This window comes from Sceloporus occidentalis, unplaced genomic scaffold, assembly GCF_023333645.1.
Source record: "Sceloporus occidentalis isolate IW3139 unplaced genomic scaffold, rSceOcc1.0.p SCAF_209, whole genome shotgun sequence".
Taxonomy (NCBI): Eukaryota; Metazoa; Chordata; class Lepidosauria; order Squamata; family Phrynosomatidae; genus Sceloporus; species Sceloporus occidentalis.
In genome coordinates, this window is record NW_028317189.1 from 633588 (window position 1) to 761543 (window position 127956).

The 127956-nt window shown below is 43.3% G+C and overlaps 7 protein-coding genes and 1 non-coding gene across 8 annotated transcripts in view; 1 reads left to right on the forward strand and 7 right to left on the reverse strand.

Annotated features, from left to right (window-relative positions):
• The window catches only part of LOC149277581 (serine/threonine-protein phosphatase 2B catalytic subunit gamma isoform-like), a 15250-nt gene extending 11401 nt beyond the window's left edge, over positions 1-3849 (reverse strand). Inside the window, exon 1 of the mRNA XM_089502696.1 lies at positions 3795-3849. Within this exon, the coding sequence (XP_089358822.1) occupies positions 3795-3849 (55 nt within the window). The remainder of the gene's footprint in view (positions 1-3794) is intronic.
• Positions 3850-8444: 4595 nt separating this feature from the next.
• On the reverse strand, positions 8445-21912 carry LOC149277582 (metal cation symporter ZIP14-like). Its single transcript, XM_089502721.1, has 11 exons — positions 21835-21912; positions 20819-20991; positions 20326-20549; positions 18691-18941; positions 17430-17610; positions 13099-13268; positions 12136-12258; positions 11353-11529; positions 10733-10940; positions 9609-9793; positions 8445-8591 (listed from the first exon to the last, which is right to left on the reverse strand). The coding sequence occupies exons 1-11, from the start codon at positions 21910-21912 to the stop codon at positions 8445-8447; spliced, it is 1917 nt and encodes a 638-aa protein (XP_089358847.1).
• Positions 21913-30784: 8872 nt separating this feature from the next.
• LOC149277583 (piwi-like protein 2) lies at positions 30785-51928 on the reverse strand. Its single transcript, XM_089502722.1, has 19 exons — positions 51807-51928; positions 47397-47507; positions 47015-47132; positions 46761-46885; positions 46086-46166; positions 45331-45444; positions 44866-45054; positions 43282-43366; positions 42176-42262; positions 40975-41115; positions 40560-40673; positions 38435-38623; positions 35392-35493; positions 34940-35056; positions 34358-34446; positions 33309-33414; positions 32938-33191; positions 32210-32317; positions 30785-30941 (listed from the first exon to the last, which is right to left on the reverse strand). The coding sequence occupies exons 1-19, from the start codon at positions 51926-51928 to the stop codon at positions 30785-30787; spliced, it is 2409 nt and encodes an 802-aa protein (XP_089358848.1).
• Positions 51929-58267: 6339 nt separating this feature from the next.
• Positions 58268-58459, reverse strand: LOC149277584 (U2 spliceosomal RNA). Its single transcript, XR_016279053.1, has one exon. It is a non-coding gene; the product is annotated as a U2 spliceosomal RNA (small nuclear RNA).
• A 3064-nt stretch (positions 58460-61523) lies between these two features.
• On the reverse strand, positions 61524-64575 carry LOC149277585 (DNA-directed RNA polymerase III subunit RPC4-like). The gene is made up of 8 exons (XM_089502737.1): positions 64420-64575; positions 64145-64188; positions 63587-63738; positions 63347-63471; positions 63038-63221; positions 62675-62946; positions 61907-62059; positions 61524-61646 (listed from the first exon to the last, which is right to left on the reverse strand). Exons 1-8 carry the CDS (start codon positions 64573-64575, stop codon positions 61524-61526), a joined length of 1209 nt encoding a protein of 402 aa, XP_089358863.1.
• A 4701-nt stretch (positions 64576-69276) lies between these two features.
• LOC149277586 (phytanoyl-CoA hydroxylase-interacting protein-like) lies at positions 69277-76396 on the forward strand. Its single transcript, XM_089502708.1, has 4 exons — positions 69277-69444; positions 70189-70363; positions 74572-74689; positions 75871-76396. The coding sequence occupies exons 1-4, from the start codon at positions 69277-69279 to the stop codon at positions 76394-76396; spliced, it is 987 nt and encodes a 328-aa protein (XP_089358834.1).
• Positions 76397-82317: 5921 nt separating this feature from the next.
• On the reverse strand, positions 82318-113676 carry LOC149277587 (bone morphogenetic protein 1-like). Its single transcript, XM_089502695.1, has 21 exons — positions 113517-113676; positions 102040-102135; positions 98096-98101; positions 96359-96508; positions 95879-95996; positions 95540-95718; positions 94751-94856; positions 94402-94526; positions 91214-91329; positions 90643-90745; positions 90042-90158; positions 89664-89809; positions 89239-89434; positions 88417-88542; positions 87933-88093; positions 87259-87439; positions 84999-85124; positions 84480-84607; positions 84082-84295; positions 83138-83388; positions 82318-82452 (listed from the first exon to the last, which is right to left on the reverse strand). Exons 1-21 carry the CDS (start codon positions 113674-113676, stop codon positions 82318-82320), a joined length of 2940 nt encoding a protein of 979 aa, XP_089358821.1.
• Positions 113677-117956: 4280 nt separating this feature from the next.
• On the reverse strand, positions 117957-119772 carry LOC149277588 (surfactant protein C-like). Its single transcript, XM_089502694.1, has 5 exons — positions 119734-119772; positions 119418-119570; positions 118716-118835; positions 118466-118601; positions 117957-118048 (listed from the first exon to the last, which is right to left on the reverse strand). Exons 1-5 carry the CDS (start codon positions 119770-119772, stop codon positions 117957-117959), a joined length of 540 nt encoding a protein of 179 aa, XP_089358820.1.
• Positions 119773-127956: the final 8184 nt, after the last annotated feature.

Sequence of the window (127956 nt, forward strand, 5' to 3'; positions counted from 1 at the left end):
TATAGTGTATATATATATATATATATATATATATATATATATATTTATATTCTATATGTACGTAGCTGTGCACGCAGATCCATGCGGTTGTACTCGGTGCCGCTCTCTCTCTCTGGTGATCCCAGTAATTGGGGCATGTCAGCGGATTTCACCTGGTCAGAGGTGCCATAATCCAGCTTCATTCTTACACCCATGCTAATTACATTCACACACCCCTTCATAGACAGGGATGACAGAAACAAACGCTAGATCTCTGCAGCCCTAGTTTAAACGGCCCTACCACACCCAACAGAGGTCAACGCATAGTATCCACAACCCTTTAACGGCTCAGATATCACGGTGTAAGGTGAATGGGATCTAATTTAACCCTTGAAAGGTTATAGCGAGACTGAGAAACACAACGGATTTTACCGCAGTGGAAGCAGAACCTCCATGAAAAGGGCCACATCTCGGACGCACATAAACACTCAAACTCGCTGCCCCCGCTCTTCTAACATCGTACAAGCCCTGGGAGGTCTGCCCAATGCTGGGTAAAGGGGGCACAAATTGGAAAAAAGCTCCCGCAATTAATAAAGAAGGGCTTTCTGTGAGCAAAGGACGTATTATTCCAAATAATGAATTCATCCCCGACGATTTGGGAGCCAGGACTACCTGGGCTTCTGAAAATTGTCCATTGCCGACAGCGATGATTGATCCAGTGACGTATCTATTTTGCGGCCGGTACTGAACGGCGGATTCAATCCTAACGGGCCAGAATCGGGGTACCAAGCAGCAAACAGAACCTACAACCGAGAAACGGTGAACGGGTCAGCCCGGCGCTGCAGCCAACCGATCCGGTACTATGGGTAGTTCCAACGGGATGGGACACACATAACGGGGCAAAGGGCCAGTCAGAAAGACCCCTAATATTACATAATTCCAGGATCCCCTCGTGTAATTAATAACGGACAGAACAACAACTGAAGCTGTAGCTGATGGACCTGGGCTAAAAAAAAAACCACACATCTAGGGGTACTAGAAACCGGGGGGCAAAATGACCACCTGAACTTCTGTAGTTTATCCAAACTTGCACGGCCCCGCTCTAATGTTTTATTCACGGTGCCCAACTTTTCTGCACTCTTTTCTCCCACAAAAAACAACAAAATCTCTACGCTTGCTTGTCTGGCCCGTATCGTTTACGTAGATTGGTCCAACCTAAAGATACAAAGTAACCAAATCCAGTAAAGTATGTCAACAGTTAAAGAGTCTGTACCAGCTACCCCCCCGCCCCCGAGCATTTATCCTATTAGATCAATCGCTAACACAAGACAAACGGTTGGTCCCTGCGTGCAAGCGGCCAGGTTACGTTAAACGGTTTCAAAAGACTGCCCCAAGTAGGGGGCAAAGAAGGTTTTGATGGAATAAAGTGAATTTTCCCTGAGTAGCGAATAGGAAAGGTAGGTCATGGGGATCTATCGGAAATCAGATCAGGCGCCGATCACCAGATCCTCTAAACCCGGCCATGAAACGGTCACTTTCACCCGAAGCGAAGACGGCAACCTTCCCGCAGCCTGGGGATGGTACGTTCATAACCAAAGCGTTATTCGCTACTTATACACCCCATCCAATGTTTCCATGGCAACGTGATTGTATGATTTCCATTAGAACAGTTGACGCTCTTCTTGCACGGACACACTAGACAAAGCACTTTGTGTAGACCTGAATGCGCTGAGAATGCCCCACCTGCACAAGTCACCTATAGGAACAATAGGGAGCGGGGACGTCGGCAATATACCCAAGGTGTGTCGGCGTTAGCGTCAGGGCTAAACACGAGCTCGCCCTACGGGCGCCGGTACTGATAACGGCAACACCACCTAAAATCTCAATAACCGGCCTTTATTCTTACCACAGCGGCCGGCTGTACCCCGAGATAAAGAGCATGGCGACACGCGCCCAACGGGCTCATCACCCAGGCCGACGTCCTCGTCTTTAATTGACCAATTACCCTACATTGTCAGCGACCTACGGAGTGTTAGTCCCGGGAACAGAACGTTCCACGGACAGGTATCCGTTACCGTGCGTCACCCCCGGGTCCAGAGTGCAACAACCACCGATGTGATAGCAACTTAACACATTGTTTTGTACACAACATCAGGAGACAACGTGCTTGGGTGCAGGAAGACTAAGCTATACCATACTAACTACCCCGTACCGATTGCACCCCCTGCGGCTTCTGGGGGCACGGGCGGCGGAGTTACAAGGATTCTCTCTTCTTCTTCCAAAGACTTTGCCCCCGAGGTGGCGTCCCTGTCATGGGTGGGCTGGCTGTTACCTGTTCCCATGCTTCATCCGTCCCACCAGACGGAGGATTATACAGGGACGGAGTCGGTGTAATGCGGCGAGCGCACACACCTCGCAGAAAAGCCTGCCAGTGGGGGAGGAGGAGGGCAGGAAATCCTATTAGTGAGGAGGAGGAGGAGGAGGAGGAGGAGGGGGAGAGAGATTCCCCTGATCAGGAGCTCGGAGATGATCGCCTACCCTGCGCACAACTGTCTTTAAGGCAAGGTCCTTAAAGTACGCCCGCTCGGGGGTCTTTGACACATTTACCGGTTCCCTTCTATAGAGCTAAGATTCTAAAGCACCGGGAGAGGAGGAAGCGCTCGGGTTCACAAATACCGTAGCGCGAGTCCGCCATATAACATCTCACACGACGGGTCTAAGAGACGACGACCCGTCAGCCTGTCGAAATAGTTGTGTGAAGGCACAGGTGCGCGATTCGGTCAGCGGGAAGGATTGTTACCCGGCCCTGACCTTATCCTATGTATAACCACAGGCACTCAAATAACCGAACGCGCGGAGTAACGGTGACAGCTTACAACACTATCTATGTCACCGTCACATGCCACAGGAACGACAGCCTGCAAAACATATAGATATCCGCTGCCTATGTCACCGGGGCATAGACCACCCCGGCCATGTCACCTTCAAGAAGACCCACGGGTCTCTTTGGACTGCGTGGCCATGCGTGGGAAGCGCTCCATCCCGTAATAATTCTCTATTGGTTATCACTGTCGCTACACCAGACTTAAAGCAACATCATCCCTTCCGGTTCCACCGCTGGTGGATGGACTGCGTTTCTATCTATATGGCAGAATCATATGGTTACACAAAGGGGATTATTCACTAAAGCGAGTGGGCAGGGGGCATGAAGTTCCATCTCAGGCCAAGAAGAATCGTTCCAGATCTTCTGACCCCCTGTAGGAAGAGAGACACAACGTACTTCCTATGGTCTCCATCCGGACATGTAGACCGTCCACCGGCTCCAATCACCCGATCGCATCGGAATTATAACATACGGGTGGGTTTTAGAGACCACCACTGTCAGCCGAGATGCTGCGGGTTCAAACTCTCACCGGACTCAGGCAGCCAAAGGCTGGGAGTTGTAATCCCCGGCGGCCGGCGTGACAGAAGTTGTCTCTCCCAGGGTGTGGTGCCGGCGACGCTGAAGTCGGAATAACACGCTCACCCGTTACTCATTATGTATTAGAATTCCGGTTATCTGCATCAGGTGTACGTTACGTACGGCTGACGGTACCGCAGCATGCACTATGCCCAGCAGGGATAATGTGGGTGGCACTGGGGGCACATTTTGGGGATAGTGGCACTGGGGGGCACGGCAGCGTTGGTGGCGTCATGTGTAAGGTTACGCTATGTGTCCGCGTGACAGGGTCAAATCATGGAGGCATTAATGGTGCAGGGGGGGGGGTGGCGGGGCACGGGGGGGGTACGTGGCCATGGAAGGGATGCTTTAGTACCTCTGACAGGGCGCTCTGTGCTGGACAGCTTGGTCTGGACCTGGGGTGCCGACATGATGCCCTCTGCCCACGGATGTCTCGCTGGCGGGTTGGGCAGGTGGCAGTCGTGCTGTCAGTCCTCTGTCACTTCCTCTCCATTTCCTGCTGTCTCCTTGGTTACCTCAAAACCTTAGTTGACAGATAATAGATGGCAGGCTGTCTCACTCTCAAGGCCTCTGGTTGTCTATGTCGGTCTCTCTCTCTCTCAAAGGCTGTGTTGCTCACTAACCTCCTGACTCTCACAGGCTGTCTCTTTTTATCTTTAGATCTGTCACTCTCATTCCCCACATGCCACCCTCTCTCAGCTAATCCACAGCCCTGCCAAGTTCTCTCTCCAGACTGTCTCTTTGAGAATCTCTATGTCATGCTCTTCCTGTCTGTCTCGTTTGCTCTCACATTTACCTATTTGCCCCGGCTTCGCTGGCTCTCTAGGAAGTCTGCTTCTGCCCAAAGAATGATCTCACCTTAGAACCGTCTCTCTCGCAGGCTGTCTCTTTCCTTGCTTAGCTGTCTCTCGCATAATCTGACTGCCTCTCCCTTTAAACTATCGGCCCTATTTCTCAGCCTCGTCCCTGCTGGTGGATTCTCTATCGCTCTTTATTCCCCAGCACCGCTCCCAAGCTGTCTCTTTATCCCCTTTTCTGCCTCTGACTGTCTCTCTCTCTCGGTCGCGCGCTCCCGCCCACCTGCCGGCGTCGGGCCTGCGCTCACAAGCCACGCCTCCTCGTCGTCACGAATCCAGCAGGCGAACTACAATTCCCTACATGCAAGGCAAGGCAGTGCGTAATTGTGATTAGAAAAGGGCAGGGCGCAAAGGACGACGGGAAGTGTAGTTCTCCAGCATATGTCATCGGGATAATCACAAGATGTGACAGTTCTCATTGGCTAAATAACCGTTTTTTTAGACTGTCAGTGTGCTCCATGACTATAACATTACTTGGCTGCCCCAAGGCTGCTATTTTGCCATAAAAAATAAGGCATTTAGTAGAGATGGTGGATAACCTCCATACAATAATTCCAGGTACAAACAGGTTACCAAGGTGCGCAGTCTTAGTGGTAGTCACAATGTTATACAGTCCGAAATGTCAACATAAATGTGCTTATAAATGAGTGTAAATACATCACACCCTTCTAAATGATTACAGAAACAGCTATTCAGAGGTCACGGGGTCACATAAGTCTCTTTTCCTTTGTGCCCCCAGGTCATCAGTCTAAAAACACGTCCCTCTTCAGTAATTTGATATGCTGGGTTGTGTATCTTGTTGCTGATGGGATGTTGGCGGGTTCAGTCCTCAATAAATTACCCCGTTACCACAAGCCTGGGCTGCCCATCCAAATAGCTTGGTGGTATAACAGTCCATGGCACGTTTGGACGGCACAGTGGACAATGCACACAATCCACTAACTACAACCTAAAGTATCCCGCTGACTGTGCGGACAACTGCAGGTGTATGCTCATCATACCTGCCAACTCTCTCGGTCAACAACTGCAGGTGTAACGTGTTCATCATACCTGCCAACTCTCTCGGTCAACAACTGCAGGTGTCACATGCTCATCATGCCTGCCAACTCCGGGTGATTCCCTACTTCTATGGGCCAGTTTCTTCTTCCTCTGGGTGGGGGCGCTGTATTTGGCCGTGCCCACCCTCGTTCCACTTTTCACCTGCACAAACCCACACCTTCCCACTAAAGTGGGAAAGAGGGTCCCTATGATGAGACACTGAAAATTCTGAGGATGCATATCCATTGCAAATAAACATCTGCCTGAAACCACAATCGTAAACTGCCAACTAATTTCAAATTAACTACCAACTGCCTCAAATTACTCAGGACAGTCCTGATTACCTGGCTGATGTTCCAGTAACTCTCCTGTTTAATGCAAAAACAAAGAAAGGGGCATGGAGGTAGAAGTCACCTCCCCATAAAGAACGGAGGGCTTTTGTTTAATTATTATTATAGAGGTCCCTTATTTTTTTGCAGATTCTGCACATCCCAAACACCCCCTAATCATTCCAAATGGCCCAGGAGGTACATCTGGTTTAGAGGGTCTATTTTTGGAATTAGGGATTTCTAAAGGCTATTACGTCATCTTTCAATAGACATTTACGTGACGGATTAAGACACAGAAACGCATGTTATTATATGTATTATTGTGGGATTTAGTGCTGAAGAACACGGTGATAGCTTCCTACCCAGCAAACGTTAAGCCCCTTCAACAATAGGAGCGGAAATGGAGGGCTTTAGGTCTGAAAGAGGGACAGTCCTTTTTAAATCGGGACACTTGGGAGGTATTCCTCATTGGAACCACATTGATACATTGTGTCTTATTCATTTTATTTTTCAATAAATGTATCAATGGCTCTCAGTTACTCAGATCCAACATAAAAGACGATGTTTGATGGGATGCAGCATTTAGTTACCGAGCCATCAAATTTATATGTTTTTTTCCCCTTGTTAACCCCCCCCAGTAATTATCTAAAAACGAGTGAATTAATTTAGGTTAGAGAGAGCTGCTGCCGGTGCATCCATCCCCCAGCGGCCTCCCCCTCCCGTTACATACACCCACACAGACGCAGAGCAGGCCGCATCCAAACCGTTATTTTATTGTCAGAACCTGAGATGGGAATTTCAGAGGAAGAAGAGAACAAAAATTCAAATATAATTTATAATAATAAAAAAACACAAAAAATGATGTGTCGCCGGTGCACGTCTCGGGGTTTATGCGCAGTAAACATCATGGCAGACGATGCAAGGGTTTTTCTTTTTCGGGGATAGAAAGCTGTTATTAAAATCTCGAGCAATCTGTTTATCGAGCTGCGACATAATGAGGAGAAGAAAAAAAAAAACACCCACAAAAAAACAAAACACACAAAAGGGGTTTTAAAACACTTCCTTATCTATCTCTATCTATAGATTAGGGAGCAGATCTCCCCTTAAAAGGTAACAAAGTCTACACTACTTTGGTCCGTAAGGAGTTAATGTTTTGGGGCTGCAGTAAAAGTAATGTTATTTTGCGTATTTTTCGATATTTTTTTTTTGTTTTTAATTTTTGCGATGCTCGCCAATAAGCTTATCACTCGGAAATGGGAGGAATAATGGGTTAATCCTCCCACTGTGAACTAAAATCCCCATAGGCTAAGGGGGCAGTTAATATTTTATTATTTTTTCACCCCACTATTTGCACAAACTGTTACAGGAAAGATACCGGTTATTTTCAGCCTGGGATGACCTTCTATGGCTTCAAAGGAAAATTGCCACCTTCACTGCTTTTTGCCAAAATAAATAAAATTTATTAACGCTATCTAAACCTTGTGCTTTTTGGTTTTCAGTCAGTTTGAAAGAGATTTGGTTCAAGTGTAAATTAACGTTTTAGTTCAGGGAGGCCGAGATCTGTGACAAAACTAGTATTTTAAAATGTCCTGTTCTGAAATCCTCTCCTTTCTTTTCTGCCACCCTTACAAAGTCGGTACAAAGTCAGCTGCCATCATAGGGGAGGAATAATCTAGCATAACTTGAAATCAAGATGGCCGCTCCCATGCTATACACACACAAAGGGGGGGGGGGGGTTGATAATTCAGATAATCATCTATTGTGTATTGTGACCTGTAAACACCACTGCACAGATTTACTTACACAGAATACAATATACAGAAGCGTAAAATGTAATATTTCAGAACAGAAACAGAATTGCTTTAAATCTGGACGTAAATGTACGGCATTGGCGTCATAAGCAACATCCAACTAGGGTTGGTATCTGGCAGTGAAAATGGTACGATCTCATCACTTCCATACAAAATGTTTTACTACCCCCTTCGTAATAAAAATATGCCAATGGCTGGTGGTATTTTTTTTTTCCGCATATATTTCCCCACAATACATAGTCGTTTGCAAATCACAGTCCACGCGCACACACACACTCGACCACACTTACACAGGCTCGCACACACAGCATGTTTCAGATCTCTTCCACCTTCTAATTCTAGAAAGGAAAAAAAAAAAAACAAAAAAAAAAAAAAAAACACTTTTTGGGTTGTAAGGAAGCAGCAACCGAACTCATGAGCTTGCATGGCGTGGCCAGGGCAGGAGGCGCAGTCCGCTCCGTTTCAGCTTATTAATGAGGAATATCGCAGTGTGGTAACATGCTGCAGGAGACAGAGTATCCTACCGTCCGGCTGGTACCAGGTAAGGATAGAACTTTGCCCGCGTAGGGCAGAGATTTCAGTCCGTTGTAAAGGGAATATAATCAGAGCCACTTATCAATATGATAAGATAAACCTTCCGGGGACGGTTCTTTTCACTTTAGTCCTTTGTTATCAAACTGCTTCGAGCTCGATAGACGTGGGATGGTGCCAAGGAACACTGAGAAAACATTGAAAGAACCTGTAGGAACTTCATGACGGGGGCAGAAGGTCAGTTGAATGCCAGGAGAAAGTGTGTGTGTGTGTGTGTCAAGTCTACATATGATGCACTTTTCCACCTGTTTGTCGGTGGTTTGTTCATAGGATAAGTAGCAGCAGTCAGCAACTCCGGCCCTTGGTATGTTCAGTCGGCGGGGAGGAATAAAAACATTGCACAATCTTCCCCTCACAGTCTATTAACGGGGTGGTCCCACTACCCGAGCTGTATCTGGCCAGAGAAGGTGGTCAATAGCAGCATAATGGAAAAGCCAGTGAGCAGGCCGGCATTCTGAATCAGGAAAGCGGTAAGCGGACGGCCTCCTTCCTCATCTTCTTTACTGACCTCATTCATCTCTGGGAACTGGGGAGAGAGAGGAACAGAATCAGCCTCAAAGGAGTGCCTTCAAAAAAGGAGGCCACGTGACAAATGTACAGGAAAAACGCTGTTGGGGTTTTATTTTTTTTGCTTCTAAACATAACAGTTTCAGATCCTTTAACTATTTTGGGGATGTATTTTTACAAATTCCAGGTTCTTAATTCACAAATTATGGCATTATTAAAAGAATTCAGTTCAAGTGAGTGTGACCTGATGAGGTCAAGTAAAGTTGGGCAGTGGACCACTGAAAACGGCACCGGCTGGAGAAGAAATGTCATCTGCCTTGGGATTGTTAAAGCGGAAGTCCGACGGAAAAAACGTTTTTTCTCCTTGGACATAACCCCCAGTGATTCCAAAATAAACTCCCTGTATCTGCAGGCCTAGAAGCCGCCATTGGTGTCGGTCATGTGATATTTTGGGTGACTGTTCCTGCTCAACACAACACTGAGCTGATTATCTACGGCAATGCTAATGAAGTCCATTCCTCCATAGACTTTCATTAATCAAAGTGTCCAGTTAGGTGATTAACACCGAGTCATTCTATTGTTTATCACAAGGCAGTGTGAGAAGGAGTATTTGTCTAGTAGACTGGGCTATGATGATGGAGCTGGAACACATACAAAGTGGATACTTTTATTCTGATACTAGTAATAATTATTTATACAGTATCATTCAAAGGATCATTAATTTGTTTTATTTGGGTTTGAAAGGTAACAGGACTATTTTACACTATTTACCCATCGTGAGGGAGGGGGTAGCTGAAAGTTAGGAACAATCATTCAGGTCATGAGAACACGAAGATCCCCACTTGCACGGTACAAACATAAGCCAGGCGTTCCTCTAGCTGGGATGTGACATCTTGTAGGACCTAAATTTCCTTCACAACCAACAAACTGAATTAAATAGATGATAGCGGTAACCCTGGTTGCTTTAGTAAATGATCCTAATGGGGAAAAAGGAATTACGAAAAGGAAAGACTTTAATGACTACACTTATACTCACCATGTCAGCAAGTGCTATGTAGAGGAACATGCCGCCTGCCAGGCCAAAGATCCAGTTAGACGAGAAGTGACTCCCGGCGAGGATGCCAAAGGCCAACCCGAGATAACAGCAGCACGCCGAGAGAAAGTTAAAAAACAGAGCCTGGGGGATACTCATCCCTGCATTCAACAGGATGACAAAGTCACCTACAGAGAGACAGCAGAGAAGACCAGAATAAGAAACAACTCACGGGGACGGTAAAACTCCTACATAAAAGGTCTTCTGAAGTTATTGCTGACCAGGCAGGGCCCCAGCGTCAGAAAAGGGTCATAAAAAGTGACTCTCGTACAAAGTCTGGGAAGTTGTCTGCCGGCAGACCATTCAGCTGGTTCCCACTGCGACGATCACCATTCAGACTCAGCACCAGAATCACTTTTTACACAGAACCCTCACTCTGTTCCCCCAACGGTTCCATCATCTGTTACCCGCTGCTCCCGCGTGATCACCCTCCCAAACTCCTAAGGTGATCCGGATCAAAACTTGAACGGCTCAGGATGAAATATAACGTCATACCAGGAGAAGACATCTTTTGTGTGTAATGTGACCCTTATTGCCTCTGTGATTATGTAAATGTAGAGCCCTTCAGGAGCAGAGGTGTTGGTCTACATATTGTGTTAATTTATATAGCTCCAACATATACTGCAGCGCTGTACTGTGGCTAAACAGGACATAAGTAGCGCATCATAAATCGGACGTACAGAAACAAAAAGGTGAGATGGGGCCCTAGTCAAAGGAGCTTACAATATAGAAGAAATAGGGAGTGCGTTTATTAACTTGAATTAAGCAAGAGTTCAAGGAAACGTGTTATAATTAGACGCAGTGACGCTAATGTTCAGGTAAAATTATTATTAAATCATGTTATAAATGATTGTTATTGGAATATAAGATGACGGCCTGTTGGACCGACTGTTACCATCACACAGTTGCCAGGGTTGATTTGGCCAACTATATATAGCTTTCAACATACAGCATAACCAGTTTAGAAGAAATTATATATCTATCTATCTATCTATCTGTGACTGGCATATGCACACGTACATTTCACATGCTGCCGACCGGCACACATTGAGGCAATAGATCCCTACCGAGCTCGTGGGGGAATTCCTCACACAGGATGGCGATGGAGGTGCTAACCCCTTGAAAGACAGATACTGTAAACGAGGCTCCGATCGCCAAGCCATCGATGAAGTTATGAAGCCCATCACTTAGGGTGATCATCCACGCTAGCGTCCCGATGTCAGAGTAGCGGATCCCTTTGAGCCAGTAACAGGAGCTCTGCTGCCCCGGGAGATCCTGTAAAGTGATCACCATTCACAATTAAATGAACACGGAATGCTAGAACACGGAATGCTAGAACACGGAATGCTAGAACACGGAATGCTAGAACACGGAATGCTAGAACACGGAATGCTAGAACACGGAATGCTAGAACACGGAATGCTAGAACACGGAATGCTAGAACACGGAATGCTAGAACACGGAATGCTAGAACACGGAATGCTAGAACACGGAATGCTAGAACACATCAGTGTTTGTATTCCAGCCGTACCTGAAGATTATATCACCATGCCCTCTAGGAAGACGGCATAAAGATGAAACCCTAGAAAACGGTACCGCTTTGGACGTTGTTACATCAGTGCATTTATGGTAGGTTATCCTATCTTTCATTGTTTACAAGCCACAGATACATCTCTACGAGACTCACCTGTACAGCTAGTGATCCAACTACAACTTTCTCATCCCCGAGGTGTGTGCGCAGGTCCGGCTCGCTGCCCCCTGGTGGAGGGATCATGTGATCTAGGTCACCGTTCTGTAGCTTCTCCGTCACCCCTTCCTCCGCGTCCCGTTTCGTAGTGTCCGAAGAGTAGTGACTGTGTCCATGCTGCGGAGAGAAGCCAGAGGAGTGAAGCCCCCTTTGCTAATGAACCCTTATCCGACTTGATACATAACTGGCAATATTTGGAGGAATTACCCATATACAGGGGGGGGGGGGGGGGGGTGTGCACTTTGAGATTTCTGTTGACACAGGTATGAGAATGACCTCATAGCAGAAACGTATTAAAAAAGGTCAGCATTTACGTCTCACAAAGAACAAATCCTAGAAATTAGGATCATAACAAAAAGAGAGATGTGAAGATGTCAGAGACATCAGGAACATCTAGTAAGGACAGAATGTGGAACTCATTTAGTCCCACCAATTCTAAATTACAAAACGACAACACTGGAGGCCCTTCTTGCCCGAGTAACGTACCCTTCATATCTGGACATAAACAGTGCATCAAGAAGGGGCTCAAATTATTTCACAGTCTACGTCTCCACATTTAAGATGATGTAGGAAATATAGAATTTGACGGCAGATAAGAACCATTCGGCAGTCTACTGTAGTCTGATTTGGGGATTCAGGATAACCATATACCTATCCTATGACTGTATAGAATTCATAAATGCATACATAATTTCACAGCAGACAGGAGACAGAGCAGTGTACCTCATGCTTCTGTTTGAGGATCATCTTCAGAACCTTCTCTGTAAAGAAGAAGAGGTAGAAGCCACCAAACACCACAGCAGACGTGGAGACGTAGGAGTCTTCTAGCGGGTTGAAGCCGAAAGCCTGTGGCAAAATGACGGAGGTGCGGGGACAGCGAGTTAGGTTTCCTCTACAACCTAAATAAAGGCTCCCAGAGACAAATTAGATCCCTAGTTATCTGCTAAAGACACAACGCAGTCACCGCTACAGAGACGGCATAACGGGAAGGGAGAGTGAAACGGATAGGTTAAAGATGGGAGCCCCGATTAGAAAACATTAAAGAGACAGGATAGGTAGTCTGTACACAAATTACACAACACCCCCGTACCTCCACATTATCTACACAAATACCCACATCCAAAACACACACACATACACTCAGTGGTCACTTTATTAGGTACATAAAGTGTGATCTAAGAGACTATAATTTATCTATAAAAACTTTGATTGGTGGCGCTTGAAGCAGTGGTTCCAGCATCTCAAACAGCTGAGCTGGCTTCCCCCCCCCCCCCCATACTATAGTCTCTGGAGCAGGGGTATCAAACTCCAGGCCTTGGGAGTCAGAATCAGGGCAGATTTAATTGATTTCCCAGCATGTGATCCGGCAGCTCAAGCAAAACGTTATTAACCCAATGTAATCACGTTCTAAGAAAGAATTTATCCCGGGGTTTTTGTAGCTCTGGAGGCCTGGGGTTTGATAACCCTATCCTAGAGTTTACACGAGTAGGCCGATAAACAAAAAGTCATGCGAGCGGCAACTTTGTGGGAGAAAGCACCTCGGCTAATGAGAGAGCTCAGAGGAGAACCTGACATTTACTGAACAGGGAGGTGAAAAAAAGACCTCATAAAGTGGCCACTGAGTGTACACCCAAGCAGCTTATGTTATAGAACAGATCATGTGCCAATGACAGCGTGTCCCCATACCTCGGGGATGAGCTGAAAGAGGGCGTTGGAATATAAAGTCCCAATGGCGAGAGCAATGAAGAAGAGGAGTAGACGCTTGTAACAGGCCTTCTTCATGAATGGGACCACGCCAGCTCCCAGGAGGGAGCACAGAGAGATGACGGTGACACATAGGAATCCATAACCCCATACTGAAGAAGCCATGGGCCGGAGAGCCAAGGTACAAAGAAAGCATATAGCAGGACAGGGGGAGACAAACACAACAATGTAAAAGAGAAAACAAGAGGCGGAAGAGATACACACAGCGAGAAGAAGCGTGGGGATAAGATTGAAGGATGAACATAAGTGGCAAGGATGAGGAGAACAGGGAGAACAAACATAACCACAGAGAATTTTAGTGAAGAAGATGAACATGACGGACAGGTGTGAATAGCGACACAGAAGATAGATGAAGGATCAAAAATGTGAGGAAGATAAGGGAAGCATGTATAGATATTAGTGAAGAAGAGATGAATGGAGTGAAACAGACAATGTTAAATGGCGTGTAAAACGAAAAGGCCAAAAAGTAAAGAGATGGCAAAGAGAGAGAGAGACAAATTGGGGATAGGGGAGTGGAGAAAGGAGAAAGACAACAATTAGTGATTTTGATCATCCCAGATATCCATCTGACCATTTTAATAGATTAGCAGAAAGGAGAGTCTGTGGCAGCCGGAAGCCGTGTGTCACCCTGACATTGTTATGCAGCAGTAAAGCAGCATGGAGGCTCCTCTGGTGGCCACATCCCAACGTAATCACCCACACCATGTCACGCGATAACGGGCAGAGCACAGACTGCCAATAAATGATTGATTTATTTCTCTAATCTCACGTTCTTTGGCAGCCGTTTCTCACTGTACTCATTCACTTACCTTTACAACTAAGGCAGGCATGACCCAAGAGGGGGTACAGTCAAAGGCTCCAACCTAGTTAAGCTGAATCAAGTTCTACGTCCCTTAATGCCCACAGTCCATGGCTCTCATTTTACAAGAATACGTACTCATGGATAAAGACCTATAGGGCCACCTAGGGGTTATCTGCAGCAAGCGGTTACTCTAAGACACTAAGTCTAAAGCTCTTTAAGACTTGGTGAAGACAAATGTAAAGTGATTAAGTTGGAGTGGGAGGCAAAACAGAGCCTCCTCCAGGGGAAAGGGGTAACCCACGGCTTGTGTGCCAAGACTCTCCTGAATAAGTCACCCGTACTGGTGTATCTGACCCACGAGTGCCCCAGACACAGCAGTAGGGGTATCAACACTAAAAGGATTAAGTATAACCATAATGTAAACCCATCCAACTGTCAGATCAAACAGGCGAGCAGAAGATAGAGAACCAGGGATGGTTATTCTGCTAGAGAAGGCATCAATCAAATAAATCATGGCCATCCACAGCAGAACTCACAGCCAATAATTGCACCCTGAAAACAAGAGAGTTAATTAGAGAGGTAAATTAACCTGCTGGATTAAATGGACCTTTTTAAATCAAACCCCATCATCACACGTGTCCATCCTGCAGAGGATGAAGAGGAGCAACTCTATGCATGAGAAGCCATGCTTGTTACAGATACACACTGCAGTATGAACACAACGAACGTGGTAGATTGCATACAAGATATAATTTTAAATCAAAGCAACGCAAACCAGAGAAAATGAAAACTCATTGTTAGTGTATCGGGAGAAGAGAGAGGGATCATGGAAAGAGCCCCAAACGAGACCAGGGGACATACTACTGCTGCAGGTGAAGATTGGCGTGTGTGTCAGGGATTTAACTGCACTGAGGTCCAGGGCCCACCACCAAAAAGTGTCCTACGGTAACCCAAACGATCAGACACCAAAGTGCGACCTCCCCTAGCAGGAAACATAGTATCGTGTAAACAGCAAACAACCTTTGTGTTGGGGAAAAATTGACAAATACATAAAATGATGCATAGATTGTGTAGTGCTTTTATAATATGAATGCCTTATGTGTTTAGCGGGCAGGTACTGCACCTCTGGGATCAACTGCAGGAGAGCGTTAGACAGCAGGGTACCGATGGACAGGGCGATGAAAAAGGTGAGTAGCCGGCGGAAGACGGGCCTCTCTACGCAGGGGGCAAAAAAGACGCCCAAGAGAGACGCCATGCTGATCAGGGTGACGGCCAGGAACCCAAAACCCCAGACTGCGGGACAAGAGCACAGCGTGAGGAAACCTTGGGAGCACCGAGGAGGGACAGTGCGGAAAGAAGACATTAGGTAGGAACAACAAATTGAACAGGAAGGAAATAAAAGCAAATACGTTGTCAAAAATATTGCTTTTTTTTTTTTTTTTAAACAGTTCTAGTTTTTGCATAATACAATGTTTTCAGGCAGTTGCATATTAGCTATTCGTATGTGTTCTAGTCATCTTACAATATTCTAAACAAACACCCCGAGTCCTCATCATACTGTTTGTGGTAAACAGTGGAATGGCTCTGTCTGAGGCTAGGTTTCCACTTGGTTTTTTTTAGCTAAAAACACCCATAAAAACGCCAATAGCGCCACCTGGCGTTTTTTTTTGTGAAAAAACACAGCAGCCAGATGTTAGCTGTTCTTCAATAGGAAATCGCAGAATGCCATATCCACTTGGCGTTTTTTTGTTTGGCGTTTTTTCAGTCCTCTTTGGCGTTTTTCTGCTTTTTTGGGCTCTGTGGCAGTTTTTCAAAATCGCAGCATGTTGACACTCTGGCGTTTTTTGCAAGGAAATCTTGGCGTTTTTCTCCAATAGAAGTCTATGGGAGAGAAAAAACGCCATGAAAAAGCCATGTGGGTTTATTGCCTTGGCGTTTTTTATGGCGTTTTTTCCACAGTTACAATGCAGAGGATGGACCCAGTATCTGTGTGTCCTACGAGAAATAGGCTGGAAACAAACAGTTTCACACAAAACAAAGTTCATATTGAATTCTACACCATTTGGAACAAACATGCCATTACAAACAAACATACGCGACGCATCAACTGGATCCTGCCTGCCAAAAGCAACAGCAAACTATGTGCACCATCATTTGGGGCCAATCTTCCTAGAGGAGCAGACATTCGGAATAAAGCAGGCCTTACAAACCACAGAAAAGTGACAAAAGGGTCCGCCGGGGCGTTTAAGTAGAACTCTACCAAGTAAATGACATCAGGGGGCAGATACTTGCCATTTATCCTAATCCCTTTTAGCTGGGTGAAACCTCTAACTTGTAAAGGCTGGAAAAACTGCCTAAGGTAAAAAAAAGCAATTTCCACAGAAAGGCTAAAACGCCAGAAAAAACTCCAGAAAAAAACGCCAAAACGCAGGAAAATGCAGTGGCAGTTTTCTTGGCGTTTTTCATCAAGAAAAAAAACGCAGGACAAAAACCCAAGTGGAAACCTAGCCTTAATCAACCGTTCTGGCGTGGTGTTTGAGCCGGTAAAGTCAACCAAAATATCACATGACTCACAACAATGGCGGCCTCCAGGTCTGCAGATAAAGGAAGTTTAAAATGTCATGTTTAAGAAGAAAACCTTTTTCTCTGTGGGATTTCACCTCTAATGACCTTCACCAATCCCTGGTATATCCGACTCAGTCAGACATCGATATATTAAAAATAGCGACTGTGGCGGATAGTTGGGCGACCCTACTTTCTGAAGATGCATTCCTTATAACCAGCATTATTTTTTTTCCTCCCGTTTTTTCCGATATGTACAAAAGCCTGAAAGACAGGCCCTGCCTGATAATACAAGGTATTCAATGAGTGAGGAGATCATAATACACGTATTACGATAGGTATTTGTGAGGCTGTCTTCTAGAGTATTGCTTCTCAGAATTGTTCCAGCCCTCACCTGGATCTACTCAAAATGAGGAAAGGTGGATTAATCAGAGTCTCGATCTACCGCGCAGATCCACCTTTACTCACGCAAAGACATTGAAAACATTCACAGGAGGTGAGCCCTGAGGACAGACAGATAACGTAGAATCCAGCCAGGGAGGAGTAGAAACAAAGTTCATAAGCGTCAGAAAGTTCAAAATGCACCAGGTCCTACAACACAGAACGAGAAGGCAAAGAAGGGAAAAAGAACAGAGGTGGAAGTGCGCAAACCCTCCGCTGCCATCATTCTCAGCCAACGTGCCAAATAAAAACTGAGCCAAACAGCTGGAGGCTTTGTTGGTATGGACCATATATAATGGAACACTTAGACATGGAGATCTGTCAGAACATTCCACGCAAGAAAACGGTAACACGGCAGGTGTGCAAAGGACCAGAAGAAAGTTGATCATCACCTAACAAGCGCCTGGTGGCTTTGGGAGCGGACAGGAGGAGGAGTGCGTAGTCTTACCTTCAGCAGGGCTAGGTCGCCCCTCCGCAACGGTCTCGTTTTGGGAAACAGGGCTTCCATGACAGGCCCCAGTCTCCAGCTGCTGCAGGATGGTGGGGCAGAAGCTCTGGAGACCCTCTGCATCCACCACAGACTCGGACGTCAAATTGTGAGCAGCGAACAGGACCGAGGAGCTGAGACACTGCAGAATTAACAGAGTTAGAGTAGAACAGAGCATTTTATTAATGGAAAAATGAATATTTCAGTTCATAGTTTTATGGGGGGGGTAGAGTATTTTAGGTTATCTTGTGCTCTATAAATAATTATGTTTATTTCATGTAAGGGAGTTTATTAAACACAAACGTCAAACTAAAGGGTTGCTAGTGTGGCTCATTTTCTTGATATGTATAAAAACTCATTTGAAACATTTTAAACATGTCAAAATCAGGAAAAAATATATTTCCCATAAGATCTCTACAGATCACATGCTACGGATATTCAAGTAAAACCGGGAAAACATGTCAGACAAGGTATGCTATAAGATATAAAACCATTTATTTTTTGTAACAGCTATACATTTATTTACTATAAAGTATTAGTTTAGTGTGACATTAAAAAAAGATTGTTGAAAACTATTGTGCCGTTTTTTTGTTTTTTGTCACAATATGTTTTCAGGCTGCTGTAGTTCTAGCTCTGGAATTTTACCCAATCTACTAGACAAACACCCTGACCCGTTATCATGCTGCCCTTGGCAAACGAATGATTACGTCCTAATCACCCGGACACTCTGACTAATGAGAGCAGAGGAAAGGGTTTCATTGTACGAGGACTTCATTAGCATGGCCATAAAGCATCAGCTCAGCGTGGTGTTTGAGCAGGAAATATCACATGACTGACAACGATGGTGGCCTCCGAGTCTTTGAATTGAATTAAGACGCACACACACCACAGTGTTATATCCCGTCACTTTGGGGCTGGACTCTCAGAACTAATGTTAAAATGTCCTAGTTTTCAGTATTTTCCAAGTCTCTGTCGGACAGCTATTACAAGCCTTTCACCTCTCAAGACAGCGTGTATGCTAAACCTCCGAGTGCCAAAGCCAGAGGAAGACTACTAACCTCCTAGCTATGAGACAGCATCTCTTATTCCACCAATATTTTCATAATATCCGATTCACTCAACACTGCATATGTTTCTTGCTTAAGTGGATAGTGGACTCTGGTACCCAAAAAGGTCAATGGAGGTCCATGAAAAGCAGTAAACAAAAAGGTCTCCTTCTCACCTGGGACATGTTTGTGGAGCTGCTCTCCCCTCTTCCCACTTCCAGTCTCTCCAGCAGAGACTGCAGCTGTGGCAGGGACAGGGTCTCATTTTCACCGTACCGGTGGAGAATATCTTGGAGAAAGGAAGCGGCACTCAGCGCATGGTCTGAGCCGGCGAGGGCATCCTCTGCCAAAGAAAACGGCAGCACGGCCATGGTGAAGACCAGAGACCGGAGAAGTGCCCATAATGTCTCATGAGTCATGACAATATCTAGAAGAAAAATGGAGAAGGTAAGAGGAAAGGCAAAACGGGACACTAATACACCTTAACTCAAGTGGAGCATTTCACAAGGGGCCCTGCCACCTAAACAGTACTTCTAAAGCACAACCTGAATGGACTCTGGGCAATAGAAGCCTGTTCTCTGTAGGGATGAATCACGCTTCCCTATCTTGAAGGCTGATGCAGAAACGTTGGTTTGGTGGATGCCAGGAGAACGCCCCCTACCAGAACAATGGGTACTGTAAAGTTTGGTGAAGGAGGGATAATGGTCTGGGGGTATTTTTCAGGGTTTGGGTCCCTTAGTGCAGTGAATGGAAATCTTAATGCTTCAGTGTACCAAGACATTTTGGACAATGCTTCCAACTTCGTGGAAACTGTTTGGGGAAGACCCTTTTATATTCCAGCATGACTGTGCCCCCCAGTGCACTAAACAAGGCCCATAAAGACATGGTTGGATGAGTTTGGGGTGGAAGAACTTGACCAGCCGCACAGAGCCCTGATCTCAACCCCATCTAACAGTGTTTGGATGAACTGGAATTGAGATTGCGAGCTGGGGGTCTCGTCCATCATCGGTGTCTGACCTCACGAATGCCCTACTGGGTGAATAGGCAAAAATACCCACAAACTCTCCAAAGCCTTCCCAGAAGAGTGGGAGCTGTTACAGCTGCAAAGGGGAGACCAACTCAATATTAATGCCCATGGTTTGAAACCGGGATGTCCAGCAAATATGCAATAATCATGTTTCACAGCTTGTTTTCAAGAAAATATGCATCATAGAGGTATAACTTTATGAGCATCCGGTATTCCATGAGGGGCCCCATAAGCCCAGCGGGCCCCTGAGCCATTGCGTAATCTTCCTATACAGTAGCACCATGTCTAGCCATAAGCTAAAGTACAGATTATTTTCAAAGCGCTGCACTCACAGTGTAAACCGAGTTCGAGCGACAGCGGTCCTGAAACAGAGGAAAGGACATCCAGGTGGCCGGCACCATATTATATGAAACAGAGACAGGACGGCGAGATCTGTTGTGCGGAACCTGCATGCGCATAACACAACATCATAACTCACAATAACCGCGCTGAGCTCGCAGAACGTACGCTAAACAGGATAACAACATTCGGAATAATAGCCAAATTATGTTTTTTTTGTATAAAGGCATCAGTATGTAAAAGGCTAAAGTCATCAGGTTATAGAATATTAACACTGGCTCATCTTACAGCGTTTCTCTCTTACATCGTGGCTCCGCTTCAGGTTTGATTGTGAGTTCTGGTGGTTGCACAGACAGGTAAAATAGATACACAAGTTTCTAGAACGCGACGCTTAGCGGGGCCCATGTTCTTCATCTACCGTCACAGTTTATAGTAAATAAATCACCATCAGAGAGCACAGAGGGGCTCCGCACAGAGAGACGAGGGGAGACCCTCGCCTCCAGCAGGGCTCGGCACACAGAGACCCTCGCCTCCAGCAGGGCTCCGCACACAGAGACCCTCGCCTCCAGCAGGGCTCCGCACACAGAGACCCTCGCCTCCAGCAGGGCTCCGCACACAGAGACCCTCGCCTCCAGCAGGGCTCCGCACACAGACGTGGGCTGCCCTTCACTGACAGAGGGCATTGACAGCCATACAAACCAGCACACATTTGTTTGACAGACACACCGACTCTGCAAGTAGAGTGAGTGCAGTCAGTAACACACCGGCCACACAGCCCACAGGAGACAGTCCCATCACAGTCGTTAAGGCGACCGGTTATTAGCGAGGAGGATAAGGTGACAGACGGACTTACAGTGATCGCAGCGCAGATAGCAATCGGCAAATCCGGGACTGTAGCCGCAATCTGTGCCCAAACAGCCTGTGCCCAAACAGCCTACACTCCGCCGGTTCGCACACTGCTCACGATGCGCACCCGACGCACCTCATCACGGCCTCTCGTTCTTCTAGCAACGTGGAGATCAGGAGCTGCTTCTTTAAGCCTTGACGTCACAGCCCGTATAACCCCACCTACATTCCGCGACGTCTCCAAAGGGGGCGGGTACAGGGTCACCTGTACAACAATGAATGGAGCAGAGAGCGTGAGCCGCCCACTTAGCTCTCACCTTCTCATTGGCCAAAGTAAAGCACATGATGCAGAACGCGCATAAAGACTTATTGATGGTATTCTGAGAACGGATTTCTGCGGGTAATGCGTTTACATAGCGGGAAAACACAGAAGGGAAACCGGCACCGGCAAACATTCTTACTGCGAGAGCGTACACTCTTATATATATAGCACACCAGTCAAAAGTTTGGGGTCACCGAGCTGCTTTAATGAAGATCACGAATTTTTCTGGCTATAACATAATTTGCAAAAGGGTTTCTAACCATCAGTTAGCCTTTTAAACATAAACTTGGATCAGCGAACACAACGTGCCATTGGAACACAGGAGTGATGGGAGTGATAAAGGGCCATTGGAACATAGGAGTGATGGGAGTCATAAAGGGGCATTAGAACACAGGAGTGATGGGAGTGATAAAGGGCCTCTGTACACCTATGAAGATATTCCATTAAAAATCAGCTACAAAAGTCATTTACAACATTAACCCCTGGGTTTCTGATCCATTTCATCTTATTTTAAGGGAGAAAAAAAAAAGTACAATTTCTACCTGACCCCAAACTTTTGAAAGCTAGTGCATATGTATTTTATAAATTTTATGCGCACACCCAGCAAATACTATAATAATATTAAAAGCGTCTGGATAACTGTGTTATATATAGGGTGGTATATATGTGGGGAAAATAAACGTGGGTAACTGTATAAATATAAACTTGAATTGTGATTGCCGCCCCCTCAGGAAGCGCACTCAATTAAAAATCAATAGCGGCTCAAGTGCGTTGGATATTTCTTACAGATTTGGTTAATTTCGTTGTATCGTGAAGTTTCTCCGTGTCTCGGTTGGAGATGGCAGCCCCTCGGAGATCCTCCATTATCTTTTAGTTGTATCGAGGGCTTCAAGTCTCTCCTTTCCACTTTCCGTCTGTGCAGGCGCCGGCGGGTTTCACCCAGGATTGACTTTTTTTATTTATTTATTTATTATAAATCCTGCCCCACGGGAGCCTCATTCATGAAGTCCAGAGAAGGGTTTAAATGGCTTGAGAGTAGTATCTGCTGGGTGTGTGCAGCTATTGCTGGTTTCTGCATCGCCCTGGAATCTGTATATTATATATATATATATATATATATATATATATATATATATATATATATATATATATACTGGTTAGGGTGTGCTCCCCTTTCAGCATTTTGTTCTATATATACACATGCATACAGGTTTAGTGGGCTGCTAGCCAACACCGCTCCATACTTACACATCAGACCGGGTGCTGCAGAGCGCGATCACCGGCCGGATACCGCTGAGCAAAAAACTTAACGGCTGGCCACACGTGCCATGAGGTGGCCGCTGGTCTTAAAGTGCCAGGTCCGCCCCACTATCTACAGCCCTAAATATATATATATATATATATATATATACACACACACACACATAAATACCCACACTCTCAGTGGTCTGAAAGGGTTGCAATTCCACATAAAAGCTGTCTGGTGACCTCTGCATCCTAATAACAGAGCGCTGCGGCAGCCGGACCCTCTAATTACTGAGCAATCACCGTAACACTCTATCTTTATCTATATGAATTGGTGCACCGAGCGTATGAGTGTGCGGACTGGAGCTAACCAATCGTTTCATGTTACGCGACAATCCTGCTGCTGCCATACTGGATAACAATTCTCTGCTTTCTATGAAAAATTCATATTTTAATTATTTATATTCAGCGGAATGAATATAACTGAGTCGCAATCATTTCACATATCCAGCTGCGTAGTATGATTAAACTATATATAGAAAATAAAGATATTATTAATTAAAGGGTCTTTCCTGGCATTATATACGCGTTTAATGCAAATGCTAGCTGAGAGGTCCTTTTGTGGTGTCCCCCTTGCATGTGCGTGTGGGGGGATTCTGCAGAACCCCTCCATACGCATCTAACCTTTTCCGTCGCCCCAGCTATTCGCTGTACAGAAGACAAGCAGAATACTTACCAGCTTTCCGCTCCGCTATGTTATGCTCCGGAGTTCCCAGGTATATCCAGGGACTGGCTGTGTTCCATTTTATTTGCTCAGTAACTAGAACCTGACAGCAGAACGGTGAATTCCAGACCAGGTAGAAGTTATGGAGCATGTCTCGGCACACAGCACTTCCTCGTGCCCTCCAACTCCGGATAATATTGTCCTTTAAAGATGGTTATGTGTCGAGATAAATGTAGCGATTTAAAGTACTTTAAAACACAATCCTTTACTTTAGTTCCCTGCTTGACCCCCCCTTATCTGGTTCCATCCACATTGCGAGAGTCCTCACCAAAACTGCTGATGACCTCATGGCGCTAAAACAAAAGCTCACTTCTCCCCGCTTATACTCTTTTCCCTCTGTGCAGCTCCTGACACCTCCGACTACCCCCCTCTATTTGCATAAACCTTCAATCTCATGACATCCGTAACATGTCTCATGGCTCATCTGGCGTGGAGCTAATACAGCATTCTAGAATAAGAACCCAATACCAACACTCAAACATGGCGGTGAGAGTGTAACGGTCTGGGGACGATTTGATGCTTCAGAATCTGGACTACTATTAATGGAACCATGAATTCCGCTCTTTACCAGAAAAACCTGAAGGAGATTATCCAGCCATCAGTTAGTGACATAACGATCAAGAGCAGTTGGGTTCTGCAGCCGGACAATGACCTGAAGCATGCAATAATATTTAATTAATAGGTTTTGGGTATTTGTCGCATTGGCTGTAGCTGTGTACAACCCATATACCGTACATATAAAAAAAACACATTTTAATAAAAAAAAGTTATTCGTACAAAATAAAAAGTAAAATTGTCCGGTAAAAGTGTAAAAAAAAAAAAAAAAGCCCCGGACCTTAAAGGGTTAAACACTAAATTATATGGTGTGTATGTGGAAAGGTTATGCTACACAAAGATGATTTGTCACCTTGATAGGTAAAGCTGGACGAGGAACATCTAGAGAATGTACCAAGTCTGCCTCTGTGTTTACAGCCCTGCTATATAGTGATTTGTATATACGTTGCTGCCGTGACTGCGTATAATACCCCTATGCTAATAATATAACGCTAGCGTGTAAGTGCCGCCGATCCCTGGTATGTGAAGTGGGTGTATAGGGTGAGGGCACAGGGTGTACTCCAGAACTAGAACGTGTTGCAGGATGTGCCTGGGGAGTAATGTCAACACTCTATATATAGAGCCGCGCGGCTGCACTGTCCACGGGGCGAGCTTTGTGTATCCCGCATTGTGCAATAAGAAGTGACTCACTTTTATCCCAAAGGAAGTGGGTCAATAACAAAACAAAATGTGCCTTTCCCACTTTTCCAAAGAGTGTTGTGTCTACAGTTACATCAGTGAGATCCCTTTCAATGTCCCCTAATTTAGCCATGCATTACATACCTCCCAAGTGTCCCCCTTAATAGAGGTCACTCCTGCTTTGGGACCAAAATCCACTCGTTCCTCCTCTGATGTCCTTTTTTTGTAGGAGCTCAGAATGTTTGCTGGGTTTGAGGGTATCTCAGTGTTCGACAGCCATAAAATCATACTTACCAATTCCAATTACCAAATAGGGACACTTTTGTTTTAGGGGGTGTCGCTATGGTGACTTTGGGACGCAGGGTTGGTATGGTGATTAAAATTGGTCTTGGCACTTTAAGGCCAGTGGCTGTTTCACTTGTGTCCATATACATCCAGATGGCAGCGGTCAGGCACCAGGGGTTTGCCCGGTTTGTCTGATGGTAGTCCAGTAGTGTTGTGATCCATAACCATTAATGCAGCTGTGTATGGCACAGTGTAATGTTTTCTTTGTGTACTCTTTATGAACACACTGCTGTTTCCATACACATCACTGTCACTTTCAGGGCTGAGATGCACTCATACCCAGCAAACCTTCTGAGCTCCTAGAAAAGAGACACCAGGGGAGGAAAGAGAGACATGGAGATTCAGGTCCCAAAGTGGGACCGTCCCTCTTAAAAAAGAGACAATTGGGAAGTCTACAATAATGTGTATAGAACCAGCAGAAAATTCATAAATTACCATAAATACTAAAAATACATCTCATGAGGTGACCTCTGAAAGCAGGGACACCTAGTTATGCAACAAAGAATATCCTCAGATGGGGGCTGCAGAGCAGTTGCAGTTTCAACTCGCTGACTACTCAGTGCTTTAAACGAAAATAGTGCATAATTAATACATAACTGGGGCCGTAGAGTTTGCTTTGTTTGTGGCTAATAATACACAATTATGCCCCCCCATACATATATAAGGATATTAGGTGATTGCAGAAAATGATGCTGACTACTGTTTTGCTTCATGTAAAATATTTTTAGGATGAGCTCAGTTCAGCCGTTTATCAGTTTCCTTCCTTATCTGCCAGGAAAACACTTTGAAACGAGTGTTTTTGGCCGAATGCGATGTTTTTGCTAGATTTCCAAGCTTTTGAAAGTATCTATTTGCATTTACTGTTTCCATGACAATGTCACACACCGAGGGTGTAAGCTATGAGCAGTCCCTGCCTGGTTATCCCCCGGCCCAGTGTTATTTGCTCCAGCCCCCAGCTGGTGTACTGGGATGGGGGGCTGGACCGTGCAGCTGCCTATGTAGACCTTTCCCCACGCGTTCCATTCCTCATTCATGGACTGTGCATCACATGATGGCGGGTTATGAATTATGACATCACTCAGCAACATCAGGGCTTGCACAGCCCACAAAACAGGAATAGTCCATTATTTTTAATGAAGCAGTATTGTCTACATTTGCTTCACCCCATTTTCATCCAACCAGTGTCCTACTGCGTACTGTGTGGCTACCAGTTACCTCCTGACGGTCGCCGGCTCAGGGTCTGTGCGTTCACATTCCCAGCACATTCTTCTCAAGTAGGCTGGGTCAGGACTGAACCCAGTTGTAAAAAGAGGGATATCAGGGAACGGAAAGAAAAACAGGGATTTCGGTCCAAAAGAGGGACCCTTGCGATGAATGCTTGACAATTTAGCTTGCTAGAAATGGGAGGTGGCTCGTAGTGATTCACATAGTTTACAGGGTTTATATAGGACTTTAGCACCAGAAAGACACAAAACAGACAAGTTCCACAACATACTTACACACCTCAACTACTCTGTGTCATTCCTTTTAGTTTACAAACATGTTTTAAAGTGACACTGCAGCCATAATAATTCATCCACATGATCTCTGTGTGGTCCAATGCACGGGAGAATTCTGCAGAATCCCCCATAAGCAGTTGCCCCTTTTCCCACCCCCTGCTCCTGACACATGGTGTACTTGGCACTGGGATTTCAGTCCCAATAAGGTGATCTCGCCTTAGTAAAGTTTTCCAGAGGCTGGGAAGCCTGGGCATAAGATCATCCATGTTCTCGCCCTAACGCATTGTTCACATAGTGGGACCATTTCATGAAAGTTCCGCTTTCTGCAGAGCCAGCTCAGTGCCACCTTTCCGTGCTATTCATTCATTCACGCTAACCTCGTATGTCACATAACACAGATTAATATTCTTGTACACAGGTTTGCAGTTGCCATCCAGTGCCTGTGTCCAAAGTTACATTCTAACCTATCCCTTGTCTGAATTTGTTACACCCATTTCACTTGAAAACATACCTTTGGTAACAGGTAACTCACCAGTTAACTTCCTATATGATGTTGATGAAACTGCTACCTGATCTCTGGCTCCTTCACTTTCTCTGATAACAGCACCACATCTGTTATACAGGGTACGGGGCCCAGGGAATGCACAGGCAACAGATGTATAATGTTGACTGTCCGTGTTGATATATCTGGGAATAAAAGTACTTATGAAACAGCAGACGTGCGATTTATCACAGACCGCTCACGGTTAAGCAGACAGTACCGCTTGCCCACGGAAAGCAGCTTGTAACGTCTACGTCTCTCTCAAATACCCCGGGACTATTTTAAAAGTTTGACGACGCTGGACCTACACCATTCCTTAACATTTTATTTTAGATTTTTGTTACACAGCCAGTCGTGGGAAAGATTGGAATCCAAGAACCTATAGTGGCTGCTATTAATGCCGTTTAGGAGACTGCACCCCCCCACACATTGCATGAATGCTTTGTTGCTTAAAGGGATATTTTAGTGCCCCACAAATGGTGAATGCATACTAACGTAATTGTTTGGATACTTTAACATTAGCACTTTTTATGGAAAAAAACCTTGGTAAAACACTCCTTCTTACAAGGAAAGGCCTTTCACTGAAATCAGCACATTGCTGAGCAGATTAGGGAGCAGATTTATTTGAAGGAACATATATCCTGCAAGGCAAGGAACTGGAGGATGGGTAAGGAAGCCAGAAACAGAGAGAGTTCTGATTAATCCGCTAAGCATTCGAATGTAACAAGGAGTAACGCTCATTTATCAGGTGCAGAAGATGGCTGGGCTGCACCTCATGCCACAGGAATAGATTTCTAAAAGAAAAACATAAAGAATATAATCGGTAAGATAGTAACGAACGTTCCCAAGCTGCTGGGAAGTTTAGGTTACCTTCAATCCTATTCTCACAAACATGACGGCAAATATCCTTTCTGTCGTGTCTCAAATACCAGCAAGCAGACAAGATCCTAGAAATTTCCATTCAGGGCAATGTTTATTGCACGGTGAATCGGGAAGCTGCCCTGGGTCCAGCCATTCCTCAGGGGCCCAAAGCAGCCGTCCCTCGAGCAGCGGTCAGCAAGGTGTCCTCCACACGAACCACCAGAAAATGAAAAGCTGCCTTCTGCGTCTCGACGACCTAATCTGCTTCTGAGTTATGGTCTCTTTTTAAGGAAGTCTTCTCGCTACGTCGCGTGTCATTTACGGCACGCAGGGCAGCGAGGGAGATAGCCGACTGCTAGGCTGCGAGTAGAAGGGCCGTGGTGGTGGCTTCTTCTGGGGTAAAGGAAATTGTTAAGATTGAAGCAGAAGAAAATGTACAGAAGAAAGAAAAATGGGAGAGGGAAAAGAAAGGTAGAAGTAAAAAAAGAGAAATCAAGGGGAAGAGAGCCTGCAAGAAGTACTCTATGTCTCTGGTTATGGTACAGTTTAGTAGTTTACATGGTAACATAGTAATTTAGGTTGAAAAAAGACCAGTTTCTTTTGCCATATGCTTTTTGCATCTCAATGAGCTCTTCGAGACCCTCTCCACCTTTCCGCCTACTTCTTGCAGTCTCTTTTCAGGAGGGGGAAAGACCCCATGGACTCTCACAGTAGCGTCCTGTACACACAACCCTCACATTGAGTGCCAGGGGCCCCAAGCAAATTCCTGCTTAGGGCCCACTCAATATTATAACACTGCCCTGATTCCATTGAGAGAGAGAGCGAGTGCAAGCAAAGCCTGAGGATAGAATAGAACTATCTTTACCGGCAGTTTGTGTAACGCCAAACCGGTCAAGACTGGTCCATTTCAATCAACAGCTAGATCTACCGCCTAGAAAACAAATTACCAAGGCACTGATGGAACGCACACATCCTCTCCTTACAATCCGCCACTTATTACTAAGTAACGCCCCATGATTATTTTCAGATATTAGTGAAGCTTCATTCACCTAAACGGAATCACCGTGCCGGGGTATGACAATTTATCCCGGAGCTCTGCAGTTTATGGGGTTGGGGGTCCCTAGTAAATTCATTACTGGTCTCGTGTCTAGTTAATGAGCACTGAAGTTTGCCTAGCTTCAATGTTCACAATGGGACGACGTCATTTTGTAACTCCAAGTAAAGAACGCACGCTCTGATTCGCACACAGCAAAACACTTTTGATTGGAAAATGAACTCCATACATTAAAACTAAAAATCCTAATTTGTGGACTTATTTTTTTACATTAACCAAGTATTTTAGGGAAATGTATTCAGTAACTAGAATTGTAAAGTCGTCACTAACCCTTTAAAGATAATATTGGTGAAACCCATAGTTTTATATGCTCTACTGGTTAATGTAAAGCTCGGTTAGCGTTTCATGGTGGTTTAAACTCCAATCAGCTGCTGGGTTTTAGTTAAAGTATATTCACGAAACAAAAACAGTATTTTGAAGAGCTATAAAGTAGCGTCACGCATGTATTTTAATACTGAACCAAACAGAACACAAAAGGTAAAAAAAACCCAGACAAACAGTAATACTGTGGCAATGTATAGCAGATCCGGTAACCGGAATGGTATTTTGCTCAGTCTTCTTCCTACTTACAAACCACACGTTCTATTCTATGCCATTAAAAGTACACTCCATCGATCATATGGACTTTAATGCATCTGACAGCTCCGTGGTCCCCCCTTGCCAAGGTATTGTGGGCTTCTGCAGAATCCCCACCCCATGCATTTTATTCCCTGGCTACTTAGCTTACAGGAGAAGTGTTGATCTCGATCACCCTGCGCCCACGTGGTATACTCACCGCCAGTAAACTCCAAAGCTGGCCCCGTTACAGTCCAGCACATGAATGCATCTTAAAATACTTTAACATTCGTTATCTGCTGGCAAAGCTACATGAGACATCAGAAAACTGAAGTACGACAATACACAATGTTCACACTGCATGCGCTCTTAGACACGGATGTCCCCCATAATATTAAAGCAGCCCACATTCTCACCGGGGCATTTGGGGTTCTGATCAGCGCGACATGAACCGGGTACCCTATACGATGGAGAAGCATCAGATCCCCCGCTGTAAAGATATCCAAGCGACAAGGGCTGGCCCCAGGATTTTGTTTCTTTTCTAGTAAGTTCTTCTAGTGTCTACGTAGGTTGCTAACAGGGGAAAGGACGTCATGATGGCACCCCCCCCCTATCAGCCTACCCAGCTGCCTTGTTTTTCATTATAGTGGGGTTGGCCCCAAGCAGGTCTCAGCTATAGTCTACAGTCATAACGGTGTTTTATATAAAAAATAAATATAAAATGTGTATTCAGCACAGAAAAATCTCTACAAATCAGATAAAAACAAAAAAAAAAGACAACCTCTACCTTAACTGCCTCCAAATAAAGATCTAAATTGCCGAGCTTGCCTTACCAGAAACCCAGCATTCGGCCATCGTACAGACTGGGGGCCACGTCACTGTCAGTGACCCTAATTATGTAAAATGTATCTGCAGTAACATACGGGGGTCGCAGTCATCCTAACAAGGTTTATTTCACCCCACTGCTTTTACATCATTAAAGGCCAACCCGAGTAAGCTTGTGCGCTAAGAATAGATAAGGCGGCCGGAGATTTCATTCTACATTCATCAAAAGGTCATATTTTGCACCGGTTACAGAGATGTAAACAAAAGTTGAATGCAAGTAAGACATTTGAGTTATACGGAGATGTTTAATAAGAACAGTGTGGCTGCGGTAAATGAATCCTCCTATAACACGGCGTTCGCGTCAGTACTATGTGAAGGAACCCATATCATCAATTAAATAGTAACAGGCGCTCGCGAGAAATCCCCCGACGCAGAGAGCCTGTGATTATTTAATTCTCTCGGTTTTCCAAATAATGTGCGGAGTGGATTGTTCCTACTCAAACGTGGAGTGAGTTTTACTCCTAACAAACTAAACATGGAAATTATCATAAAAATAAAACAGATTTACACTAAATTTCTACGCTAAAGACAGAAATCATAGGCATGATTTCAGAAAGTAATCTGATAAAAACAAAATAAGTGGCGAATTTGTAAAGCTAAACGTGTGAGGGCCGGCTGAACTGCGCGGGCCGGGGGCCGCTCTCTTCTGGGATGGTGTCCACCAGGCCGCTCGCTCACAGGAAGAAGAGCTTGTCACAGAGCTGGATGGATGGCTCGTGGTGAAGGAACTGCCCAGAGAGAAATGCCAGTTTATGGGCGTATTTGCACGGAGCCGGGACCCGGATGGTGCCAGGCCAGTTCCAGTAAATGTGGCACATCTTGAAGGTTAATCTGCAAAATGAAGAGTATGTGAAGTCAGCGGAAGATACACGGCATTCGTCATCTACAGCTCGAGAGATCAAGCTGGATCCAGTGAAAGGGTTGAGAGTTACCTGCATTTCTGAAATCCGTACAAATGCTAGGTACCTAGCTGCCAGAAGAACTGGAAGTAAAACCTTTCCTTCACAAAGTATATCACTAATACACTGAAATGTTATTTAAAGTGCAATATAAGTGAAGATCGGCTAGCGAGCAAGCCCCTCTGGACAGCAACTCACTTCAATAAAACATGAACAATTATGTACTTTAGTAAACAAACTAAACCAGCTGTGTGTTAGTAGCCCTGTGCCCCAGAAGCGCACCTAGGAAAGAAAATCCATTCACCTCTGGCTTGACCTTGAAGATGCTGCTGTATGAGGAAGGGGAGTTAGCAGGTTTAGAGAACGTCGCACTTACCTGGAGCGACCCCAGTCTCAATTATCATAATTATAGTTCAACATATTCCCCACGCTAAAGGGCAGTATAGAAAGGATGAAAAGACCATTGTCCAGCAGGTCCCCGATTGTACAGATTTATCCGAGTGCAGCGGCAGCTCAGCAGTGCATATATGTGAAGTAAAGAGCTGCGGTAAAAGTCTGCGAGTTCACTTTGAATCGCGATAGAGAAGAATGCCGATCAGAAATTGTCTACATATAAGACATACTAGGAGCTTTGGGGTGGCTGCGCAAGGAGCAGGGAGACGGATCTGAATAGTGAATATTGTTAACTGTCAGGGAAGATGTGGATACTCAGTGAAGATGGAAGGAGGGATAATTTTAATTCTCGGGTTAACAGCCAAATATAAATACTGCACGGGGGGACATAGGGCTGCTTTTCTGATTGTGTGCTGCGCTGGAGACCGGCAGAACATGGAGGTTGCTGCCAATGCCCGGACCGGCTCTAACATCGGAGCGTCTTTGCTGGTTCTACCTCCACCTATGGGCAGAGATGCCTGTGCCAATAACCACAGCTAAAATAAAGAAAAATTACCAGTGCTCGGTACAAAAGTTTTCCATCTCCATTTAAACCAGCTAGCAGATTTTATAGAAAACTGTGACAGCAGCAGACTTGTGCATACAAGAAGTGATAGAAAATATTACGTGCTTAAAAAAAATAGACATTTCATTTTTTTATGTAATTAATCTTGAAGGACAAATCAGGTTATATCACCTTGGAATTATGTGAATTCATTATAGAGATATAAAATCAAGAAATCCTTGATCAATGATGGATCTACTTACCTCTGTAAATGGTCGGGACTCAGGTTAGTGGTGTTAAGAACACATATGTAGTGTGTTGGGATCCCACATCCCTGCCTCACGTGGTGAGAGAGTAAGAAGAAATCAACGCTGCAGGAGAGCATAGAAAGGGGTGTAAAGCTTGTGAGTAGAGGCCTCTGTCAGACCAGCAAACTGCTAAAACTTTGGCCTTTATAGAGGTGATCACACATGGTGTTGAATCAATCAACGGCATTTGATTAGCAGTAGCTGTCTGCTACTTAGAATCTTAATGCCTATGGAAGCAGTAAGGTTGTACTTAGTTTTTCAAACATGGCTTCTTCATTTTGGCTTTATTTTTGTTGAATGAATCATGACACGGTGTAATATGTAAAGTGTTGTTGTGCATCTGAAGTTATATTTACCTAATTTTTAGACCTGCTAAGGAACAGATGATTCTTATTATGTACTATTATTGTGTACTTTCTTTTTCACATGACTGTAACTGATGCAAAAGTAGCTAGTATAGTGAATAATATAGCACTAGATAGTAAGGCAGATCTTTATGCTTATTTAATCACACACTATTAGCTAGTGGGAGCATGTTGGAAAGAGGTAAAAAGCCATTATACAGTATAATGTTAATCATTTTCAAAAGAAAAAAGAAACAGGTCTGTTTCCCTGTGGACGTGCATAGTATCGAGTGCAATGCAAGAATTCAGCGGTATGATATGCACTGTGCAGAGTCTCACCGGTCACGATTGGTCACTGTGTGATCCAAGAGCGTCCCTGGAGCAGGAGTGACAAACTGCCCTGTGCTTGTGGAGTACATATTGGTGCTGACCCTTTTCTGCACTACAATGACCACCATGCGTGGAGAGTAGTTCTCAAACGTCTGGAAACATGTTTGCAGCTGCGGGATCTCATAATTCTCAACTGCACTCAGCTGTCCATCCGACACACCATCTCGATACACCACAATTTTCTCTGGTAGCCGGTGATTCACCTACAGTGTAAAAAAATTGGCAGCCACGTACCAGGGGTTTTGAGGTCACATCATGAAAGAACAAGACGGTCTGTACAACATAATTGGTGGTACTACACACCAGCTACCTTCACTCACCTCGTAGAATTTTTGTAGGGCAGCTACCAGACAAAGTTTCAAGCTGTCCATGATCTCCTGATGGGGGAGCTGGAAGACTACACGGGAGTACCACTGGGTCAGGTGACTGCAAGTCAGATAATGGAAATGTTTTTCTAGACATGCTAGACTTGTTCTATATATTTAAGCCTTGAATATATACTCCTAGCAGTGAATACGTTGGCAATAAAGTTTAACCCCGTTCTTACTGATGTACATTTGTTTAAAAATAATGCGTAAATCAATGCAAAAAAATAATGGATCACCCACAGAACTTTCCACAAATCATTAAACACTTGACTTTGTTGTAACATTATATTGATGTTTCAGTCACGCATGACCACTTATTTTCAGGCGATATTAGGTCTCCAAAGATACAGTGAATAAAAATATTACTATCCACACTTGCGAGTGGCGTTGAGATCTTGCTGATGCATAGTAACCTTACTACATCCACACCCAAGAAATCATCTTTTTCTGTCTTATTTCTCCTGCAACCACCCAATAGATTGCAAGCTCCTGAGAGCAGGGCCCTCTTCTTTTTGTACCAATTTGTTTTAACATGTGTTAAAGTTATTTTCATATTGTCTTTGTTAAATATTTTCACCGTCCCTTATTGTAACAGCGCTACAGAATCTGCCGGTGTATAAATGTAAATATAATGTAAAGTTCTTTACGGTGACGGCCATGAGTATCGAGCTTAGAACACGGAAGATATAAGCTGCTTTTATTGGGCAATGACATCTCAGTTTGATACGTAAAGTAAAAATAAACATTTCTCATTGCGGGTGAGAGGAAATTGTTTAGCCAGTCTTGTGTTCCACGTGACCAGCAGATATGGCCATGTCATGTCTGGAACAGAAAACTTAATTTTATGATATTTGCTCAGTGACAGCATTTGCAACCCGACTATGGTCAAGTAGAGTGAAATGTTAGCGGTAAACATGCAGTTGACACAATATGCGTATCATATGCCGAGTGCTGGTGGCACTACCCTTGTAAAGGTTTCAGAGCGCTGGTATTGAACTCACTGGTTGATGCTGGCCACAAACCCAAGGACAGAACGCAGGCCCCGACTGGGGTCATGATAAACATCCATTCCAATCACCATCAGATTTTTCTTGTTGGGGAAAAAACAATGAGAGACGGGTAAGAAATGTATAGAAGAAAGGACAAAAGCTTTAATCTAGAGACACATAGGGTTTCTAAAGGGCTCTTTCATATTATAAGTGCATAGCAGTAAATAACTATCCCTTAGAGAAAATCCCTCAAATTGTTCTGAGAGTAAATGCTCTCTTCCTTTGATCACTTAATTGAGTGTTTACAATCATCTCAGACTGTGATCATCTGCTTATCAGGTTTTTTTCTTGGGGTGAGTGATCACAGGCTTACCCACACAACATAGTAACTTCCATAATGACCACGATGGGTAGAAATCACTGTGAGCACTTGCTTAGACATCCAAGTGACCGCTCATTCGTATCACATAGTACCTGTTCCCCAATGTGGAGATGACTGCTTACTAATGAGTAAGCTCTTTGGCTCTTTACCCCGCATGAATAATTATCAGCTAGGAACCGGCTTGACAAAAGTGCAACTGAAGGGATACATACAAGTGGGATGTCCACACTCCACAGCTCCCCTCCAAGTTTGCTATTCATCTGCAGAAGGATTTTCTGTGCGATACTCCTCAACTTCTGGGGTTGAGAGATGGTTTTTGTGTTGATCACCTGGGGAGGAAACACAGAGATGGAAACACAGACACTAGATTTTCTTGACATGTTTTCAGACTGCCTGATAGACGGCGATAGTACAGAAGGAACTCATTTATTCTGGAAAGCACTGCACATTAATAGTCAGAATACAATCAGGAGACCCAGAGTTGCATCCATCAATATCTTTGTGGCCAACGGAAATAAATGGAAGCTTAGTCTGAACATCAAGTTTAATATTCCTACCAAGTGTACAAGAGAACAGCAGTCCTTACATCTCATCTTCACGTAACATTTAATACAACCTCCGCAGGGACCATTACATTCCAACATAGCTTAGGAAGGATTCTGACCTGCGATGGAACCGGGGTCTGGACGCAGCACAGCTTCTTGATGGCACCATACAGGTCATCTCTGTTTCCGGATATAATACATACGAGCAGCTGTACTTTATCCTGCGAGGAGACACGCATTTGGCAATGAATACCTTCATTCATGGCCCGACATTCCCGCTGCTGCCTATAAAACAGATTTTGCTTCTCCTATATGAATAAACTTTTAGTTACAGTAGGGCTAAATGTTTTTGTTATATACTTTCTAGGGAATCATGAGGGAAACATGAGCAAGGTTAGTTACTCCTAAGGAAGAGTTTTGCATAGAGGAGCACCATTCTTATTTATAAATGCAGCAGGACCCATAAAGAATTGGAATGATAATATTTTCTACTAATGGATCACTTAACATGTGAACCACAACCTCACCTCGGACTGCTCTTATTAGTTCTGAATCGCACTGCAGTAAGGGGATCAGACTCAAACGCCTATATATATATATATATAACTATATGATCTTGCTTAATCTTTCATGACTTAGATAGAGAGGACATTACAGGCAATTCTAAAGATATGTAAAGGAATTTATATCACAATCAATAATATTACCAGCCAGACTACATCAGGTGTTGGCTGAAACAGGAGCAGAATGATTTTTGATGTCGTTTCCCAGAGTGATGATTCTTACCTTTTCTTCCAATAAACAGTCCGTTCCATTGCTTAATACTTTAACAGCCAATATACTTTTAATATTGCACACAACGAAACATTTTGCCAACGGTAAATGGCACATTCCAGGGTGCAGACAGATTAGAAAAGATTAGAATCACCTGACTGCGGTCATAAAACGACAAGCAGACATTTACGGCAAAAGAAAAATACTACATAACTCTTTAGGGGACAAACGCCAAAGCCACGCGACCCTGCTGGGCTACCTGTCCGGATCAGAAGGCAGACCTTGATACAGACAATACTTTCCATCGCTTGCCGATTACAAACAATGGCATGATGGAAAAACCTTATTAATCTACAAAATATTTAGAAAAGGCCTAAAAATCTGACCAGTTAGACTATTACGGTAGCTTTGAGAAGAAAATGATCTTGATGATATGCGATTCAGGGGTTATTCAACAGGCGACGCTCCCCACAGACGTACAGAAAGCACGGTTCCCATAGACGAGTATATATGTCCCTATGTAATTCAAAGTCCCCTGTCACAGTCTAGGTTTGTTTCATTAAGCTACTAATGAGTAACATGAAGCTTTTCAATCTGCACACCATTGTTTCAATCTGCACAGCTACGTCGCCATCATTACCTGTCGAGAAGGACCCGTTTATTTATGTCATTCTGTCCCGTTTTGTCCTACAGGTACAGAAGGGTCACCTTTCCATCCCTCCATTTAGGTCGTTTCCATTTCTCCAATACTGTAACTGTATTGCGATACTTAATTCCCTGTCCTTCAGTTCTCTCCCTTGCCCCCAACCCACCCATGCGAAGTCTACACGACCCACTCAACAACCACAAAAACAATAAGTGGATGATATCCGGACGTCTCATGTCCTTTCTCAGGTATCAGTTAAAGCGAAGTCTTGCACGATTGTTTCTACGCAGGTGTCTTCCCCCTAGAAAGGCTCTGTTTGTGGGACACCCAATGCTGCTGAACGATAACCAGATTCTGAAAAGCTCTTAAAATAGTAAAATTAATCAAACAAATGCAATGGATTATTACAGACTTTAATCCTATTTATTGCACTTAATTAGAACTGTAAATTGTATTAGATATTGTGACAGATCCATTCAGATGGACAGTTTGCCTGTTTGCGATGCTCTCATTAGTTATATATTTGAGCCGCTTGTATACTTTTATAATAACGCTATAAAAACGGTTAATGCACTGATTTACAGCTCGAGACTTGTCTATGTGCCAGTACACAAACTACTTAGCCTCACTAATTAGAAAGTTCAGGAGGTACAATCGCGATGAGAGTCATAAATTGTATCACGATCTAAGCTAAGGAAATACACGAAGTAGGAACGTTATCTCCTGTACCAGGTCAAAGGACTGGTGGTAATCTTCACACCCGACAGGTTTGGGGAGACATTGGAAGCGGCTGTAAAACGTTGCCTGATCTAGAAGGGCGACCCGTAATTGCTGTGTGATTTTTGCTGTACTGAAAGATTCTGGGCTGTTTGAAGTGATTAAAGATCAGGAGAAACGTGCTTTATAAGGTTTTTATGTGGTTACATTTTCAGAGTAAAACAACAAAAAGATCTGCTAAGGTTTGCTTAACCTGACAAAGTGCTCAGTTAAGACTTTGGATAATAATAATAATACAATTTATTATTATGTAGATTATGAGATTTTTTGACTATTCTTTTCTGGCAGGGCTGTAGTCAGTGCTGCACGACTATTATCTCTTGTAGGACAAAACACTTTTGTTGCTCCCCACCTGCTCGCAGGGAGAATAGATCACATCCCCAAGGCTGTGGAGAAGGGGCACGAGAGGAGCAAGAAACCCCCTTGTCCTGCACTGACGGGGCACTTGAGAGAAACTCATGGTGATAACACGGCAATAAACATGAAACACCATGTAAGAAACCATATGTACGAGAATAATGGCTTCCAGTAATCTGTACGGGTTTGTAAGTATATAACATTTGGCAGAAGAAAATTTTAATGTGGCATTGCTAAAAAAGGGCAACTGCTTCCCTTCGGTTCTGTATAAATGTCCGCTGACCATTCCACCAGCACATCATCTAACATCGTTTCCCAAACCTCAGCACCAATACTGGAGGATATTTGGCAATATGGTTTTCACAAGGTAGCCTGCCATTTGATGGACCCTGGCTTCCTTATAAGAAGCAATTCACACACCTTTATGTAATTATACATACTTCTGGAGGTGCAGAAACTGTACTGGTCTCTGACAGCTGGGGGTGGGTTACTAGTCTACCTAATGCTATGTTACAGAAAACGTTGGTTATTTGGCAGGATCCATGGGATGTGCGGTTTGGGGGGAAATGTCTAAATAAATAGAGTTTGTGCCTGGTGTTGCACCTTACCTCGCCATCCAGCAGCGACCTGATGCTCCGGGCATAAGTCTCTATGCGGTCGTCCCGGAGCTCCACACAGTTGGGTTGGTTCACCTGCATACCGATAGGACCGGCAATCTTTGCAAACATACTGAAAAGCTCGCGGGCCTGGGGTGCGGCACGCTTTGGGTAGAGCATAGCCCAATAATGTAGAGGGACCTAGGTGAAGAGAAGCGATCATTCCAATAAATCACACCCCCCCTGCACGAAATATATAAAGTTAAAAAACCAAAAACTTAAAAACAACATGTTTATCAATGCTCTATTATACTTTTATACTGTGTTAGTGGAAGACAAAAAATGCTTACTATATACAGTATGTGTGCTTACAGAATGAGAGAGACATTAGCATCATGTAATAACAGTGAAACAAGAGGATTATTTTGTCAGCTGTGAACCTTTACAAAGTAATAGCATAAAAAAGGTAAAACCCACAAGCGTGGACCAGTTTTTTTCTTTTCGAATGACTTCTGTTGGCAGATACAGATAGACTATAATGTGCAGGTTATTGAGAACACAAGACTGGAAAGTTCAAGAACATATAAAAGCGAATTATAACCTGTTATGTTCTATTTAGTTTCATTATTATACATTAACAGAGTTAGCAGGCAAAAGAAAAACCAGCACTATGTGAATGAAACACAGGACAATCATTAGCGCAATCCAATAATAAAAGTCACCTTTGTTCTAGGATCGAACAGCTTCTTCTGGACCTAGTACCTTAATACACATGAATTAAAAACGCCTCCAATATATACCCGCGGCCTGATTTTGCTAAATAAGAAATATTGTAGATGATAAAAAGGCTAAGCTTATAGACAAATTCTTAGTTTGAGGAAACAGACCCTTAAGACCATCAGTCGCATCGTGAAATTTACTAGCAAGAAACCCCATTGTTTGATGAAAACCACATAATCTGTATGTTTAATTTTTTTCATTTCCTTACAGGTTGTTCTAAGCTGGGGGTTAAATATTATACAGTAAACTCGAGCGCGAGGGGAATCATTAACTTCCATACTTTCCTTAAGAAGAAAGTAAGGGGTTATTTCCATTCACTCCCAAAATCATTCCCATTAGCAATTCTTGGCTACCACATTTTTCTCAGTAATTTGTTCGTTTCTGCTATTGGAGTGTAAACGCCGTGTTCTTTTGTCGTGTTTGAGGAGCGCACTGTGATTGTGTTGCGGTGACAGAAAATACTAACTTTTTTGAGGTGAAAAGCAATACTACAAAGATGAAACGATTGATTAATAGTGAAAGCAGTAATATGTTGACGGTAAACTGTTCATTTTATGGTGAGAGGCAATACTAACCCGCTTAAAGCAGCTTCACAAACCACAAACACCTACCTTAATATGTGGTTGCGGGGCAGGTAGGGAATTCACAGGTATCTTCAAAACTGCAAACTACATAAGGCTGGCTAAATGTTCCTTGAGATTGCGCTTGGAAGTTGCGTGGCTAAACTAGATATCCACAAGATATAGCTATTGTACTATTCACTCATATACTTCAATGCCACAAACACACCTAATTGCACTAGACAGTAGCTATAAATGCTTTTACTCTGTTGGGCAGATTTAACGAGCCAGGAGTTTGCACGGGAGCTGAACATTTCAGGTCCCCAATTCCATTATAAAAAGGCATTTATTTATACATTTTCAATGGGGGACAGAGTTATATCGACAGCTCCTCCCTGGTCTAATATTTTACTTAGTCAAATAAATAAATTAGTTTGACAAGATCTTCAAGTACATCTTCTACATTGAGTAGATATTTAATATCTACCTTTAGCATGGCGGTTCAAATTTATGGTAATATAAATTACATCCAGATATAATGAGGAAGAAAGAACAAAATTACAAGTCCTCTAGGGACCAGGGTTAATCAAATAGAACAATGATCTATTCATAAAAAAAGAAGAAATAACCCTTCTAGAAAGTCACACAGGATTTCCTGAAAGCAGACTAATTTATGTATGCATTATAAAGGGCCAGCTAAGCCATGCGATGGCCTTTCCTAATACATAGTGATGTCAGTTAGCACGAACGACATGGTAAATTCTATAGGTTAGATGGGTAAGTGAGTCAACGCTTACCGAAGAGATTGAAGGCTCGCGCGTCACTTCCCGGGTCCAACTGAGATCTTCCCCCGGTGGAAAGGACAGGCTTCTCAGGTTGATCTTCTCCAGAGGAAGAACCCTGCCAGATGTCTGCAGGAAAAAAGAAGTATGGCATAACACCGACCCCCCATACTCTCTGGAAATCAGTTACTCTGAGCACGGAGACTATTTACTAAAAAGTAATATGAAACTTTACTAAAAAGTAATAGGCAACTCCCAGCGAGTTTCTATTGCAAAAAGAGTCGAGTTAACCCTTCACATAGTTGATCCAGTGAAACCCAGCAGAAAGACTTGGAAACACGGAATTCACATATTACGGCATTTGAGGAAAGCAAGAACCAGTTATCCCGTTACGGGGGCTCAGCACGTTGGCACTTTTACAGATACGTACCATGTGTATGTCAGAGTCTAGCTGTAAGCCCCACCGCTGAAGTTCTGTTTGTGCCTGTTCACTGGTCTCGATTCTCTTCAGCAACTTTCCCAATGAGATGTAGTGCTGCTTCGGGCTCAGATGGATCTGCTGTGTTAAATCCTGAAAGGAAGAGGCATGAAAAAATCTCACATAGCTGTCCACAAACTTCCTCATCTAAGGTTTTTATTCACCAAAGGGTGAGTTGACAGGAGAGTCTGCAGAATAGTTGTGGTTTCAACTCCTTGACTTTACTACAGGTATGTAGGACCATCTCCAATGAGCTTCCACTGCAGTAAGAGTATGACTGGCCCTGTATAATGTATATTTCAATGAGCAATATTTCCTCATACTCCCCACTTTGTCCTTTGTGATGGAGAAACTCGCTGTCAGTATTTACACTTCATAGTAAATAGTGTCGTAGGGAGTTTGAAATGGCCAGCTCTCCTACAAACTCTCCCTTTGGTGAATAAACCCCTCTATATCCGACTATATCTAAAAACTACAATGGCTGCGACCAACAAGGCTGCGGTTTTTAAGGAAGTCTTTGTGGTCTTTCTTACACAACTTTTGAAAACTGACTTTTACGATAACTAGAAACACAAGCTAGAGCCGCACCGAAGATCACAAATAATTATGGCTTTTGACCATACTTTGGAATAACTCCACCATATAATGAACCAATTCAGTTGTTTTGATACACAGAGATTAAAATTGCATTTGTATTTTCATTCTTGGGCCGCCTTGACCCGAGCAAATATCCACATTAAGATGGAACACGAGAGAAAGGTGAATTCTCTAAAATTAATGGTTTCTTTACACAAGACACCAAAATAATAATGCATTCCCTTGTTCCATCTGGATTATTCCCAACTCCTTCCTACTCAGCCTTATCCTCTCAGGACTTTCACATCTCCAATACACCCTTAATCAAATTCTGCTCTCCCCACATACTGTGTAGAAGAGGACAGTGTCGTCTTATTCTTCTGCACAAGTAGATATTAACATTAGTGTTCATCTTATTGTATATTGTTGATTTTAATGTTACTGTCAATTTTGCCCCTATTATAATATCGCTACAAAATCTGTTGGTGCCATATAAATGCAACCATGGAAGAATTACAATGGGAAATAAGCACGTATCTGAACGTCCTTGGCACCAGGAGACAAGACCATTAGGTACCTTCATTGCCCGAAAGTCTTTTCTCATTTTGTCAGGAATCCCAGTCATAAAAGAAAGTTCAGGGAGAAGGAGCACTACCCCTTGTATCTGAAAGGAACATTAAAATAAGGAAGAAATAAAAGCTCAGTAAACTACAATTTATTATGTTGGCATAGTGCCTCCGTTTATGTGATCGCTTGCGGCGGATGCAGCTTTGTTATGTGTTGCACAAAAACCAGGCTCCTGGTAAGACATTCCATTTCTTAAATCCCAATCGAGGCATCTACATGTGTGTGAATAATAATGTAAGCACGTGTGCAGCACGATAAAGTAAACTTTAGTTAAACCAGGCAACGTAGACACGGAATGACACAATATTACTCAACCCTGTAGAACACTGCGGGTAGAAACGGCGCTTTGAGAACATTCATTCAAGATGAACCTATAGTTATTAATCGTTCTTCAGGTGCAATGAATTGCTAACCCAGGGGCAGAATAATTTTCATTGTATCCTACTATATTTAGGTGACAGGTAATTAGTTTGCATGTTATGCAAATATATATATATATATATATATATATATATATATATATATATATATATACATACATATATACACACACACACACACACACATATATATATATATATTAGTACATGACATACATAAAGTGGGAACAGACACAATCACAGCTTTTTGTATAAGTAAATTAATTCATTTAAACTATGTATGCTTTATTTAGCAATATGGAAAGTTCTGTAGAATGTTTTCAGGATCTGTGAAAACGATATAATAGTAGAAATGTTTAGAAAATATTTCCCCCCAATTATTTCCTTATAGATGTTAAACTATTTGTTTAATGAAATATTCTGCAGGGATCAGGCACAACGTCTGATTCCTGCAAAAAAGCCCGGATATTTTTTTCTACTTATAGATCAGCTGCCAGCATGCAAGAACCTCTAATTTTTTTTTGGTTTTTTTTTAGAAGTTGCCATGGAAATAGCAACTACACAAAGGGATTCACTCAATCACTGACAGCATTAACCCTTGTGTTTTTACCCCCCAGATGTGGAACGCAGATGAAATCTACCATTTACTACTGTACACGCTTTGACTAAACCTTACTTTGCTCTGCGCAACCTTCCTTTCTTTAGGCCTGTGAATGAGCAAGGGCTGGTCCTCTTCTTTCACAGTGATACCGTAGTTCTTACTAAAAGGAAAAACAAACAGGAAACCAAGACTGGTCTACTGGACCACGGAAAACTCATTTAAATAAAAAACAACAGTATCATTCATCCTTAGCTTGGAAAAAGGGATGCTTTCTAACTGAGTGGTACATTTCCTGGCATGAATTAATAGCATATAGCATCGATCTAAAGTTCCTACCATGTAACGGCTTTCAAACTGGGGTATTCCTGACCATGACAACATCCATCAACTTTTACTCCAGCAAATAGCCAGGCAAAGCTGCCTTCCTTAAATTCCATTGCAGAAGTGCATAAAATGTCTCAACGCTGCCCTCTCTCTTCACCACGTGTTATAATGAAAGCCCAGGACAAGTAATCCACTAGGTTAATGGATTATTTATGATTGCCAAGGTTCGTGGCAACTTCATATGAGCTGTCATGGTCACTGGCAGACTTTTGCTGATAGATATCCGATTTACCAGGTGAATTGCATTTTTACCATAGACCATAAATTACTTCTATCCAGTAAGCAGCTTAACCCAACAGTTGAGTTAGACACCCCCTATCAAACGTAAACTGAAAACATCAAGTTATTCCACACTTCTATCCATTCTACTTCCCGCGTGGAGCTGTGGGCATTAAGACACCAACCGGTCCGTTTTAATGAGCATCAAAGGCCATTACCCAGCTTTTATGGAGGTTGAGGGTTGGATCTCAGCTTATTTGAAATTTGCAGACACTGTAAATCTGTATATGTAAGATTAGTATAACTATACGGACAAACTAAGGAGTGCCACGTCCTCACAATGGTTATGCAACAAGACATTGGTTTACTTGTCTGCATCGATGAGTCAGGATAAAGAATCCCTCAGACATTTCACTTCACACTTTGTGAAGAATCCATCAGAATCTGAACCAGGTGGGATAAGAGAGTGTAAAGAGTAAACGCACCTCAGACACCCCTACACCACATCAAGTACTTATCACAGGAACAGAGAGAGAAAGGATAACCTGCCCACGTGAAAACAAAACCAGAAAGGAAGGAAGAATAGCTCATGTTGATTGGGGCTGCCAGGTAACGGCTAAATGCCTTCTATGCACAGATGCTAAGGATTAACGCATTTGGGATTCTGTGCAGTTGGAAGACGGTGGAATATATTCAGCCATTTGTAATATTTCCTTTTTCAAACAATAATGGGATGATATAAGTGAAGCCTTAATTATTTACATCAATTTCCATGTGTGAAAAATGACAAGGCCGTTTGTGAAAGGCAGCGCGCTGTGGACTGTAGGTTATTACGGGTACAAAGCCTTTCAATAATGGGATTAGTGTGAAAATGGGTCTTTTCCTCTCTTGGAAGTGTGACATGGGGATGAAAAAATGTAGTGACAAAACTATTAACCTCATCCCCTCAGGTGCTTCTTATATATGGTAAACCTACAAGAATTGAACCCTCTTTACCAGTATGACATGGTGTGGTCAGAACATCCGTGTTAATCTAGATTCCTGAAAAGACACTACCTGTAATATTCTAGGAAAGTGATATTGGTTCCATCTGTCATGGTGAACGTATCCTTGGGGCTCTTGCTCCACTCAATGTCATCAATGCGGTATGTGCGGTTGTTGTATCGAGTAATTACTATGTTGCCGAGAAGCTGCTTTGTCACTTCATCCTGGAAGTTTTCTGGGTTCTGCTGGTACAAGACATGCCTGTGACAGAGCAGATAGGGGAAAGCGGGGAGAGTCACCAAAGAACCAAACACACCTCTGTCTTATATTAAAATATTGTTTAATCCTGAGAACTCTATAATTGTTCTTTATAAGATAAAACCTGCAATGTTCATGTTCTAATTATATTAAGAAAACCATTTAAGACATGCCTTACTTAAAATAAAACACATTTAACAGTACCACGTGCAAAGCTTCAGAAAAACTCAGATACAGCCAAAAAAAAGTGGGTGATGGTGTACAAGGGTAAAGACTTACATGATGTCCAGCACAGAATCATTGCGGATTATCTTGTGGGTGATATCTGCTAGGAGGAAAAGACCCCCGTCTGTTCTGCGTATACTGGCAACAAATCCTGGCCACACCTGAAGCCTAAGTCAAGAGCTTGTATTACAAAGGTGCACAGCTAGCATTGCATGGGTTAAAAAGCTTTCCTCCCCATTAACACGAGTATAAAGGCAACCTGCCTGGGTCCAAGCTAATCTTAGGGGCCTATGACAGATGTCCCACCATACCCTAGAGGTCTGTGCAACCGCCGCCCTCTCTGCAAATGCTTCGCACCAGAATGCAGAAATCAGATCAAAGATTTAATCCAGATTGGGATATATATAAAAAGTAATCCTGGTGCAAAGTATTAAAAGTAGTCATTTCGCCACAGCATACAATTTTATGGCAATAAAACCACTTTTAAAACTTTGCTCCAGAATCATGTATTATACACAGACAATTTTAACCCCTGGTATTTGTTGATGCAATTTTTTTTTATTAAGTTGCTGTTAGCGGCCTGTTAGTCCACTGAATTAAAGACTCTACTATGTACCAATACATTTATTCAATAGGAAAGGGGGTTTAAGGGAACCAAAGGCACTAAACAAACGGTTATTTCAGCTTTATGAACATAGTTTACATGGCTCATATGAACGCGGTATACTGTGGGGCCTATAGTTACATGCATCGTTTGCTTATCGCCACCCCATTGTTAGTCATTACCAATACAGCATCAGCAAACTCACCTGTACTGCTGCAACACAGTAGCACTCGACGGGTCAAAGAAATTCCTGCCAACCAGTTTCATGTCAAGGATTTTCATCACCCTAAAACAAAGGTGATCACTGAAATATAGCAGGCCGCACGGAATAGCGCCGCCTTACACTATAGAGAGGCATGGACGGCATAGCATTTTCCTTCTAGAGTTTAGAGACGTGTACAGGAGAAAATAGAACACATTTCTAAAAAGCAAATCTGGGGCTGGAGACAATCAGCACAAATCTTTCTTTAGTTTCCAAAGTGATTTTTAAACATTTAGAACTGTGTCCCGCAACTGCCCTTTAAAAAGGGTCCAATATATCCAAAAAGGCTCACCGAGCACACGCAAAACTGTTGTCATTTTGGAAGAGTCGCCGTATTCACACTGCTAAACCATTACACAAAAATACTAATACAAACAGTTGCTGAATGCCTCAATATCCAGGCAATGAACACTGGCCGAGGGATCATTGATCGCTTTCTAAAGTCATTTAACCCCACGACGTGCCTGCCATGTCAATTTTCACTAACTGCAAGCATTTCCGTGACATGTGTGGCACGTCGATTGTCATGAAGGGGTTCAAGATGCCTATGACCAAGTTTGAGATTTGTTTGCAGCCCTTAGGGGGCTGGAGTTTTTGTAAAATCTTATATGAGCTTACCTCCGAATTACTACATTGTAGAAGGGAATGCAAAGGTCGGAACTGGGATCCAAGATCTTGGTCATCTGGATGGTAATTTTGATCTTCTGTCCATCAGTCCGCCGTTCACTCTCCAGTTCCACTACCTATAGAATACAGTCCACATTAAACAATTAAAACTCAAAAAAACATATCTACTCGGGGATCGAATACTGTTTGGGGAAGCCAACCATGTTGTAACAGTGGAGATGGGAAAGTGCATGCCCTCCACCTACCTGTGCTAGCTTAACAGGTAGGTAAAGAATGGATCCATCAAAGGCAGAAACCTCTCCTGTTACAGAGCGATGATCCTTCATCATCCCAAATCGCATACTGCGGCACTCCACATTGGGACTGAAAGGATAATAGTTACAAACAGAAGATAAAGAACGCGGTAATCCTTACTCTACCTTGGCCTAAATGTTGTTTTAGAATTCCGTACCCCAAACATGGTTATCATACATAAACTAATCTGTTATTTACTAGGTGTAACTGATGATATCATCTCACTGCCCAATTTCACAATAAAATTGAAAATGTTTTAGACAAACAAGCAGAGTAAATGGGGGAAAAAAGGACAGAAAACAAAAATGTATCTGATGGACACAAGCTGCTCACGTGTAGGAGACATGGTACTGATACACAGCCTCATTCTTGCAGTAGATCTTAACGAGGTTCAGACCAAGTGGACAAGGCATCCCCTTGCAGCCCTGCTTGTCAAGTGGTTCTCTAAAATGGAAACATAAAAACAGACAGATGACAATAGGCGACATGGCGGTTTAGCATATTTTTGTGCCATTTACTTATAAAATGGCGTCATCTCAGTAGAAACCCATGTGCAAAAATGCAATTTTTTATTATTGATTTAACACAACAGAAGCTGGCTGACCAGTTTGGGTCCAAGAACCCATAATTATGAAAACAATAAATGGCCCCCACGGCAAAGATATTACTAAACCAAGGGAAATGGCTTTTTAATGCATCCAAATAATGTCAACAATGATCACCTTTTGCCTCTATATCCACTTTATACATTAGGACGAAACAACTGTCCATGAGCGGTGATCTGGCTACTGCACCTCTTCCCGAGTTTTGTCTAAAGGCTGTCCAGGGATCTGTGTATAAAGTGGATATAGAGGCAAAAGGTGATTGTTGTTAACCTTATTTGCATGCGCCTACCCAGAATCCCTTGTGGTTGTGGCAGCACCATGAGGTTTCTGAGGGAAAAACGAGCCTTCTGGCTTGTCTGGTAGATGAGTGTTTAATAATAATGCTTCTACTACCCCCTTAATTTTAAGTGGAAGAGTTTTCCATCACCTTTACCCACCACAACTTTTGTTATTGGTATTCCAAATAATCATATAGAGTAAAATGCAGAGCCCATTCAGAGTGCCAGCAGAATTCTACATACGGGTGTTAAATGTGACAGCCAGGTCCGGTATGCTACACATGGTTTTTTGAAACTTCACATGAGCGTGAAAGCACTCGGCGCTTGCAGTTACCAACGGCCCGCAATGAAATACGTTCAATCTGACGAAAACATTTCCGCGTTATACGAGCCACGCGAGACTGATCTTTAACTCAATCTTCAGTGAATCATTTTGTAAGACCATATAGTAGTTTGCTACTATACAACATACGTAATTCAGTCATGTTTTTTTCTTATACATGACCATGGTTACCAGTATCTATAAAAAAACAAAAAAGAATTCCTCAAACTAAAAAAAACTCCCACCGACACTGTTCCTTTACTATATATATATATATATATATATGTGCCGAATTTCCACTAGATGTCAGCGCATTGCCAAAAACCATACATGAGAGCAATGTTCCATCTAATTTTTCTTAGTTGGCGTGCGCAGAAAATTTCTCTTGTGCAAAAATTTTGTGCGCACAATATCCGCGCCGCATAAAGTATCCAAAAAATTATTATTTTTTTCTTTTTTTGGGAAAAACTGTTGTGCGCACAATTTTTGGACGTGTACGCTCTCTAAAAAAGCTATGTGCGCGCGGGAACACTGCATGACAGCGCGAGGACATGACAGCCACGTTTAAACCAGCCAGTCCCACCTGCTCAAACTTACGATTGTTAGAGGCAATTTTGCCTTTCAGCTGCACGCATCACAAGTACAAGTAAAACTGGGCACTCCAGTAATCATATGTACTTTAACACACACGACAGCTGCGGGTCCCTTAAATCTTCGTCATGTCCCCTTGCGAATGCATATTTTTCATGCAGGAGACATGTTCACGATGCACCCGATATATTTAGATCCACGTCCGCTCCGTGAACGCTGCCGGAGGAAGTCTGATTCACTCCGCTCATGCGTGGAAAGCGCTGCTATTGATGTCGATAGAGAAGCTTTCCTGACATGATTGCTTCAAACAGCCAATCAGTCGAAACACAAAGGAGATGGACGCTTTAAATGTGTTTCGGAAGAATTCAGAGTACTTACAGCATACTGTCAGAGGCAGTAAACAGAAAAAGTGTACGGGTGAGAACAAATGTAGTTTTTTCCGAAGTGGAAAAGCCCTCCAAATTTTCGTCCGAACCAAAAGGACAGGAAACAAAACTTGTCTGAAAAATGAATGGACCAAAAATGGTCAGGCTGCGGGATTTCTTAGGCAAATATCACAAACACTGACAGACTAACACATACTGACATGCAAGTCACTCTGTCACCCCCACAAACTACCCCCATACAGATCACTTTACAGCATATTGTCCCCAACAGCCCCTGTCATGGCCACAGCAGCACCTTAAATCCCCCCAACTTGCCTACCATTTTTTGTGAGGGGCGCCGTTAGCGTATGGTGTGGACGCTGCGGCTCTATCATTAGCGCCGGATGTGACGACATCGCACCAAGCGCTTCCGATGCAGTCAGGCCGGTGAAGGGAGATCTCATGATGGTGTGGGGCCCTTTCTACGCTTAGCGTGCTTCTGTCTAAATCGTTTTGATCAATGCGCACAATCCAATTTGTATAATGCTAATAGATTGTATCATTCGTTTTCACTGTGCCCCTATTGTATGCTATGGAACCTGCAGCTGCTTTATACGTTCGTTTATTACAACAATATTCAATATAAAGGAATGTCAATAAAATAAGTTATGTTAATCGGAACTGTGGGAATAAAAACAGACGGACAATTTAATGCTCTCTAAAAATTGTGATCTTCTACTTCAAATATGAGTAAAACGGCACAGAAAGGCGCACACCCTGTGAATCACATATAATAAAGAGAAAGCTTCTCAATGATTGCCGCCAATCTCTTTTCCCAATAGGAAAGGACATATTTTCATAGTTAACCTATTTCTCACAACAAGAAGTTATCGGGGTCGCAGATCAACAATTATAGTACAGCAGGAAATGATTATATATAATATATATAGATAATAAATAAAATCATGGACATATGGTTAGAGGAAGGGTAAAAAGTAGTTAACAGCTCCCTAGTATGTTAGACAGTGGAAAGGGTTAATGCCTCTATAAAACTTCACAAACCAAAAAAACTATCTTCTAATGCTATAAACTTCAGAAACATTTCTAAGGAATTCAAGGGAATTTGGTGTAATCTCCAAGGACGCTTGCTTGCGTCTCCCAGATCGTCACTGGGGTTACCGTATCAGCGGCACCAAGCAGGCCAAGGAGAGGCTCGCGGTCACAGGCCAGACAAACTTCTAGAACACGGTGTCCATGTCTGTGTCACGTTACAGCCGGGGAGTCAGTAGCCTTCAGTGTCTCTGCTGGCGCCACGGGGGCTATTTGGATTTTGAGTTTTTAGGTTGTAGTTGTGGTTCTAGCTCCCTCACTTTACTATTCCCAGCAAGAAGGGCAGAGCAAGCCCTGCGTAATGCTGAATGAGATGTGTCAGGAGATTTTGCTGATTTAACTACACATTATACAGGGCCAGGTCTATGCCACTGTCAGACAACACCCCAGTATGGGCTCAGCAACATCTCCCGAGTACAGTCATACCCCCCATGCATGGGTTTGTCGGGTTGTTTGGGAGGTAAAACGCCACATTTGGGAAGTGCACATTTTTCAACTTGGAACTTTTACATCTGGTCATTCTGCCCCCATGTCCTAATAGGGCCATCTTTGAAGCCGCTAATTCAATTTACCCCATCAAACCATATATTTTTGAAAACTAGACACCCCAGGGTATTTCAAAAGGCAGTATTTTAACCCTTTCCATGCACTAATTTTACCACCATTTTTTGGTATTTTTTATCACACAAATTGTATATGTCACTGTCAAACATCCCCGCAATATGTGTTCAGAAACATCTTTTGATTACAGTGACCCCCCCCCCCTGCTTGGGGTTGTTTCGGGGCTAAACAGGCCACATTTGGGAAGTGCGCTTTTTCCCATAGTTGTCAGTCCGTGCTTATGCCCTATCTTTGAAGCCGGCCACTTCGATTTTTGGGAAGATACCACGCTAATTTTAGCACTTGCTCATAATAAATACAGGGGTTTTTTTACATTTTGCTGGAACTGGATGGTTCCCCTGAGGGTGACATCACTGCATAATTTGTTATCACTTATTTTAATATTATTTTTTTAATATGTTACTAATCGCATTGTGATTAGGAAGCTGGGGTTCACTGACTTGCATGGTTGAATGCAGTACCTGCAGAGACCCTATCGGAAACTTTGGCAACTTGGTTATTTTTTTTAAAGGACGTGCCGCCATCTTGCGGGTGGCAAAATCTCTCGCAGTGGTCACAGAGTGTCCAGAGTGTGGGTGTTTGGTGTTGCTCAATGCCTACACTATCGAGGCATTTCAGCTACACCACTGAAGTTTAGCTCTTTTAAAACGGGCATCCACCGCCATACAGTGTATAGCAGATGTTGACGCCCCGGGGAAGGGCCAGACATGGCTCCTGATGCCGATCTCTGTGTGGCTGAGCGGCATTATGCATTTCCTTATGGATTTGCCTTTTGCCAATACATAGGTTAAGTTGCTCACACTACAAAGTTACAAGAAGTTTTTAATTACAGATGCAGTACACCTCCTCACCTCCTCTCCTCTTTCTGCACGGTCACCTCCAGGGTAGGACTCTCCACAGCTTTTTGTTCAACACTTGAGGGAGGAGATATCTGCCCACTCATAATACCCCTGCCACGGTGGGCAGGCGGCATTTCCGCACCCACGGGAGGGATTGAGGATCTGTAAAAGGGAGTAAAAAATACCACCATAAAAACTACTACAAATTCAGTCACTCATAAATAATATGGTAGATGAAATTTTCAATGCGGCCTCTAAATGAAATTAAAAATAAGTGAAAGTGCACACAGACAAAATTATTATATTTAACGGTACACCACATTAAAAGTGAAACTTTAGAATGAGCAAAATATGAAGAGAAACAAAAATCTTATTACAGTTGATTTATTAAACTGAATGAGAGGAAAGGATATTATAGGGGCAATACCTGACTGTAATAGGCATAGGTAAATCAGTCAAGTGACTGTATTCAATACACTGGGAAAGCTCAGCTCAGCTCAGCTGGTAAGAATCCGTAAACCCCTAACCGAAACTCAGACTCAAAAGTCAAAAAACGGAAAGACTAAGTACAAACATAGGCCGCTAATATTTACTGATTTACTGACAAAAAAAACCTGAAAGCGTCACACAAGGCCAATGCCAGTGACATTTACCTTTTTGCACTGCCCAAGGTCCGACCTCAGCCAGCACCCTCATCATATCAAAGACGTGCCGTGTGTTGCGGGCTTGATTGCCCAAGAGGGCGATCTTTCCCCCCAGTTTTTGCCTCCCTGGACCTTCCGACCTACACAGCGTAAAATCTACTTAACAGTAAACAATATCTAAATGTAATTGTGACATCCACTGATACACGGGCATGTAATTTTAAGTGTATTCAAATATTGGTCGTATGTCTACAGCCTGCATGCAATGCAGAAATGATCCAGCAGGCCTGGAAAGGGGGCAAGGGTCGCTTGGTCCGATCTGATATAAAGACTTTGGGCAACTGAGATCTTCTACTGCTACTGTTATTTGGTGCTTTACTTGTGATTCCACACATTGCCACAATGGGGGGCTAGGGTAACTTATAATTACACTGTGATTGTGACTTAATCAGCCAATCAGTGGCAGAAAAGCGTTCCCAAGTAAATCCATAAGAGCACTTTCTGCACATGCACAAGGAGGGTCTCAGTAGACCTCCCCAGGAACGCTTGCTTTGCCAGTTCTGGAGCCAACTGGCAGCGAGTATATAATGTAAGTGCAGCCAGCAGGAGATGGGTTTCCATATACAAATCTCCTGCAGGTTAACTAGCTTGGGTGGGGAAAGGGAATCTCTCCATGTGTTTGCAAGGAGCACTAGAAGAACATTTATAGGAACCATTCAGCCAATATATGCATCATGTGATGACTGGAGAATCTCTTTAAGAAAGCAATATTGCTCTGGGATGCAAGAACATTCATTACCCACTAAGTTGTTAGGTACAGCGGCTCTTTCTTCCATAATAAGTATAACTAATAATGCAATGCCTAGATATTTCACAAAAGTAACACATCTCGGGTACAGACATCACTTTCCTCGCTCACCTGGCTCTTCCAGTTGTCACTCTCCCACCATCACCACCAGCTGCCATAGCTTCAGGCAATGTGGTCACTTTATGAGCAGGAGGAGGTGAAGAGAGTCGGCCATCACCCTCTCCCAAATTGAGAGTAGCAAGGATCCCCCTGCCTGGATAAAAACAGCAACCTTAAAGAGAGTACCTATGTGCAAACACTTAATATGAAGGCCAAAAGACAAGTCACTTCCAAGTCACGTGGAAAGTCTGGTTAATGACCAAGACAAGCTCCCAAATGATGACATAACCAAAGTAGATTCCCATTTTACTAGGAAAATAGCCAGGAATTCATAAGCACAACGTCCATTCCTTACAGTATCTTTTATAGAACAACCCAAGTTCCTAGTAATAAACACCAGAAGAGAAAACGATTTGGGGGATCTTGGGAGCCAAGGGCTTATTAAAAAATGGAATGGAAATTAATACTTAATTACATATAATATATGATAGAATATATTTTTCAAAATGCTTCTTACTACATATTCTTTTACTGGGAGGCTAGAGAAGAGAATTTATGACTGTTTAAAGCAATTGTTCCATTTGAAAACTTGTCAGAAAAGTAACCTTTGTTGTTTCTCCAAACATGTCCATAACACTACAAACATCAGAACTAATTAGGACTATATAGGCATGGCAGAAATGTTTGGTCATCATTTGAAGAAAAAGAAAAAAGAAAAAAAAAAGACTTTCCCTAGAAAACAGAGCTGCTAAATTACTAGTTTCACCCCAAACAAGGGCATGACACTAAATACATTTAAACATTGAAAGAATCAGATCTGATGCATCACCCCTGTATAGTAATGTATAAAACTAGATAGATAACAGGCTGCCTCTGTCAACACATACAGAGGCAAACTTTTATATATATATATAACCGATGCCCAGCAACACTTTATTTTACATTCTATCTGTTCGTACTGGTTCTTGATTATTAGTCCTATGGCAATACAAAGCATGTAAACAAGTAACAAGCTACATATGGCAAACAGAAGCGTGCTATTCCTGGGAATCAATAACTCACCCATGACGTGCATCCCTCTGCCAGGGACAGCAGGAGGTTTCGTTTCAAACCCCAGTCCACGGAAGAGATGAGGTAGCACAGTCCTCGTGTCCACTGGGCTCTGAAGAGGGAATGAGGGAAATTGATGTTACCATGTAGGCTTCAAGAAGCGTTACGAAAGATACGTAGGGTTGGTGATCTCACTCAATACCTTTTGAGAGGAGTCAGAAGATGGTGGAGAAGCTGTTCCAATTGCGCGGCCTCTTGTTAGAGGGACATGTCTTTCATGGGACCCCTCTTCTTTAGAGTCAAGGCCAAAAGGGAGGCGTAAGGGAGAGCCCCTGAACGGGTGCCTGGGGGGATCCATTCTATGAAACAAAAACAGATGCAATAACCTGAACTTACTTTCAATACACCTCTGCCTTAAATCATCTGGGCAAGGTTTAATTTAATTGGTCAATCCAAGATTAAAATTGGTATAATTACCAAATGCTGATGCTTCTCCGCTGCTTCTCTGTCCAGCTCTCATTCTTCAGTACATTTTACACATTACATTTTTCTTGGTTTGAGAGCCTCAAATAAACTGCAGCAAGTCCCATTATACAATAAAATAGTTTTAACTAAAAATTAAGATGGTAGCGACATCACTTCCTCATAAATCTGGGCTTTAACCCTTTTAATGCTGGGACACATTTTTTTTGCCAAGGGAGGCCAGGACACTTGCCATAGTTTGGCTATAATTCTATTAAGGCGGCAATCTTATAAATATCTCAGAATTTACCTTTTCATCAGACGATATAATGGAAATGCAAAGAAACCTAGCATTCTCCCATTATTTCCCTATATAAGCCAACAAATAAAATGTATACCCAATTATATTTATTAAAAAAAACATCTAACACACGCCGCTGCAGGTACAGACAGAATACACACACAGCCCGTATGCCAGTATCCAATATATCTCTGCTTAAAGACAGGAGTCAAATCTCTAATTATGGAATTTGAGTTCACAAAAGCTCAATAGCTCATTTATTTTATAGTTGAAACAAGTATATTAATATAACCTTATGACTATTCGTTTTGCTTTTTTTCCCCTTTACAGTGGTGGGGCACCTATGACATCATTTTGCGCAGCACGCACTTTGTGCACTTTTTAAAGTCCTCAAAAAAGCATTACTGCTACTAGCGTTTTGGAATAGATACAAAGCACCTAAATGCGAAGAAATTGACTTTCTGGAAAATAAACAGCGCGTACTACCAACAAAACCTTCTTACACAACAACACAGCAAAGCCGGGCACCCACTACTTCCTGCACGGCTTGCAGCTAAAACGGCACTTTTTGTCACAGGATATAAATGGATGGAGAGAACCAGGGATGAGTGGAAAATTGGGAGACCGAGAGAGTAGTTAGTGTGCAGAATTTAGGAATGGAAATCAGGTGCAGACCGGCCATCCGGCACAGCGACCTGCTAGCCGCCAGCGCCACACACTTACCCAATCCACGACTCCAGCAGCGGATCAGGTGCTGCAGCCTGTGGCCGGATATGCCAGGTAAGTACAAGACGGTAGTGTGCAGCCGCGCATGTACACACGCTGGCCGCACTTATGCCACCAGGCAGCCGCTGGCCTTAAAAGTGCCAGGACCCTCTTCTTATCACCAGTCCATGATGGAAATATATTAAATTAGTGAATCTCCAGTCGTGGGATGTACTTAAGTATGCATTTTTCTTCGGCGTGATTGTCCCTTTAAGAAGCTCTCCCCTCTATTAACACATTCAGGTTTATTGCTACGGCACTTGTGCTTAGCGTTACAAATTAAGAAGAGAAGACCTGAATTACTTCGTGTTGCATTCAAAATCTTACATACAAGTGCATGGTATTTTCCCAAAATATATTTCTCATTCATATGAGATATTTCATTTTTAGATAGTAACAAAAGGCCAGACTTAGAAGTTCCCTCAAACCCTTAACCCAACATTAACGTCGCTGGGTGTCTGGAACAGGACAATGCAAAACGTGCATATTCTGTCCAGGGCAAAAATGGCACATATTCAATATCACACGGCAGGCAAATCAGAGAGGCCGGGGTTGTAGCATTTTAAATTGCCCTTTAGAGACACATCCCTTCATGGATCCTAAGATATCCTATTTTATATTTCACAAATATATATATATATATATATATGTCACACAATACATATATATATATACACGCATGCTTCATTCATCCTTTAGGTGGTCAATATTTTAGTCAAAGCTCTCTGCTATCCCTCCTCGCTGGATACAAACTCCTATCATCCTCAGCTAAGCAGAGGGTGGCATCACTTTTTTATCACTCTTGCGTGTCAGGAGAAGGAAATAGACCTACAGCATATCATAATCCTGGAAATACTATTCCATTCAGCAGTGGATAAGGCCACCCTTTCCACAGAATTATACCAAATAGTTCCACACAACGTGCTTAGCAACCAGCCTTCTATGGACACGTTTTATATACATATATAAATGTGTCATATTTACATTATATAAAACATTATTAAAATAAACATATTTATTAGCGTATTATATGGTGTACGTGACTAAAATCCTACAATGTTTAATCGCACACTGTATCCACACTCATTACCTTCCACACAGCAACTTCCGTCTACTTCCTCAAAAGTCTGCGCTCTCAATCACGCGACGCTTGTGCAAACCCCGCCCACGCGCGGTTACTATTGGCCGCCTCTCGTGTCAGTCAAGTCCGGCGCCTCTGTCCATTGGTCCGCGGGGGCGTATGCGTAAGCTCTACAACTGACAGGGCTTCCAGGGGACGAACGAGAGCCTAGAGAATTGGCTCGAGCGGTACTGTCACGTCGCGTGATGGGTTGCGCAGCAAACCCTCATCAGCGGCCAGCGTGTACAGTACGGAAGGGGATTCTTAGGCTCGCGCGCGATACATACACATAAGAGCAAGGGAAGAGCGACCGTTAAGATTTAAAAAAAAAAAACCAATAATATATTTGGGGAAAATGGCACCCTTCCTGCAGCCTCCTCTGCTGAGTTGGTTATATGAAGAAAGAAATACCTTGTCAGGAAGGAATGCCGTTTCAGTAAAAATTTTAATTAATATATATTAATAGGAAATAAATTGCATAATTTTCCTGGAATGGCTTCTGAAGTGAGGAAATTATTTTCGGTTTTAAAACTTTTTTTTATCCCATTAGTCACCCTTATGGTTCCTTGTTCCCTAAAATCATGTAATAGGTAGCCTCATGCTCTGCCCTGCACAGGGGAGCCTAGTGATGGCCTCCCCTTTAAAACCTACCTTTTAATTAGACCATAATTAAAATTAACTACAACGTGTGATGTGCAACACAATTATTAGGCATTATCTATAATGGTCTTGTTTAAGCTCTACCTATAGGTGGCTTAAGGAAGACCTCGTAAAAGGTACTGCTCCACCTAGACGCTTTTCCCCACTTTTCCAAAATACTGTAATTTTTATGTACTGCTTTGGGATACATTTTAAATAAACTTGTTCCTGTCTTAAAATAATGTACCGTTTTTTTGTAGTTTCTTGTTCAAAACCTTTCAACCGAGCCTTTTAATTTGTCCCCTCTGCTCTTGCTGCCACAGAAGGGGCGTTTGCTTGAGGGTCTACTAGTTTAAAGAAGACTGGGAGTGGCTGCATGAGGTCAGACTGCTTTTATGTAATACAAGGAGGCGGGCTTTGGAAGAGTGACAGCACTCTGCTGCTAAGCAGCTCCAGTATCTCAATAACTCTTTGGATGTTGTTTTTAAGTGAATAATTAAAAGTCATGCTATATGAGGGTTAGATTCAAGTTTTTCCTGGTGGATACTATTTCTTGGCTATATTGCATTCTATGAGATAATTTTTTTTTTTTGCACCAGTCCTGGAGGCACTACAATACCAGGTCAATGCACGAGGTGAACAGATCAAGCTCTTCTTCCAGCTCCCTGTTCTAAAACTCCATATAACGAATGTTCCTCATATAAAGGAACGTATCAGATATTAAACTTATAAGAACAGATACTATACTTGATCTTAGCCGAATGGCAGAGAAGCGATGAGAATTGCTATTCTTTTGCCAGGAGTACATTTTTTCATGACTATAGAATCCAGAACCTCTTGGGTTTGCATAGCCGTGCTGGTGGCTTCTGGGTTATGATATGGGTTCTCAGGCTTGTAGACTTGTTTGATGCCTCTGAGGCATTTATTGAAATGTCTTCTATAAACTTTATATAGAACATGAAAGGACCTCCCATGCTCTCTGTACTATGTCCCTCTCTAATGTTCTTCTCATATAAGACCCTGACATCTTTTACTTTAAAATCCAGAGTTTTTCCAACACTGTTACATTTTAAGAGTTTTCACATTAACTGTACTTTGTTTCAATGAGTTAAAAAAAAAAAACAAACAATACAGAGCCCCTGATTTGTCTTTATGGTAAGCAATGCAGCCATGTAAGCATCAGGTAGGACTCACAAAGATACTTTGACAGAGGTGGGCTAAGCATTATATAGCCATATAGTATGTTTCAGATAGGGGCTTGCCGGGTGACAGAAGTACTGACAAATGATTGAGGCAAGTGCAAGCAGTGAGCCGCGCATAAACCTGTGCTAGAACACAACCCCAATTTGAGGAACTCTAGTCTAGCTCACCTCTGTGATAGGACTGGCCCAGTTAAAAATTCCTGTCAGCAACCAATCTTGTATTTGGTCTTCATCCTGGCCATTTAATGTTAGGATGTGTCCATTCAAAGCGTTTCTTGGTCGCTCTATTGTCAGTACCCATTTCAGGTGGTTAGTTTATTGAAAGATCTATTATGATATCATGAAATATAATCTAGACATACAATGTATTTTACCCGTATCATGACGCCCCCTGGTTTTTTGCACCGTTTGGGCAGAAGCTTCTGTGGGTTACAGCTCAGATGACCTTTACCTTCTTTTTGCCCGGTAGCTTTAATGGACAAGATTAAAATATAAACTGATAGAAATATAGTTCTATTTTTATTCATCAGTCGTTGACTTTTGTGAGGGGGATCTTTAATATCGGATTCTGATATGAAAGCAGAATCAGACTGTTTGTACAAATTGGTACATTGATCTAGCAAATCAACTGTTATTTCTTTTTGTTACCATGGTAACCAGCAGCTTAATGGAGAATGTAGAATACATCAACCCCTGCTTACAGGAAGGGATCATAATGTTTTACGTCACACATTATAAAAGGTAATGGATGTTTCGGAGCTGTGTTAGTTAATTTGGATATAGACAAAATTCATAACTTTCAAAAAAAAAACAAAAACTCGCTCAGAGAAAGTTCTTAATATGAAGTCAAGAATCCTCGGGATATAGTATAAAACATAACTTTTAATGCATTCTGATTGCCGAAATATTACATGACCCTGCAATCACCTAACACGCTTCATTCATCAGCATGGACTTACTTTTTAGCTATCCTGCTACCCATGGATTTTTAATTTTGGATTAAAAGTTACATATTATACAATACCCCATGGATTCTTGATTTCATATTAAGAACTTTACCGTTTAGCGGGTGGTTGGGGGCGATTTCAGAGTGTAGCAAGGCCGATGAATTGGGTACATTCCCCGTTTAAGTATTGGATTATAGACATAAAGAGCATACCGACATACATACATACAGCACATGGACGGGTTTGCCGTGAGAGCCTAAGCGGATAAAGCACATGGTGCGGTCCAGGTCTACAATCCATCACCGCATCGATCTCTGCAGCGTCAGCCTTACAGACATGGAGGGCAACGCTTTAATTTTCTTGTGTGTTTCGGGCAAGTTTAGCTATTCAAAGATTCCTTGGTTAAGGCAAACCGCGCAACAGATCACATGATACAAAAAAAAAAAAAAAAAATGTAAATTCACCCCATTAATGCAACACAAAATAAGAAAAACTACATTTTCTTCAAACCTCCTATTAAATGTATACAGGGCTGTATGTACATGCAGATTTCACAGAAGTTAACATAAAACATCACATAGCTAGAAAACATGCCTACCACCACGCCGCAAACGTACTGCATTAACTGTTTTTGGTGGCTACTGCCATCACTTTCACAATTATGGCTGAGGGTAGTGGGAGTCACAATCCAAAAAGGCTAATCAGTCTTTCATATTTTTTTGTTTTTCAATGTATTTATGGAGGATTGGGGGTTTAGGTGAGGGGACACCTGTGATGCCACGATAAGAAATCCCTGCTTAGTGGCAAGCTTTGTTTGCCAGTAAACAGGGGTTAGATGTTCTTGTGTCCCTTTACTAGCGTCAGCTCCCAAGTCCGACATCATTAGGTCTCCAAAATGATTTCTTACCCAAACACGCTGTAAAGATGAAAGATATGGAACATCTTTCTACCTCCATTACTCAGTCACAGCACTCATAATCACCAACATTAAACCAAAACACAATGAGTGAAGCAGCTTGTTTAATAAATATTACACACACACACGTACTTCTGACAGAGCACCACATTGATAGGTACACAATAATTCCAGCCAAGTGTTTAAAGTTAATTTTTCACCTAGTTATAATTATATATATATATATATATATATATATATATATAAAAAAGACATACTGTGCTGAAACACAAATAAATGTTGTTGAGGGATCTAGAAATTAATTATTTTATTACTTCAAAGATGGAATTATAGCAAAGCACTTTGGAGTAAGAAGCTCATCTCAAGTCATGCCGACCATGTAAAAACTCTTACTGTATGCAAACTGCACCTGGCATGTCCGAAGCACCAAAATGCATTGCTCAGGTCCTACTGTACCCTCCATAACCCGTGGGCTATTCATGTCTCAAAGGTAAACTTCACGGGGAAGGCGATACAATTATTGTAATGGCTGGAAAACTGATCATACTGTATTGACGCAGGTATGTATCCTACAGAAGTGGTTTCAAACAGGTACAAGATGATCTGTGACACCTGGGGAAAGAAGTGTCTTCAGGTGTCCACGTTTGATGCTGCATGTCTCCTTCGAATGGCCACACGCTAAAGCAGTCCTACCAGTCTTTGCAGGTTAAGTCCCATAGCGGATGCGATTTTAAGAAGAAACATAGCCGATGTCTGCGGAGAGCAGGTGAGATGCCTCAACGGTGCCGGCCCTCCAGTAAAGATTCAAAGTCTGGGGAACACACGAGCTTGTGCTGGACATGACCCAGGACCATCATGTCGCCACTACGGGCTTCACCAACATTAACGGACACGAGCTCCTTCAAGACAAAATTAAGATGCAACATATATACAGTATTTAAACAAGACACCTCAAGATAAAGCTGCATAGGGCCTGATGGAGGTCGACAGCATGTCTTACGGGTTTTCTCAAACTCTCTACGATGTAGACGGACAGAACAGTTTATCTCCAGAAAGACACGCCATAATGTTATAATGTGGGGGGGGGGGGGAAATCCCCATAAAGGGCGTAATCATGGCTACCCTGGTCTATTCAAGACAAACAGCCTTTAAGACTCACCTGCAGAAATGTGCATGTTGTCCCCATTGTGACATCGAGGGTTACCTTGCCAAGTACCAGCTGCACTTTGCCAGACTTGCGCACGATTAGCTTCCCAATCTGGCCCTCTGACACATCCCGCAGGGAGCAGCTGTCATCTCCTGCTTGCACCTCCTGAAAACAACGAGAGAGAGGACATCAGGAGCCCCTTCCAACCATATTACATCCCAAAAGCAAGAAGAACAGACAGCCACCACAGTATCGATCACAACAAATCCTCTCGCTATATTAACACAAACTTACGAGCAACACACAAACTCAACAAAATAGCACGTTAGCGATACACGTCTTTCTGCACACGCGACGCGTAACACACTGCTAACCAATTCACTCAGATACTGAAAAGGCTCCGGGATGTGTGTTTGGCTTAGTACCCTGTAACATGCGGTGTTTCCCGTCAACATGATCCAAATGGAGGGAGGCGCATTGCTAGAAAAGGTGGTGGTTACGATAAAATGCTTCACAAGAGAGGTGTAAGAAGAACACACAAGTGCCATGTGGTTCTAACACAATATTAGGCAACGAGTTAACCATTTTATTTCTGTTCAGGACAGATCTGAGACACGCTTATTATTTTTGGTTCTCTTTAGCACTCCTTAAAAAGCAATGAAAACTAGTTGGATAAACGTCCCCACTATACAGAAGGCTTTCAGATAACCTGACCTGCTGTAAAGCAGGGTAATAATGGGACAATATTAGTAGTGGCACATGTAGGCAGCCCCCACTTACTTGGCCTTTGTCCTTCACCAGGAACGTTTGTCCATCCTCATTCTGCACTTCAGTCTTGATGGGCCGGGTGTCCTGCGTGGGTCGCTGACCTGGAAGGGTGTCAGGCAGTTGTAGGAAAAGGAGAGTCTCCTCTCCAGAAACCTTTAGTGATTCCAGTAACTCCGGGAGGGACACATCTTTCCTCTCAGGAGGCTTCCTTATTACAGGAGCTTTACAAGGAGGAAGTCCAGGTTTACATTCTTGATCTTCATCTTCCATTGGTTCTTCCTTCACTAGGAGGAAAACGCAAAGCCAATAGCACAAAACTAACAAAGCCCATGAATATGTTCATACCCTTCCATGATTTAATCAGCTTTCACCAACCTTTAACTTGAGTAGAATCCACGTCCATCATTTCCTCCTTGGGGGCTCCTAATACAGGCTTTGTCTCCTCCTCGTCGTCGTCGTCGTCGTCTTCTTCTTCTCTGAAAAGCCACCCAGAATGTACAAGCGGCAGCTGCACAGGGTGATTCCGTGAATCATTTCTGAGCCCAGGGTCATCGAGGAACTGGAATAAGAAAAACAAAAGGGACAACATTAAGGGGTGTGAGGACAGCTGGATTTGGTAAGGGAGGAAAGCAAACAAAGACCAATTTTGATTAAAACATCAATGTACGAAAGGACATCATTTACCTTGTCATTCTCCAACCTGCGCAGGATCTCCTTTGTTTCCTCCTCAGTCTCCCTTTTTTCTTTTTTAATATTTATAATGTGCGATGGGCCAAGGTCTGCCGATTGTGAAGGCGCGTCCCATCCACCTAATTAAAGGTAAAAAAAAAAAGCTCACAAACAGGATTCATCACTAAATGTATTTACTTTTTCAATCCAAATGATTCAATCCACACACTTCCACGCCCAACAACGATCGATTACTTTTCTTCTTGAGCTGCTCTGCTGGTCCTTGCTCGAAAATGGAGTGACTTTGAATAACTTGCGGCCTTCCACGCCCTCTGCCCGGTCCATCTCCTCGGCGGTCCCTTCCACGGTCCGGCCGTTCCACCTTCACCGACACCTCCTCCTTTGGTCTGTTAACAGATACATTAGCGGTGAGAGAGAGGAGGACACAGTCCCAGGTATTCCACCAGAAACAAGAGGGGGAGATGGAAGATGTACAAGCTCACTAGAAGAATACAACGCAAAATGCTACACTGAGAGAGACACAAAGCAAAGAACTGAAGAAGGGGATAACACAAAAGAGATAAAAAGGATACTACCGAGGGGAAAAGCTAATGGCCGCAGAAGAGCCAAACGGAAGCTAGTGAGCGGAGATGCATCAAGCAAGGAAAGAGAAATGGAGTTGTTAAGAAGATAGGAGACGCTGACAGCAAAATCCAGATGATGCCAGGCAAAGGGAGGAAGATGGAATTCTAAATATATAGATCAGACTGGAAGGTGGATACAGAGGTAAAGACATAGTAGAAATATTCTCACTCTTCTTTTATCTTCCTGCTGATTATATTTGGAGCAAAGGTTTTCTGGAAAATAAAACAGACATTAAAGGTTAGTGTGCAATATCCAGCAAGTTTATAACAGCATCAACCTACAGCTTAACAACCGGGGGAAATAATATAATGGGGAGGGATATTTAGATCATGATAAAATAAAGGTGGCTTTGTTGTATGTTGCCTATCAATGTCATTATATGTTATATTTAGTGGACTGAAACATAGGATTTATGATGAGCAACAGATGCACTTTAAACTCACCTTCCGTACACCTCCAAGAGTGAGATCACGAGAGCGAATGGAGGGAAGGCGCCCCGGTGTTAGCGGAGCGGATGGCCTGCGGCCCACCAGTCCTCGCCCCCCACCAACCGGGGGGCAAGGGGCTCCTTGAGCAGAATTTGCATTTCCTTTAGACATCCTGCAGATAGAGACACATGTTAGCAACAACACAGACCCCAGGGGGGAGAACCAAACCCACTGGGCAGAAAAAGGATCCGAGTACTGAGAGTCAGACGTATATCGGGTACCAGAGTATCATCAGAGAAGACATTAAATCACTATGAACACAAGTGATTTAACTATTGTGTAATGTGTTTCTCTCTCTCTCTCTATATATATATATATGTGTATTTGTATTTATCGCTCTCTATATTTACACACACACTTACTTTACATTAGGCAGAGGCGGTGTGCTTATGTTTACCTCTTGAAATAACCCGTATATCCGTGCCAGACACGAAGTTTATTGATATGCATATAGTACAACGGCACAATTATATATGTATACACAGATACCCCTCTATACCGACTCACCTAACGCTTATTACAGCCGCATGTCACTTCCAGCGAATACACGCCGGTCACCACTCATATGACAACACTTCCGGATGCGAACAGAGCATGCCGGGAGCTGTAGTTCAGTGTATGTGGCCAGAAGCAAGAAGGGGCGGGGCAGTTTCGTGAAGTGCGTGGTTACCGCGGTGGGGTTTATCAGATAGTGATGAACTCGGCGCATTTATTGACAGTGCATTTCCCCTCAGTCTGTATCGCAATATTGATGTCATTGTTGATAAATAGCAACATAATGTGCACACAGAAGGGGGGCACGTTTACTTCATTTTCATTCATTTTTTTTTGCCTAATTCCTTTTTATTGGTTTGTGTGATTTCCATTTACATTAGTCATTTGGTGTTACGCTGTTAACAACGTATGGAATAAATATTAAAATGAACCTGTGTCTCCTGTCTACGCTTTCGGGAGATTATATATCTAGGGAGGAAATAATACTACGTTGTCACAATCTTTTGTACAGCGCTACAGAATATGATGGCGCTATATAAACAATAATCTTTTGTGTTCAGCGTTGTGCGTGATATAAAGAAAAAAATGGAAAATATCGGCGTAGGCATCACCACAATGGCCCTCCCATTCGCACCCTGGCGTGCTTCTGGCAAAACCCTCACCACAAAATCGCTGGGGGATTGTGCCCGCAGCCGGCCTTATGCCTTTGCCAGGTCCAACCACAAAGGCGGTGCCCGGTTCTGACCCGAGCTGAACGGTACAGGGTGTTATCCTGGCAGCATTGGAGGAAGACGGACCGCATTACTGCTTACTTGAAATAATCTCCCTAATCCCTTGTGCCCCTACTTTTCCCACAGTTGAAGCTGACCCATTCTGTATAGAGAATTGTATGCTGAGCCATCTTGGACACCAGGTGTCTTAAAGGTGCTCGCTCCCAGGCAGTCACTCTCTAGTTCCTGGCCACCATCTCCCTGCATCATGGACTGAAAATGATCAGAAGAAAGACAAAGCCCAAGGGACCCAACATAGCTCATGCTGACAGTAAACCCCCCCCTCCGCGGTATATAATAGGTCTTCCATGTTTAATACATTTTACTTACCCATTCGAACAATTTGGGAGGGTCAGATGAACTGGGATTATAGAATATGCAGCATTCAGGTAATGTATCGTTACAATCAGCATCTACCATAATGACTTGTTATATAATGGGGAACCATACATGGAAGTGATCCCCTGAAAAAAGGGGGATCCAGGATTATTCACAGACTTTGTAGAAGACATGCGGAACGAGACCCCCTTTTTCTAGCCTGTGGGACGAGTTAATGGGTTTAAAAAGGAGTAGACTTGGCTACTCAACTGGCAGACTTATGGTTATTGGACAGCCAGTGGAATTTAGCCAGATACTGATAGTTTTCTGGTTAATACATTATAGTCAGTTAAGGGGCCGGTATCGAGATGCTTTTCTGGATTATGTTTAAAATGTGACATCAATCACAACACTTGTGCAGTTTGTGGTATTAATGTCTATCGCGTGTCATAGTATTAAATAATCCACATCAAACTCTAACCTCTGGGTCTGTCTTTATTTTGCCGTCATGGTTCATGATTGGGCCGGTAAGGCGACGAGATGAATGTTCCTGGCGTTCAGGAGCGGTCCCTGCCCAGGTTAGGTAATATACAGGATTTACCCTTTTGCCCCAAAAGCAGGTTCAAAGGTCACTGAGCGGCAGGGTGACATTGAAGCGTTTAACTAATTACAAAGCAGACCCTATTGAGGAGCTTAATCTCTCGTTTACAAGCCAAGTCCAATGCTGGAAGGCACTTTTCATTCAATATGTGCGAAGACAGTCACTTTGGGAGCTCTGGTTCCATCGGAAGGCATGTTGGCTAGTGCACCCATAGCCAAACTCACTACATCAATGAGGGGTAGGGCCTCTGTTTAGTTGTAGTCCACCGTGGATAGTTGTCTCATTCATCGCGGTGCAGCTGGATAAAAACACATAGTCATCGGGACTGATAGGGAACATCAGCCTTTTCCCAGACCGCGCATACGTGCAGTATCTAGAATGTATAAACTCACAAGCGAATCAAATAGTTATACCTATTGCCAGGTAGCACTTCAGACGCGCTGGTCATGTGAAAGATGTATGTGCCCTGGAAATGACCAATGTCATCACTCTGGTCAGGACACAGGTTGCTCATTGCTAGGTGTAGGTGAAAGAATGTGGTCCATATGTTCAATACATTCCAAATGTTATCACCCATGACCCCGGCATTCTAATCACTTTGTATCTCCTGCTGGATTGCATCTGATTGACTCTGGTGCTCATCGGGATGGTCGGCAGGATGCTTCCATTCATCATTGAGTCCTACCCTCCAACCTATGTTTGGGAGCGATTATACCGGCCTCCGCATTAAACACTTCCGCACCGCCGGATGACATCACTGCTTCTACCCGCGCCCAGCGTGAAAAGTCTAAAATATAGAAATCCCACACAACGGAAAAGCTGGACGGAGCTAATGCATACGACGAGTCTGGCACATTTTATTCTTGGCAGGTGACAAGGAGCTAGCAGATAAATCTCATCATTCTTTTTGTTTTTTCGCCCCTCTATTAATGGGCTATGACCCCGTGGGCATTGAAAGCTAATGACGATGTGTGTCATTTATATTAACACTTTGACTGCCAGACCGCAAATAAGCTGTAATCAGATGATGCACATGTGACGTCATGTTGGCAGCAGAGTCCTTAACACTTTCACTGCCGGAATGTTGGGATCCGCCTTATAGCAAGTGTATGAATATATATATATTTTTTTTTAAATATTGGGGTGCTATTCGGTGACCTGGGATATTAGTCTTTAAAAATGCAGTCTCTTAAATGTGTTCCCTGTCTCATTCTGTCTCATGATCCTCATTTAAATTTTCCATGTCTAATTCTGTACTCTCACTTCTGCCTCCCCCATGCCACACACTCTCTCTCTTTCTAACAGCTTTGCTGTTTCCCTCCTACTCAATCTCCTTTTCCCTCTCTCTCACCCTCGCTCTCTCTTCTTTCCTTCCTTTCTTCCTTCCATCCCATCTTGTTCCTTCGCTCCCTCTTTGCTCTGTGAGGTACGCAACCTATCAGAAAAGGTATGTCTCACCTGAACCCCTTTTATATAGCACCACGTGGCTGTCTCTTTTCTCCTACGTCTTTGATCCTGTGGTTGTCTCTCTCCTTATAGTGTAAGCTCTCTCTGTGGACAGTGAAGGTCTAGTGTGGTACGCAGAGCGCGGATCTTTCTGTACAGTTGAATGTCCACTTGTTTGACGTTGTCTGCGGTATTTGATGCTCAGCAATGCATGTAATATTATGCAACATTTAGAATGTTTTTCATGCTTTCTTTTAAAACTTAAATATGGAATAATGCTCTGCCAATGACAGGGACATAAATTTGGGTTATATTATGTGTGTCTCTCTCTCTCTATATATACCGTATATATATTGTATAATTATAGAGATGTTGTCCTGAGGATCTCTGATATTATTATTATTGTCTGAGCAGTTCTGTACATGTTGAAACAGGCAGGGGATGTGGAGAACCCTGGTCCTTAGAGCATAGATCTAAAGGGAACGTTGGAACAGATACACGAGGGACAAGTAAGACAGGTTGATGTTTGTGAAAGGAATGAGCCTTGGTAAAGCAGAGGGCACACGGGGCAGGAATTAGGCCAGCTGTGTGTATGGCACCAGTGTGGGTGGTGTGCAAGCAGAGATAGAGAGGGATTAATGCGAGACATCCATTACGGTACACGGGGAGAGAGGAATCCGAAGGCACAGAAGCAGGTTGGAAGGGGCTGTGGAACCTAAAGAAAGGTGTAGAGAGAGAAAAAGGCTGGTCCCAGGGAGAGCATCAGGGGCACAACTCAGATCCAGGTAATTGGTTTTCTAATTTTACTCAGACCGCAAATGATGTCATCTGTGGTGCCCCCGTCTACATATTCCCATTGATCAAATCAATGTTACCTCCCATGTGACGCAACGCAGCATTGGTGAGCGCGCCCACCCAACACAGCCATTTGGAGGTACAATACTACAATACATAAGACAACAACAGACTTCCTTGCACGGGATGGGCAGCAGTCATGTTCTGAACAGAAGACGAGTAGCAGTGATATTAATTAGGTTATAGGGACCCTTAAAGTTAGTAGTTCCAGTCTTTTTTACATAGGATGGAGGTGGCCTTCTTTTCTCAATGCTTTTGATGTTAATAAGTATCTTTCCCTTACACGCAGCAGCCCCTCTACAGACCCTGAACACCATCCAAGAGGTCATGGAGCCCCCTCTTTCTGCTCCTCATGGGATCCAGATCAGTGATATTACCTGCGACTCGTTCCGTGTCTCGTGGGAGATGCCGCCTTATGACATCCAGAGAGTAACGCACTACTTCATAGACCTGAACAAGACAGGAGGACAGAAGGAGAATAAGTTCAAACACAGGGTGAGCCAGGAAATCCTGTACGATGATGAATGCATAGGACCTTTCTCCTCGCCATATTGCCCCGTAAATACACTCTGTGACATAGAGATAATTGGCTACATACATATTGCCTATTCAGGGCCAGATTTACATTACGTGCACATTTAGGCTCAATAATCACTGACTCCCTTGTGGTTTATTAAATAATGGAATAATAAATTAGTATACAGGAGCTGGGTCGATGGACATTCTTCCCAGGTATGGTCCCTGCCCAACCCCCATACCATAGAGAAGTCAGGAAAGGGTAGAGGCAGAGGAAGGAGGGTCTGGTACATCGAGGGGTGTATGGCTACCCCAAGAAGCTGTTACATGCCCCCCCCCCCCCTTCCAATACCAGAGATCAGAGACTGCTCCAGGTGGGATTACCCCCCTTTTATACCTGGAGCCTCAAGCGCAAAAGCAAACACTTCCCTGTTATGCTGATGGGGCAATCACTCAACCTCACCCTTTCACATGCCTTATGGCATATTAAGCATTTTCCTTATAGGAAATTCATTCCTGTTCATTCTGCTTAAATGTGAACCCCCAGTTGACATCACCTATACTTCCCACCTTATCTCCATTGCATTGGTATTTATTGGTATTGCCTTTAAGGCTTGTTGCCCCAAGGATCTCATAACATCCCATGGTCACCTCTTTTAGTGAGGTTGTAATTGAAGTGCAACCGGAGATTTGTCTTGATTCTGAAAATCCCCTTTTGCAAAGGACGTACCAACCAAGCTGGTTGCGAAGGCAGTGGCTCTCCCCATGACGGTTCGCGGTCACTGGTTCCTGAGTCCACGTACCAAGTACACACTGGCCGTGCAGACTGCGGTGAAACGCGCTGACGGGGAGTACAGCGTGTCCGGCTGGAGCGAAACAGTCAGTTTCTGCACAGGGGGTGAGAAATGCACGTGGACATCCAATATACAAAACAAAGTGCACATATATATTGTGCAGGTACACACATACAGACTCGTATACACACATACAGACACGTATACACACATACAGACACGTATACACACACATACAGACACATATACACACAGACACGTATACATGCATACAGACACGTATACACACACATACAGACACGTATACACACATACAGACACGTATACACACATACAGACACATATACACACACATACAGACACGTATACATACATACAGACACGTATACACACATACAGACACGTATACACACATACAGACACATATACACGCATACAGACACGTATACACACACATACACACACTTATACACACATACAGATACGTATACACACACATACAGACACATATACCAGGGGCGTGCTGGGCCGGGGGGCAGGGGGGCAATTGCCCCCCAGGCCGCCCTAAATCCGGGCCGGTGGGCCGGACGGACGACCGGCAGACAGGCATTCAATGCGGCTGCGGCCGCAAAGTTAAAAACTAAGCGGCCGCGAGCAGGATTGAATGCGGCCGTCATGCGTACCTGGCGGGGGAGGGAGGGAGGGGGGGGGGCGGTCCGCCCCGGCTGCCGCTCATCTGAGGGCTGCCACCATGCCGGCACGCCTCCAGAAACGGTGCGCGCGGCAACTGTGGCTGTGCGCCGGGACTTGATGTCGAATCCCGGCGCACAACACTGAAGCCACGCCCACCGTCTTCCGCGCTCAGTGCACAGGACAGGAAGAAGAAGAAGAAGTAGAAGAGGAAGAGGAAAAGTGAGAGTGAAAGAAGAAAAGGTAGGAGAGAGTGGATTAGTAAGTGTGTGAGAGTGATGGGTGTTATGCTGAATGTAAGTGTGTGAGAGTGATGGGTGTTATGCTAAATGTAAGTGTGTGAGAGTGATGGGTGTTATGCTGAATGTAAGTGTGTGAGAGTGATGGGTGTTATGCTAAATGTACGTGTGTGAGAGTGATGGGTGTTATGCTGAATGTAAGTGTGTGAGAGTGATGGGTGTTATGCTAAATGTAAGTGTGTGAGAGTGATGGGTGTTATGCTGAATGTAAGTGTGTGAGAGTGATGGGTGTTATGCTGAATGTAAGTGTGTGAGAGTGATGGGTGTTATGCTGAATGTAAGTGTGTGAGAGTGATGGGTGTTATGCTAAATGTAAGTGTGTTAGAGTGATGGGTGTTATGCTGAATGTAAGTGTGTGAGAGTGATGGGTGTTATGCTGAATGTAAGTGTGTGAGAGTGATGGGTGTTATGCTGAATGTAAGTGTGTGAGAGTGATGGGTGTTATGCTAAATGTAAGTGTGTTAGAGTGATGGGTGTTATGCTGAATGTAAGTGTGTGAGAGTGATGGGTGTTATGCTGAATGTAAGTGTGTGAGAGTGATGGGTGTTATGCTGAATGTAAGTGTGTGAGAGTGATGGGTGTTATGCTGAATGTAAGTGTGTGAGAGTGATGGGTGTTATGCTGAATGTTTGTGAATGAGGGTTTCAGATAGCATGGATGTGTAAGTGTTGGGGGATAGCGTGGCATAGGGAGTTTGTAATCACATTCCTTTCATGCCCAGATTCCAGCATGTTGTGGCTGCCTAGGCATGATAGGAGTGTGATTGCTGTTATAAATTATTTTTTGGTCCAACTTCGGTGTGTTAACACTTTTATTGGACAGAATAATTCAATGACAGTATTAATATATTTATATATATAATTGCAAACAGCAATCACACTCCTATCATGCTAAGTCAGCCAGCACATGCTAGAACCTGGGCATGATAGGATTGTGATTGTTGTTATATATATGTGTGTGTGTATATATATATATATATATATATGTGTTAATATTATTGTTGATTTTTTTGTCTAATTTTGGTGTTACTTTTAATAAAGTATTTTAAAGGTTTTTTTTGGTTTTTTTCCCCAGTTTTGGCCAAGTGAATGCTGAATTTTTAGTTTCAGTCCAGAATTTTCATTTCGGTGCATCCCTACTATATACTATGCCAGTCACTAAAGTGGTAAGCCTACACCACATCAATGTTTGGCTTAGTATATAGTGATAGGGGTTGTCAGTGTCTGGCTCAATGTATAGGCACACATTGACAGTGGTACCGCGTAATCCCTAAGTATATAATGATAACAAATATGCTGTACCCCTGTCAATGTTTGCCTAACCATAGAAACTATTCAGTTTTAAAGTGTGTGTGTGTGGGGGGGGGGTGCCACATACAGGGTCTGCCACAGGTGCCAAATACTCTAGGTACCCCCCTGCATCATGCGGCTGTCAGACCCAATGGCCATGCCTCAGCTCCTCTTCCCACGTCTTAAAAGGGGTGTGATGAAGAGCTGAGGCATGCGGTGCGTGCACGCCGGCCACTTTAATTTCATTAGGCGCTGGTGGAGTGACTGCCGCACGACGGCCGCTTTCAATGTCGCTCGCAGCCGCTTTGATGGTGCAATGGGCCAGTTGACTAGACTTGCCCCCCAGGCCTTAGGCTGCCAGCCCTCCCCTGACATATACACACATGCAGACACGTATACACACACATACAGACACGTATACACACATACAGACACGTATACACACACATACAGACACGTATACACACATACAGACACATATACACACACATACAGACGCGTATACACACATACAGACACGTATACACAGATACAGACACATATACACACACATACAGACACGTATACATACATACAGACACGTATACACACATACAGACACGTATACACACACATCCAGACACATATACACACATGCAGACACGTATACCCACATACAGACACGTATACACACACATACAGACACGTATACACACACATACAGACACGTATACACACACATACAGACACATATACACACATGCAGACACGTATACACACATACAGACACGTATACACACATACAGACACGTATACACACACATACACACACTTATACACACATACAGACACGTATACACACATACAGACACGTATACACACATGCAGACACGTATACACACATGCAGACACATATACACACATGCAGACACATATACACACATGCAGACACATACACACACATGCAGACACGTATACACGCATACAGACACGTATACACACACATACAGACACATATACACACATGCAGACACGTATACACACAAGATATAAACCTGAATATTACACACCTTTAAGCAATGGATACTGTATCATCAATGTATGTACTGGCTACGGGAAACAGTTTACAGAATAATTTATACAAACAGGCGGCCAAGGATGAAAGGTAAAATCAAACACATAGACTGTATATAATGTATAGGTTGCAGTTCTAGTGCAAAGTGGTAAGCAATCACCATAGCAACCAATGTAATGTTCTTCTTGATAGATCCACTCAGCACGTTTCCCCAGGACTGCTCTCCAACCCCTATAGTCTTTCCTTCTTCAAACACTCTTTAGGCAGTCTCGGTAAAATGACCAGGTCCTACGGACTGAAAATAATAATGGCCAAAATAAATGATTCTGACCCAGTCTACGTCTTTTAAAGACAAAGCTGCAGACTCGGAAGCAGCGGGGAGGCAGAATTCATCTGTCTGCTGCTTCATGGGTAAACGATTGATCAAATAAAGTAGTTTGAGTTTTGACCTTTATTATTTTCTTCATTCACCCTCATCCAATCCCCCACCTACTTAGTTTCACCCCTATCCCCGTACACACACACGCGCACACACACACGCCCCCACACACACGCATGTGCGCTCATACACACACACACCACCCACTCCCTGAATTTGGCAGTAATTCACATTTGGCTCGGAGAAGATTGCAGAATCTGTTTTCTTTGATGATAATAATTCAAGGACCCCTCGGGTATGACTCTCCGTGTAACTGTTTTCCTCCCATCTCAGGTTGAAATGACGTTTGAGCTACGAAGGGTATAGGATAGAAAGGCTATAGCGTATAGCTTAATCATATCTGTTAACAGAGACCATGACAGTGGATACAATTCCAATAGAAAAAGCAGTTGTCTTATCTCATCCGGTAGATGACAATATAGAATACTCAACAGGAATGATGAAAATATACAAAGCAGTTACTCAACAATAAATGGGTATAGGAACGATGTGATGCAGCCGATATGGCACACAACAAGGGTGACCTCTGAATCCTTTGCAGATTATGCCATGGAGCAGGTGAGGCAGCTGCAGGAGAAGGCAGAGGGGATCGCAGGACGCATGTTACCGTTTCAAGTCTTCTACAGGAACCAGACCGCAGAGTACTTCCAGCATGTCAGGTGCCTGAAAGCTCTTACCTAGGAAGTGGGTCTTGAACTTCTTGTCCCTGAGGGCCAGAAAGGCACTTGATACCACAAATCAGCTATGTATTCTGGCCTAGGCCAAATGGACCAAGAGCCGTGGGCCCGGGGGCCACATTACCAGAGCTCCCATGTGCATTGCAGTAGGCTGGTTATGGTGCTGCCTGATTTTCTGAGATGGATTCCAAGAGATGAAGTCAAATCTAAGTGCTCCATTTCAGAAGATCTGAGGAGGATCCGCTCACTCAAGTCAGGTCCTGGGGGAGGTAGAGCGGAGTTCTAGACCAAGTGCAGCGTTCCACGTAAATACATTAGTGCCAAGGACCGCATATCAGGGAGAAGTGGGGAGGATCCATGGAAGCCATGGATCACCCATCAGGGGACCCTCTATGCCATTTGCATTTGTCAAAATCAAAGAACAAACATCTAGAAATGACTTAAGTTGAATACAAAACCTTAAAGCTGTAGCCCTCACTTCCATGTGCTTGGTATATAATAAGAGAGAAAGGTATATAATAAGAGAGAAAGGTATATAATGAGAAAGGTTTTTTTCTGCCACTAGTGGTCTGCAGACCACAGTTTGAGAACCACTAACCTGGTGAATCTTAAGCATATTCTCTATCACAATAATAATAATAATAAAATAAAAAAACAATCTAACTTTTTTGAAACCTATTAATCATTTTGGTCATTTAATTGGATTAAATTATTCGATTGGTAAATAATTAATAAAGGTATTATGGCAAACATTACTTTTCAACATGGCAAAACCCAGAAACCGAGCAAAATACATAAGGGCGAATGAAGTTGGAAGATGGCTTGGGTTCCATTTCCCGTATAGGCTTTTCACTTTATTTTTCTTTACTGGTAAGTCTACATACAGCCATAGGTGAAATCTATAATATTATACAGCCATACCATTCTTCCCAGTATCTCAAGTTTTATAAATGTCATAATAGTAATTATTAATATTATTATACCCGTCTTCCACATGATAGATCCATCTTTGTCAGCTGGCCTATTGAGTAAGAACATTATTAGAGCATAGATGGCACTGGGGTAGTTATGGCGAACATACTTTCAATTTCTACCATCACAATACCTGCTGGTTTGCGGCACTGCGGTCACATTTTGATACCCGTCTTCTTGTGTTTGATCAGGGAGAAGTGGGGAGATGTGATGCTCCCGTCCCTTAAAGATCAGAGTGGAAGCCATGGATCACCCATCAGCGGGACCCTCCATGGCGTGTTTTTCAGCTGCAATACCGAGTTCAACACGGGTCTTCCTCCCAACGACTCGCCTTACGGCAGGTGGCGGGTGACCGTACCTGCAGGGCACCTCTTTAATGAGGGCACACACCTCTACTTCGCCGATTTCTATTGCATGTACAGCGCCTATCACTATGCCGTTCTGGTCCTGGCACCTCGAGGTTCTCAAGGAGATGTCTTCTGCAGCGCCCGTCTGCCTCTGCTGGACCCGCACAACAACCCTTTCCTGACTCGGGGGGAGCAGGGCAGATTCTGGCACGCGCAAGATCTGATTTTGGAGATGCTATACACGGAGCCTTTGCCCCTGGGTTTGGGGCAACTGGCAGAAATCAAAGGGCACCAACTGATGAGCCTCTCCACTGCTAATGCCAAGAAAGACCCCAGCTGCAAAGTGTGCAACATCATCGGGGGGCGTTAGGGATGTCAGAGGGTTTGCTGGAGGGTATAGTCGGGCAGCATATTCCAGACTCTGGATTCAGAGCACACACTCCAATCTAGTCATTTAAGGGCACTGACTTGCTTTGTTGTCATAGCTGCAGAAACATCTCTGTAAAGCTTTCTGTATTCTTATTATGTGTTTAAAGCCGCAGGGGAAAACAAGATGGATCTGTATTTTTGTTGTAGCTTAACATTTGCAGGAGAGTTGCAGTTTCAGCTCACATCACTGTGCATTATACGCTGAGCTTCTGCTGCTGGAAGAGCTTATAAGCCCTGTATCATGTATAGTTAAATCATGTATCGTTAAATGCGGTTGACCTTGCCGGGCGAGCTCAGTCCCTGTGGTGGCAAAGCTTATTTGGGCTTCAGCCTATCCTAAATCATAAAGAAGCTGGGTATCTGAAAGCACAAATGTCCTGCAAATTCCCTTTTTAGTGAATAAACCCTCACGTTGATATGGATTATGGGGACATGCGGTCACATGGTGGCTAAATTTACTCACATGTATTTCTATATGTATACAGTACAAATATCAGCAATCTTGGGACTGAGAAGTCCATATTGAGCTGCGAGTGCACTGTAGAGTAAAACGTCCACAAATATATTGATTTGGAGACAGTCTATGTAACTGGTGTATAGGCGAGTAGGTGGATGATGATAGGAAGCGGTAGAAGATCTCCCTCGTCTTCTACTAGAACACCAGGGATAGCTGACCCAGTTGCTCCCCATTCCCTCAATGTATTAGGACAGGGACAGTGGATCCCAAAAACCCATAGAACATGGAGCCTTCTTCTGTAATATTTCACAGCACCGCCTTAACACGACCCGGCGTCAAATAATGTGATGTCATAATAAAAGAAGGGTGAGCATCGCTCTATATAACTGCTTCTTCTGAGGTCCGTGCCTAGCAATAGCAATTGAGGGTGTTTAGTATTTAATATGTGCTGTCGCAGTGTCATTAGTTCTCGCGAATGTAAAAGTATTATGCTTCTGTCGTGGAAAATCCTTGCTCGTGAGAATATATTTGTTCTTGTAAAATAAAGTAAAAATTATACAACTAACCAGTTTTATCCTTTCTCGTGATATATTAACCCTCAAAATTCTACAAATGGGAAAAGGTTCATGAATGATGATGATAAGGTGTCATTTCACATTGTATGGATTCTGAAAGCAAGATAATTGCAGACAAAATATTCAAGCTTTCTGTGTCCAACAACAAAGGCCTCCAACATGCATTAACCAAGAAGAACGCAATTTTGGGGACTAAACTGCTCCTTTTCTAAAAACCTTTGGGCAGAGCTCATTATTATTTGGCACAAAAAGCGTACCCACTTCCCCTGTCCTGGTTTGGCCATTAGTTTGGAAATAAGTTACAAAAGTGTTAAAAGATACAAAATAATTGAGATGAAGAGGCCAGGTGCATGCGGCAGAATGTGTATTAAGTTTAACAAGATGTTAAAGGGACAGTACAGCCGGCATTGCTCCTTAATGCATATGATAGCTTGAGGTCCCTTTAAATGAACATGGCGTCCGCCGGTCCCGACAGTCACCTCTATCACTGGCGCACTTTATTTTTACGCTAAAAAACATTAATTAATAAACATCTCAATGATTTTATAGTTATGGTGTTCTAACCTGATCGGACACGGGCTTATACGTCCTGTACCGTTATCTACATGGCCTTTATGTGCAATGTAGCTGCAACTTGATGCATACCTACAAAGTGTACTGTTTTGTGCAGGACAGTCCCAATTGTCAGTCACTTTTTGGAGGCAGTGGGAATGATGGGCTGGTTGGAGAGATCAGAGGAAACCCCCTGACTGGCCCAGGGGGCTGTAAAATCGACCAAGGATAACAATCCCAGCTCTCACTTGATCTCTTTGTAATGTATGAACGCAGGATGGTATATAAACAGACGCACACACTGTGACAGGGCCAGGCTAGCTGGCTCATATGTCATATGAAGTTTAGCCGGGTCACGGAGCACTTTTGTGTCCGGTTCTGTATACTGTGACCCGGTAATATATTATATTGTGTTTATTGTGTAACCGGCCCAGAGACTGATGTGGATTCAGCCCCAGCCTTCAAAGAGACGATCCTATAATCTGGCTGGGGCTCTTAATCAGCCAACACAGCCCTGTCTGCCCAGACGGCCCCCGCACTACAGGGGGGATAACACAGGTGGGGGAACCCATTGTATTCTGTAATCCCCTCACCTGATACATCCCCTGTATACTGATGGGATTTGTGATGGGATGTGGCTGATGGGATTGGGGGTTGGGTTCGGTACACATTGCATTGAGATTGTATAAAGTTCTGTGTGTTTGTAATAAAGCGAGTTCTTCTTGGTTTACTACGAATGGTGGTCTGGATGATCCGTGGATAGCTGAGTGCTATCCGTATGAGGGACTGACTGGTGATTCCTCAGCCCTCAAACAGGGGGACCCGGCCTTGGGTACGGTGACCCTGTAACACACACGCACACACATGCGCACATACAATATAGCAATGGCTAAAATGAATTTTAATACTTCTGACATTTATATTTTTCTTAGAAACAGGCTTTAGATTTATGACACATCGTAATTATTGCTCAGCCTGCGCCTCCAGATCTGTTTCCGGTAAGAGAATAACTTCCAGGAATGGAAAGATGGGAACCCACCCACCTGATGTGCACACACGGAAAAAACACAATTCTGTCGTCTGCAATCCCACAACAGGATCCTGATCCTTACTCATTGCTTTTTTACATTATACAAGCGCGTTTGCGCAATGTAGAGAGTTACAAGATCATGGACCTTTGATGACATCATGGAAGAAAACTTCCGTTGAAGGTTTCACAGGAGCATCACTATGTTTGATGACATCACAGTGCAACACGATGGTTAACCTCTTCATACAAATATTCTAATCATGTGGTTCATAGGGCTGTACATACTTAATGAATAGTTTGGAGAGCAGCTGAATGGGAAGCTACATGCATAATGCTGACAGTTTATAATGTACTGATCTTCTAAGCAGAGCTTTGGTTTAATTATGGTTCCAGTCGTTAGTCTCTGTTTGGGCTTTAAATTGAAGAAACCTATAGTATACACTTCAATATAGTAAACAAACTTAAGCACTGGTACATCATTCACCTAATCACTCGCTAGAAGACAGGGGAGACTCGGCAGGGTCTTTCTAGACCCCTGAAAGGATTTTTGTTTGCTCCCCCCTGTTGGCTGATTGTATGCACTGCAATCAGCATTGCAGGGCTATGGAGCCCTGCCTGCTGATCACAGTGTGATAAGCACAGACAGATCAGATCAAAACAAAATAAGTTTAACAAAAATAAGGGAAAATTGAAATATAAATAAAATAATTAAAAGGAAAATACAATTTATTGGGAGCCCAGTGATGTCACAAAGAATGAAAAAAAAAATGTTTCCCCTATTTTAGTATTTTGAATATTATCACTTATTATTATTTTATTTTTTTTATATTTTTAAAAGAATGCTCTACTTCTCCGGAACACAAAGTAGAATTTGTGCAGGTACAGTATGTTAAAAATGACAGCAGCTAATTTTATTCTTTGCCAACGGCCGGGAGCCGAACGGTCTTATTAGAAATAAAGGGTCTTGCGGTGCTCCGGTGTAGAGAGAGGTTGTTCTGGGCTGAGTTCTCTGCTTCCTCTTGGCACATTGCGGGGTAAAGTGGCGAGATTTTGGGATGTGCGCCTATAATTGTTCCGGGGAACATCCAGACATAGTAATAACGCCCCCCCTCGTTCCTACGGGAAGTCTGGATAGCCACAAATTAGAATACAGTCTGAGGGTACAATCCATACCCCGGAACTTCCCACGTCATGCAGCCAGGCCGGGCTAACTGTGTGATGCATGGTTGGCTAGTCAAGGGGCTAGTGCTGGATAACATTAAATGTGTTAGGAGAAGTAGTAGGGAAACGGTACTTCACCTGGAGACGGGTCAAACAAGGTGAGTTCTCAGGTATATGCATTAGGCGCCCAATAATTGTTATATTCAGACAAAAAAAAACTTGTGGTTTAATGGAAAATAAAACATACTTAGCATAACTGACCAAATTACCCCTTTTACCACCCCGGTGGTATAATGGGCATTTTATGGGCCGAGTGCACACTCACTAACATTGCAGTGTTAGAGGAGGAGTCATAGATGGGCAACACCAGAAATGAAGGATCTCTTCAATAAGCCCATGATCCCCGGGCCTGCAACAGCGAGGTAGCGGGGCAGCTGCCCTGGAAAGTGGGACGGTGCTCAAAAAAAACAGGACTGTAGGGAGCTAAGTGAGTGCGCAGCCGTTCAGTCATATTGAAGCGCGGGGCCGGGTAAACAGCGGAGCACACAGGGCAAATGCTCCATGGTCCCGGAGTCCCTCAAAGCGGCAACCTCACTGACACCGCATGCCCGGAAATGATATCACTTCTCAGCTAGTGTCAGTGAGGGGGGGGGTGTCTGCTGCACCTGGCGGGACCCGATCGGATCGCTTAACAGAACAGAAGGAAAGAAGACCACAAGAGGCAGAAAAAGCCGGCTAAAGGCTGGGAATTCAGAGAAGAGACCCTTCCTGTTGGTCCGGGCCCAAAACTCCTTGTTGAAGTGTGGCAAATGTAATAATATTTTGTGCTTTTTGTACCTGCAGGCGTCCGCATGCCATGTAGGAAGTGTGTAACCATACACAAAGATACATTATTTTACAAAGTTTACACTATTGAACATGTTCAGGATTCAGAGTTCCTCTATGGCGATAGGAACATCATTCCTATTACTTTTGAATTCTAAAACCCTGGCCAGAAAAAATCATACCAGGTTCTGCCCACCGATATATTCCGTGAGCCAGATTAATTCCTGGCTATAGTCATGTGACACAAGGAGAAGGCAACGATAGGTTGAAAGGCTTTGATGCCACATAATAGCATCTCTCACTCATAATAGCCATCAACATGCCCGTTGTGGCCCAACCGCTGACCCACGCCAGCCCATCGTCATCACAGCAAGTTACCGACACTCGGTTTCACAGTGGTGGTCGTTTTTAATGAGTCCGCAGTTTAACACATTTTTGACAAAAGACTGTCGTTGAGGTTTATGCATTCAAGACCGAGGATAAAATGTTGATACTTGGAGACCACTTCAAAGGAACTGTGTCTTTACATGGGAAGAATGGGGGATAGAGGCAAGGTCATCATAGGCGAGAATGAAAGAGAATAGGGGCTTATAGTGGCATTGAAAAGACAACAGTGTTTATAAAGTGTCCGGATGTGATCGGCAGAAGAGATCGGCAGCATCACTTAACCCGGCAGAGAAGACAGATCTTTAAGGCTGTTACGGAGCCAGATGAAAGGTGAAGAGTAAGGGCTAATAGGTTATCCGGAAGGATTAAGTTAGAATGAAAAGTGCAAATATTTAGAGAAATGTGTATTATAGCACGGCTGGGTCATGGCAGCCATTGTTGGAATAGTGTTGCATTGTTACAGAGGTGCATATAACTAATATAATGAGACAAAGGGTTTAAGGTAAGTTTTGAACAATAGTATTTACCAAAAGTTGCCACAGATCCTACACGGAGAAATGTGAGCCGTGTTTGCGTGTGTCAGGAAACACACACAATGTAGAGTGTGTGAGTGTAAAAAATGGCGTTTGTTGAGAAATGATGTTACATTTATTTTGGCGCCTCTATCACAGAGGGGGGATTTTGAGTTTCGTGTGAGTGTGCATCAGGTAAATGTTGTGTGTGCCGACATATGACTGCACCCTTGATTATCCCTGAGGCTCTTGCTTGTCCCTTTTTCTGCGCCCACCCTTAAGGTTTTGGGGTCCAGCAGTTCAGAAGCTGTCTCCATTGGCAGACATGGTCCCAGACGAGTCAGAGGACAGACGGCTGTGGTATCATTTCCGAGAATGTAGAGTGTCCTGGAATTTGGTGCTAGTGTATCGCACATGGAATCCTTTCTTGTTAATGGTGTCGTCGGAGTGAAACTTGATAGTCAGAGAGTCACCTGAGGAATACACCTCCTCTGGGGGCTGCAGGTGAGAGCAAGAGAGACGGTTACAGGTAATACGAAACTAGAACGTTAATGGATGTTACAAGTTGGTGGGGTTAAAACAGGAATGAGAAAAAAATGAGTAAATGATAAATTATTGTTTTCAAAACTGTCTGAAGACATCTAGATAAGAAGTATATATGTATTTCAAGCTTTTTGTAAATCTCCACCATTTCCATTTTTCTCTATACATTAGACATCTAAAGTATTCTTTTCCAGAATATTTTGTACTTGTGGGCCCAGGGATAAGATAGATTTGGGTTACGTGACATTTGCTTGATAAGGAGAACAAAACAAATGGATGTGAGAGATGCCACAAGGGCAACCAGGAAAAGGAAAGAATGTGGTCATCATTCTCTATATCTTATGATTAGTTTTTAAGATCCACCAAAAATGGGCATTGGTTTTAGTTGCTGACATAAATCACATCAACAGAAACAACAAATAACTGATTTCAAAATGTTCAAAAATATTGATGTGCTACTAAAAATAAATACTAATAGTAATCATTAATTTATCGAGGTTATGAAATAATGACTTTCCTGTCATGACAATCCTCCCACAGAGTGACCTCCTACTTGGCCAGCCGCTTTATACTTAAGAAGACTTGGAATATATGGTAAGATATGGGGAAATGTGCAAATTCCTCCATAGTGTTTACCTACCCCTGACCCGCAGAATCTCCCCAGACGGGGGGCTCCTTCATCCGGCCCGTCGTACAGCTCCATGTAATCATATCCACACTCTGGCTCTTCCTCCAACTCGAAGCTCTGGAAGACTAACTCCACTCCGTAACCTGGCTCCGACACCACATGCCAAACACACTCGGAAGCCGTGGGGTGAGTGTCATCTCCGAATTTGGCATGGGAATACAGGTCCTTAGTACGAACTTCTGCATGCAGAGTCCCTCCACACACTGTGAGAGGGAAACGCAATGCTACACAACCATACGGCCATCTACACAACAACATTTTAACTCACAAAATGTTAGCTACGTGGCATCGCCCAATAGGAAAAGCAGAGAAATGCCCATACCAAACAAGTTGGAACCCAAAAACCTTGTGTGTTCTTACCACTATAGAGTTGTGAGCTATGTGATCAACCGATGAACGGTACAGTAAACCTTTGTGGTGGATCTCGGTGACTGGTAACATTGTGAGTGTGTTGCAGGCCTGGGCTGGCCATCTGCCACACCGGGCAAATGCCCCATGGGCCGCTGGCCAACGCTCCACGGGCAGATCAGGTGCTGCAGTGTGTGGCTGCTAGCTGGATATAGTAGTAATTGTAATAGCGATCAGGCGCTAAATAATATATTACCTTATAAATTGTGATAAAAATAAAATTATAAATGATGCTGCAGACACTTGAAGTATAACCCCAAAATACCCTTAATAATCATAAAAAGATAATAAAGTGTTACGCCTTACTTTATTATCTTTTTATGCTAGCTGGATATGCCTGGCCATATACTAAGTGAGCATAAAAACATAATATCCAGGGAGCGGCCGCTCTTACATCATAAAGCAGCTGCCAGCCTTAAAGTGCCAGTACCACCTCGTCATTGCCAGTCCGGCCCTGAGGTGTTGCGTGGTGTTGAGGGGTACATCACCTGTTGAGAGTTCTCCTAGGAATCCCCTCTTCTGCACTGAATTGTCAGACACAAACTTCAAGAACATGGTATTGTTGGGGGTGATGATGGGATCCGGGATTTTGCTGCCACAGAAGCGCGTGACGGCCGGAGACTGTGCGTCGGTGCCCGAGTAGACCTCTACGTGATCGTACAGACATTCCTGATGGGACTCAAGGTCCAGCTCGGTGACAGTCTAGTGTGAGAGATAACGCGAAAGAGTTAGCCAGGCATGGAGAGGTGATGTAAGGAAATGATACCAGTGAAAGCAGAATGGGAATATGTGAATAATATGTGATTTACACTAGCAACAAACCAACACAGGGTAACATAAAAAAACATAGAATCCCAGATCAATACATGATTGAAAATAGACTTACTAGTCGTGGACGGTGGCCTGCCGTGGCTGTAATTTGCCAGGTGCAGACTTTCTTGCTGGGGTACTTGTCGGGCCAGTTTGGGCTAGAGATGGTCCCAGTACTGCTGGTAAGTTTATGGTCGCAGCCGGCTGTTAGCAGAAGTCAGGGAGAAAGAAAAGATTTTACAAACTGAGACTTTCTAAAGCAAAGACGGCAACAGACAAGAGGACAGAACGAGTAGTTTTATCATGGTTGCCTGGTGTCTAGAAGCAGCGTTATGTGAAATGCCTCCTCCCTAAAATACTAGTTAGGAAAAATGGATTAGCCATATTGGTCCAAGATGGATGCTTCGTTTGAAGTAGATACAGTTTGTTGGGCCAACATAGAAAAGGATGTAAAGTTACTAAAACTTCTGTGATCTTAAGACTCTTTTTCTAAGTTGGCCTTGTAAGAGGTATAACTTTCAACTAAAGACTAACGTGTTAGTACATAGAGCTTAGTATGAATACATGGAACGGGGCAGACAGATGGCAACGTTACCCTCCTTGCAGTCATGCTTGTTCTCGTGCAGGATGAACCCGCTGCGGCACTGGCACAGATAGCTGCCCATTGTGTTGGTACACTCATGCTGGCAGCCTCCATTATCGTGAGAACACTCGTCCTTATCTGAAATAGATTGACAGAAGCACATGAGCATGGGGGGTTGGGGGGTGATGACGCCCATGGTACACAAATTGATTCGGAGGTACAGGTAAAATTCTCTTCCACCACCCCATCCCAGCAGACAGAGACCACCACCATTACCTGAGAGACAGAGGGGGCATTCCATATACACCGGGTGTATAAAGTGGGGAGGTAGAGAGGGCCAAGATTGAAGATATTCAGTGGTAACAATACTCAAAATGTTCACGGATACCTTGCTTTACCTGAAAAGCGTGACATGTTCTGCCACTTAAAAAAGGAGCAGGAGAAGTGGACAGACTTTACCTTAATGTACCCAGCCCCATCCCCATTTTAGTTTGTCCTCCCTCCTCTGGTTTTTAATTATGACATACGGATGCTGCAGGTTAAAAAAACCAATAAAAATAGATATTTATTAGCTAAATTATAAAAAAAAAACACAATAACAAAACAGTTAATTGACAAGGCAGACTCCCCAACAAACCCAAATGTCTCTGAAGTGGGGAGCACCTAGATCCCCAGTCGGGGAAGTTTGTAATTGGTAGCTGGGGGGGGTGGATGTATAAGAGCGTAGGGGTTGGGATTGGAGGGTAGGGAGGGCAGAACAAAGAGGAGTGTTGGGGTATTCAAGGTGAAGAAGACAGAGTGGGGGGTTCTCGTTAAGGGGTTCGAATCTTTTTCGTTGTCCGGACTCTCATTCGTGGCCGGCTCCTACGTGGAGCCTGTTGCTGTTGCTGCTGCGTCTTGCTCACTTCATTCAACTGTGTTAACTTCTGTTGGTTCTTCTTCTCTGTAATGAGAGAGGGTTGGGGATAGAGGAGAGGTCGGGGAGGAACAGAGGTAGAGCAGTTGGGATGGAGATTCAGTATAGGAGGATAATAGGATCAGGAGGGACATTATAATGGAGATATGAGTAGAGGAAGAGAGAGGGTGTAAAAATGTAAGAGGGGAGCAGAATGGGGATAAAATAAAAAGAGTAAGGAACAGTAAGGAGGGGAGCCAAAAAATAAAGTAGATGATGATGTAGAGACAAGACGTGAGAAAGGAATAAACGTACAGAAGGTTGGGGGGTGCATAGAGGAAGGAGACAGGAAAGGCATTTCAGGGGAGAAGGGGGAGAGACAGACAGAGAGAGGAGTGAGCGGGGATGGGGGGAGGTAATGCTTTCCTTGCACTGGTCCAGGATGCAGAGCTAGGCCCAAGAAGCCCTATTAAAGTTAAGCAAGGGAAGGGGGGATGCAGGGTGGTCATGCAGCCCACATGCCAAGCTCCCCATGCAACCACACCAAAGGGTGTTACCCTATTACAGTATGTTCTTCAGGGGAAGGAGGTTATTCAGTTAAGCTCATCTTTAGTGTCTCCATGTGACTGCGCTGCTCTAGTCTGCTAGGTAATAGTCATTACATCATAACAACCCTCTGTGTCAGGCAAGCAGGGCTATACCCATGGCCTACAAAACCGACACTCGCAGCGATGTCCTTTGTGTATGGTGATGGATACAATGTAACCGTGACAGATATTATCTACGTAACTCCACAGGAGCAGATTATAAGGTGCGAGAAACACGGAAAGTGAAGGAAACGGGCATAATAAATCACAGGGACATAAATATACGTGACTAAGATTATAAAAGCGATAGAGATCTGTATTAGTAAATCTCCCTAAAAAACTAAAACAATTTGTGTATTTGTCATTAAATTAGAATTATTAATATTAGTTTCTTGTTTAAATGTTCATCAAGATATAACATAGCAGCCCTTGTAAATTTGTGGAGAGTTACATAGATAATATCTATCAACGATACGTCTTTTCTTATTTTTCATCTGGGAGGGGAAGGCAGAAACTTCTATTCAATCCAGAGGTGACCTTTCCCATACATAATATGTCCCATTTGGCTCAGTATTCAGTATTCACAACCACCCTTATATGTAACTTTGTGTTATAAGAGAAAAGGGAAAATGATGACATGACCAAGCAATGCAGGCATTTGACCAAAATGTTGTCATCATGCCATGTCATCATTCTTTCCATACAGCATTCAAAACATCTCCTCAGTGGAAGATGAGAGAAAGGGGAAGAAGAAAAAAAAAAAAAGAGCAACATGCTAGTAGGAGCTCACCTGAGAAGAAATGAGCCCGGAAGCCCTTCTTGGAAACCGTGTTATCAGATTTAAACTCAATCCGCATGTTGTTGTACTGAGAGGTGATCACAGAGGGGAGCTCCGAGCCGCAGAATTTTCCGTGCAGCTTGGAATCTGATGTCAGACCGCTGCGGACTTCCACAAAATCGTATTTACATACCTGATTGAAGAAGAGGGGAATAGGTTAGAGGTGGTGAAAGAGTAGGAGCAACTTCTGGTTCAAAGCCAAAAGAAAACTAGGGATAGATGTGGCTTCCGCCATATCCCGTGCCCATGCGCTGAATCAAAATGTAACCATATAGTATCATTTGGCGCACGTCAGATTGCAATTATATTATGAAATCGTTTTTTGAATTGTTTAGAATGATACATCTACCCTTACAACAGCTGCCCTAAAAACTTTTTAATATGGTAATATAATATATGTGTAATTCAAATTTTTTCAAATGTGATTGCCCCTAGTCTTAATTCTTACACTTAATAAAATATTTTATTTTTGCCATCAATTGCTGTACTATGGTATTGGTGCTAATTTCTTTACTGTCCTGTTCCAATCTCTCCAGCTTTTATTCCCCACTAATTAGTATTTTCCCCCCTTTGGCAGCTGATCTGGTTTCATGTGCAAACAGATAAATAATAATGTTAATACTCACATCATTGCCTTCTGTTTCGAACTGATCAAATCGGAGTGAGATTCGATACTGCGTGGGGGCCACCAGCTGCCAGACACAGTTCTTGTTTGGTGGGTACTCCTTGGGCCAGCCCGGACTGGTAAGGGAGCCATTTAGTTTGGTCAGAAATCCGCCACAGGCCGCTAGATCAAAAAAACGTAAACCCTTTTCTATGCATGGAGTGATACACACAGCATGGAAGAAGCTAATGGGGTATGGTGAATGAGATGATATGGCTGCTCTCTCCCAAGGAGTATTGGTGATCATTTAGCAGCTATGGGAATAAGGACACCAAGGTCATTAATTCAGGTGGAAACCGTTTTCATAGAGAAACGTACGTTGGGGGGGGGGCTATTAAATAAGTGATGATGTAATACAGCAGAACCTATGAGGTTTTAGACAGCATGGTGTGACCATAGATTAAAAAAAGCAAGGCAGACATTAAGTGATGCTTTTCAGGACTTACCTTCACATTTTTTCTTGTCTGGACCCAGCTCATATCCTGGATCACATGCGCACTTGTAACTGCCCAAGGTGTTCACGCAGCGCTGCTCGCAGCCCCCACTGTTGGGACGTGAACACTCGTCCACCTCTGTTGTGGAAGAAGCAGGGAAATGTGAGAAAGACATAGAGGGGAATTCAAAAGAAACATGGGGTGAACTAGTAGACCTAAATAAAGACTGGGATCTAACAACATGAGGACCCCCAGCTGACAGTGAATTTGTAGTTCACTAAAAGATGGAGAGATGCCCATCACTGAGATGGATCTAAACAACATGGAACGACAAGAAGAAAAAAACAGAAGAATTCAAATATAATACTGTTCATGGATAGTCAAAGGTGATTCATATTTAGTTTTGAGGCCCAAAACACTATTAATGAGGTAATACAATAAAAGCCAGTGAGTTTTTTAGGCAGTGCAATGGATGTACTGAAGATATTGAGAGACGCAAGCACCGTGGCCTAAGAGCAACATATTTGCATTCCTACTGGAATTCTAGGAACTTGAACATTCTTGTATAAATACAAGTGACTGTGAAGGAATGAGCTGTTATATTAGGACAACTGGAAATGTAAACCGTTGCTGCCCTGCCGACCTTGTATATAATGTACATTTTGTGGGCTTATTGTGTGTAGACTGCCATGATGAACTCATGTCTGGAATTGTCTGCTCACCTTTGAAGTGGTGAAAGGTTTGCTGACTTTGTAAGCAGTGACATCTGCTGACCTCTGCTGTATTGAGAGGGTGTGCTCTGCTATCCTTTGATGTGGCGGGAGCTTTACTGACCTTTGAAGTAGTTGAGAGAAAAGCCAGCCTTGTTGATGGAGCCGTCAGATACAAATTTAATCCACAACTGGTTCGTCGAACTCTTGATGTCATCCGGTTTGTCATAGCCGCAGAATCGGCCAATGAGAGGACTGCTCTCCGTGTTGCCATCCCTGATTTCCAGATAATCATAAGCACAGCTGTCATGGCGCTCAATCTGTGGAAGAGGGATGCGTCAACTTCAACTGGCAGGTCATTCCAGCAGTGGGCACCATAACCCTCTATCCGCTACAGCACAACAGACTATTGTACCAACACCCAGAAATCTGAGCGGCAACATACAACATGCACCTCTATCGCCCAGCAGATACAACTCTCACCCCCGCACATAACCGTAGAATGTCCATGTAAAATGAACCAAATTAGTGCCAGTATACTGCACTGACCTCAAAGGATTGGAATGAGATTCCAACATGGAACCCATCTGCCACACTGAGTCGCCACACACACGCCTTGTTAGGTCTATAATCATCGGGGTAGTTAGGGGACTGGATGTGTCCAGAGTCCTTCTTCACTTCCCCTCCACACAGTGCTGTAGAAAGGAAGAGACAATAGAATGAGCGCAAGAATGAATAAAAAAAAAACCACGACAGGTGAACTAGAGAAAGCCAAACACAACAAGTGAATAACATTTACAGTTATTTCCAGAGAAGTGGTGATAGGGACTGGTCTTAAGATATGAATAAGTATAGAAAAAATAAAAAAGATCAGGGATCCAGAGAAAACCGATCCGCTGTAAATGGATTTTGTGAAGTTGCAGATACCTTCATACACTGCCTGGAAGCCCTTTCCCACCCAGTTGCTGCTGCTCCGGAACTCAATCCACAACCTGCTCTCTGTAGATATGATGGGTTCTGGAATCTTATCCCCGCAGTATCTTCCTGTAATTAGGAACACCCATTCATTCCACACTGTTCAAACTACAGCAGAAAAATTAGTCCATTTACTCTATTTACACTAACTAAACTCTCCAGCTATGATTACACATTTTACCCATGTTAGAGGATTTGTTAATGCTCCAGACGAATTAAGTATTGGTTATTAGTCATCTTTTGGTTCATTGCATATTTCTTAACACCAAAGAGGGCTCAAAAGTATCATTTTTATCTATTAATTATCCTGCTAGTCTATGAAAAGTAGATGGGAACGTTAAGGTCATTTATGGGAGCCATGAGTGGAAATATCAATATCATTCATTACCTTCTTCAAGGTGCCTGGTGTTGAAAGTCTATATTATGTTGTACACCCGACTAATCAACTTTAAAACTCATGAGTTTTACTACTTTGCACAAAGCTACTAATGTAATTGTTATAAGGGGGATCGTAAGTTTTTATTTTACAAATTCCACATTTCCACATCGGTACCTCGGAGTGGAGCTTTTTTCCAGAAACCGTCCCTGACTTCGATATAGTCGTACCAGCAGAGGCGACTGCGGTACAAATCCAAAGAGGTAAAATTCAGCATGATCTACAACAGAGATGTTAGAAAGAGCGTGAGGCAAGAGCCGAGATCATTTACACTCGATCATGATGGGGCTAATGGAAACCAGTCCATGGAGGGAGCAGCAATTTACCTTTGTACTCAATGGAACTGAGAAGGAAATTTTCCTTGTACTCAATGGGACCATATTACCCTTACTTGGGGTCTTTAAATAGGGGGTCTGGGAGGGGAGGAGCTTACTCTGGAGGAGTGGCTAGCTAAGCATGTGGGTATAGTTAGCTTCTATAATGTGAGAAGGAGCGGTGATGGAAATGCTCAGGGAAGGGGCCAAAGCTACTCCCCCACCCCACCTAAAGACTGAAGTAATGATCCCGCGGCCCAGTATTGGGATGTGGTACCAGAAGCCGCGGTATCTGGAGATTTCCGAGATATGATTCAAATGCTCAGAGCTAAATGTAAGAGCTAGAATGAGTATAGAATAGGTGGTATAGATACCTTCTCCCCGGGCGTGACAGAGAGCCTCCATACGCAGTGCACATATGCAGAGTATCCGTTGGGGAAACCCGGAGAAGAGAAATTCCCTTGACTGTCCTGGAGTGTCTCACCACAAGCTGCCGATATAAGACAAGATAAGGAGAGGGGAACACGATAAAAGCATAGAAGTAAGCAATTCCACTCCCAGGGTACATTTAGAGAATGCAGCATCGACTCATTCCAGATCTAAACCACCGCCGATAACCTCAAGGATAAACTTCAGATATTAGCGCAGGTTGTTGCCACAGCTGAAGCTCATTACAGGCTGAGAAATGTTAGAACAAGAGGGCATAGTCTAAAACTGGAGGGTTAGAGGCTTAGATGTAATGTAAGGAAGATTTCTTTTGGTGATAGTAGATAAATGGAACAGTTTCACAGCAGAAGTGGTAAAAGCTAATAATAATAAAGGCAATTAAAACATGCATGGGATAGGCATAAAGTTATCCGGAATGCATGACGAGGCCAAGGACTGATTAAGGCCGGGGTCTTAATGCTGTCAAATGCTTTGTTTCTGTGTATTAAATTAATCATTTTATTCTGCAACTAATAATATGTATCAACTTATATAATTAGGCATTTGCATTTAAATGTCAAATATTAAGATGAAAACAAACTATATAATTGGATAAGAAGCTATCCCTATAGAAGTGTTTAATGCTTTTAGATGTGGATTCCAGACTCTTTTTTTTTTAAGTCTTAAATATAATAGCCGCTGACGCCACTGAATCGCTCAGTAGAAGTCACTTTCTGTTTATTAAAATGAACATTTAAAAAAAAAAATAATATTCTAGAATCCATGATTGCTACTTTTTGATAAGTTTGGTTGTCGGAGCACAAATCGTGCATTTTCAGTCATCGGTAACACCAGTTAAGGTTTCGCCGGGTCACAGAATCGAGCCCACTGGCCACGTTCTGAAGTCATTGAGCGGCTCCATATGCCAAATCAATGTTGATCTCTCAAGGAGGATCGTAAAAGCCTTTTTATCATGTTTTTTTTTATGGTCCCGCTGTAAATACTGTTTAGACTCTTTTAGCACCGAGGCGAAGCTAAACCTGTCCAAAATATACAAGGCTATGAGCAACCAGACAGGACAAGTCTTCTGTGTATGGAGGGACGGCGCAGGCTGGGTGGGCCCAGTGGCTTATAAAATTACCAGTGACCTTTAAATTATACATTCCCTGCGGTATCTCTCTATCCTTCCTTTTTATGTCGTCTTTTCTCCCTCGCCACCCTCTGTCCTGCAATTGCATGTTCCTTTTCCCCTCTTCTCCTTCCCTTCTTGATGATGTCATCGTCATGTGACCTCCAGATGTGACACAGATGTTCTGAGGTTATATGTGGACAACACGCCGGTGCTACTTAAGGCCAAAAAAACACATTCAAAGTCTCTTGGCCCTGAAGGGTTAGGGGCCGAGAATCTGCCTGGCAGTGACAGGGTTAAGGAAGCAGAATTCTTTGTGTCAGTTCCATGTTCAAACTCTTTGTTAAAAAAAACAAACGTTGACTAGCAGGGGAGTTAATGAAACACGGGGTTTACACGGCTTAGATCGGGAAGGGGATAATGGCACACAGCTGATCACGATGGTAAACAAACGTCCCGGTCGTCACGGAAACGGAGGAGACTTTCATTTAGCACACACACAAAAAAAAGAAAAGAACGGGAAAAAAAAGAATGAAAGGGTTGTTTGGGGAGTGACTGACCAGTAGTGATGGAAGAAAAGAACTAAAGAAACCAGGAGGAATGCTATGGATGGTGGGAAATGCAACAAAGCGGAGTGAGAAAGGGCAGCTCCGAACAAAGAGAGGCTAAACACACACATAGTCCAATCATGCGCTCCTGGCCTGGAAGTTTTCCCATGCTTTTAATTAGGATTTCAACCCACTGAGGCAGGGGGTGACAGAATCTAAAATTTAGGAGCCTGGTAGACACATTTTTGAGCCAACCTTCCATTGTTAGGAGCCAGAAAAGAGGACCCGCTACGGGCTCCTATATAAAACCCCTCAGAGGGTCCACGGCGGTAATATGTTCCTCAGGGATGGCAATTTTTCCCTCCAAAAAATGTCAGTCACGGCCCTGGCACTTATAGATATATTTTTACCTTGTTGATGGTAAAATACCGGCTAGGCAGTAACCCTACTTCATAAACCCGTTTCTGAAGCCAGGATTTGCCAGGCACCACATACATCGCTCTAAAGTTCATATCATGGGAGTTATTTTAAAAAAGTAATTTTGGCTGAAAGTTCCAAAAGTTGTAGCAGCCAATAGATTGGTCCAATCAGAACAGACATTGCTATTGCTATGCTGATAAGACTCTTTACTTTTTATGCATAGCACCCTGTGTGTCCTATAACAGAATAATCCCTTATATCCTTCTCTTTAATTAATATTGGGCCACCAATATTAATGAATTCATTTAATGAGGTGTGCATGTTCTGGACAGTTGATCTTTTGATCTATGACCGATCTGTTGATCTGTTGATCTGTTGACAAAACACGGTTGTAGATCATCATATTAGTAACAGCCAACTGGAAAATGTCAATATTTGTATGGTGCCATTTGCCACATTGTGGATAATATTATTGTTATTTCAAAATAGAATTAACGTACATAAAGACCAACTCTAGCACAAACATTCCATTGGTTACTATGGTGATTGTTCCACATTCACAACTTTCTTCCAGAAATGTGCTTTATAAATATGTACAAATGCGTTAGTTCTTGTTGAAACCAGTACTGCCAGGGACCTGTTTCTGCTCGACACAGCCCTAGGCATGACCTACGGCAACGCCTCAGCAACTCCATCCCTGGCCACCGTCCCTACTGCTGAGCACCGGGATATGGCATCGTATCCCACTGGTTTGTCTTTTAAGGGTGGGTGGCGCTGGGTACAGTGTGCTATGGTGGCTGTGCCAGCTAGACCCTGTCCTTCTATACTATAAATGGGATGGTTGGGGAGATCACTGGTCTGCGTTATAACTGGCCCAGTCAGCTACAGCACACTGGGGATCCTGATCACCCAATTGATCTGTCTGATCAGTGCGATCTGTACCATAAGGGCTATTTTATGACAATAACTACAACTTTAGTTCCATGGCCCAGAGGACTAATACCAACAAGCGCAATACATATTTGCATGCCTCTTATACCTGGGCATTTGTACAATTTTCGGGCTTGAGCAATGTCACCAGCGCTGAGCCGTGTCCTCTGCCCTATTGGAGGTCTAACTCCATTCACATCATATTTCGGAAGAATGGTGTCCAGAAAAATCCCCCTATGACAAACCAAAGGTGGAACAGAATAAGTAACAACACGAGGAAATTGTATGAGACAAAACTCAAACATTTATCTTTCCACGGCACAACATTCCCCAACAAACAAATACTACTTATAAATAAACAGTACTTGTGTCATAAACAGACCAATATGACAGAAACTACCCCAGAACACAGCTGTTTTGCTCATACACAACACACAAGGACCAGACAAAAACCTGACCTGGAGAAAGTGTTCCGTGCATAGTGCATAATACTGTCAAAATCGTAAGTTTCTCCAAGGGACTCCACCTCCTCTGGCTCCATCTTCAGGAAGTTATACTCCTGTCCTGAGGGAACAGCAGTCAATCAGGGAATAATATCATAAAGACCCGCCCCCGAGGAGCTCGAGAATGATGATATAAACACAAATTATTTTAATAAATAAATTCAGGCATTCAAATTCTTTGGAAAAAGCATAACTAGGTACTCTGGTTATCAATTTAAGGTATGTTCCAGGTAAGGGCCTGTTTTGGGAAAAGTTGTTTCTTCAATAGCTTATACAATAGAGTTATGGCTGACACTGCCATGGAGTAGTCACTCTCATTAATCAGGTATCCTTTTCAGCACATGTTCCTTGCTATTATGTGCTCTCTACATGTTTTCCTACAAAGCAGTTAATTCGAAAAATATTTTGCTAGTAGAAATTCCTATTTGACCAAGATCCTTAAGAAAATCTACCCAATTGTAGCTATCTGGCCAACCCATCTTATATCCTCACACCCAGTAACATATAGAAATCTTCTGGATATAAAGTTTCCTTTATCAATCACTAACCACCTGAGATACTCTTCAAAGATCTTCTCTAAATTCCTTGTGAGAATGTTTTCCTCCTGAGACTCAATACATTTTTCCTCTGTTCTTCTTAAACGCTCAACTGCCTAGATATACTCTCATAACTTATGGGAATGTTCACCTTAAGCTTACAAACCAGCTAGGTTTTGATATAATTACCCTCCATCTCCCCAAGTACCTGGTTGGATATTCTCTCTGATGATAGATACATGGTCGTCCCTGTCTGGTCTTGTGTGTTCATGCCAGAATCCGATGACATGGCCTAACTCGTGAACCACAATCCCAAACTTGTCACAGTTCTTTCCAATGGAGATGGCTTGAGGGCCACCCCCACGCCGTCCCACGTATGAGCAGCATCTGCATTGGGGTAATACTCTACATCAGCTCTGAATCAGCAGAGGCGCTGCAGTAGTAGTCAAGCTGTAGGTGCAAGAAGTTAGTGCTGGAATAGCAGTGATTTGCAGTGTTAGACCCGTGTGGCATTAAATGCATAGTTTATGATATAGTGAAACGTTACCCGCACGGTCTGTAAGTGAACACTATGTAACTGTCCTCATCGGTCCTTTCCAAGAAGGTGACGCAAGTATTCTTCTCCCAGTGTCGCATAGCCTGACGAAATATTGCTCTCTGACTGCCTGTGGCATGTGGGTTAAGGAATTAGTGGGAGGTCGGATGATTGTTTAGGTTAGAAGGGTGGGAGAAGAAGGTGCAAAGAAAGTTTATAGTAAGATCAACAGAAGGATATTAAGGAATCAAGATGTAGGTGAGAGTCAAACGTGAGAGGACATAGGATGAAATTTTATCCACAAAAGGCAAGTGGCAAAAGAGTAAAAATATTTTCATTAATTTAATGTCATAGTGAAAAGCATTGGAGAACAAACCAGGACACACAAATGTCAAGAAAGAGGGTGATTCAGACACGTGGAGAAAAATAAAGGGAGGTCAAATGTTTTTATATATGAAATGTATACAACCCACTTGTCTTCAACGTACTCACCGCTGAAATTTCCACTGATGACGTAAGGAATAACTCCATCTGGCCAAACTCGTTCAAGCCGAGAAGTTGCTGCACGCTTACCACGGATGACAATTCTGCCTGTTCGTCCTTGGCTCTCCGTCTGTAGTAAGGAGCCATTTGGTGCAGAACCTGAGATAAAAAAACGGGAAATAATACCATAAATGTGTGGTGCACAGACCCACATGTGACATATAAACACTGTGACCCCAAAACAAGTGCCTTTTATAGGTGAATGAGTGATTTTTCACAGCTGGGCCTGCTCCACACATGTGCATCAACATACTTTCTCCTGAAACAGGAACGTTCAGGACTGAACCCTGCCAGGATCCATCTGTTCCAATATCCTGCTTCTTTAACCCATTTAATTCTGGGGATACCGTGATACAGGAATGGCTTAGAGAGAGCTAGGGGACAGGAGCCATTCTTGAGCGTTGGTACTGGGAAAGGTAATTCCAGAAAAGGAAGAGATGGCGATGACAGAGAAACCATCATAATTTGGTGCATGAGTGACCAAGTGAAACGTGTATCATAGACAAAAATGTAATTGTTTAAACCTGCATGATCAAGTGGGTAATATTTTCAAATGGAGGATCACAGATCTCCATTGATTTTGCAGCTCACTGGATCAGTCAAGGGAGATCAGAAGGTCTCCCTCAACTGGCCCATGATCCCTACTGTCCACAAAAGCGGGACAATGTGGCAGCTACCTGGAACAATGCTCGAAAAATGGGACAACAGGGCAAGTGTTTAACCCTTCGGTGAAGACACAGCGAAAATAAAGACAATGATGCTCCATGTGTTTTGCTGATGAGGCAACTACCGGAGATGCGCTTGTGTGTTTTCTGTCGCTGTCAGTCTGCCATAACCTTTCTTATCAGGACAGGATTAGAACACTAAGCTCAGGAAGAACTCCTGGAAAAAACACTCGGAGCTGCAACGTGTTTCCTGCTGCTGTATCACACAAATGGACCCCACCACACAGCAACAAAAACATTTCAAAGCATGTATTACAGACGAAGCGCCAAGCAAAAGTTTTCAGTTACTAGAGACCTCCACAGACTGGACTTATGCCCAATATAACATAAAAGGGAGGAATGTGATCCGTTGAGTACTACTTTCAAGAAAAAAAATGGTTGAATGACCATAGCAACTAGTGGAATGTTCCCACTGATCCCTCCATTCCATTGGTTACTATGGTGATAAGACCCCTGACAATATTTTCTGTATTTTTTTTATATAGAGAGTGTATATCTTTGTACCTTTAAATGGTCTCACCAACTCCATACCTGGGAATCACGCCATCAGACAAATATGGTAACCAAACAACTCAACTACCCTACAGAAAGCCTTACTGGTCAGTTTCTATGGTCATACGAAAACAAGATTACCGGTATTTAGACAGGGAATTCATTTATTCTCTTTACCAGTAGACGTACGCTTCTATCTCTATGTCCCTGTTACACACCCTTTATCTCCAACATGCCCCTTTTTACAAATTGAATCAATATGATACATTGTGTTATAAGATCGGTCCAATGGTCCTTAATGTATCACCTTCACTGCTGTCTAAGACAAATTACTTTAGATGTTAAGTGTATATGTCACTATCTCCTCGTGATTGTCTCTCGTCTGAACTCTTACTTCTACCACAGTTCATTTTCTTGGTCCTAGAACGCAGCCAGCTGGTGACCTTCTCTTATCGTCCTCCTCTCTGACCACTTACTCCTTTGACCTTATTTCCTCTGATTTCCGTGAAATAATTGCCCTAGTCCTGGACTGTACTCCGAATTATATCTTTAGCTCTTCTTTATCTCCTGGCACCTTCCCAGTTTCTCCCAAGCATGCAAGCTGTCACGCCAATGCTCCACGCTTCACCCCTTTCTCTACTGAGCTGCGGACTTGACTTGTGTTTACCTTTGGCCTCTAAATTTGACGATGCAGCTTCTTCTCCACATTCTTCACTATCTCGTTCCCAACAACCCTCCAGAAGCTCTCCAATCCCGTCTTTAATCTCCCAAATTGCCAAAACTAAATAAATTGTATATGCTATAGTTGTGTTTTCTAATCTATATCCTCATTTGTACTCGTATTTTATAATGGAGCTGAAAACTAGTTTATAAGATATTTATTTCAGTACTGCCGGAATTATATATATATTTTTTAATATATGTCCAAAGTTAAAGTGGCCACCTGACCATCCAACTTTCCTGGGTTATGCTTTCCCTAAAAAATCTCCACTAAACTTCCTTACATTGCATAGAAACCTCAAATCCTCCAGTTTTAGACTATGACCTCTTGTTCTAACATTTCTCCTACGAAACCAACTTCCCACTTGTACATTGTTCTTATGTTCTTTTGGATATGATGCTGTGAGTAGTTCTATCGTGTGTATATGAGTGAAAGAGGCAATGTAAGCGTGCGTGTGCGTCTTACATTGTATAAGTGTGTGTATATGTTATAACCAGTGTGTGTGTGAACGTTAGATACTGGGGGGGGGGGCAAAGGGACATGGGCCACTCAGATATACCTGCCCCGTGGGTGCCAGTCCTCCCCTGCTCTAGACTCTTTAAAAACACAACAAAATATTTGTAAACAGGGGCACGTTTTAGATAAAAGGAACTCAGAGAAGCAGAAGACATTGCAAAGTCACTACCAGGAAAAGACTGGAAGGTTTTTGGAACTCAACGTCGTTGCGTTGGTTGTAGACTTTCGCGCTGTGTCTTTGCTGCAGCGTATTGTTATTATTTGCTATACGGCGGCAGTCATCGCGTCCAAGTAACTGCTGACATTAAATGTTTGCAAACACTGGAGCAGGGGGTGGGGGGCTGTGTTCAAAACAAGTCTATGTATTCATTCTTATGGCGGCTTAATTGTTACTGTTATTTTAGTAAACACAATGCACACTGTGTGTCATAAAAATACATTATGCATTCATATAAACTGGTTATAAACATGTTTTCCAGTGATTCCCAAGACAGCCCTGAACAACTATTTGACCTGTATGTGAATATGTTAAGTGTCTAAAACAGGTCCAGACTGGCCAGAAGGCAACTGCATAGGGGGTCCTCCCTTGGCTGTAAGTTTAGAGGGTCTAATAACAACTAGGCTGGTAGGGTTCATTCTTGAATCCTTCTTAGGGTGCCTACATCTTACATGTCGCTGGCTGCTAGATGTTAAAGGCTATCCTGCAGCATGTGGGACGTGGAATATAACTAATTCCCTTCTGTGTGTTTAGATTTGGTTGGAAACATGTGTAAGGCAAATGTGTCCTGAAAATAATGACCAATGTGATCACAATATGAAACATACTGAACTGACTTGGGAGGGTTGTGTGCATGCACAGTGTCATGAATGCATGCGCAGCAGATACAGTGGTGCTGCCTGCTAGGTGGACAACAGCTGGAGGAGAGCACTCCAATGGGAGCTCTTTCCTACCACTGATTGGGGGCTTCAAGCTGTGCATGGGGGAGCTAGAAAGGGTGACAGGTGGCCCCTGGGCTGCTCTGACTTTGGGCCACTATTCTATTTATAATTCCATATATCTGGGGTGTCTGGAGTCCAGGGACTTTAGACAATATTTACATGATTGGATCATTTTTATGCTTATTAGTGTGCAATGCAATACCTTTGTGTGAAGGTGTTTAGTACATATTGAGTGTGATGTCAGCCAAATGTGTCTTCTGTTGCTTGATTACTGGTTCTCTTGCCTGGATCTGCCCCAGGGCTTAATGTAATCAGCCCCCCCCCCCCTCCCTCCCCTGGAAAAAAAACCCAAAAATGAATGTAAGGGACCTGTTTTGTTCCTTTAAGCTGATATAATGTGCTTGGTCGGGACTTCACAAATCAGCAAGTGAATTACAAAATGTTGCATGCAAGTCTGTAAAGAATGTCAGATTCCTTGACTATTAAAAACACATTGCTGTAATATTTTCTAGCATTATAATGGTTTGGTAACACGATGGGCGGGTTGTCTTGCTTTTTAGCTATATTGCTGATGTGGAATTTGGAATAGTTTTGCAAGAAATTCACAAAAGGTTTCAGGCAGCCAAGAAAGTTATTTAACATTATTCAAAACACAAATCAATCACAAAAAAATAAATGAAAAACCATCCTGGAAAAAGCCATAATCAGTCATTTTTCCCCTATCTTTTAGGCTGTTTATGAACTACATCACCCACAATCCTAAAGTAGCAATGGAATAAAAAAGAATAAAAAGTGATTCTTCTGCAAAGTTCAAAAAATTGTCTTCTTCCCGTTGTGTTCTGTGCTATTTCATAATAATTTATTATAATTCAGAACAAAATTAAGGTGCTGTAATTAAAAAGACTTTTTCACCTAGCTAGAAGTATGATGCTTAGTAATGCTGAATGGCCAAACTTTCACAGAGTCAAAAGTTTGTTTCGCTGATATTTTTTCGGGAATGCTTAATTATCATGTGGCACAAAAGCAGACAGTAATGGCTTATTTCCATAGAAATGAAAAAAAAAACTTCAGTGTTGTTTTCATATAATTAAGCCTGAAGAGGCAAGAAAGAAATGGAAGATCTCCTAGGTCGGTGTTTATGTTGGAGAATACTGTAGCAGGACCTGGTTCTGGTAACATGTGCTTATTGTTATTATACATGTGTTGTTATATTTTCTCCATTTGTTCTGTTGTTAATATATTGTTTTAGGCATAGTATAATGTATTTTTCTGGCCCGATTGTAGTTGTGTCCCACACCCGATTAACCGTTTCCCATACTCCTGTGAGTCCCCTTGAAGTCCCACTTGCATGTAAGTTGTAAGTGACAGATCTGAGAATTATTGGTCAAGCATACTAGAGGGTTCAAATAAGGATTTGCCCAAGTGGAACAGCACCTTTAATACATAAAAAATTCCAAGCCTGGAGTTTACGCAGTATAACTCATACGAAGGAGTAGGGAAGAGAGAGGCGCTAGGAAAAGCGTGGGATAGAAACTGTTCACAACAGGATGGAGGAGTATTATTTGTATACATGGGATGGGAAGAGGCTGTATTTATATAATGTGATTAATATGAGGACTATGGGAGAGATAAATTGTGGTTTAATGCAGGAGCCAACATGTCTGATCGCACTTATAATACCATTTTTCCTTAATTTAGGACGCAGAGAGTGGATGCTCATTATGGTCGTGTACAGATTAACCTGACCTGTATATACGTTTCCTCCAAAATTAATGTTAAGAAGACACTCGAGCCATCATACGCACTTTAATGCATATAACTGAGAGGACTTTTAACGTTAAGTAAATTTAGCAAATATATTGGGGCATTATGCAGAACCCCCCCATAAGCAATGGCTCTTTTTCACACGCCCAGCTTTTTTTTGACACGTGATATACTTGGATATTCCTTCCAAGTAAGTATGTGAGCCACCCAAGGTCTTCTGTATGTAATGACCGCTTGCTTAGGCCATCAAGCTTAGTGAGGGATTCCTGTAGGACTATTTGCACCAGGCCAAAAACATGTTCAAAATAAAACCCATAAAGGAGCACAAAAACAATCCAGATAGGGGGTAAATGCTGCCTGGGGTGTTAATTTTGAAACCCTGGTGGTTGTCTGTGGAATTGCACAGAAAACCCACAAGCTTCAGACAGTGGCCAACAATTTTCCCATCAGATATCACAATTGAGAAGCTTCACCTGGAGAGATTAAATGCTTTGTGGAATGCCCGCTCCAATCCACCTTGAAATGTTTCAGATCTTCTTTGTCCAGAGCGATGTCTCCCCAGAAAGCATCTGTAGGCGAGAGTAGAACATACAGTGAGAATTTATTCCAGCAGGGGACACAATAGAGAGTCATTGTGATGGAGTAAAAAACAGAACATGATTATAGTTTATGCTTTTAAAAAACATATTTTAATCAAAAGGATTAATAATTCCCCCTCAAACAAAAAAAACAACTAAAAAAATAGGCACATATTGTGCTCTTATCTGTCCTCCTCCACCAGCTTCTCTCTATCCACCCCAATAATAACTATTAAACTAATGAAAATACACTCAGATTTACATTTTTTTTACAGTTTTTTGTGGAAATATTGATTAGAGGCTTGAGTTCACGGGCTTGCAGGAAGCTGCCATTTTGTTTTCTTTGAGGCCTCTGCTGAGGTCGCCCGCATATTAGACAGCCTCTAATATGTTGTAAAAGCTGATTTTAATTTTTTTAATAGGATAATTGTTTGGCATGCGTTGTTCTGAATGAGATCACACTTCAGCCATTGGATTGAGTCACGTAAGGTCACTCCAATATCCGCCATTCTAGCCCTTGATAAGACTAGGGGTCGGAGAAGCATGTGACTGCTGGTACGTTACCTGGGAAATCTCAAGGTTTTTACCCCATTCTTAGGGTCACAGAGTCTGTCGCCATCCAGTCGTCATACCTGGAAACTCAATGAGTTTCACCCGGAGGCTCCGGGTGAAGCGTTGCTTCTCCGGGTCACAGGCTCTGTCTCTGGGTTGTGGGAATAGCAATTAGGCATAACTAGTTGCCGCCCAATTCCCCTCCCACTGCCGTAAAGATTTAAGCTATCTGAGGTTAGCTCCACCTCTAAATGTGACTCCACCCCTTGATTAGCCACTCCCCCCTGAAGAGGTGAGCTCCGAGTATTCTGACCTGGGAAGTTCTGGGGTATGCCAATCATCGCAACTGGTACTGGTATATCAAACTTGAGATCCCTGCTTGAATACAGGTGACTTCATTCATATTATCTTTACTAAGCAATAGCTTTAATAATGACAGTTTTAATAATTATCAGAAACATTTGTTGCCACCATTAGGGGGTCTTTGGGGTGGACTATTAATAGATTAATATTTAAAGAGCTTCAGGGTCAGCTCACTTAGAGAGTCCCAAGAATGAATTCGGGCATGTTATCGGTAACATAACGGAACCCGACAAGCATTTTACATCTCATTTTAGCGACTTTATCAGCAACGAAGTAAATAATTAATGGGCAGGTGATATTTTGTTGCCAATATCTAGGTTTACTTTATTGCTGGTGTGATTTGTTCTTCTCGATATACTGAGTCCGAATATTTTCTGTTAGCCAAAAATAAGGTAAAAAGTATTTTTTGGAGACGCGGTAATAGTACATTCTTTTAGCTATTTACTAAGGCCACGGGGCTGCTCAACTCCGGTCCTCGAGGGCTGCAAACAGGCCAGGAATTCTGTGTATCCTTGCCTATAGACAAGCAGTTTAATGAATGTTTGATTGATATGCCGTGAGTTGGGGTGTCCTGTGGCCTGTTTCCAGCCTTGGAGGACTGGAGTTATGCAGCTCCGCACACAAGCCGTACCGACACGAATCACCAAATCTCAAAGGTTTTGGTGCAAGAAGCTCTTTTTTGCATTTTGATGATTGAACTTAGACTGCATGAGTGCTGGGGTCATGAGATCATAGCTGTTTTTATTTTGCTGTTAACACCAGGGCGATGTGCTCTTGACCCCTGTAAACAGTACAGTTTGTGCGTGTCAGCACAGATGTCATAGCCGCGGGCAGAAGTCATGAGAAAATCTCTTTCCCAGTAGACTTCTACGAGTTCAGCGATCTCACAGAACATAACGTGTGCTTACACATGAGAAGACGATCGTCAACTAACCAGACACTTTTTGCACCTGGATGGTGTGCTTGAGTAATCCTACTGAGAAAAGAGACCTTTCTTTCTCTCTCTCTCTCTCTTTTCTCTCACTCCTTTTTCATTTCTCTCTTTTTTTCTCATTTTTTTTCTCCTTTTCTTGCTTTCTTTCTCTCTTTTTCTTTTGGTCTCTTTTTTCTTTTCCTCTCAAGTTTCTTTCCCTTTCTATCTCCTAAAATAAAAGCATGTACTGTTGTGTTTCTCTCCTCTCTTTTCTCTCACTCCTTTTTTATTTCTCTCTTTTTCTCATTTTTCTTTCTCCTTTTCTTGCTTTCTTTCTCTCTTTTTCTTTCGGCCTCTTTTGTCTTTTCCTCTTTAGTTTCTTTCCCTTTCTATCTTCTAAAATAAAAGCATGGGTGGCAAGATGTACTGTTATGTTTCTTCGTGTTCCAGCACAGCCCTGGAGGGAGAGAAATGGACGCAGGGGCCCATGACTGGGGGGGCCTGGGCTGCCCTTCCTCTCCTCCTCCACTTTCACCTTTTGAACTGTATAAAGTTACTAATTGCCCAGCTATATGTAAATCTGCAGATTAGGGGGTCACTCGGGGTTGGTCAGCAGCCCCCTGGTGACCCCCCCCCATCATATGGGCTATAAATTTGGCTCCCTACAGGGTAGGGCATTATTCCTTACTGCCTTTTGCCTGAAAATATTCCCTCCCACCCTCCCCTTTTTTTTTAGGTTTTATGCTGGCATGGTGCTAGAGCTACTCACCTTTAGGGGTGGTTGGCTCGTGGTGCACAAGCCTTCGGGCTTAAGTGCAAGACACTCCTTGGGCTAAGGGCCCTTGCGATTCCTATTGGTGCCACGGGCTGACGGGCAAGGGACGCCGTCAGTCACAGCGGGTATATGGTTTACACGCCTATGCCAGATGGTGTTTATTCATTGACGGTTTCACTGGTTACTGTTTCAGTTTGATGGTATTTAGTTAATTGTTAAAAGGGGCGTTCGTTAAGCGCCCAACACATTGGTGTAAAGTTTACAAAGGGTTAATGGTACTTAACCCTTGACACGTTAATTGTGTTAGTGTCACGGTGCGGAGATGCAAGTTGGATTGCACCGTGGACATATTAATCCATATCTGACTTTTATTGACATTGTTAAATAAATAAAGTCAATTTGTTAAAATTACATTTGGTGTATGTCTTTATTGTGGTTATGGGAGGAGGGGAAAAAGGGGGGCTGCCAGGTAGGCCCTCCTCCAGTCATGGATTCACCAAAAAAGTTGGTAACAATTCACTCCTAATTAGTTATTTACTTCTTTATCACACCAGGAATAGCTGCAAACACCCTCAGAAAAGTGATGGTTTAGGAGACTGGCTTCAGTCTTGATGTCTTCAATACTTGATGCCGATGTCTCGAAATCCTATGAAACAGGCCACTCACACTTCACACTAATCTTGGGAGCAAAAGCTATATGATGGCTGTACAATTCACATGAATTTCATCTAACTGCTTCCAGCATAATCCTGGCTGAGGATCATGAACGTTTTAAAAATATACCAAGTAGGCCACCGATAAAGGAGGGACGGGTTCTGTGTATCCCAGAGACAATCGTGTACTAAGCACAAAATAAAAGATACAAGTGTGCAAACATGTTACTAAAAAAATCTTGCAACCCGCTGAGGCTGAGCCATGCTACAAATTTCAACACAACAGACAGCTTTCAGTTCTGCCGACTGCTGGAGATTAATGTACTTTTTTCCAGGTGAACGTTCTGCTGGAGCGGTAGCTCTTCCATAGACATTTGATAATAAATATTATCGGTGTTCGAAGTGAGGCCATGTGAAGCGAATACATTATTGAAGGTTCAAGTAAAAAGTTGTGGTCCCCTTAGATTTTTTCCGTTTGTTTTATTGAAATTTCTAGTATAATAGTAACTGATTTTGCAGCAGATGACCTCCCACCCTAGGCCAGTCAGTCTAGGCCTGAATATGCCAATGGCTGGTTGGGAGATAAGAGATCCTCCTTGAAAGCAGCCCAATATATCCGGCTGTGCAGGCCTCCATAGTAGCTGTTCCGCACAACCTAATGCTGAGCGACAGGATGTGACATCACATCCCGAAGACAAGGACGAGAAAATGGCAGCGCACATCTATGAGGTATCAATACATTTCCCCTAGGAGCTCCAGCTCCTCCATGCCGTTGGCACCCAAAAGGCGCACACAGGCTGACATGACATTTCACAAAAAGCCCACCCCTCAACATTTCAAGTGTCCAAGTCGGAACTGCAGAAGACCAGACATCTAGCAGTGTCACAGCTTGCTGGGCCGGTCAGGGGCCTCACGCTACAGCACCCGATCTGCCTCTGGAGCCATGAGCGTAGGAACTGGGGGGGACAGATCCCCCCAGTAACTCATGCGGGGGGGACCGATAATGAAGAAAAATCCCCCAGGGCCGTAGGAACCCCCCCCCCTCCCAATAGAAACGCCGCAAATGCGGCCTGTGTAAGATCGGCAGCCAGGGCAACCGATCTTATGCGGTCCGCACCTCGAGCACTGCTACAACAAGACCCCTGCTACTTACCTGTTGGAGGGTCTTCTGTACTGCACAGAGGAAGCGGAACCCAGCAGAGTTCAAGTGACATCACATCCTGCTTCCTCTGTGCAGTACCAGAGAACGCAGAGGGAGGCAGCTGCCCCCTGCTGAAGTCTGCGAGCGGCATCGAGGAGCTGCAGTGCAGGTAAGGGGGTGGGGAGGGTGTTTGAATCAGTATGCGTGATTGAGGGAATGAATCTGTGAATGAATGAGTATATGAATGAATGAGTGTGTGTGTGATAACATGGATGTGTAAGTTCTGGAACCTAGGCATGATGGGACTGTGATTGCTGTTAGCAATCACACTCCTATCATGCCAAGTCAGCCAGTACATGCTGGTACAGGGTGGCTGTAACTGATGTGCAGACCCCATTCTGCTGGCAGCATCAATACACAAGGGGGGCAGCTAGCTAGGTTTCAGCATGTACTGGCTGACTAGGCATGAAAGGAGTGTGATTGCTAACAGCAATCACAGTCCCATCATGCCTAGGTTCCAGAACTTACACATCCATGTTATCACACACACACTCATTCATTCATATACTCATTCATTCACAGATTCATTCCCTCAATGAATGGATGTGTAAGTGCTGGAACCTAGGCATGATGGGACTGTGATTGCTATTAGCAATCACACTCCTATCATGCCAAGTCAGCCAGTACATGCTGAAACCTAGCTAGCTGCCCCCCTTGTGTATTGATGCTGCCAGCAATATGGGGTCTGCACATCACTTACAGCCACCCTGTACCAGCATGTACTGGCTGCCTGGGTATGATAGGAGTGTGATTGCTGTTAGCAATCACACTCTTATCATGCCAAGTCATATTGCTAATTTTTTTTGTCCAATTGTGATGTGTTACATACTTTTATTAAAAATGTGAGTTTTTATTATTATTTTTAATGGTGGGGGGTCATTTTCGGTTTTGGCTAAGTGAACCATGAATGTTTTGGTCCAGAATTTTCATTTTGGTGCATCCCTAGAATAAATAGAACTATTTAATTTTTAATTATCCTGAGTCGTGAATTTGTAGTCACAAAACTTTCTAGGCCCAGAAATCAGTGAGAGGAAAAGTAAAGGTTTTGTGTCATTTACTTTATTTTAATCTGCATATTTTTTTAAAGGCCATATTTTCTCACAGTGACACCCCTGGGGTAGACAGTGAGAAGGGAGGTAGGAAGAGGGTAGCTAGTGAGAAGAGGGGTTCCTACGCCCATGTCTGGAGCGGCTAGAGTGATGCAGGGCAGTGGCCCACCGGGCATTTGCCTGGTGTGCCAGATGGCCAGTCTGGTCATGCGCTCTACTATAGCCATTCATATCTTATGGTTAGCTTCAGGTTTTTCCTCCCATGGCCCCATGACCACAGACAGGTTTATTCATATAAATAAAAGAAATAATAAGGCCGGAGTAGTAACCATAGAACCTGGTGGAGTATTCCTGCTGATTGGACCTCTTGGTTCTAGAACAGATTCTTACATAAGTCTCAGTAACTCCATGAAGCCCCTCTGTCTTTTTTGGACCAAAGTTCAGCAGATCAAGAGCAGAGGGAGCTCTATTCCCGTTCAGCTGATCCGCAGCGAGTCGACTGCCGATGTTGGCAGCTCACACCTCCAGCCGATCTACTGTGAAGGAGCAGATGGAAAATCTCAGTGGGGCTGAAAAAAAAGCCCCTTTTCTATTTTTTTTTCCAGAAAAAGGTTCTGGTATAAACTTTAGGCTCTTTTGAACCTGCTTCAGTGTTAGAATTAGTCGCATCGCCACCAATATGCTGCAGATAATCTCCCTTCCCAAAAAATAATACAAGTTTTAAAAAAGATGAGCTAAAACACACTGCGTGGCCTGTTTTGGTGCTTATGCAAGCTTTTTACAGAAGTGATAAAATCTGAAAGTGCTAATTATTCCAACTTTAGACTCCTTCGCTGCCTGCCGCATACTTATGGAGAAGCAGCTTTCCAGCACCCTCAATAGATATTCCTAAGGCTCGAGTATGTGCCAAGTGGCCACTACACGACAGGACTGTCCGATTGGGGACTCTCCAACCCCATATACTGATTCAGTGTCCAGAAACTAGAAAATTGGATGAATTGAAGCAGATTGCAAGTGTCAGTTTAGTAACCAAGCTCATCAATTCCCCACCTAAACCCACGTTCCCATGTCCATCAACAGGGTCTTCTACCACTGGGAGGCATGGGATGCCCAACTCTCCTGTTTTGCATGTGACAGTACCAGTTTTGCCACTCTATGCCGCTGTCTGACCGAGCTCTACCTCTGTCTCGTTGGGACACTAGAGAATGCATACTGCCCGGGGGTAGAAGTTGGAAGGTATGGAAGGAGGAAACAAATAATGAATTCATTCCTAATATTCTGTATCCCTACTTTGGATTACTGTTCTTAGAAAAAGTCCATCTGAAGAAGAGACCTCTGAGGTCCCTAAAGCTTATGTAATTTTACATATTTTTAAGATTCCATTTCCTCTTGGAGTAATACAGCTAGATCTATTTCTATCATGTAGATTCTAAAAAAGGGACCAAACTAGGGTCAAGGGTCTGACCCTGAGAATAAAGGGAACCCACAATCTTTGGTCGGGTGCTTTGCTTTCTTTAGTTTTTCATGACCTTTACATAGTAGGATTTTCAGTGATTTTTGTTCTTCCCCAAAAAATACATTAGCATTTTTTTCCGTGGAAAGAAACCTTTGGTCCTGTACAGATACTGTTACGTGGTGGTCAGGGATCTAATGGAGGTCAGCCACCGTCCTGTGTGTAAAAAGCTCCATCATAAAGAAGATCCGGGTGCTGCACATTGCTGAGTTCAGCTGCATAATCCAGCCATCAGCGAGTTTAGTTGCCATTGTCTGTTTATGACAAGTGCTGTGCCCATAATTACTGTGTATTAGGAGTCCATGTCCCTGGTGCCTACTTCTCTCTTTCCTGTATACTGGAGGCCTGTGTAACTAATGCCTGTGTATTAGGATCACGTGTCACCGATGATGCTTGTGTATTAGGATCATGTGTCCCTGATGCCTGTGTTTTAGGAGTCCAATGTCCCCGATATCTGTGTATTAGCAGCCCCTGTCCCTGATTTCTGTGTATTAGGAGCCGCTAGTCCTAGATGCCTGTGTATAAGGTGCCTATGTTCCTGATGCCTGTGTATTAAGAGCCTATAAGCCTGATGCCTGTGTATAAGGCACCTGTGTCTCTGATGCCTGTGTATTAGGAGCCCATGTGCCTAATGCCTGTGCATAAGATGCCTTTATCCATGATGCTTATTAAAAAGGAGCCTGTGTGCCTGATGGCTGTGTATTAGGAGCTCCTGTACCAGATACTTGTGTATTAGGAGCCCCTGTACCCAATGCCTGTGTATTAGGAGCCCCTGTACCCGAAGCCTGTGTATTAGGAGCCCCTGTACCCGATGCCTGTGTATTAGGAGCCCTTGTGCCTGATCCCTGTGTATTAGGAGCCCCTGTGCCTGATACCTGTGTATTAGGAGCCCCTGTACGTGATGCCTGTGTATTAGGAGCCCCTGTGCCTGATGCCTGTGTATTAGGAGCCCCTGTGCCTGATGCCTGTGTATAAGAAGCGGCACTGTCTAGAGCCTGTTAACACAATGTGTGTGTCTGTGTCGGAGAACAGACTTTGCTATGTGAGCGGCAGACAGAGTGCGCTGTGTAAACCAACCTCCCCTTCAACACACACAGGCTGGACACAAGCACATACACTATATACACTGAGTACACTCATCGTACACAAACACACAGACCACACGCGTGTGCTAAACAGCCTCACACAGACATGTGCTGTGCACGCCAGTCTAAAACTGAAACCCACACAATCTCTTTATCATCCACTCGCACATTCTGCTTGATACAGGTAATCTGGGTCCTCTGCGGACTATAACTCCCATCAGCCGACATGATTGCTGTAGACTACCTAATAATGAGCTAGTTATGTCTAATATAGGGCTAGGATGAGGGTAACGTGAGTTGTAGTTCAACAATGCCTGGACTGCCTTAGGTAGCCAAGCCCAGCGTAATGCAGCATACCATGCATACCATGCGCGCACCGAAGCCCCCCCCAGTCCTCATATAAATGACACGTGTGTTTATTGTGTTCAAGTACACGGGACCAACATGAGTCACTGCATTATGTATGAATGAGTATGTCAGAGTGCGTGTGTCTGCGTGTCTCCCTTTGTGTTTATGTGGCAGAGAATCTTTCTGCATGTGTGGGGAGGGGTGAGGAAAACTGTCTATGTGTCAGTGAGTGTGAGAGAGAGTGCGTGATTGAGAGTGTTCGGACTATACACCCGCAACAAAGTGTTGGTGAAGCAAAGGGCGTAAGTGTGCAGCAGATCATAGGATCTGAGAAAGCAGGTAAAAGGATCAGCGGCAGCAGCATGCCCACTCCTGTGCATGGCGCAGTAGCTAAGTTCATGCGAACAAAGTGGAGCTAATATGGAGGTTCCAGCAGCAGAAGACCGCGTGAGAGTGACACATGAGGGCAAAGCAAATAAAAATGCACATCTTCTGCGGTGAGGTGTCTCATGGAGTCAAGACAAAAAATGGTGCATGCCAGAGGAGCAGCGAGAGAAGGCAGTCTACTGGAGCAGCTGCAAGAGAGGGCATTCTATAGGAAAAGTGGCGAGAGAGGGCATTCTACAGAAGGTGCAGCAAGAGAGAGAGAGCACTCTACTGGAGGAGTAGCAAGAGAGAAAGGTAGAAGAGCAGAGGCCAGCGGCAGAGAAGGCAGAGGAGTAGAAGCAAGCGGCAGAGAAGGCAGAGGAGTAGAGGCCAGCAGCAGAGAACGCAGACGAGTAGAAGCCAGCGGCAGAGAAGGCAGAGGAGTAGAGGCAAGCGGCAGAGAAGGCAGAGGAGTAGAGGCCAGCAGCAGAGAACGCAGACGAGTAGAAGCCAGCGGCAGAGAAGGCAGAGGAGTAGAGGCAAGCGGCAGAGAAGGCAGAGGAGTAGAGGCCAGCAGCAGAGAACGCAGACGAGTAGAAGCCCGCGGCAGAGAAGGCAGAGGAGTAGAGGCCAGCGGCAGGGAAGGCAGAGGAGTAGAAGCAAGCGGCAGAGAAGGCAGAGGAGTAGAGGCCAGCAGCAGAGAACGCAGATGAGTAGAAGCCAGCGGCAGAGAAGGCAGAGGAGTAGAGGCCGATGGCAGAGAAGGCAGAGGAGTAGAGGCCGGCGTCAAAGAAGGTGGAGGAGTAGAGGCCAGCGGCAGAGAAGGCAGAGGAGTAGAAGCCAGCGGCAGAAAAAGCAGAGGAGTAGAGGCCCACAGCAAAGAAGGCAGAGGAGTAAAGGCCGGCGGCAGAGAAGGCAGAGGAGTAGAGGCCGGCAGCAGAGAAGCCAGAGGAGTAGAGGCCAGCGGCAGAGAAGCCAGAGGAGTAGAGGCCAGCAGCAGAGAAGGAAGAGGAGTAGAGGCCGGCGGCAGAGAAGGCAGAGGAGTAAAGGCCAGCGGCAGAGAAGGCAGAGGAGTAGAGGCCAGCGGCAGTACAGAGATGAGATCCCACAGCCAGGGGCAGTCACAGTAAAGGCTCAGCAGCCGGCCGCAGCGCTCTGCAGAGACACGCAAGCAGAAATGTATCCAGAAGTGAAGCAACAGTGTGTGAAGAGCAAGTGACAGACAGCTTCAGTGCACTAAAACTCCCAGCATTCTGAGCCAATGAGCACAAAAGAGTCCTCACTCCCAGGCATTATCTTTTATTTCTATAGCACCAACAATTTCCGCAGCACTCCTTACAGTCCCTACATTCAAAGGGTCTGACAGACAAAGACGATGCAGTACATTAGGGAACGAGGGTCCTGCTCGATGTGTTACATTGCAGCATATATTTCACTTGTAAACGTCTTTCATGTGAACACCCCCCCCGCTTCAAAGCACATTTCATGCCGCCCTCCTCTCGTATCTGTCTGTCTATTATCAATATTATTATTTTATTTATATAGCGGCAACATACTGTGCAGCGCTGTACAGCCCAGAGCACAGAACCGCCATTGCATCGCATCAAACTGCCTATCCATCCATATACATGAAGCAAGAGGCAGCGATTAGGAAGCACAACAGCTCACACGTGTCACAGTCAGTGATTCGCACAGCTGAGAAGTTTGCCGACATAATACACAACAGTCACACTCCCGCTGCACGAAACACAGGCCTAGTGCCACATACACATAAAGACACAGTGTGTAAAGACGCAATGTGTAAAGACACAAAGTGTAAAGACGCAATGTGTAAAGACACAACGTGTAAAGACACAGTGTGTAAAGACACAGTGTGTAATCTGTAAAGACGCAACGTGTAAAGACACAGTGTGTAAAGACACAGTGTGTAATCTGTAAAGACACAACGTGTAAAGACGCAATGTGTAAAGACACAGTGTGTAATCTGTAAAGACACAACGTGTAAAGACGCAATGTGTAAAGACACAGTGTGTAATCTGTAAAGACGCAACGTGTAAAGATACAGTGTGTAAAGACACAGTGTGTAATCTGTAAAGACGCAACGTGTAAAGACACAGTGCATAAAGACGCAATGTGTTAAGACGCAATTTGTTAAGACACAATTTGTAAAGACACAAAGTGTAAAGACACAACGTGCAAAGACACAACGTGTAAAGATACAATGTGTAAAGACACAGTGTGTAAAGACGCAATGTGTCAAGACACAATGTGTAAAGACAGAATCTGTAAAGACACAACGTGTAAAGACACAAAGTCCACACTGCTCACACACAAACACTTTACGGATGGATACATAATTGCAATATATTTGTATATTCGGAAGTCTACACAATTGTCACAGGTAACACACAGTTTACACAAAGTAAAACTCTCTGCTGAACTGTCCAAAGTTCTCCTTCCTCCCCTGTTCCCTGCATCCCTTCCCCCTTCTCTTTTTCACTATCCCCCACTTTCTCTCCTTCCCAGCCCCTCCTCCAACTTCCCCCCCTCTTACCAGCCTTGCAGGGGTCCTTGTAATCTATGTGTTCTTCCAGCACCCCGTCCGCCTCCTCATCATATAAATAGTCTAGGAAGTTCGGTTGCCCCTGTCCCAAAAGGAGCATCTCCGCTATTAGCACCCATAGCAGCAGCGTGGGGCTGTCTAACCAGGGCATCCCGGCTGGACAGCTGTCTCTCTCTGGGCTCTCCGCAGCCTTTGCTCTCCCTCTTTCTCCCTCTTTCTTTCTTTCTCTCTTTTTTTTGGGGATGTGATGTTTCAGAGGCGGGATTCTTCTAGATCAGCCCCCTACAGCCCGTGGGATATCATTGTGTCCCTGGGAAAGAGCCAGCCTGATGGGGAGGGGGGAGAGAGAGAGAGGACGAGGCAACTCTCACCTCCTTTGAAAGAGTTGAGTTGATGGCAGTCGTCGGGGGGTTTATTTAACCCACCATGAAGGTTGTCTCTCATATATGTTCCCGGAACTATCTAACCCTAAAGACAAAACATGGGAAACCGAGTGCGCTTTGCGCTGCAGGCTATTATTCTGCAAAAGAGCTGCAGATTATTGCGTAATAACCCAGTGAGGGCATTTAAACGTCCACAGGGTGGGCGCAATGCTATCCCGAATCTAAGACGAGACCGACGACCGATTAAGGCTTAGCGGGTAACGTAACCGGACAGTCCCGCTCTGACCTGCCCCTCCTCGACTCCAGCACACCCCCCCCCCACCCTGACATCTAGCGATGGAATTCTGGTGCTAAGCGTGGAAAGAAATGGTGTTATCGCCATAGCAACCAAGGAATGATCATGCAGAGAATACCGTTCAAACTCTACTAAAATTACTTTTAATACATTCAATTCAATATAGATTCAGGATAGCTTTATGCCTATACCATGTATGTTTAAATTCCTTTGCTGTATTAATCTCTACTACCTCAACAGGGAGTCTGTTTCACTTATCTACCACCCCCTCAGTAAAGTAAAACTTCCTTACATCACCTCTGACTCCGTGTTGATGCCCGTGGATGTTCATAATTCCGCTGGACTGGAAGTGATGTTAAATTAATGTGTAATTAGCTGTAATTTGGGTTCATGTAAAAAAATAAATTAATAAAAAAAAAAAACCACAGTTAATTTAGGGCTTTTTAATGTCATTTTTATATATACAGATTAGTATGAGTTATGTGTTAATAAATAGAGAAAATAGAAAAAAAACCTGCATTCTTCATGGTTTTTCCTATGTAAATAGTCATTAAACTTACATTGACAAAAATACCCCAAAAATGCATAAATGTAAGTGTCTTGATTTCGGAAATATCTCTTGTATATAGAATTTCTATATGTTCCTGGTAATTACAGGATAAATATAAGAAGTTGTTTCAAATCTGGTGTTTTTTATACATTTAGAATGCTGGGTTTTTAACCTTAATATTGAATAAAAATTTGCCCGTAGATCCGACCCATTCGGCCCATTTTTCCCACCGTAAAGACTCTCACCTTAATCAGTGCTTGGTTTCTTCTTAGAACCGGGATGCCAACCCCATGCATGTTTAAATTCCCCTCATTGTGTTAGCCTCTAACACTTCTGCTGGGAGACTGTTCCGCTTATCTACCACCCTCTTAGTAAAGAAAAAGTATAAAAGAAGAGTATTTCGATATAACAAGACGCTTCTCTATCATCTCATAAGGAGAACATTATTTCTATTTATTTTATCGGTAGACCACAGTTTGGGGTATGTTCATAAATGTAATGATCTGTCATTCAAAGCTAAGCAACTCTGCAGAGTATTTCACACAAAACACTCAGGAAGGCTGCGGAGATCCCTATATTTCTACCACTTTACTGGAGTGGTTTGGGGTGCAGAACGAGCATACTTGGCCATAGCAAAAGGTATACTGTCCAGATTGCCAGGAGGCAATGTTGACTTGTGGCTAATAACTTTTTCTCTTCCAAGAAAGGACCTACGTGGTCACCAAAACCAATTTCTTGCCCCCTCCCCAGCGCTAATTTGGTTATTACAGCTGCGCCGGAGAGCAGGCGGAGGTGTGTGTTCTTAAATCTCCCCCATCTACTCCCCAGGCCTGTAACAGGACTCGGCATGCACAACTGGGTCACGCATATACCCCACGGGGAATCTGAGCCCTGCGAATAACTTAGAAATTAATGCCCTCGAGGTCAAGCGATTAAGCCTGACGAATCATAACATCTGGCATAAATTTACCAGAAATGTGTAAGGTGTCCCTCCTATATTATATGAAATGATGGAGTAATTCTCTACACCCACAATATATTTTCTTAAATATCTTAAACTGGGGTTACGAGAACATTGGAGAAGTCCCATAATCTGCTAATGAACGAGGGCAGCGCCACCAAGTGTTTAGAACTGGCATTACTAATCAGAAAAAAAAGAAGAAAAAGCCTAATGTAAAGGAGAGAATTAAATCCTGAAATATAACAAATAATAGCCACAATGTAAAAAGTAAAAAAAATATTTAAAATAAGGCGGGGGGGGATAAAACTCCAGAGGAAAAAAAAATAGTAATAACGTATATATTACCTATACTTAGCAAGGTACTAAAGCTGTCAATTGGTGGAAGGGCATGTATATACTTTGAAATTACTTTTAAAAGTTTTTTTTTATATTTTGGGTATTATTAACCATTATGTAGATACCACCTAGTTAGCAAAGTAGTTAGCAAACTTATGGCTTTTTGATTGGAACTCCAGAGAGCCATAGCTAGGGCCCTTGGGGCAGGGTTGGAAGTCCTGCCTTGTGACATAACGACAAGGCCGTGCCTCTAGGGGGCCCGGTGCGACCCCTTCTTCCTGCCCCAGCCCCCCCCCCCCGTGCCGGTTCAAAATTATTAAGAACGGGTCCTTCCGACCTGGACCGCAACTGAAGTTGGGAGGCCCCGGGGCAATTTACGCACCAGGGGCTCATGGTTTCTAGTCACGCCCCTGCTTAACATCCTCTTCTGGAAGTGGAAGGCAGCAGAAGAAAGCGCAGGAGCTTTTCCGCTGGGCGGCTGAAGTGTGCCCCTCGACTTCCGGCGTATGTGGCTGCAACCACCCCCCCTAATTAAACTTATAGCCCTGTAGAATCCAACGTGTGCCTTCATTTTTTTCTCACTAGGGCGTAGGTGTACGGAATAAAGCACATTACTAGATGAGGCTCTATGTACAGTTTTCTCCGCCAAGTAGCGGAAGCCTAAGTAACAAAGTCATCAGTATAGCGACCGATTATAATTTATAGTCTTCGGTGGGAAGAACAATAACCTTAACGCTCCTTCGTTTCCGGCACTCAGCATTTTCCCAGGTTTCATACCTTCCCAAATCACATCTGCCCATTGTTCTCATATCCTCTGCCCGAAAAACCAACCCCACCTCTGTGACTCCAGCTCTCCACTACCAGACGCGCCTTAAAGGGGAACCAGCGACATTATTTCCACTGTGTGTCTTTTCTCACAAGAGTTACGTTTGACTGCTTGGTACCGAAAATAATCTTTTTCAGACACCCAGGCTCTCATCTATTATAATGGGGGTGCTTTCCTACCACTGTGGCATGGAACATCAGGGCATGGGGGGCTGCAGCTCTGAATGCAAATTATAACAAACCCTTAACAATAACTTGAAACCATATATCCCCCTGACAAACAGCACTTTAACCCTTTCAGGTCAGGTGTTTGGTATAGCCCCCGGCTATGAATGGGTAACCATGATCTCCATGAACCAAGGCACATGTTTAGACATTACATTTATTGTGTTAATATGTATTGTGTTGTATCTGTGTGTGTGATCCGTGTAATTTTTTTTGTATTGAAACCATACAGTTCATAAAATCCGTCTACACATTAACAGACGCCAAGCCCATCGTGAATGCTGAATATTTTATTTTTCAGAAACGTGATTTGCATTAAAAGTTTCCATTATACAATCAGAGATAAAGAAACCCCCAAACCATTATGAATACACCTGTATTTACAGCACCCGGGGGGCAGTCTACGATCGGGGGGGGGGTCTGTCTTTAGGTAGCGAACAAAGACGGGTATTGGAATCACACAAGGAAGTCACAGGAAGGAATGGATGGACATTGGCTGATGTGAAGACCTCCTAATTCTACGGAATAGGGTAGAAGCACCATAGGAGAACAGGACACATGGGGTTTACATCGTCTTTGGGACCAAAGACAGTCTATGGCTGGTCAACGCTTATAATCTGTTTGTGACAGTCTCACTAGTATTGTGTCAGCATTTGTGAGACGTGTCTCAGGTCAGGAGGAAAGGAAGGTGTGTGTGGAGGTAACAGCTCATACCCTGCATGTGGAGGTTCTGGGTATTTACACAGTGTGTGTGTGTGTGGAGGTATCATCATGTAAAGAGGTCTCGTGGGGTAATCAGGTCACACTGCATACGGGTCACACTAGATTTGGAAGCAGAAATAGCGAAGCCCAGCTCTCAGGCCCAGTACACGGGGAGCTGCCCACACAACACCCGAATGGAGGTACCCAACATGGACAAGTCAGACATCAGCTCTAGGGACGCACCTTCTTTCTGTCCAACCTGGGTGAAAGGAGAAAGGGAAGCGGTTACATGGAGTAGTCTTCCAGTGGAGGAAGTAATGGAATTAAACATTTTGTAAGATATGCCTAAAGCTATTCTTAGAAAAAAATAAGTGTGAGGCTCAAATACAAAACAACAGGAACATACAGGGTATTGCCGCTACAACGGATCGCTTCGGGTCATATTATTGGGTGACCCAGTGTCCCCTCGATGGAGATTTCTGTCCCTAGTTATTATTGCATATGTTTACAAAAAGCTCGACTCGGGTGTAATAACCTCCTTTTGTAACTCCCCTCTGGATCTTATTCAATGTTTAATATCAAAATCACAAAAATTTATGTTTTTTTTGTGAAAATCAATACATAGGAAAAAAGTATTTAATCAGCCTAATTCACCAAAACAGCGGTTGGACGTTTCTTGCCCCCGTCTCACCTTGCTCAGCACATTCTCGGCAATGCTCTGAAGGCTTTGCACCTGATCTGGATCCATATGTGTGATGTAACATGCGTGTCCGGGGTGGGGACGGGTGCAGATCAGCAACTGGACAGAAACAGAACATATTCATCCTCTCTTGCCATGACTTTCACATTCCTTAGACCATAATCCCCCCACCACCACCACCACCAACCCATCCAAATCCTCACACACGTGTACCTTGTTGTAATCGTAAACCACGCTAGCTGAGTTATTGATACCGGTATCCAAGTGAAAGGTAGCGACACCTTCCCTTCGGAGAGCACCTTCAGTTCCCTCATGCAGAGACATTTGGAAAATCTGAAATAATATTATGTTACAAGTTTTATTTCATGCAACCCATTAGGAGACCTGTTTCTCCAGAGCCTTCTCCTGCGTGCACTCGCTTGAGAACATAGAAGAGAACTCAACATTATTGTTGGACCTTGAAACTACCTAAGCATGTGAAATGTATGATGTGATGACATAGAAGACACCCCGACAGTAGTGTTGGACCTTGAAGCTACCTTTCCAAACTCCTGCTTAGGTAGAACTACATTTCCCAAGTCCCATCAATCTTTGGGCTGTAACTCATAATTTGAATTTCAGTCCCTAAGCATTAAAAGGACACGGAGAGCACATTAAATTTACTCCAACAATATTATTTTCTAGAAAAGGTGGCAGTCAACTGTGGTGAGACAGACAGTTTTATTACCGAACACACATGCTAGGTGATATCTGCTGGCTTCATGGACTTATGATCCATTCCTTATATTCCTTCTATGTAAGTAAAACATAGTGAAGAGATCTTTAAAACTTGAACCATTGGAGGGTCCTAAGAGCAGACACTAAAAATCTAAATTGTATTGCTAGCTCTAAATCTGTAAGATTCTGAATCCTTACTGTCTCTGTGTGCTTCTGGCTCATGTGCAGCCCCATCAGAAGGACGCCAAGTAGAACCACGACCAAGACGACTACCACCAGGACGACGCACAAGAGCTTCTTGAAGCTGCCGAGACACGGGATGCCAGGAAGGGGCAACAACTCAGAGTACACCTGGAAGGAACAGAGAAAAGGGCATAGAATCCAACCTGCTAACTAGGTCTTCATTATAGTTTTAGACCAAGCCCCAGACTGACTTGATGCTACCCCCAGATAGAAATTCACAAAGCGACATTTAAGTGAACCCTCCCGTCCAGTTAAATCCCATAAGAATTACCGGTGGCCGGTCCATCAAGACAGTTTTGCTCTGGTCCATGGTTGAGTTTCGTCTGAGGTGCTGGAGCTGTGTATTTTTCACAAAGCTGGTCCGAGGTATATATAGTGATATCTGCCACAAACTAATTGCTTTGAAGTGCTCTCCACCTCTTTTGCAAAGTATTTGTTGATACTCTACAAATGTTTAAAGAACAGACATACTTCTGGATTTCTTAATGATTTCTTAATGAGTAACCAATTCTGTGCCGGATCCCAGCAGAACATTCTTTATTCAGACACAGACTCCAGAATATTTCGCAGTAGGATGAGATGATCCCCGACTCCAAGCTTTCACACGATTGACTACAGTGTGTGCCTTTGTTAATCCCACACATCTCATACTACAGAGCTTTGCTCCCCCAAAACCTCATGTCCAATTTGCTTTTTTAAAAGTGGCCTTGCCTGTCATTGCAGGTGTCAGAACATAACTCTCTGAAAAGAGTTGTGAAAAGTATTGAATTGCTTTTCACCAAACAGGGAAGATAGAATTATTGTTAGAAAGGATTTTTAAGCAACAGCTTTATCTGGCCTGATTTTAATGAATTATTTCTGTGATCCCTCTATGTTTCTGTTTCACGATGTTGTTTTGTTACTCTTGGTTAGCATGTATTAAAAGGTCATCCATGACCCAATATTTTTTTTCAGGGATTAGCAAGGGTAGGTTGGCCAGGAGGGCAGTCATCACCGCATTCGTCAGGTGCCGGAGTGGGTATATGGTTGTATTTTTGGCATAAGGTTGAGCTAGACATGCAGTAGGAGATAGCCACTTGCCCCCAGGCCAAAAGGTGTCAGCCCTCAACTGTGGATCACTGAAGCTACCAGTGACCTCTGAGCAGCTGATACCATATCATGGAAGGGCAAGGGGCTAGGAGTCTATGTAATCTATATAATAATGGCATGCTTGCCCCTTGGGTTGGACTGGCCCACATTGAACCTGTCCCCTTGACCCCATCCCTTCACACCTTACAAAGTCTCTATATCCATCCCTTGGTCCATCACTTACCCACCTATTTAATCTTTCTCTATCATCTGGAACTGTACCATCTGCCTTCAAGCATGCGCTAATCACACCAATTCTAAAGAATCCTTCCTCAGATCCCGTCTGTTTGTCTAACTACCGCCCTATCTCTCTGCTTCCTTTTACCTCTAAGCTGCTTGAACGGATTGTGTACAACCGCCTCATTAACTTCCTCTCCTCTAATTCCCTCCTTGAACCTCTACAGTCTGGTTTCAAACCCCTTCACTCTACTGCAGGGGTGGGCAATTAATTTTCCCATGGGGCCACATGAGAAATTGGAATGGTTTTAGAGGGCCAGACCTCTACAAACTACAAACTCCGAAGCCTTGTCCATTTTGTTAACTTATGTGCTGTTTAATAAAGTTATTCAAGCCTACGTCATTGGTAGAGGTGCTTGAATAAGTAAGGCCTGAATAACTATTAGCACAGCACAGAAGTGAACAAAATGAACAAGGCTTCGGAGTGCATACCGTATTTTTCGCTCTATAAGACGCACCTGCTGATAAGACGCACCTAGATTTTAGAGGAGAAAAAAAAGGAAAAAATATTTTGAGCTAAAAAATGGGCTAAAATATTTATTACAATAACTGAATAAGCTATGAACACAGTAAGACACACGCAGTAAGACACACACAGACACAGTAAGACACACACAGACACAGTGAGACACACACAGACACAGTGAGACACACACAGACACAGTAAGACACACACAGACACAGTGAGACACACACAGACACAGTGAGACACACACAGACACAGTAAGATACACACAGACACAGTGAGACACACACAGACACAGTAAGACACACACAGACACAGTAAGACACACACAGACACAGTAAGACACACACAGACACAGTGAGACAGACACAGTAAGACACACACAGACACAGTGAGACACACACAGACACAGTAAGACACACACAGACACAGTAAGACACACACAGACACAGTGAGACACACACAGACACAGTGAGACACACACAGACACAGTAAGACACACACAGACACAGTAAGACACACACAGACACAGTGAGACACACACAGACACAGTAAGATACACACACACACAGTAAGACACACACACACAAACACAGTAAGACACACACACACAGTAAGACCTCCCTCCCTAACCCCCCTTCTCAGTATCTCCCCTCTAACTCCCTAACCCCCCCTTCTCAGGATCTCCCCTCTAACTCCCTAACCCCCCCTTCTCAGGATCTCCCCCCCCGCCCCGGTCACTTACCTTAAACTCCTGTGTTGGAAGCGTGAGGCGTTTGTCTCGGGTGCCGGCGCTTCACTGCTGATCGCCGGCGTCTGACGTCATATGCCGGCGCCCAGCGTAAAGCGCCGGCACCCGAGACAAACGCTTCCAACACAGGAGTTTAAGGTAAGTGACCGGGGCGGGGGGGGACACCGGACTCATTGGTGAGTCACCAGGACACTCTTTGCGGGCCGGTCCGAGCTATTCAGCGGGCCGGATGTGGCCCGCGGGCCGTGCTTTGCCCAGGTCTGCTCTACTGAAACAGCTCTAACAAAAGTCTCCAATGACTTGCTCTCTGCCAAAGCAAAAGGTCACTTCTCTATTCTAATTCTACTGGATCTCTCTGCTGCTTTCGATACTGTTGATCACCACCTTCTTCTAGACTCACTTGCTTCTATAGGCATTCGAGATACAGCTCTCTCCTGGATCTCCTCATATCTGTCTAACCGTTCCTTCTCTGTCAACTTCTCTGGCAAGACATCATCGCCCCTTCCACTTTCGGTTGGTGTCCCCCAAGGTTCAGTCCTTGGCCCTCTGCTGTTCTCTCTTTATACTTCATCTCTTGGCAAACTAATCAACTCATTTGGCCTCCAGTATCACCTATATGCAGATGATACCCAAATCTACCTGTCTTCTCCTGATCTCTCTCCATCTCTCCTGTCCCGTATTACCAATTGCTTGTCTGTTATTTCTTCATGGATGTCACAACACTACCTGAAACTTAATCTTTCTAAAACTGAACTCATTATCTTCCCTCCCTCCATCTCCACTCCACTACCTGAATTCTCTATCACCATTAACAACACGACTATCTCTCCTACTAACCAGGCCCGATGCCTTGGGGTCATCCTTGACTCAAACCTCTCCTTCATCCCTCACATTCAGTCCCTCGCGAGATCCTGCTTGCACCTAAAAAACATCTCTCGTATCCGCCCATTCCTCACCCAAGAATCCACAAAAACCCTGGTTCATTCCCTTATCATTTCCCGTCTTGACTACTGCAACACTCTTCTGGTTGGCACTCCACTGTCTCGACTCTCTCCTCTACAGTCTATCCTTAATGCGGCTGCTAGGCTCATCTTCCTTGCACGTCGCTCCTCTTCTGCTTCCCCCCTCTGTGAAACCCTCCACTGGCTCCCAATTACCTTTAGAATTAAATTTAAGATCCTGGTACTGACATATAAGGCCATCCATAATACTGCTCCTCCGTACATTTCTGACCTCATTAGCAAATACTCTCCTACTCGATCCCTACGTTCCTCCCATGGGCTAAGGCTCTCCTCCTCACTCATCACCTCTTCCTTTTCCCGTCTACAAGATTTCACTCGAGCTGCCCCATATCTCTGGAATCTTCTCCCAAGGAACCTTCAGCATTCTCCCTCCCTCCCAACATTCAAGAAACATCTAAAAACCCACTTCTTCAGAGAAGCATACCATCTTAGCTGCTAGAACTTCCTTGTCATCGATACAACCCCCACAATACCTCTCACCCTTTCTCTATGCCTTATGTTTGTCACCCCATTTCCCTCTAGATTGTAAGCTTGCAAGCAGGGCTCTCTCCACCAAATGTATCGGTTTGTCTTAGTCTGTCAATTCTTGTCTTGTCATATCCCTTGAATTTATGTATTGTATTAAGCGCTGCGTAAACTGTTGGCGCTATATAAATAAAGGATAATAATAATAATAATAATAATAACATTAGCAATTTAGTTCATGCAAATGTTGGTCCTTTGTGTGTTTTTATCCAAGTTAGACCTCTCGTCTTTTTTGTGACCAATCACCTGCACATTTTCAATTTATCTAGACTAAAGAACTTCCTGACACTAAACATTGACTTTGTTCAATTTAAGACACTGTTCCAACTCTCTGTTACCAGAGTGTTTGTGAAAATTCCGTTCTCAAGTTGAATTTGGGGAAGTGCTAAACCAAAATTAGCTAAGGTCTGTCATTTTAAGGATGCTGGAGAAGCTCAAACTTTTCTGCTCATTATTATGGAAATGGAGGACTGCAGAATATTGCTCCAATAAGTCCTCATTTGTAATATAGCAGAGGATCTCTCCATTGCCGACTTTCATGTGTCATTACGTTGAGTAATACAATTAGAAAGGAATCGCTGTAAGGCCACACTTGGAAAGGATTGCAAAGTTTTTATTTCTAATGGAAGATTGTATTTGCTTTCAGTAATTATTATTTTTATTATTAGTTGATCTGATATTTGGAATAATGATGTCCGGCTCCACCTACACCGTTTGGACTGTTTCTGCTAACGAGATGTCTATGTGTCCAGTCGGTTTGACGCTGCCCCTCCTCTGAGGATCCCTTCCAGGCATTTTATCATTGAAAGGAGGGTGGGAACCCAGTCAAGGGCAATTGTGAAAGGGTCTCCAATATTAATTAATGAGTCATGCCAATGCGTTTGTGTTTTTAATCTTTGATTAAATATGTACTTTTATATTGATTTTAAATGTATTGCTCTGTGTGTTTTTGTTTTTTCTTTTCACTGATTGTATACGAGGAGCATTATACACTTTGCAATCCTGCCTTTCTAATCGTTCAATTATATTGGGAGATCTCTTGAGGCTCAATAATCATAAACGGAATTTCCGTTCTTCTTATTTTCATTGTTTTTATACTATTGTGTCTTCTGCTTCACCTCAGTAACATAGCCAGAAAGCCATTGACCATATCTTGGTCATCTGGAGGAAATACAATTCCTGTGAAGTGATGTCTCCTTTTTTCTGGTTGTGTTTTGCAAACTTGCTTACGAATATATCAGAACCATCAGTATTTATACATTCTGAGAAGTTGTATGAATCGTAGGATGGTGCTTCTAAAAATAACAAGCTAAGAATCAGCGCAAACACAATGTTTATGGATGTGCCTCTTGTTTCGGCTTCTACACCACCCCACGCCAACAAAGGCCTTCTTTGATGCACGCGATGCGTAGAGATGGTCAGAATTTTCCCTCAAAATATGAAACACAAAAAAAATCTCAATCTACCCTGGTATAGAAAACTGTGAAACCATTTAAAAACAAGCAGAAAATAAGTTTTATAAATTGGAGTTTCTCGCATGTCTTCATGGTGTGGTAAAAAAGGTGGTACTGATAGTTGGTTTAGTGGAAAAAAACAACTTACCAACCAAATTACATGCGAGTTGCAAATACATGGGATAAATCCTATCCCACTCACAAGAAATTCAATATAATACTTACACATAAGAACGGAAATGTTTTACTTAGAATGTTTGTGAGAAATGTGTCAAGTGTGAACTCCTTAAACTCACGAATAAAGTAGAAGTCCCTTAAAAACATTTTTTTTCTCCTTAAGTTTATAACAGCGCTGTATACAGTAATGTAGGTCGGCATTGGCAAAAACCTGGTTTTATCTCCTTTTGTTCCAGTAAATTTCCTTTATCTGTAGATCTGGGGGCGGCCATTGTTGTCGGTCATGTGACTTTCCTGGCTCAAACACCACACAGAGCTGATTCTTTATGGCAATGCTAATGAGGTCTGTTCCTCTATAGAGTTTCATTAGCCAGAGAGTCCGTGGGCTGTTAGCCATTCTACAGTTTCAAAGGCACACAAAAGGATTTAGTATTTAGGAACCCTGATTTGGAATTGGGTAAAACAAAGAGTTTTAGTCTTGGTTTAACATCAAACTTTGTCACCAAGTAAACAGAGCGAGAGCTTACAGAGAATAATTTTTGTTTGACGCATTTGGAAGTAAATCTTACACAATTCTTTTTGATTAGAACGAACCACAATGATGAAGTAGCTATTATATAAAAAAACTTAGATACTTGAGATTTCTTTCACCTGAAGCAGTTTTGAACCCAAGACAGGAGAGAAAACATTGTCATATTATGAATACAGAGATGACACCTATCTTTGTTCCAAACAAGGGGCCACTACTTCACTCTACTGTCTTTTCAAATGAAGCTCATTCATATGCTTCAAATCAGAGGAAAAGGATACATATGGGGCATAGGAAAGAGAAAGTTTAAAAAAAAACCAAATGTAGAAAGTGCTGGCAGGTTGAAAACAATAACAAATAGGAAAGATGAAAAAAGGATGGAAATAAAAGGAGAAAAAGGGAATCTGTAAGTGTTGATGCTTGAGGAGAAAATAGATGTAACGTCCAAGGGATCAGATAGAATACGGACCCCAGAACTGGTCATGTAGATGCTGGAAACTTGGGATTGTCCTGCAGTGAAAGTGTTAAATCCTTTCCCAGTATTTCTTGGAGAGCATCGTTTTCTTGCTTAATGCTCAGTGACCAGGAGAGTTGTGCAAATGGTTCACGAGTGGTTTAAATGCTCCTGAGTGTTCTGCAAATACTCGGCTAGGATTCTATTTGCTATTCTATGGGCACTCTACAGAGAGAGATATCCATCATCACTCCAATCTGTGTTATTGCCTTAACTACATTCCTGAGGACACGGGCAGGCCCAAAATCATTTCAATAAATATTTCTTTTAAAAAAAAATAAATCTTTATTTTGCAGAGTAGTACAACGTGCTGGAGATGATACCAACCTAGTAATACAATTTTACCTACCCTATATATATATATATATATATATATATATATATATATATATATATATATATATATATATATAGGACTGCCCTTAAATCTATTTGATAAATGTTCTGCTGCCATCTTGAAAGCAGAAACATATAATTGGATGGCAGATCAGACCCATTCTGCCCCATCTAGTCCTGAAGTAGAAACTCAAACCTCAACCAGTCCTCCATCTTGTCTTAGATTAATGATAGCTTTAGGCCTATTCCATTTTACTTTATACTCTCTATCACTTTGGATGGTACACTAAAAAAAATATATATATATGTATATATATATATATATATGTTACTAAATGCGCTGCTTCCCAGACCTGGTTTTGAAGGAAACATTTTGTTAGAAAAAATATTCTGTATTCTGCATAAATTCTAGGATAAATGGAACTAGAGGTGACTGAGAGTTTAGTTTTGGTGATTAATAATCACTATTTTGACATTATCTTTTTACCACCATTTTTAGTGAGTTGCCAAAAAAACAACAAAATATTTTTTCTAACAAAATGTTTCCTTCAAAACCAGGTCTGGGAAGCAGCGCATTTAGTAATGAATGACTGATCGATGGCAACATACTGGAACAAGTGTTCACTTTCAACGATCCTTGACATTTGTGTGGCATTTGATTGCCTGACACTTGGGAGTTTAATAGGATACTTGAAGGCGTTTTGTGGAATCATTGGCACAGCTTTTGGCTTTTGTCACAAATCCTCCCTGATTGGGTGATTATTGAGACTCCTCAAGAGAACACATTCGCTGGTGCCACATAAAACTATTCCATGAGATTCCATGTTATCACAGTGTTGTGTGGGATCTACATGTTCATATGATTATGTCGTAAGACAACAAGTCCTAGACCATATGTTTTCACTGACAATCAGTAGATGTGGGCGAAATGGCTGGTGGAATAGTACAAGCTTTAGGCAAGCAGGACCACCAACATAAGGAAATACTAACCCAAAAGAAGCATTTGAGCCGGCTTAAGCCAATGAAGGCATCTAATTTACTAGAGGATGCTCAGTTGTGTAGGGCTCAGCATTTAAACCTCTGACGCCCTTTTTAATAGTTTAGTTTTTATATTCTAGTGTTTGCACTACAAGTCCTGCATCCTGCACTTGTGTCCTTTCTCCTGTTCCTGTGTCCATTCTCTTGGTCATTGCTCCCAGTACCTGTTAGCTGCCCTTCCCCGTCTGGTACCTGGCCACCTATCTACCCTGACCCCCCGGCCACTGATCACGGCTAGTCCTGACTATGCTTTACCCTGCGTCTGACCTTGGCTGCCCTGACATGGTTACTATCCACCACTCTCCCAGTCCATATTC

Excerpts from the sequence above, each read along its gene's own strand:
- LOC149277582 (XM_089502721.1), bottom strand. The coding sequence starts at position 21,912 with ATGGAGGATCTCCGAGGGGCTGCCATCTCCAACCGAGACACGGAGAAA. Across the intron at positions 13,269-17,429 it reads GCGACCTAGCCCTGCTGAAG|TATGGGGTTATGGATTCCTA; the intron begins GTAAGACTACGC and ends TGGCTTCTTCAG. Across the intron at positions 9,794-10,732 it reads GGAATTCCCCCACGAGCTCG|GTGACTTTGTCATCCTGTTG; the intron begins GTAGGGATCTAT and ends GTCTCTCTGTAG.
- LOC149277583 (XM_089502722.1), bottom strand. The coding sequence starts at position 51,928 with ATGCCGCCTGCCCACCGTGGCAGGGGTATTATGAGTGGGCAGATATCT. Across the intron at positions 46,886-47,014 it reads TACCTGTTAAGCTAGCACAG|GTAGTGGAACTGGAGAGTGA; the intron begins GTAGGTGGAGGG and ends TGTATTCTATAG. Across the intron at positions 45,055-45,330 it reads GATTCTGTGCTGGACATCAT|GCATGTCTTGTACCAGCAGA; the intron begins GTAAGTCTTTAC and ends GCTCTGTCACAG.
- LOC149277585 (XM_089502737.1), bottom strand. The coding sequence starts at position 64,575 with ATGTCTAAAGGAAATGCAAATTCTGCTCAAGGAGCCCCTTGCCCCCCG. Across the intron at positions 63,472-63,586 it reads AGAGCAGCTCAAGAAGAAAA|GTGGATGGGACGCGCCTTCA; the intron begins GTAATCGATCGT and ends ACCTTTAATTAG. Across the intron at positions 63,222-63,346 it reads GCAGGTTGGAGAATGACAAG|TTCCTCGATGACCCTGGGCT; the intron begins GTAAATGATGTC and ends TTCTTATTCCAG.
- LOC149277586 (XM_089502708.1), top strand. The coding sequence starts at position 69,277 with ATGGAGCCCCCTCTTTCTGCTCCTCATGGGATCCAGATCAGTGATATT. Across the intron at positions 69,445-70,188 it reads AGAATAAGTTCAAACACAGG|GACGTACCAACCAAGCTGGT; the intron begins GTGAGCCAGGAA and ends CCTTTTGCAAAG. Across the intron at positions 74,690-75,870 it reads GAGTACTTCCAGCATGTCAG|GGAGAAGTGGGGAGATGTGA; the intron begins GTGCCTGAAAGC and ends GTGTTTGATCAG.
- LOC149277587 (XM_089502695.1), bottom strand. The coding sequence starts at position 113,676 with ATGCCCTGGTTAGACAGCCCCACGCTGCTGCTATGGGTGCTAATAGCG. Across the intron at positions 94,527-94,750 it reads GCACGGAACACTTTCTCCAG|GGGGATTTTTCTGGACACCA; the intron begins GTCAGGTTTTTG and ends GGTTTGTCATAG. Across the intron at positions 84,608-84,998 it reads CAAGCATGACTGCAAGGAGG|CCGGCTGCGACCATAAACTT; the intron begins GTAACGTTGCCA and ends TTCTGCTAACAG.
- LOC149277588 (XM_089502694.1), bottom strand. The coding sequence starts at position 119,772 with ATGGACCAGAGCAAAACTGTCTTGATGGACCGGCCACCG. Across the intron at positions 118,836-119,417 it reads GCCAGAAGCACACAGAGACA|ATTTTCCAAATGTCTCTGCA; the intron begins GTAAGGATTCAG and ends ATATTATTTCAG. Across the intron at positions 118,049-118,465 it reads GGGGCAAGAAACGTCCAACC|AAGGTGCGTCCCTAGAGCTG; the intron begins GCTGTTTTGGTG and ends TTGGACAGAAAG.